Raw genomic sequence first — 144,179 nt, forward strand, 5'->3', positions numbered from 1 at the left:
AAGGAGGGAGGATCCTTAGATATGAACCATCAGACTGCAACACAATCAACTCCTATCTTTTCATCAAACAATGCTTTGAAGATGTCCACTGCTTCGAATTTTGCAAAAGGGGGAGTGTAGGTGGGATTTCATGAGCAACTAACAGATTGGGTAGCAACACAACTGAAAGCAGAAACTATTGTCATTGTTGGTGTTGATTTCGGTTTCTCATTGGCTTCTATCTCAATTACAACTAGGTTACCAGACAATGGCGAATATTGGTTCAAAGGAATGAGCCTAGATCTTGAAAACTACAAGCCTTTCTTGAAGATGCCATACAGAGATACACATACTCACCTCATGCCTTTCAGATATTTATTGGAGAAATATGCCCCTTTGATGAAAATTGTCATGAGGTTCTTCACTTGTGAAGGTAGATTCTCCAAGTTGTATGCCTATCATATTCGCCTCCTGATGCATTTCACCTCTCAAAAGCCACTCAACATGTGTAATTATCTATTCAGGAGCATTTCCAAAATGTCTGAAAAAATACAATTAAAGGACAAAGAGCACTCCCCAAGCTTGTTCCATCACAGTCTCATCAAAACCATTGTCCTTCACCAGCTGGCAGAGAGAGGTATGACTTGGGAAGCCTTTTTGGAAGCAGCTTTGAAATGGCATGAGAGGAATGCAGCATCTCAGTCTCCTAGTGCGCCAAAACAACAAACAGAGGTGGGGTCATCTAGCAAAACAATGGAGAAGACTCAGCTATCCAAACTTGAGGTGAATAAAGTTTATAAGAATGGGCAGAGGCTTGTGTTTTCTTCTCATTGAGAGAAAGGGGCCAAACCTTCTTCATTGACAAAGCAAGAATCAATAGCAAAAGATAAAGAAACAGTTGAGCATGATTTTGAACTAATTTATCCAGAGACTAAGGATCAAACCACCAACATGAGACAAACTATCAGGGATAAGGACTACCAAATCAAGGAGCTAGCAATCAATTTGGAAAGGGCAAAGTATGTTATATCATTCCTTGAACAGGAAAATGATCAACTCAAAGCAAAGGAGTTAACCCTAGAAAATTAAAAAGCCAAGTTAATGCAACAAGTCGGAAAAGGCAAGGAGATCATGAAATCAAGCAAGCTTGAAGCATCAGAGGTGAGAGGAAAAAGGAAAATACCAAGAACAAGAGGCCTCAAGAAATATTTGCAAGAGGAGCAAGAACAAATTCTACTGAATGAGGACCTTGACCTAGAAGATAGGATCGCCCTAGAGGTTCATCAAGATAAGGAATATTGGCTCAATAGAGTGAATGAAAATTTGGAGAAGCTCCTTGAGAAGGCAAACAGAGACAATCAGTTGCTCAGACACATGGCGCACCACTACCAAGCTCAAAACATGATCGCCAATGTCAAGGTAAAGCAACTTGAAAACAAGCTCAAGGAGGCCAAAAAAGACCAAAAGGATGAGGGAAACTTGGAGATGATTGTTGAAGCATCCATGAAGCTATAAAAAACATAATGTTACACCACCTCTCCAATTTTGAGCAAATTCTGAGCATTTTTAGAATTTTTGGTCTAAGTTCAGAAATTCAGCTGCTCCAGAAGCGCAGCGCCTTGGCGCTGTGCTTTTTCCTCAGGCCTCCATTTGAGGAAAGGTCTACATTTTTGGAAAGCTATTTCCATCCTCTAAAAACCCATTTGCTCAGATTTTGCAGAGGTGGCTTAGTTTTGGAGAAAAATGCAAAAAAGTGGCAAAAAAATAGCATTCTGGACCCTTTTTTGACAGGCGCTGCGCTTCTAGAGCGACCTTGGGAGAATGGATTTTTGAAGGCCTTTCTATGCTCCAAATTCCGAAATTCAAACTGTTCTGGAAACTAGACTTGAAGGATAATTGACCATTCTCTCAGATTTTCATTTTGACCCCTTGAAGGCACCTAAATATCAGCTCAAAGTCGGCGTTGAGCTTTTGCACTTTTCTATGCTTCAAATTGTAAATTCCACTATGTAAATTTCTAGTTTCTAGTTTGACTTAGTCAAAATAAATATTCTCTATGTAATGGCACTAGTTACGAGGCTAGGTGATGTAGGAATGAATAAATGTACAGCATAGGTTTTTTTTTATGTTTATTAGGCCTCATAAAAGAAGCAAACTCCTAAACAAACTCTCCATGAAGTGTTTGAGTTTCAACTTCTCACTCTCACCTATTGGTTGAGAGAATCTTGTTGTCAGCTCTTCCACCAAGGAATTCAACTCATGAAGGTGAGAAAGTGGTATAGGAGAGTCTATATGTATCATTTCTCCTCAGGAGAAGAGGGTTGAACATTTTGTGAAGGAGGCTTGCATGTAATCATCTTTCAGTTAATACATAGACAGGTTGCAGCTATTTTCAAGGATCTCTAGCCCAGTGAGTTCATGGTGCTTGTACTTCATTCTTTTTGTTTTATCATGGTCTAAATATCTTTGTATACATTATATCTTTTCTTTCTATGAATGCCTTGTGATAAAATACTCAGAATTCTTGTTTTTCAAGCTTTGTTATCTAGTTTTCATAGTTATGTGTTTTGTCTTCCTAAGCTAATTAAATCATGTTTATTTATGCTCATTAGTTTCTTCCATACTATATCCTCTATGCTACACTGACAAATACTCAAATTACACCATCGCTTCTGATATCAAGCTCCTTCTTATGTTTGCTCCTGCATTCCCACAGCCTAGACCTACTTGTGGCTCCAAACCCTAAGTTCAACAAATCCTTAAAAACAAAATTTTCATAAACAAACAAATACTCATATCTAGTCTAAAATCCATTTGCTTTAAAGTCATATTGCTGATAAGAGAGTTAGAGATATCCCTCTCATGCTCAGTAGGGCTAGCTACTGAGTTGAAGTGGTTTGAGGTTACCCTTCTCGATTTCCTTTTCAACCTAGGAGATTGTAAGGAATAACAGATAGATCGATTATTAAAGATATCTATTACAGATACAATGTCATTGCTTTTAGATATTATGATGAATCTAAACATCAATACAAGTTGGGGAAGTCTTCCGCACCTCCTTGAAATAAATTCATTGCAATGGTGGTCAATGCACATGATGACATTAAGCTATGGCACTTTCATCTGGGCCTCACCAATTAGGGATCATTGAGACACATGCATCGTCATTCCCTACCTGAGTGTATTCCATAGATCGAACCTCCTTTATTTGTAAACTATCACAGATTTCATATTGGAATAGTTCACCACAACAAATCTTATAATATTCTAAAATCATTTATTATGCAAGTTATTACCTTAGATTTTAGATTTAATATTACTAGTGTATATCAAAATTATGGAAATAACTAAACTTGAAATGAAAGAAACAAGAAAATGAACACACCATCCACATACATGAACATGAGATGTGACCTAAAAAACCCAATATGGGAGAGATCCCAACTAGAAGGTGAGACCTATGCTATGCTATTTTTTTCTTAGTTATAAAATGCAAATACAAAGAAAGGGGCACCCACTATGGAGTTCCCATGGACACTGTGTCTTGAATGGTCACTAGAAAATATTTTACCTCCTTTGTTATGCTTCAATGTCCCACTCCTAGATGCTTTGCTCAAATATGGAAGAATAACAATGCCAAAAGAATGGAATCCCTTGCTCACTAGGTGGACCAATATTAAACATATCTTGATAGCCATATAAGGTTAGGGTTTGGGTTTTTGCATGCCCTCAACCCTCAATTAGTGTAAGGGATTTGGACCCTCTAGAATATTCTTGAAAGTCCATGTGTGACTAGCCCCACATTCATGAGTAATGGGCATCAAAGTGGCATCTAGTGGGTAACGAGGTGGTCAATAAGGTAAGTAAAATTATAGGAGGCATAAATTTTGTGTATGAACTTTGATTGTGGTAATTTTCACACCATTGAAAAGCTTCTAAGGTGTAGAAGAGTGTTGAGAGGTTTGGATCTATGCTCACAAAATTTTGGCCCCCAAAAGTGTTATTTAACGCTTCAAATCGACTTCAAAAATTCTCAGATTCCAAATCACCAAACTTGGAACCGCCCTTTAAATGGGCCCTACAACCTATTTCCTCCAAATTTGCCAACTAGAAAATACAAAGATATGATAAATTAAATAATGATTCATTTCAAATAATACTTCCCCATTTAGGGAGGCTTTTGGTCCCCAAAAGCTTTTACTAACTGAGGGGAACATAAAGCATGCCTAGCTTATAGAGCAACACATTCTAGTAATGAGATTCTCCTTTCTGTCACCTTCTTGTACATGAATTTGGCTTTGTAGCTATTGAAGCACCTTTATAAAGTCCTCATCTTCATGTCAGGCTCTTTATATGTGTCATGGGTAAAAAGCTCCATGTGCATAAGAGTTCTCAAAGCTATAAGCTTAGATGCAAAAATAGTTGCAAATTTACTAGTGCCATCCATTTATAGTGCCTAGTTCGTTGAAGCTTACCCTGAGGCCAGATGGGTTCTAGCAGGTAGCAGCGCTACGCAGCGACATTCTACGAGGAGTGGGAGTTATGAGATCCCAGTATGGTTGGGAGATCCAGGGATCTAGTTGGCGGGTGGATCACTCCCCTTGGTGATGAGGAGGATCATGGTAGAGGGTGATCTAGTTCACCTTAGGCTTGACACATGGGGGATCACTAAGACCTCCACTGCATGGAAAGGCAGATTTATCCTGTTGTTGCTTAGGGTCGATATTGGAAGTAGAGGCATAGATATCAGCATCATGGGGATGCCCAGACAAGATGAGCTTGGATCTCACAAATTTTTCGCCACTAGGCCTCAGGAGAAGAGGATATAGTCTACACACAGTGGGAAGTATGAGCATGTTGCACCATCAGTTATGACTAGAGAGCCACAGCATCAACATGGCAATTTCCTTTTGCAATTAGCACGGGATCTCAGCCTCTCAAGGCTTGGCAGTTCAACCACATTCAGGGATGTGCTAGTTTCTACAGGGGAAGATCGTATAGGTCTTCCATTGGGTTTCAGTTGCACGAAGAGTAGCTTACCCCCTGGAGATTCATTGATGACTTGGGGCATTGTTCTAGTATGGAAGGAAATTGGCACGCATGGGTTCTGGCGGTCATTGGCACTACTCAATAGCAGGAACCAAGAATTAGGAGCGATGGGCCTCTAATATGGTTGTGGGATCTAGGGATCCATTGGGTTAGAGGACTACCTTGTTTTGGGAGGATCACGGGGATGATAGAGACGAGATTGCATCTTCCTCCAGATGACAGGTCAGAGAGCATCAGGATGATCACTATGGGGCAAGGAAGGCCCTTCTCGCTACTATTTCAACAGGAGTTTGGGCATGCATCGGTAGATGGTAACCTTGGTGAGGTGCCCTGGCAACAACGACCTGCGCACAATAGAGTTTTCCCTTATTGGGTGTGTAGCAGAGGTTTACCAGAGTGGATGACTTTGTAGGAGCACGAGTGGGTCGCAATTATGACTAGGTCGGGGCAACATCCACTTGATGGAATCACTTTGAGATTAGTTTGGGACCTAGGGGCTATAGGGCTGAGTAGTCGAGTTACGGATTGGGGAGAGTGTTGGAATTTCTCAGTTTAACTATTAGAAACCCTTCATGTACTTTTCTTATTTATTTCTGCCTACTTGTTCTAATTAATTAATAAGTTATTTACCATGTAAATACTGAAAATAAATGCAAGTACATGCTCAACACATTACAAATCATCAACTGAAGGAAACAAAACAAGCACACAAGTGACTCTGTTGTTTTTGGACCAATGTCCTCGAAAAAACCCAATGCAGGAAAACCAGTGCAACTATTTGAGGGTTTTATTATTATGCAGTTTGAGAATAAAATCTAGGTTCCAAAACTGGCTCACCCAATAGAGAATAATCTCGGCAGTAGTACCTCTCTACTCGGAAGCAAATATTCTGGCTAAAACCCGAGATAAACACTCTGACAGCTCCCAGCTCCTATTTGCCCCAGGAAAACCCCAACGTCTACCTCTAGGGACTATGTCAGCCTTTTCTGGCCCAACGTCAGCCCAATAACCCCTGCATCAACCTCTAGAGGCATTGTATCAGCCTCTAGAGCCTCTGCGTCACCCACGTTGGCTCACTGATGCACAACCCGGCTCCTGGCTGCCTCTGCATGGGCCCTAGCTGACTTTGCGTGGCCTCTAGCTGGCTCTGTGTCCCTCTCTCCTGACTTCTGCGTTGATTCTCCTGGTACCCTCTCTATCTCTCTGCTTTTGTATTCACTACCCCTCGCTACTGATCACTGATTCTATCTCTCTTATCAAAACCCGCTCTAGAGAATAGAATGACTGATCACTCTGGTGTGTTCTCCAAGTGACCCTCAAGCCTCCTCTTATACTTTTCTCGTTGACAATTCAATGGTCGAGATTAAGTCCCTAATCAACAGCTAAGATTAGATCTGGATTGATCCATGACTTTTGGACCCTTCTAACACACTTTTATATTAATTCACATTAATATTTTATTTTCCCGAAGTTTAGACTTAGGGACTCCACTAAAATATTAATTATTTTAATATCTCCCAAATTGTTTAGAATATGCCCAAACCATTTTTGGGTATTGGATATCTCATGTGTTTTAGCCTCTCCACCAATTTTCGTGGCTAGAGCACATCCGATGCTACCCCAAATCAACACTCCCTCTTAGCGAGGATTGTGCTCTAGTAATACTCCTCACTGAGTATCACCCTGATCATTCGGCATTGGTCCCTGTGCTGATGCTAGGCCTGCTACCCAACATCCTCTGCATTGTTGCATCATGTACTGCTAACCATGGCCCTGCCACTACCACTGAAACATATGTACGGTAGCTCCCTCTACATCTGTGCTGCTACCCATGGCCCTGCCACTACCATTGCTGCATCTGCACTGCAACCCCTCTCATCATGCTGCATCGTGCTGCCCATAGCACTGCCTGGGAAGAAATGGCTCACCCAACAGAGAATTCTCTCGGCAATAGTACCTCTCAGTCGGAGAAAGATATTCCGGCTAAATCATCGTATGAACCATTCCACAGCAATGTTGTAGCACTTCTCCTCCTCTCAGTCACCCCAATAGGGACTGTGTCACCCTATCCAGCTTCCTAGCTCCAATCTGCCCCATGAAATCTCCCAACGTCAACCTCTAGGGTCTACGTCAATCTCTATGGCCCAACGTCTACCCAGCATCAGCCTCTTGGGGCTCTGCATCAACCTCTGTAGCCTATGTGTCTCCCACATTGGCTCTCTCTGGCACTATGTAGCTCCTGGTTGCCTCTACATGGCCTCCGGCTGAATCTGCGTGGCCTCTAGCTGGCTCTGTGTCAACCCTCTCTCGGTTTTTGTGCTGATTCTCCCGGTACTATCTCTGCCTCTCTACTTCTGTATTCACTGCCCCTCAGCTGCAACTTTGATCAGTCCTTTGATTTCCTCAGCAACCCCTACCCCAGAAAATTGAATTCTTGATCAACTTGGTGTGTTCTCCAACTGACCCTCAAGCCTCCTCTTATACTTTTCTCGTTGCTCCATCAATGGCCGAGATTAAATCTCTAATCAACAGCTAAGATTATATTTGTCTTGATCCATGACTTAGGAACTCCATTAAAAATATTAATTATTTTAATATCTCTCAAACTATTTAGAATCTACCCAAACCATTTCTAGGTCTTGGAGATCTCATGTGCTTAGCCTCTCCACCAATTTTCATGGCTAGAGAACATCCGATGCTACCCCAAATCAACACCAATATCCACCTGAATCATTCCTCCCCCCTTAGGAAGCATTGGTCCCCATTGCGTGTAGAGCTTCCATGAGGTGAGGAAATTTATGTTGAAGCTCATCCCTGTTGAACCACTTTCCCTGGTTAAGGAGTTTTCCTGCTTTGACAACTCAATATAACTGTATCCTTTGTTGGCGAGTGTTCTTGATCTGTGTGTCCATGATTTGATCAGTTGTGGCTTGTTCCATGTAGTCTGGGTTGAGCTTTGTTGGTGTGAGTTGTTCTGCAATGTCAAATGTGTCCAACAATGGTGGAAAGTATGGCTGAAGGCAATCTACATTGAACACTAGGTGTAGACCAAGGAACGGTGGGATGCTGAGCTCGAAGGCATTGTCACCGACGACCTTGGTGATGGTGTATGGCCCATATCAGAGTGGGCGAAGCTTGTGGTGGGGTCCAGCAAGGCACTCCTTCTGCAAATGTAGCCAAACTTTGTCACCCACCTGGAACTTATGTGACACTCGATGTTGATCATGGTGTTGATTGTACTTAGCATTGGCTCTGTCTAATATATCATGGACCTGTTGGCGGATGTGTTGAATGCGCTCAATGAATTTGTTAACCCTTTCAGTTTTGGATTGAACATGTTCTGAATCTACCTAAGTGGCTGCAAATGGTATGGCCACATCAATGGGGCATAATGGCTGAAATCCCAGCATTACCTGAAAGGGTTTGTAGCATGTTGAGATGTGGAGGGCTTTGTTGTAGCTGTGTTGGACATAGGGGAGACTTTCATCCCATGTGCGTGGATTCTTCGAGTTGTACATGCGTAGAATGTGTACGATCATCATGTTGACAACCTTTGTTTGGCCATCAGTTTGGGGATGGAAAGTCGTGGACTTAGTAAGTTTTGTATCCAACATCAACCAAAGACTTGACCAAAATTCACTCAGGAATCTGTTGTCCCGATCTGAGACAATGGACTATGGGATCCCAAAATGTACCCACGCTCACTCAAAGAAGATCTTAGCAATGGCCTCTGTTGTGATACTCTTCTTGCAAGCTGCCATGATGGCCATCTTAAAGAATCTGTCGATGACCAGAAAAACACAATCGTTTCCATGCTTAGTAGAAGGACCGACATGTAATCCATGGAGACAGATTCCCAAGGCTGGCTATGAGTAGGTAGAGGAGTATACAAGCCTTGCTTCTTGATGGTTGGTTTGACAATGGTGCAAGCGGTGCAGGATTTAATGTACTTCCCAACATCCTGATGAAGTTTTGACCAATAAAAATACTTCTGCAATACTGCCACTATTTTCTCTACTCCGAAATGTCCAATGACGCGATTGTAGTGAACCTCCCAAATCATCTTGGCATGCTCACTTGAAGGAATACATATGTGTCCCAGGTGGCATAATAGTGCATCCTAAAGGTGAAAATTTGGAACTTGCTTCCCTTATAGGAGCGTGTGGTATATGCTGCCAAATTTTGGATTTCTCTTGTAAAGATGCAGCCACCCCAATGTATCGTGCCCACAGGAGTCAAGCACAATGATCAGCACCATGATCGGTAGTTGGCTAAGGCAATCATCGACGTTATTGGTGTTGCCCTTCTTATACTTAATGTTCAAATGGAATTGTTGCAGATAGGTGGACCATTTATGATAGCGATCATTCTGCAACTTCCCTTGTGTCTGTATGAACTATAGAGGTCAGTGGTCTGTGTGGATGATCGTTTCCTTCCCCGTAATGTAATTCTTCCATTGATGGCAGGCCTGCACAATGGAATACATCTCTTTGTCGTAATTAGGGTACTTTCGGACAGTGTCAGAAAGTGTCTCATTGTGGTAAGCCACTAGATTCCCATGCTGAGTAAGAATTGCACCAATAGCATAGTTAGAGGCATTTATCTCAATCTCAAATGGTTGTTGCAGGTCTGGTAATGTGAGCACTAGTGCATAACAAAGGTGATTTTTCAACTCGGAGAACGTTTTTTGTTGGGTTTCCGACCAAAAAAACTTTGCTTTCGCTCCGCCCTTAGTGACTTGACTTAACAGCCAAGTGATATGAGAGAGAACCCCAACACGAACCTACGGTAGAAATTGGCAAGACCCAAAAAGTTGCGGAGCATTGTTAGAGTGGTTGGGGCTGGCCGATCCCGAATGACTTGTATCTTGGATGGGTCCACATGTACACCCTGCTCATCAATGATGTATCCCAGATATTGGACCTGGGTCAGATCAAATGTGCATTTCACCAAGTTAGCACACAACTTGTGTTTTTGCAGGCTTTGAAGGACCTATTGAATATGGTGGAGGTGCTCTTCCCAACTCTGGCTGAAGATGAAGATGTCATCTAAATACACCACAACAAATGCATTAGTGAAGGGTTGCAAGATTTCATCCATTAGTCTTATGAAGGTTGTAGGGGTGTTCGTCAATCCGAACGACATGAAAAACCATTTGAAAAGGCCCTTCTTGGATTTGAAGGCAGATCCACACATCGGAGGGTTCGATAAGCACATGGTGATAACCTGACTTCAAGTCAATCTTGCTGAAATATTTGGCCCCTTTGAGCTGGTCCAGAAGGTCATCAATCCATGGGATTGGGTACCTATTCCAGACAGTGATCTTGTTCAACGCCCGATAGTCAATACAGAGCCTCCAGGTCCCATCCTTCTTCTATACCAATACAATCAGGCTCCCACAAGGTGATGAGCTTGGCCTGATGTGCCCTTCTGCAATAGTTCTTGAATATGCCTCTTGATCTCATCGTTCTTCATAACATAGCGTCAATAGATTAGTCCATTGGGCAGCGACATGCATGGGGTCAGATTGATGGAGTGCTTGACCTGACAGTGTAGAGGCACCCCTATGGATGAGGCAAAAATATCCATGTACTCCTCTGCGACCTTGTCCATCTATTGTTGTTGTGCAGAGGAGCCCTGCCTAGAAGTTGTGGCCACAACCTTCTTCTTGCCCTAGGGGCAAATCACAATGAAAACAAATTTCATGGTCTGAGAAATGATCTTACTGCATTTCTTTGCCTAACACATATGCTAACTATCTAATTGGTTCTTAAAATACTAAACACATGGAAAATTAAATTTCATTGTTAAAAGCCAAATACTACATCAATTTATTTTCAAAATTAAAAAGTATGAAAACAACCTTTATAATAAACACGCATATCACAAATTGAAATGACGTTATATAAAATATTTATTTATTTCTTAAATTTAATTATATCATATTTCTTAAAATATTAAATAATTTTTTCATAATTTTTTTTCATTAAAAAATATTTTTAAATTATTAATATCTCAAAATAAATATATATATATATATATATATATATATATATATATATATATATATATAAACTTCTATTCTAAATTAAATAATTTTTTAAATAAAATAATATATTGTTTTTACTATTGGTATATCCCATCCTTGTATAAAATTAGATTGTAATTTTTTTCTTAAAACCTAAGTCAAATAAAAAATTTTAATAGAGTTCTTTTGATTATAAAGTTAATCTTTTTTTTTATAAGTTTGGTAGGACTCTCTAATTTTCATGTTTACATGTCCATTATTCACCCCGCTACCGGGGAGGGTAGCACAAGATTTGAACACAAGATCTCTGGTTCGGTGAGACTTCATTTTCACGGCCATCCCCACTTGAGCTACCCCATGCAGACTTTTTTTTTGTAAGCTTGGTAGGACTCTCTGATTTTCGAGATTATACATGTCCATTATTCAACCCGCTACGGGAGGGAAGGTAAAACAAGATTCAAACCTAAAATCTCCGATTCGATGAGACTTTATTCCACCATCGCCACTTAAATTACCCCAAGCAAAAAATACAAAATTAATCTTAAGATAAAAATGTACTAACAAAAAAAATTAAAATTCCAAATCACGTGGCCAACAAATATCACAGTCAATAAAAGTAAGCATAGCCATGTCAAGGCACTCACATCTTAGTTTATTAGGCAAAGCTTAATCTTAGACATCAAGCTCGGGATCAATAAAATTGGGTTTACATATTTTTTTACTAAAAACAAATGGTGAAGTGGATTTTAATGCATGGTAGCTTAAAATTTTAATTAATTTAAAAAATAAATTTTTAAATATAAATATTTTAATTTTTAAAAAAAATCAAAATTTTAATTTAAAATATATATTTTTTAAAATTTTAATTTTCAACTATATTTTTTAAAATTTTAATTTTATATATACTAGCATAACTTAAATTTAAATAATTAAAAATTAATTAAAGTGTAATTTAAAATTCTAATTCTTTGTAATTTTAAAATTTTAAATATACTAGCAAAATGTTGTTAGTGATTAACTTAAATTTAAATAATTAAAAATTAATTAAAGTGTAATTTAAAATTCTAATCCTGTGTAATTTTAGTTTTATATATACTTGAATAACGTTATCAGAGATTCAATTTAATTTTATATAAATTTAAAATATTAAAAATTAATTAATTTTTTTATTTAAAATTCTAAATTTATTATAAAAATTTATATATATTTTCAATAAAAAGTTTAATTATAGTTTAAAAATTCTAACTCAATCTCTTTCTACTATTCAATTCAGGGAACTAAATAAAAATTTATTATAAAATGACATACCTCTTTTCATTAAGAAATTTAATCATAATTTATAATACTTATATATTTGTAAAGATAAAAATTTAATATAAGATTATATATTTTATTATTATTATTAAGAAACTTAATCATAATTTAATATATATATCTTTGTTTGGAAAGATAAAAATTATTATAAAATTGCACACTTTTATCATTATTAGGAAACTTAATCATAATTTATAATATTTATATATTTGTAAAGACACACCAAAAGATAAGATAAAGATAATAGAAAGTGAATTCAATTCCATAAGCAATGTATCAATATTTTTTTTAACTAATAATATGGTAAATAAACCTAAAATCAAATTTCAAAAGCTCCCTTGATCAACCCAACTCTTTCCCAAAAATAGGTTTTGAAAAGCAAAATTCAAGTTTCATTGATACTTTGTGTACAAGTTTCATATTGTCATGGTAAGGTGGTGCACTGTTGCAATGAAACCTCCAATTTGGAAAAGGTGGGCTAAATGTCCGCTAACAATAACAGAGTGAAACCTCCTATTTTGGAAGAAAAAACAAATTAAAAAGTTGTTGCACAATCATCAACACCAATTTCAATATATCATAATATGAATGTCTCATTCAAAAAATTGACCATAAAAATACATAATTCTACACCAAAGAAAGGAAAACAACTTACTGTACAATGGTAGAATGGGTGTTTGACCAATTAAAAAAATACATAATTTCACATAAAATTTAAAATAACTAACTATATAGATGGAAGTATTAACACATTAAATGTGGGTCCCCCTGGTAGTCCTCGTTGTGGTTTGTGGAAAACAAGAAGGCTCACTCTGGGGGTGGTCATATTGGTAATCTGGTAGGTATATGTGGTACATACATACCCTTGAAAACTCCCCAAGTACTCAACTCATTATTTTTATCTATTTCTTTGGCAGGTTGCAAGTTTGAGAGAAACATTCACTCGATTAATCCTGACATCTGATGGCTGCAATGGCAACCTGAAAATCGAGGAATGAATATAGAATGTCTGATGGATTAGAATTGTTTCTAGAAATAAAAAAACAATCATTTGTCAGCAGCTTCAGGTAACAATACCACATGGTGAAAAGGTGGTCATGTGTTCGGACTCTTTTGAGTCTTAGACTTGGATGGAATTTGATGGGTAAATTGTTGGTTATTAGGCATATACACATTAAATATAGCGTAAAAAATAAAAATAAAAAATTAATAAATTAAAAAATAAAATAAATAAATAATAATAATAATAATAAATTAAAATAAAATAAAATAAGAAATATATATATATATATATATAATTAAAATTAAAATAAAAAAAAATAAAATAAAAAATTTAAAAAATAAATTAAAAATAAATAAATAAAAATCAAAAATCAAATAAATAAATAAAATAATAAAATTAATAAATAAAAATAAAAATAAATAAATAAAAATAAAAATAAAAATAAATAAATAAATAAAAATAAAAATAAAAATAAAAAATAAAATAAAAAAATAATAAAATAATAAATAATAAATAAAAATAATAAATAAATAAATCAAATAAAATAAAAATAAAATAAAATAAATAAATAAATATATATATATATATATATATAAATTAAAATTATATATATATATATACAAGTTCTTTAATATTTTTTGTTAAAAGATTAAAATCGACATTAAAGTTGCGATAACCATGAAATTTGAAGTTTGGAGTATTTTTTTGTTAAAAAGATTAAAACTAGTATTAGAATTGCAATAACCATCAACTTTGACGAGAGTTTCAAATTAGAATTCCTATATTGCTTCGACTTTGACAAGAGTTTCAAATTAGAATTCCTATATTGCTTCGACTTCATATTTGACAGACAATTTCACCAACTAGCTAAATATTTTATAACAAGATTTTTAAGGTCTTTCTCATGACTTTGATATTTAATTTAGCTGCAAAATATTATGTGTTATATACATTTTTTATTTCTATATAGGTTTTAATTACTTTTTATTTATACTTTTAACAACCATTTTTTATTAAAAATATTATTTTTTATTTTAAATATAATTTTTAAATATTTTTGATATTTATTTTATTTATTAATTATTTTTTATATTTATATTTATTTATTAATTCATTAATATATATTAATTTTTATTCGTGTTAAAGAAAGTTAAGAAATTCAAATATTGTTTATACTAATTTAGTTATATAAGTTAAATGGGTAATAAATACTAATAGGCGAAAAAGCCTTCTAATAATACAAATAATCCCAAATTTCCATTTATAAAATACAAGTAACTTAATAAATTTAATCACAACCTTTTATTACATATAAACCATGAAAATTATTTGGATTTTTTTAATTAAATCTCAAACATGCAGTTAAAATCACCAATTAAACCTAATGGCCCATGATATTTTTAATTAAAAAACTCTAAAACCACTAAAAACCTAACACCCTCTTTCGATGCCTGTGATTATAGGTAAAGAAATTAATATTGTTTAATTAACTTTTTAATTAAATAAATAATTAATGTATAATTATATATAGTTATAAAAACTCCCAAATAGTTAATTAATGCAAAAACCTCTGAAATTAACAGCATAGTAGGTATTGGCCAATGTTGAATATATTCTAGATTTTGTGTTGATCCACTTGAACATCGGTGGTCCAAACATAGAATCTCTATAATTCCAAATATCTTTATTCTCCGTAATTCCAAATTTCTTTTGACATAGATTTGTAGAAGTTCAAAAATTAGTTTAGCAACACTCATAACTCATTGAGAACTTAGGAGAAAATTCTTAATAAATAAAGCAACATTACCTAGGACTCGGGAGGAAATTATTACCAGCACTCATACTCACTAAGAACTTAGGAGAAAAATCTTAATAAAATAAAGCAATGTTGGAGGAAATTATCGGTATAACAAGATGTGTTGCACGACAGCTAGTCCCTGCCTTAAGTGGGGAGCGAGGCAGGGAGCGGATGGTTGAGGCTATGGATCTGTTTCAACTTCCTGACTCGGATCTCTCCTGGTTGTGCACTCGGCAAGGTGAAAAACATATACGGTCGGGGGCTTTGTTGGTTTGTAAAACCGTAGTCTACAAATTGTTACAGAATTGACTAAGTCGACCAATTTGAGTTAGAATTAGTCCTCGGTCTAGTTTAAAGGTTGATTATATTAGTTGTGAGGTCTAGCTAGATGAACCAACCAATTCTAGTTCTGAATTGGCTGGGTTTAAAAACACTGTAGTAAGAAACAGAGTCTAAGGCACATTGTTGGTTGGTCCTATTATCCACTAGCCTATAGAGGAATTCTCCTCACAAGCATGTGTTGCTGGAGAAGGTAATGAATGGAAGAAGATGAGGATTTTTTTATAACTTAAGGAAGATGACCATGATAGAAGAAGAAATCAGCAAGTAGCAGTCCATCTTATGTTGATAATGATTAATACACGGTCCCAGGCAGAAGGGAGCAGAACAAGTCCTGTCAATCCGTGTTAATGCATTGGTTTGGTTTCAGAGGACTCAAAATTCCATACCAGATAACAATCTCCAGGAGTTAGAGAATGTTTGGAAAATCCTTACAACCAAAGACCACATTTTGACGATTATCAGGGCTTAAATGAGTTCTGATTGTGCTCTATTTTGGGTGATGAAAATTCAAATATAGTCTGACCATATGTGTCCAAAGTCCAGACTGGTGCAAAAGTTTATCAGATATTGAATAAAACCAATTTCTTGATTTCATGGATGTGGATGTTAAAGTGCTTTCAGTGTCTAAGGAGCTCTAAAGAATATACAAAATGCTTTTGGAAAGGGAAGGTTCAATGAATGAAGTAAATGAAACTGCTCGGTTTCGGGTCATAGTGAAACCAAAGTAATGTGACAGGGTTGCACTGTTAGCAGTTTGTTTCCCACCAGTATGTTTGAAATATTTCAAAGGATCCTGAAGGTTGTTATCTACTAGTATGTTTGAAATGTTTCAAAGGATCCTGAAGGTTGAGAGGCACCACTCCAAACAATGGTTATGGTGGATTAGCGTTGTTATGGAAATGTATGTCTGTGGAGAAATATATTTGATATCCCCCTGCAGCGACAATAAATCTATTCCAAATTCCAACATAGTAGCCATCTTCGCATTGCTTTCTATGAAGCTTCACCAACCCAATGGCCCTGAGGAGGGGGACAAAACCTAGGATTTTTGCAATGTCTGCAAAGTAGCCATCTTCGCATTGGTTTCTATGAAGCTTCACCGACCCAATGGCCCTGAGGAGGGGGACAAAGTAGCCCAACACCACTAACAACATCCCCCAAAAGAGTGCATATGCATTATTTGCCTAGTGATTTCTGACAACTTAGCGAGGCTTAACATCCTCATTAGGTTGGAGGATTCCAGAACTACCAGATCTAAATACATAAGTCCAAGAACATTGCACATAATGATGAGGGTTGGATGAACATTAGCACATAATGATTAGGCATAGGAATTCATCTGGTAGGTCCATACACTGTAGAGCTACAGACATTACAAACATTCAATCTATTAAAAATAACTCTTATATGGTATGTACAAACAACCAGGGAAATTAAGAGGCTTGGAAATTCATCCATACAAAGAAGAGCATTTTGATATAATGATAGAGGTTTGTGAGTTCATCCAGTTAGCTTTACTAGGGATTACTGGAAAAACTCATATATGGTATGCAATGAGCAATGAGATGAGTATTTTGTCAGTAGCATTGTAGCAATGAGTTGACTAGAATGATACATTTGCATATAATGATGAGACATGTTAATTCATCCAGAAAAATTGTCCAAGGCCTACTAGAAAATCTCTTATATGGTAGAACTGAACTGTGAGATGGTTATTCTGTCAATAGCATTGCAGAAATAAAGACAACGATGAGGCTACAAAAAACTAGAAATCGAGTTATAAAAATAAAAAGATGCAGAACAAAAACTACAGTTACATTTATCCTAGACCATTTCATCAAACCAATTGTCCAACCAAATTCAAGAGCTTAGTGCAATGAATAGGTCATGTTCATCCATAATATAGAATTCAAAACAAGAGAAGGATAGTTTATTAAAAGACGAAAAATTTAGACATGCTATCTGAGATTGCTTATTCTACCATTCTAGTTATTCTACTATATGTCCAAGCCTATGAAATAATAACATGCAGGTACCTCTCTCTTTCTTCAATTAAATCATTCAATTGATCTCTTAGCTTTTGCACTTCCTGTTGCTTCCCATCATAATCAAGTAAATAGTTTCAGAAATTTCTCATTGAAGTGCTTTGACAACTATTAAGCATACACTCCACAACTTGGGCACAATATGCCACTATTGTTGAAGAAAAGCTTCCTGAAGAAAGCATGAATATTCTATTCAAGAAGGAATCCATTCGAAAGGCTCTTTCTCTCAATTCATCGGATGATGAGGATACCTCTCCTCAGTCTCCAACACAGGCAGACATCCCAGAAAATGAAGAAACTATGCTAGGAGAGAGGTTGTCACAATGTCATAGAAGGTTTGCTCCATTCACACCCTCCTCTGCTGATATGGTTGCCATCCTGGATGTGTATTACTCTGACCCAAATACACAGAAGATTATTAAGTCATCCACTAAGAAAATAAAACAAACAATATAAGTAGAAGGGATTGTGACATAAGAACCAATGGTCATTGAAAACACTACTACATAGGTATATGCGACCATCTCAGCAGGAGTTTCCTTTATACAAGCTTCTTGAGACAACGTTGTTCAGATGACGAAGACTCTGGAAGAGAATGAGGAAAATATAAAGCTTTGGAACATGCTAAAGAAGAATTGAGGAACAAATGTGATGTTGCATCTGCTAGATCCCAAGATGTGATGGCTTTAAAAAGTTGTGCATTGAAATCAATTAAGGAGCTCCACACAACTCATAATGAACTGTATGCTCATGTAGATCAACTCCGAAAAATCACAAACATATTTCACTATTTCATTGTAGGAGAATAGATGAATATAAAGCATGTTGAGCAAGCCAAATTATTGATTAAAGACCCCACCAGGTGGGAGGAAGAATACAAAGGTCATCCTCAACACCCTCTCATGATGAGTCTTTATGAAAATAGGTTCCATACAGTGGAAAATGACAGAATCTTAGTTGTTGCCAAGGTACTAATAGAAAAATCTTCAACATTTCATAAAGATGGAGATTACTCTCTCAATTCCACTTCACGACTCATTTCCTGCCTCCATCTCCCTCCATTTCTCAATTCATAAGGGGAGAAAATAAAAATATCAGTGAATTTATCGAAAATTGATCAATTGGCCAAGACAAACTTAGACAAAATTCAAGATTTCGAGCGCCTTACTATGCAATATATTAAAGAATTGGTCCTTTGGTTCAATGCCTTGTTACCTGTAGTAGCTAACCCAGGTGTTGAAACTTCTTTATGAGTGTGCACTGAATCATAAATTGGTGTAGGATCAGCCCAATTGGGAGCTAAGAACTTCTCAATTAGCCAACGTTATAATGCTTTCTATTCTCAAGATTCTTACAGTTGAAAATATGAGAAATTTATTTTCTTGGAAAGAAAAAGACAAGAAGAAAATGCAGAAAAGTAAAAGAAATCTCTAGTCACCAACCACAATTCAATTCTTAATACATGTTTGATACATATTTGTACAAGGGATAGATTGGCACCATATCTAACAAACTAGCTACCTATGTTTTTCACTTGTGCTAATTTGAAAAGGGCCTACCTGGTTTGCAGACAAAAGCCTTAAATTTTTTGCTAGAGGAGGTGAAGCTAACCTTGGCCATCATTAGCTTCATCAACATTCATAGTGGAAAATGTTTTGATTGTCGATTCTACAGTCGCCATTTTCTCCCCAACAACAAGCTCTATGTAATGTTCCTAACTAGGAAATTCAGTGATACACAAAGCAAATAGACAAACCAACATCCAAAAATGAGATATAATCAATAAACACCCGTGAAAGCACTGGAAATAGAGAACATCTAAGCCATTTTATTAAATCTTTCTAGGGCAAATACAATAGTGATGGAATGGTGCACCTAGGCTTGTCTCCAAGGACAAGCGTGACAAAACCCAGGTGAGAAAATGATGATCCTAGAACTGCCCAACTGCTACTGCAGAGGTGATCTACATTGCCCATAAAATTGCGCTGCATGCTGGAAAGGATGTGCTGGAAACCTTTCTTCCTATGCTTAGAAATTTCTGCAACTTCAATTCCTGGCTCCTCAACAAAAACCCACCAAAACCCAGGAAGGGTTTGGCCTAGTTCAGACCCCTGAAAATCAACCTCCAAGGACCATGTCCTCCTCCTCACATTGGAAATCTTGGCCTGTCTAGAATTGGCTGGAAAATCCCTCCAAATCTGCCCCCAACATTGAGATGTTACCCCCTATGGCTTTCCTCCCTTCCCTCAACTGGCCCCAGCTCCGTAGCTCTCTCCACCAACTCCCACGTGAGCCTCATAATGGCCCTCTACATAGTCCACCAAAGTTGTATGTCGAGTTGCCCAAATGTAGCAACCTCCTGCTCCAAAAATCCTTCCAAAGGCTGGTACTTTGATGTACTCCAACTCTCCAAACTTTCCCGTCAAGTGCTACCCTGATGAACTCCCAATCACCTCTGCATGTTTCCCCTTTTGCGTGTTCTAGAAATACACTCTGTTGGTTTAAAGGTTGAGTGGTATGGCCACAAATCTCCTCTGGTTCTCCTCGAGATAGTGTGAAATGGCTTTCGAGGGTGGCACTCAAAATCCCCTGAAGGAAAGGTTGAGTCTCCCGCCTGAGAAAATTGATGCTAAACAACCAAGTAACTCGATTAAGCAGCTCGAGCAACACAAGTAAATTCGATACATGCAAATGAATACCTCAATTGGGGAGCTCTTCCTCCTTATATCTTCGTGGGTCTTCCTGTCCCCATGTGGGCCCCTCTCCAAGACATTCGATTCCCCTCCAAGGAAATTTGAATTTCCCAATTGCGTTTTCCCACGTGGGTGGCCCCCACCTTCCACTAGCAATCTAATTCAACCTCCCTTTCTCAGGCTAAGTTCCTATGTTAAAAATGCTTGGGGTCCTTTACTCATCAAAATTTACGCAAAATTGTGGAGAGACCAAAACCTGTTACAAACTTATTTCGGAAGGGACATGACTGTCCTCCCCTCCTAAATGTTTCTTTCCCTCAAGCAACTTCAACACTGGGTGCTCTAAAATGTGTTCACCCTCCCATGTGGCATCCTCATCCGGCATGTTCTTCCAACGCACCAAAAACTCCCTGATGGTCCTGCTCCTCAGCTTCCTCTCCAGAGTCTCCAAAATGGCCTCAGGCTCCAAAACCAGATGGCCCTCATCGTCCAATGGGGGTAACTATACTGTTGTTGTCACCTGTTGTCCCAACACCATTTTGAGGCATCAGACATGGAAGATGTTGTTAATCATGCTCCCTTGCGGTAGCTTCAACTTATAGGCCACCTCTCAAACTCGTCTGACCACCCTGTATGGCCCATAAATGCATGGTTGCAGCGTCCTGACCCCTTTTTGCTTCAAGGTGGACTATCTATATGGCTGTAACCGGAGATACACCAAACCCCCCTCCTTAAAGTGTCTCTCAGTCTAGTGCCTGTTAGCTTACATCTTCTATTGATTTTGTGATTTTGTGTTGTTACTAGGTTGTCCTTGGGATCCTTGAGAATGTTTTGACTCTCTAGGATCCAGCCCTTGGCCTTTGGGGCCCGACTGTCTCAAAAAAAAATGTCAGCAAAAGATAATGCATCATAACCATACAAAGCACAGAAGGAGTCATACCAATGGACATGTGATGGGTGGTGTTGTAGCAATACTCGCCCAAGTGCAACCATCAAATCCAAGCCCTCTGATGCCTAGTCACATAGTTCCAAGTTTACCCCTCCAACCACTGATTAACTTGCTTAGTCTGGCCATATGTCTGGGAATGGTATCTCGTGCTAGGGGTGAGATTAGTACCAACCAATATGAATACCTCCTGCCAGAATCCTCCCATGAACCTACTATCCCAGTCACTCACTATGTTCTTAGGAAGCTCGTGCAACTAGAAGACTTGCCTGAAGAACAACTCTACAAATTGTGAAGTTGAATACCGGGTCAGGATGGTAAATAAGTGGGCATACTTAGTCAACCGATCAACTACCACATAGATGCAATCCTTGCCCTATAATGTGGGGAGCCCAGTGATGAAATCCATGGAGATGTTCTCTCGTTTCCCCTCAGGGATGGGGAGCGGTTGTAATAACCCGGCGGGGTGAATCAGTTCCCCTTTGTTCCTCTGACATGCCTCACACTCCTATACGTGCCTCAACACGTCCCCCTTGACTCCCTTCCATGTGAAACACTCCTTGACTACCATGTATGTTTTCTTGAACCCCTAATGTCTTGACAATGGTGAGTCATGTGTTGTCTAGAGCACTCTCTCCCTCAACTACAAGTTGGGAACCAAAAATATGCGCCCCTTGTAGCATATGACCTCGTCCATCATCCGGTAGCGCTCATTTGCATGGGTTCCCTCCAGAATCTCACATTCCCTCTTGTCTATGGAATACTCTACCAACCACTGGGCCTTCCAATCATGGAAAATTCTCATGAGTGAGAGACCTGCGAGGCTCCTGAATAGGGCATCGACCACTACATTATGTTTCCCCCGCACATACTCAATGTCAAAATCATAGGCCTGCACCTTGTTGACCCATCTCTGTTGTCTTTCGTTGAGGCCATGCTGCCCCATGAAGTGGCGGAGACTGTTGTGATCAGTCTTCACCCGAAATCTGTTACCTACAAAATACTACCAAAATTTGGCCAAGGCATGCATGATGACCAACATCTCCTTCTGATATATAGAATATGACCTCTCATGGGGTAAGAGCTTTCGACTCTCGAAAGAAATGGGGTGTGCATCCTGAGATAATACTGCCCTAATTCCCTCCCCAAATGCATCACACTCAACGATGAAGAGATGGGAGAAGTCTGGTAGTGCCAACACTGGACAACTGCTCATCACCTCCTTAAGGTGGTCAAAATATGACTATGCCCCATCTATCCATGTGAATGCCCATTTCTTAGTCAAATCTTTGAGAGGAGCTGCTAACTGCGAAAACCCCTTGACAAAATTCTGGTACTACATGCAGATGCCCAAGGATCCACTCAATGTTGTCATATCTATGGGTACCGGCCAATCACAAATATATTGTATTTTCTCCTCGTGTACCTTCACCCCATCTGCGCCAATAATATTCCCCAAGTAGAGCATCTTGGTCAGGCTAAACTCACACTTGGATAGCTTGGCATAGAACTATTGTTCCTCCAAAATAAGCAATACCTCCTCCAAGTGTTGGAGATGCTCCTCCGAAGGTCTATTGTATATCAGTATGTCATCAAAAAACACCAATACAAACCTCCTCAACTGCCTCCGGAACACATGGTTCATACAGGACTGGAAGGTAGCCAGAGCATTGGTTAACCCAAAGGGCATGACCAGAAACTCGAAGTGCCCATAATGGCATTGAAAGGCTGTCTTGGGGGTGTCCTAATCCCTCACCCTGATCTGGTGGTACCTCGAACAAAGATCTATCTTAGAGAAGTACTTCGCTCCTCTAAGTTCATCCATCAAATCGTTGATGTGAGGAATGGGGTACCAGTTCTTCAATGTCTTCCTGTTGAGCACCCAATAGTCAATGCACATGCACAAGGTTTCATCCTTCTTCTTCACCAACACTACTGAAGAAGCAAATGGATTGGAACTTGGCCTGATGTGACCCAACGCCAACAACTCTATGATGACCCACTCAATCTCGTCCTTATAGGCCTTGGGGTGCCTATAAGGGGTGGTAATCACTACTTGCACACTAGGCTCCAACTCGATGGTGTGCTCGAATCCCCTGTCTGGTAGCTTCCATGGCGGAATATCTCCAGATACTACTGAGTACCTATTTAACAAGGCTTGTATGTCTGGAGTTGGTGACTGGGATTGTCCCCCAACCTCTGAAACCCTCAGCTCTACTGCCCACACTATATCTCCATGTTGTAGATTTGCCTCCATCCTATGTGTTGGGACTGTTTGTGGTGGGTACGAATGCATGCCTATGAGGACCAGCAACTTGGTATTCAGGTCAGTGAACTCCATCTCCAGCTTCTTTCAATCAGTGGTAACTCATCTAAGGGAGTACAACCACTAGACACCCATCGACACATTGGTGTCTGGCACATCAAACACAAAGAAATGGTATGTCATGGAGCAGTTTCCCATGGTCATCATTAAGGCAGGTACATACTGAGTGCATTGCATGGTCCGGTCACCTGACACCAAGACTAAAAATCCCTCAAACTCGGTTGTAGTGAGGCCCCTCCTCTATACCAACTGGGCATCTATGAAGTTGTGGGTAGCCCCACTGTCAACTAAGATTGAGACCTGTTGCCCCTGTATCGTACCTCCAATCCTCAATGTCAAAAAATTGGGGATCCTGCATAAAGAAGCAAGGACTCCCCTGGATGAAGCAAAGGATGCCCCTCCTTGTGGAGGTGGTGGTGGAGGTCCCCTCTCTGCTGGAGTCTCACCGTATCCCACCCCACACTCCGGCTCCACCTCATGCTTCTGATCACTATTTGAGAAGACCTAGATGTAGTGGGATTTTCCAGTTGTGCATCGATGGCTTGATGCCTAGGGCTCCCGATAAGTAAAGCACAACTTCCTCCTCCTAAGGTCCCTCTGTGTCTCATCATCCAGCTTGCCATGCCCCTAGGCTGATCTTTGTGGTGGTGGTCTAGTATCAATCCCCTTCTGGGGGTAGGGAGTACATGTAGGAAAGGTTGCTCATGACTTGGGGATGGCCCCCTGTAAATATCTTGCACATGTCATGGCTTCCTGCAGTGTGGAGGTTTTGTGTGACTTCACCAGTCCACGTAGGGGCTCGAGTAGGCTCTCTATGAAAGTGTACACCCTTCGAGCATCTGATAGGTGTGACACTGTCAGTGACACTCTTAAGAACTCCAATATGTACTTTTCTGGGTTACATGTTTGTCAAAGTTGGGTCAGCTCCTTGAAGTAAGCCTCCAGATCCCTCTGATCAAAATGCTCCACCACCCTCTTGGTGAAATCATCATATGAAGTCACATTGGCATGCCCCAAGGTAGCTAAGCCATGAAACCACCAATTGTGGGCTTCCCCTTCCATGTGCGGCGTGGCCATCTGATGGCCTCTAGATCCGTCATCCGATTGAGTTGGAAATAAGTGTCCATCTTCTCTACCTAGGCTCAAGCGGTGCTCTTGGCAGTGCCATCGTATGTGGAGAAGTACATCCTCCCTATAGTCCGCTACAACTCATAGATCTTCATGCCCTTTTCTCCATGGACCTTGCTCTTCTCATTTTTCTTGAGCTTGCAGAAAGCTCTAAAAGGGTGTGCTTCCCTGAAGTCTGCTCCCATATACTTCCATTCCCTAAAATTCTCTCCCATTTGTGAAGGATCTTCAACCCATGTTGGTTCATTCTGGGCCAAAGGCACGAAGGAGGGTAGTGTAGCTCGAGTTGTCCCACTCTCTGATGGAGGCTTTGCAACGGGTGAAGGATGATCAAATTGTTGAGAGGCCCCCGAAGTCTCTCCAAATAGAAACCCCCTAGGAGTGCTTCTCTCTCGGTTCTGCGTTTTGATCTCCTCTAGCATTTCCTTCTTACCCTTTGCTAAATCATTCAGAGCCTTCAAGAGGCTATCAAAGGCCATCTCTTCCCTACTCTTTGGCTCTCCCATGTCATCTTCTACTACTGCCTTTCCTCTCACCTCCGTGTCTAGAGTGATTTCCAGCTCTCTTTCTCTACATCAGTACCTCTACCTCATGTACGTAATATTCTTCTGGTCCTCTTCACTCATAGGGGAAACTCCCCACAACTGAGCCAAGATCTGGTTTCTGATACCACTGTAATGTTCCTAACTAGGAAATTCATTGATACACAAAGCAAATAGACAAACCAACATCTAGAAATGAGATACAATCAATAAAGACCCATGAAAGCACTAGAAATAGAGAACATCTGAGTCATTCTATTAAATATTTCTCGGGCAGATACAATAATGATGGATTGGTGCACCTATGCTTGTCTCCAAGGACAAGCGTGACAAAACCCAGGTGAGAAAATGATGATCCTAGCGCTGCCCAACTCCTACTCTAGAGGTGATCTAAGCTGCCTAGAAAATTGTGTTGCCTACTGGAAAGGATGTGCTGGAAACCCTACTTCCTATGCTCATAAAATTCTACAACTTCAGCTCACAGCTCCTCAACAAAACCCCTCCAAGACCCAGGAAGGGTTTGGCCTAGTTAAGACCCCTGAAAATCAACCTCTATTAAATTTTGGTTGTTCTATGCTAGAGCAATTTATTTCAATTTTCACAGTTAGCTCAATATCTTTTCCAGATTAGCAATCACATCAGCGTTAAAGTAAACTGTAGATAGAACATAAATATAAATCGCAAAAGACAAGCCAAGACAAGAGGACACAAGATGTGGTGCTAGCCAAGGACAAACCCCAATGTGGGGAAACCCTTGATCAATTCTTCTTATATGTTCTTTGATAGTTCAACGGAGAGAGAGAGAGATAGTAAATTTACAACAAAAGTCAACACTTTGACTTATCTAGACAAGACCATAGATCATCTCTAAGAAGATGATACATGAGATCAGTTGAAGACATGCTGCTTCAACTAATTCTCCAAGGTGACTCCTTCACCTATCGTTGTGCTACATTTCATCATCATGTTGCACCTCACTGTGCTGCACCATGTTGCACCCATCATCACTATGTTGCATCTCATCACGCTTCATTAATCATGACTGTACCCATCACTGTACTGCATTATGTGTCATTTATTGCTTGTTTTCCCTAGCATGCTTGTTGTCCTTATCATGCTTGTTGTCCTTAGCATGCTTGTTGTTGCATGCTAGTTTTCCCTTGCATGCTAGCTGTAACATTGCATGCTTGGTGTATATGCTGCTAAGTACCATACAATTGTCCCAATGATAGTTAGTTGTCCCTTGCATGTTGCTCTCCTTTGGAGATAGATGCTTCGGTTGTTTCGGCAGTTCCCGACATTTCTGGTAGTTCCAGCTTTTCTGGCAGTTCCGGCAGTCCAGCTTTTCCAGCTTTTTCAGCTTTTCTGGATTTTTCAGCATTTCCTTCTTTTTTGGTAGTTCTGACTTTTCTGGCTTTTCTGGCAGTTCTGGTAGTTTCGTCTTTTCCAGTAGTTCCGACATTTCCATTAGTTCTGACTTTTCCAGCTTTTCCGACTTTTCCGGCTTTTCTTGCAGTTCCGTATTTTCCGGAAGTTCCGACTTTTCCGGATTTTCTAGCAGTTCCAGTAGTTCCAGCTTTTCCGATAGTTCCGGCTTTTCGGACTTTTCCGACTTTTCCGGCTTTTCCAGCATTTCTGGCTTTTCTAGCTTTTCCAACTTTTCCCACAATTCCGAATTTTCTGGCTTTTTAAGCAACGTAGAGCTTATTCTCCTATGACTGCATTTAGATCTAGGGCATGTTATCTAGGGCAGCGTATACCCTAGGGCACTCCCTCTAGCTCTCATCTTCATCAAACCCAAAACAGGATGAAGTGAGATCACAAGAGTGAGTGTGTGTGAGACAAATGACTTCAAGTCCTCTTATATTTATACTAAAATGTAGAGGTTGAATAGACATGGTTGTTGGGCTTCTAAGCCTACATAAGTTGCTGGCCGACTTGACAATTTGTCCATAATAAAAATAAATTCATTTCTTCATAAATACTTATCAAAATCGGATGATATTTAGATCAATCCTACACCTCTCAATGAGAGCGATCCAATAAAAATATTAGCTGCCATAAATAAGATGACCCACATGGAATTTGGCCCTAGTTGCCAATTTTAACACTCCCTCTCAACTAGGGAGAAATCCATCTGTTGATCCATATGTCCGACTATACTATCTCTGCCATTGGTGCCCTTGCACAGCTCTGCTCTGCTTTGCTCAGCGCTGCTAGCTCTGCTCTACTATGCTCAACTCTGCTAGCTCTACTCTGCTCTGCTCAGCTCTGCTCAACTCTGCTAGCTCTACTCAACTCTGCTTTGCTCAGCTCTATTGAACCATGAAGAAGAAGAATTGATCGAGAATGTGTCATACCATCCTCCACTAACCCGAAGCCAATCTTAGAGTGTGTACCACTAGTCCCAGACCAGTCCTCAACTGACCCGAAGTCAGTGTCATAGTAGGTACAACTCCTACCACTGGTCTCAGACCAGTATTCTACTGACTACAAGTTAGTCTTAGATTATGTACCACTGGTCCCAGACCAGTATCATTGATCCCAGATCAATGAAGGTCATCCTAGCATAGGGAGTATGGTAGATACAACAATGCATCCATCAGTACTACTATGGTCCCTATCCTCATTTCCTTGCTCATTAATCAGAAGAGAGGTACTTCCCATGAGTCCCAGACTGCATGGGTAAGATGCCTCGATAGGAGAACTAATCAATCCTATCCACAAGAGAGCGAATCATCTTTTCCTACAACAGAGCAAATCATCTTATCCACAAGAGAGCGAATCATCCTGTCCACAGGAGAGCAAATTATCCTGTCTCGCAAGAGAGAGAATCATTTTGTCCACAGGAGAGCGAATCATCCTGTCCACAGGAGAGCAAATCATCCTATTCTTAATCACCATGGAGAACACATCATCCAGGCCCACGGGAGAACTAATCATCATGTTCCATAGTCGCCACAGAGAACGAATCATCCTATTCAGCACGCGCCACCAGGGGAGGGTGAGTCACCTTGTGGTCATATGTTGCTCCAGTAAGAACCCCAAGCCCTTAGAGCTCCCAGAGCTCAATGTATGCAACATGCAGGACCCTTTTACAAGGGTCTCTTGATGACTCCAAGTCGTTCGGGAAGATCACAGATTTGATCTTTCCCCAGGGCTTTGACAAAATGACGGCGACCTGTACATCAGTCTCAATGTGATGGAGCCTCCTTGCTCATTGACTCACCATATCCCAGATAAGGTAGTATTTGATGTCTATCTGTTGGAGCAATCATCGAATACGGGATTCCTCAATAATCGAATCCCACCTCTGGTTTCCACAGAGAACCACAGTGGTATTCATCATGTGTACTCACTGAAGAGTTTCCACAACCAGGCAACTTCATACGAGATCATACTCATAGTTATGTATTTGGTCTCGACTTCTGCTTCCTACTTGTCCATGATATAGAAGCAGAATCCAACAAGAACCAGCATTGAGAAGTTCTCTAGTGTTCCTCCACACTGCCTGCCCAGCCAGCATTCGAATAATTATGTAGTTTCATATTTCCAATAGTGTATCTCAATTCATGAGAGATTGTGCCCCGAATATATCTCAGAAGATTCTTGGCACCAATCCAGTGAGGCTCAACCAAATATGAGCTCACCATGATAACTGCAAAACATATGTCCGGACGAAAGTTCACCAAGAACATCAAAGTGAATGAGTTTATAAAACCCAGAAGAATTTCCCAAATCTGGTCCAACATCACTACCATATAACTTCTGAAAGTTAATATCTTCGAGGTAGTCACAGGCTTGTAGTTTATCATTCCACATCCGGAATCCAACTCCATCTTACTTTTGCAAATGAGAGGGTCTATACCTATCAGAAATAGGTCATCCTCATAAGGTGCTGGTATGAGAGGTCTATCATCCACAACCTTTGGGTAATGGTTTGGATCGGTTTCACTCCTAGTGAATCTCAGCTCCATTAGATAGCTATCAATCCTCTCATACTACACTCGGGGTGTTTTGCTTCAAGCCATAGAGGGCTTTCTTCCATCTGCATACATGAGATTCATGATCATCAATCTCAAACCCCTCGAGTTGTTCCACACCTGTGGACCTGCTACATGAGGGGAATGGTCCCCTTGTAAGATTTTCCTTTGGTACATCTCAGACATGTACTATCATGCTCTTTTTTGAATTCAGGCATCCCTGTCACCATCTAACTCACAAACCCCCGGCGCTATGTGTCAGTGAACATGGTCCCTAGTGTACTTCCTGCAACTTGATACAAACCTGAACTCAAAAACATCTTTGAAAATTCTATTTTCAAACACATACCTTTCCATTAATGAGTGCCACCCTGAAACCTTCGACTTCCATTATTGAAATGGACACCAGGTTCTTCTTTCGATCAGGTACTAAAAATAGATTATGTAATTGAATCGAGTTACCCTCATTCAATTGAGAGGTAACATTCCCTACGCCCTTTTTAGGATAGGTGGCATCGGCTCCAAGTATAATCCCATGATTGTTTCCATCTCTACCAAATTGAGAGCGCACCCTTTTATATGATGAAGTGCCTTGAAGCACTACAATCAATAAGCCAGATTCCCAAAGAATCTAAAAGAGAGGGCCAATACAAGATAGCTCTTCTGTATCTTACCAGAAACAACATTTTATTCTTCATACTTGGGTTCCTTGCTTTCTGTGAAGGGTCGACCATTTTCTTGATGACCTACATTACCAGTCATTCCTTTGATCATTGAAGATGCCCTTGTTGTCATCATCAAGTGATGTGTCCCTTCCATTCGAACACTCCTTCGCATAATGGCCGAACTCGTTATCTGCCTTTCCTTCCATCCTAAGATCTGGTTTTCCAATGAAGTGATCTTTAGGAAGGCCATATTCCACTGCGTCATTCTGATGATATTCTCTGCTTCGACTTCACCCTTAGTGAATGAGAAGAGGGATGATGATCCCATTGATCCTTTTGTCTTGTCCCAACTATCTTTGGTGATTACTTTTGCACTCTTGCTTGGGCATTGTCTTCACCTCAGCTTTGATACCATGTTAAATTTTGGTATGTTCTATGCTAGAGAAATTTATTTCAATTTTCACAGTTAGCTCAATATCTTTTCCAGATTAGCAATCACATCAGCATTAAAGTAAACTGCAGATAGAACATAAATATAAATTGTAGACAAGCCAAGACAAGAGGACACAAGATGTGGCGCTAGCCAGGGACAAACTCCAATGTGGGGAAACCCTTGATCAATTCTTCTTATATGTTCTTCAATAGTTCAGCAGAGAGAGAGAGAGATAGTACATTTACAATAGAAGTCAACACTTTGACTTATCTAGATAATAGCATAGATCATCTCTAAGATGATGATACATGAGATCAGTTGAAGACATGCTACTTCAACTAATTCTCCAAGGTGACTCCTTCACCTATCATTGTGTTGCATTTCATCATCATGTTGCACCTCACCGTGCTGCACCATGCTGCACCCATCATCACTATGCTGCATCTCATCACGCTTCATTAATCATGACTGCACCCATCACTGTACTGCATTATGTGCCAGTGCTTGCTTGTTGTCCCTAGCATGCTTGTTGTCCTTAGCATGCTTGTTGTTGCATGCTAGTTGTCCCCTGCATGCTAGCTGTAACATTGCATGCTTGGTGTATTTGCTGCGAAGTACCATACAACTATCCCAATGATAGTTAGTTGTCCCTTGCATGTTTCTCTCCTTTGGAGATAGATGCTCTGACTGTTTTGGCAGTTCTGGCAGTTCCGGCTTTTTTGGAAGTTCTAGATTTTCTAGCAGTTCCGGCTTTTCCAGATTTTCTGGCTTTTCCGTATTTTTTGGTAGTTCCATCTTTTCCGGCAGTTCTGGCTTTTCCGGATTTTCCGGCGGTTTCAGCTTTTCCGGCAGTTCTGAATTTTCCGGCAGTTCCGACTTTTCTGGCTTTTCCAGTAGTTCCGGCTTTTTTGGAAGTTCCAAATTTTTCGGCAGTTTCGGCTTTTCCTGCTTTTCCGGCTTTTCCGACAGTTCTGTCTTTTCCGGTAGTTCCATATTTTCCGATAGTTCCAACTTTTCCAACTTTTCTGGCTTTTCTGGCAGTTCCGGTAGTTTTGGATTTTCCGGCAGTTCCGGCTTTTCCAGCAGTTCCGACTTTTCCAGCTTTTCTGGCTTTTCCAGCTTTTCTCGCTTTTCCGACTTTTCTGGCATTTCTGGATTTTCCAACTCTTCTGGCTTTTCCAGTAGTTTCGAATTTTCTGGCTTTTTGAGCAATGTAGAGCTTATTCTCCTATGATTGCATTTAGATCTAGGGCATGTTATCCAGGGCAGCGTATACCATAGGACACTCCCTCTATCTCTCATCTTCATCAAACCCAAAACAGGATGAAGTGAGATCACAAGAGTGAGTGTGTGTGAGACAAATGACTTCAAGTCCTCTTTTATTTATACTAAAACGTAGAGGTTGAATAGACATGACTGTTGGGCTTCTGAGCCTACATAAGTTGTTGGCCAACTTGACAATTTGTCCATAATCAAAATAAATTCATATTTTCATAAATACTTATCAGAATCGGATGATCTTTAGATCAATCCTACACCTCTTGATGAGAGGGATCCAATAAAAATATCAGCCACCATAAATAAGATGACCCACAAGGAGTTTGGCCCTAGTTTCCAATTTGAACAACCTCCAAGGACCACCTCTTCCTCCTCACGCTAAAAATCTCAGCCTATTTTTAATTGGATGTGAAATCCCTCCAAATCTGCCCCAAACACTGAGATGTTATCCCCTATGGCTTTCCTCTCTTCCCTCAACTAACCCTAGCTCCATAGCTATCTCCACCATCTCCCACATGAGCCTCAGAATGGCCCTCTACACAGTCCACCAAATTTGTAAGTCGAGCTGCCCAAATGCAGCAACCTCCTGCTCCCAAACTCCTCCCAAAGGCTGATCCTATGTTGTACTCCAACTCTCCAAACTTTCTCGACAAGTGCTGCCCTGATGAACTCCCAATCACCTTTGCGTGTTTCCCCTTCCGCATGTTCCAAAAATATGCTTTGTTAGTTTGAAGGCTGAGTGGTATGGCCACAAATATCCTCTGGTTCTCCTCAAGGTAGTGTGAAATGCCTTCCTAGGGTGGCACTCAAAGTCCCCGAAGGAAAGGTTGAGTATCCTGCTTGAGAAACTCGATGTTAAACAACCAGGTAACTCGACTAAGCAACTTGAGCAACACAAGTAAATTCAATGTGCCAATGAATACCTCAATTGGGGAGCTCTTCCTCCTTATATCTTCATGGGCCTTCCTTTCCCCATGTGGGCCCCTCTCCAAGCCATTCGATTCCCCTCCAAGGCAATTTGAATTGCCCAAGTACATTTTCCCACATGGGTGGCCCCCACCCTCCACTAGAAATCTAGTTCGGCCTTCCTTCCTCCTAAGTTCCTAAGTCAAAAATGCTTGGGTTCCTTTACTCATCAAAATTTATGCAAAATTGTGGAGAGACCAAAACTTGTTACAAATTTATTTGGAAAGGGACTTGACACTCTAGTATCCTAGGTACCTAACCCCTAGCTCAGTCAAATAATAAATTCACTATCTATAAGTATAGTCTTTTTTTACTTGCATGAAAATCCCACCCAACCGGAAACAACTCATCGGGAAGCTGTGGTGGAATATACGCAGAAGGGGGATGGTTGGTCTTGCCGGTTGGTATGGCTGGGATGGGTGTTGGCGTCAATGGTCACATTAGTGAGCAACTGATAATTCTAGATGTCTATGAATTGCAAATTGTAGTTGCCCAAAATAAAATATGCACAATATCAGTTTGCCATGGAAGATAATTAAGGTGTCCAAGCTACCCAAAAACGATTATAAAAAATTGCAAAACAATTATAGCCACCAACAGAGAACAACATAATAATTTCAATAGATCTATTGATAAGAGCATCGGGTCAGAATATTTCATTACAAAATTCAATGCACACAGATGTAGCATGTATAGGCAAAAGTTTCCTCACTCTTTAAATTATAAAAAATAAAAATAAAAAAAATTCCTTTATCTAGATTAGATAGATTTAAATGCAACAAAGTGAATTCATGAATACAGGAAAACATAACATAAAAACATGTGGCAAGATTCTAACCAGGTGAAATCAACACTACCATCACCCTGCAATGACTAATGATGCACAAATAAATAGATTTTGTCCTTTATACATTCTAATGATGCACAAATAAACAGTTTTTTCATTCATACGAATGTATGAGAATGTTGGAAAAACAAATAAATTAATAATAAATTAAATTAAATAAAAAAGAGAGTTTTTCACGCCCTTGCATGCTTCCCAGGTGTCAGAGGTATCGATTCACAAGTTCCAATGTGTGTTCGTCTAGATCTATATGGAAACACCTTCTTCTATCGTCAGTTAAAGAAATATGAATTGTCTTAGACTTCATGGCAGGAATCCTGAGCACAGTAACAGTCAAAATTGCATCCACACATGATGTTCAAATGCCCTCAACATTGGCATCCCCAGGAAATTTGACCTCCTCCTCTGTCTGCGAGATCTCTCCTTGAATGTGAATTGGGATTTCTCTCTAATAAGCTTCTGCAACTTCCTTCACATCCTACCTAACCTGAGCATATGAGATACACCTACTCCCTCAATGCCCATGCCTTCCTCTACCATTGCCAACAATCCTTTCACAGATAAAGCAAAAAGGCTTCCAGAAGCTTCGAAAGGAGATGAGCAAACCAGACTAGGACTACAGGATGAAGCGACCAAACTAGGAATGCAGGGTGAACTAGGAAGACTATGGCAACACGTAATCCTTGGGCGTTTCTTTAATGTCCACTATCGCAGGTTCCACGCCCTTATTCGCCTCATGGAAGTGGTCATATGACACCCAGATGAAATAGTGATCTTCTCCCGCTCTTCTTCAGGGAATTGCAGTAGCGGGCTCATGACCAGAGCATGATCTAGGTAACCGAACCTGTTACTCAATCGTTAAATAATAGAAACCCCAAGGTAGCCCTTGAATCATGACCATTCCCTCGAGAGTTTCCCTTACATAAATGAGGGATGAATGACTGTGAGTTGGTTCACGTGGTTAGCTTCTCCATCTAGCGCGGAATTTGGACCCATGACCACAATTCCATTCATACAGGGTCATAGGCATTTATACATAGCCAATTGCTAGTAATTGCTGGGTTGGGCTGGGAGAATAGGATGGAACCAGGAGCTCCCTTTCCTATCTTTTGCATCTATGTTTTTCTCTGTTTGAAAAATAACCACTTACTTTGAACCAGTCTTGCAGTACCTGTTATAGAAGCCGAGGCAGATTCTGAAGCAACAATGGAAGCATACTAACGAATCCCAGTCACAATTGAGCACTGGGATGGGTAGAAGCAGAAGGTCTTTACACTTAGGTATCTTCTCTATTTTTTCTTCATGATTTATTTTCACTTCGCAATCATTCACTTCGTAAACACTTTTATGGCTCTCTCATGCTATGAAGCTTTTGATGCTCAAAAGCATCGATCACAAATCTAAATTGGATCCTAGAACGCTCTCTAAGTTTTCATGAACTCTTTAAAAATCATGCCAAGGATTACAAGTCTTATAAAGATCAAGCTTATCAGAGATAGCCTCGTAACAGTTGCAATTTGCGATCAACGCGGAGCAATGAGGACCATTGATCAAGCGCATAGACCATCAGCCCATGGTAACGCGTGCTGTTGCAAATTAGCAAATCCAGAGGTCAATTCAAGAAACGGGGGTAGTTTCTGATATGCGATTAGGGCAAACCCCTCAAAGAAGGAAAGGCTGCAAGCACCCGAACCTGAAAAATTATAAAATGCAACGGATATCGTTCCGATTCCGTTGAAAGCGAGATTCCACAAAACCGGCAGAATATCGGAGGGGCTACAAGCGGTAAGCAGTTTCAGCCAAGTTCCGCCCAATGCCATACAACGAGTGCCACGCATTTGGCGGAAGAGAGAGAAAATCATTCACATCGGATGGGTAACTATCATGCTACTTAGCCGCCCGATATGAACGATGACCGTAGGATTTGGGGCCCCCAGATCAACAGCAGAGACGCGTTCCAATGGATGACAGGATTTGACGGGGTTAATAGGCAGAGTTGTATAGGATTTGAAGTCCGATATGGACGACGCGTTGGCAGAGATTCATGTTTCATGGGCATTCTTGGAGTTAATGGAAAAAAAATGGTCGTTCAAACATTTCTAGTCAGTGAACCTGACACACTCATCCGTTACAGAATAGGTGACCACCTCCCTATGAAGCGTTATGTAGTGATTGTAAACGCCAAAAGAAGGGATTCAGACAGACAGAGGCGGGGAACCGAAAAGCCGGGAAGCGGAAATGAATAGCCAGGAAGCATATTGGCTTAAAAACCACAAGATGACAGAGAGAGCAATAGGCAGTAAGCCGGAAGAAAAGTAGACGCAGAGAAAGCAGAGAGAAGAAGCCGAGCTGACTTGCAAAAGCAAAGGCAGCATCAAGCCAGGTTTAAGACAGAAACAAAGAGAGTCAGAGAGTTTGTGCACTCCAGAGACTACTTGAGAGGTTCAAATGAACTCTTTTGTATATGCCTATCCTATATGAGTCTCAGATTGGGCTCATACTACTGTGACCAATAGAGGTCCAAAGTCAGTAACAAGAGTCTGTGTACTCTAGAGACTTGGGGGATACAAGTATAGTCTTGCTGATTTTTATCTGTTGAAGTGAGACTCGAATTGAGCTCACTGTTGTAAAAGCTCTGCTTGAAAACATAATAGAGAGGCCACCACTGAAGGTTGGACTGGGAGACGTAGCCCAGGAGTATTGGGTGAACTCCTTATTAAACTTGTTGTGTTTATATGTTTTCCTGTTATGTTTTATTTAATTGCTTCATTGCCTGTGTACTTCGCAATCTTATCGATCCGTTACATAAAGTAACATAGTCATCTCCATGCACATGAGTTTGTAATACCTTATTAATTGTCTTAGATCAATTTCAGATCTAGTGGTATCAGAGCTCTAGGTTGATAAGGTTAGACAAGCTTGTGCTGGAGTTTTCTTTGTTGAATCAGACTCCTGGTTCATGGACAGTTTCATGACCATGAGAGCCATGGTAGAAGAAATGTAGAGAGAATTTAAGAAAGGTCGAAGTGAAGATTCTTCAAATTCCCAACATGACAAAGAAGTAGAAGAATCTCTCCTAAATGACCATTCTAAAGGCAAAGGGAAAGAAGAAAAACTTTCCACACCTTCTGATAGTCCTTAAAATAAAAAGGAGGAAGCATCTTTAATTAAATTAGATGTTAAATTTGATTTGCTAATATATGATGGAGAGTTGAATGCAGAGAAGCTGGATAATTGGATTAGACAGATTGATGTATATTGCAAGGTGCAGAGCATTGATTCAAACAAAATTAAGATTCAGCTGGCCAACCTACGCCTTGGAGGAAATGCCTTGGTATGGTGGGAAGGCAAAACACAAGCTGGCATGAAGAAGCATGGTAAAATTATTTCTATCTGGAGTGAATTTGTTTATGCAATTAAAAGTAATTCTATCCACTAGATTATATGCAGCAAGCTATGATGAGTTGGCAAACTCTTCGCCAATTGAAAGGGAAAAGTGTACAAAGTTACACCTAAGAATTTAGAAAAAGAGCTTTGATTCTAGGAATTTCTTTAGACTCACTTGAAACTCTACTGAAGTATATAGGTGGTCTACACAACTATTTAAAGCACACAATTCTCATGTTTAATCCTGCTAGCATAGATGAGGTATCTATTCAGGCTACACATCTAGAGGCTAGAGGCAAGAATGTGAACCCAGAAGTTGGGGGATCATCAAAATCCACTGTAAACAAGAACAAGGAAAATAGAAAACAGAAATGGAAAGAGAGGAAGACAAATACTGCACAAAAGACCAAACCTTCATGCACTCACTGCAAGAAGGATGGGCATGATGATGAACATTGTTGGATTCTGCATCTGGAGCTGAGACCCAAGAAGTACGATGGCAAAAAGAAGAAGACTGTTGCAGCTATTCAGAAGGATTTGGGGTCAGACTCGGGGGATGAAACAACAATCACAACCACATGTATAAAAGGTAAAAATTATGAAGCATCTACTAGTAATTCTGCACAATCTACTGATAATGAAGAAAATGAGAGGAAAAGGCATGAGCTTTTTCATATTAGAGTTATTTCCAAGCATCAAAAGATTGATACTTTGCTTGATAATGGCTCGCAAGTAAACTTAATTTCTGAAGCAATTGTAAAGAAGTTGGGATTACTAACCACACCTCACAAGAAGCCATATCCATTGGGTTGGGTATGTGATAAAGCAAAGCTATAAGTGACTAGACAATGTAAACTTAGGTTTTCTTTTGGGTCAACATTTGTAGATGAGGTTGAGTTAGATATAGTTCCCTTGGATATATGTGGAATTGTTTTAGGGAGTCCTTACTTGTACGATAGAAAAGTCGTTTTCTATAGAGCATAAAACAAGTATCAACTCATTAAAGATGGAATTGAATATATTGTATAGGCTCGTAAACTCAAGAATAATTATACTCTCATAAACTCAGGGTAGATGAAAAGAATTGTAAATTCATGCAAACAATTTTTACTGATGGTTGTAAAGGAAAAGAAACCTGATAAAACCAATGTATTTGAGGGCTGTAATGCTAAACAACAAGCTGATTTAGAAAAAGTTGTTTCAGAATATGATATACTATTTTAAGAACCTAAAGGTCTGCCACCCAAAAAGGAAATAGTACATGATATTAATTTGCAGCAAGATGCTCCATTGCCTAACATCGTAATGTACAATTTGTCCGCTTTAGAGAATGTAGAAATCAAGAAGCAGGTACAGGAGCTGCTCGAGAAAGGGTTCATAAGACCTAGCACATCACCATGTGGGTCTCCAATTGTCTTGGTGAGAAAGAAAGATGGCTCATGGAGAATGTGCATTGATTACCAAGCACTGAATAAGATAATGGTCAAAAATCATTATCCCCTTCCTCGCATAGATGATCTATTAGATAAGTTGAAAGAAGCTGCTTACTTTTCCAAGTTGGACTTGCATAGTGGCTACCATCAGGTCAGAGTTGCAAAGCAAGATGCATGGAAGACTTCTTTCAAAACGAAGCAGGGATTGTATGAGTGGTTAGTTATGCCTTTTGGCTTAACTAATGCTCCTGCTACTTTCATGAGAGTAATGAATGATGTACTCAGGCCTTTTATTGATGATTTTTTCATTGTATATCTAGATGACATTCTTGTATTTAGTAAAACATGGGAAGAACATTTGAAGCATGTAAATAAAACTATAGATGTTTTGAAAAGAGAAAATATTAATGTTAAGCTATCAAAATTTGAATTTGGCAAAACATCTTTGAATTATTTGGGTCATATTGTAGGGGGTGGTGAATTGAAGATAGATCCCTCTAAGGTTGCAGTCATTGTAAACTGGCCTAAACCCAAATCTGCTATAGAAGTTAGAAGCTTCCTAGGAGCAACATAGTATTGGAGAAAGTTTACTGCTAACTTTTCCTTGATTGCAGCTCCCTTACATGCTTTAACAGGATTGAACAAGGTGTTTCAGTGGGGAGGCAAACAGACTCCTTTGTCAGAAAGCCTTCGACACCTTAAAAGAAAAGATTAGTACAACACTAGTACTACTGTCCAATCTTCAAAGACCCTTTGAGATTGAAACGGATGCCAGTGACTATGCCATGGGAGCAGTGTTGATGCAGCACGGTAAAGCCATATGTTATCATTCTGAGACATTTAATTCTGCAGTAGTTAACTATCCCACATATGATAAAGAACTGTATGCATTAGTACAGAGTGTGAAAAAGTGGAAACATTATCTAATGGGCAAAGAGACAGTTATACATACTGATCATCAACCACTTCAATATTTACACTCACAAACTAAGTTGCAGCAATCAAGAGACTATATGTGGATGGGTTTTCTACAATAGTTTCGTCTTGTCATCAGATATAAAAAGGGCATACACAATAATGTTGCAGATATGTTGTCTAGACAAATCATAAATGCATCTACTATACTTAAGCATAACTCAGTATTGCATGAAAGCTACATTGAACAGTATGCTCAAGATATAGATTTTAAAGATGTATATGCAACTTTAAGTCATGGCAAACAAGTAGAAGAATTGGATTATCATGTTAAGGACCAACTCCTATATCATTTTGGAAAGTTATGAATTCCTCGAACTGAAAGAGTAAAGATAATTAGGGAGGCACATACTTCCATGATATCAGGTCACTTTGGTGTAAGTAAAATAGTTGCACAACTGCAAAGATTTTGTTATTGGCCAAAAATGAATGAAACAGTTTCTAGATATGTAAGAGGGTGTACCATGTGTGCTAAAAGCAAACCCAGCAATATAAAACTAGGCTTGTACACTCCACTACCAGTTCCTTCTCATTCTTGGGAATGTGTTTCCATGGACTTTGTTGGGGGGCTGCCTAAATCTAGAAAAGGTCATGACTATTTATATGTTATTATGGATAGGTTTAGCAAAATGTGTATTTTAATACCTTGTAACAAACAGATTACATCTGAACAAACAACAAAGTTGTTCTTTCAGCATGTATGGGTTCATTTTGGATTACCCACTTCCATTATATCTTATCGAGATTCCTGATTTGTTGGGAAATTTTGGTCAAGTTTGTGGGAATTGATGGACACCAAACTGAAGAAGAGCACAACCTTTCATCCACAAACAGATGGCCAAACAGAGGTGGTCAATAGGACAATGATTCAGTTGCTCAAAGGCTATTGGAGCAAGCATCCCAAGCTTTGGGATGAACATTTATGTTATGTGCAGCATGCTTACAATCGGGCTAAACATTCTTCTACACAGAGATCTCCTTTTGAGACATGTTTTGGTTTCACACCAAGGTCTCCCTTGGATTTTGTCTTTGGTAAAAACATAGCAGTTGATGGACACAGTGATGTGGAAAAGGCAACCAAGTTTATTGAACAAATCCAAGAGATTCACCAGGCAGTACAGGAACAGCTGGAAAAGAGCCAAGCCAAGTATAAGGCAAGGCATGATAAGCATCGGATTGAGCATACTTTCCAAGTTGGTGATCAAGTCTGGTTGTATATCAACAAAGACAGAATGCAAGGTGAAGGTAAGAAGCTAAAGCCAATAAGGTATGGACCTTTCAAAATACTTGAGAAAATCAACGAGAATGCTTCTCGCCTTGATTTTCCAGCTTACATGCACATCTATTCAATAGTTAATGCAGAAAGCTTGAGACTATTTGAACCTTCATTGATCGAAGATCCTGAAGAGTAGAGTCAATTTCCTTCTATTAATGATATGTTGCCTGAATATCTCAATGAATTATAGGAAAATACAGTTTTGGACAAGAAGGTGAGAACTATGCGCAGAGGGGATGTTGAGTACGTTAGGATTGGACTCAAGGGTTCAAAACCAAGCAATGCAAGACGAATAGAAATTGGGCAAGCGAGGAATCTATATCCTCATTTGATTGATGCTTAAAAACCAACTTTTGGTGGTCCAAAATCTTTTTCAATGGGAAGGCCGCGATCCAAATTGGATCCTAGAACACTCTCTAAGTTTTCATGAATTCTTTAAAAATCATGCCAAGGATTACAAGTCTTATAAAGATCAAGCTTATTGGAGATATCCTTGTAACAGTTGCAATTTGTGATTAGTGCGGAGCAACAAGGACCGTCGGTTAAGTGCGCAGACTGTCGGCCCATGGTAACGCGCGTTGTCGCAAATTAGCAAATCTGGACGTCAATTCAAGAAACGGGGGTAGTTTCTGATATGCAATTAACAACAGGTTGCTAATCACATATCACAGGGCAAACCCCTCAAAGAAGGAAAGGCTGCAAGCACTCGAACCCGAAAAATTATAAAATGCAACGGATATCGTTCCAATTCCGTCAAAAGCGGGATTCCACAAAACCGATAGAATAGAGGAGGGGCTTCGAGCAGTAAGCGGTTTCAACTGAGTTCCGCCCGATGCCATACAGCGAGTGCTAGGCGTCCAGCGGAAGAGAGAGAAAATCGTTCACATCTGACGGGTAACTGTCATGCTACTTAGCCGCCCAATATGAACGATGACCATAGGATCTCGGGCCCCCATATCAACGACGAAGACACGTTGTGATGGATGACCGGATTTGACGGGTTAACAGGCAGAGTTGTATAGGATTTGAAGTCTGATATGAACGATGCGTTGGCGGAGATTTGTGTTTCACGGGCATTCTTGGAGTTAACGGAAAAAACGGTCGTTCAAACATTTCTAGTGAACTTGACACACTCATCCGTTACAAAACAGGTGGCCACCTCCTTGTGAAGCGTTATGCAGTGACTGTAAACGCCGAAAGAAGGGATTCAGACGGATAGAGGCAGGGAACTGGAAAGCCGGGAAGCGGAAACGAACAACTAGGAAGCAGATTGGCTTAAAAGCCACAAGCTGGCAGAGAGAGCAGTAGGCAGTAAGCTAGAAGAAAAGCAAAAGCAGAGAAAGCAAAGAGAAGAAGCCGAGCTGACCTACAGAAGCAAAGGCAACATCGAGCTAGGATTAAGACAGAGATAGAGAGAGTCAAAGAGTCTGTGCACTCCAGAGACGACTTGAAAGGTTCAAGCGAACTCCTCTGTATATGCCTGTCTTGTATGAGTCTCAGATTGGGCTCATACTACTGTGACCAATAGAGGTCCAGAGTCAGTAAGGAGAGTCTGTGTACTCCAGAGACTTGGGGGATCCAAGTACAGTCTTGCTGATTTGTATCTATTGAGTGAGACTCGAATTGAGCTCACTGTTGTAAAAACTCTACTTGAAAACATAATAAGAGGCTACCACTAAAGGCTGGACCGGGAGATGTAGTTCAGGAGTATTGGGTGAACTCCTTATTAAACTTGTTGTGTTTATATGTTTTCTTGTTATGTTTTCTTTAACTGCTTCATTGCCTATGTACTTCACAATCTTATCGATCCGTTGCATAAAGTAACATAGGCATCTCCATGCACATGAGTCTGTAATACCTTATTAATTGTCTTAGATCAATTTCAGATCATATGGATAATAGATTCATGTTGCAGATTTCCTTCAGACTAATCTCCGGTGTTATTAAAAACTATGAAAGTTTTAATGCTCAAACTCATTCAGCTCATCAAGCTTAGTGCTGAAAGATGATCATGCACAGATCCATGTGGTTTGGTCTCTGTGTGGTCTGCTGACAGGTTGATGGTCTTTGTGTGGTCTGGAGGCAGGTTTGCGGCATGCTACGTAATTTACCAGAGACATATGTAACAGGGGATATATCTAAAATGGAAACCAAACATTTCATGCTAGGGAACTAATGTTGGCATTAGTTTACACTCCTGAAATATATGAACAAAAAAATACACATAATATATGCTTTGTCTCAATTTGCCTTGAGAAGAGGCCAAATAAGACGATGAAACGACAAAATTATGGTCGAAACGGTAAAACTATGTTTGAAGCCACGATGAGACAAGGACTAACCAACGTAAACTAATATTAACGCCTACCATTTTGATTACTATAGTCCCAACCATGCTGCGACAGGGACTAATAAAACAATGTTGATGCAAGTTTCTAGGAATTAATGCCACTTATCTAGCTCCATCCATTCTAAAATTTAATTCCTCCACCACTAACGATTAATTAAAAAAAATAAATAAATTAAGATTTGTCTTAATTCACAAATACTTTGTATCAGACCATATATATAGTAAAATTAATTGTGAAAAAATAAATGTATATCAATAATTTTTTGTAAGTTTGACAAAAATATATCTTCATCATGTTCAATATATATTACCCCAATGGAGGTGGGGAATTGAACCCGTGACTTCACATTGCAAAGTGCCTTAACAAAGCACTTGATCACCATCTATCCAAAACCCCATCAACAAATGGCTTTTTATTAAAGTCATAAATTTATTAAAAATAAATAGTATTTGACAAAGATTTACTAGTTTTTATCTTATTTAAATGTGAAATACTATTTGTTTCAACAATTTTCAATCAATATTATTGATAAAATTTTATGGCCTTGATCACATGCGCCAAAGCCCTTCACATTTAATATTCACATGTAATCAAGAAAGTTGGTTTTTGGAAAATGTGAAGATCTTTGGTTGATTTGATCAAGGCTATTGAATTTTCATAGAAACCAATAACTTTTATTGCATTGGACCAAAGCCTACTTTAGCTAAATGTGAAAAGCTTTGCCTAATATAATCAAACAATTAGTTTTTATCATAATTTTTTATTAAAACCTGTTGAAAAAAATATTATATTATACTTGGATACTAAAATGTAAAAGACATTGTATGGAGGTCATCAAGACCATTGTATAATTTATTCATTTTGATCTCTGTAAAATACTACCAATTTGAAAATTAACGTAATGATATTTATTTAATTTTAATCACTATGTGGTGTACTACAAAAATTGCCATATATATATATATATGATTTGTCCTTTGATCACATTCGAACAAAGCCCTTCCATATCATCAAGGCACTTGTGTTTTGGAAAATGTAAAAGATTATGGTTTGATATGATTAAGATCGTTGATTTTTTTTTACAGAAATTAAGGGAATGATCACCATAGACGAAAGCTAGTTCAAGCTTGTTTTAGACGAAAGCTAGTTCAAGCTTGTTTTAGAGAAATGGGAAGGGCTTTGGTATGATATGATAAAGTCCATTAATTTTTAAAATTTTTGATAAAAATAGTTGTAAAAAATATTATTATAATATTAAAATATGAGAAATGTGAAGGACTTTGTTGGGATGTGATCAATGTCACTAGTTTTTATGAAAAATTAAGGTTTTAATTATATTTGATTAAATCTGATGAAAAAAGTGCATATATTGAACTAAATCTCGTGAAAATTTGATTCGATGAGATAAAAGCATTAATTTTATTGTGAAAAATTCACGACTTTGATTACATGTGACCAAATCTCGTGAAAAATGTGCATCTGTCTCTAACTAAATCCTGTGAAAAATGTGCATTTGACCAAATCCCCAAAAAATTGTGAAGGGTTTTGATTTAAGGTAATAAAACAATAATTTTATTAATAAGTTTAGTTGAATATATATATATATATATATATAATTATATTTTTTATTATATTATAGTATATTTAGATAGGGAAAATGTAAAAGACATTGTGTGGACGTGATCAAGGCTATTGTATTTATTCATTATGATCTTAACTAAGTGTAAAATACTACCCATTTTATTTATGTGTAAAATATTACCTATTTTATTAATCTGTAAAATACTATCGTTACCTATTTAATTTTAATTTTAACAATTATGTGACTTACTTAAAAGATTGCCATATATAATAATTCTTTTTAATGTTTGACCTTGATCACATCCAAACATGTGAACACAACCCTTTGCATGTAATCAAGGCCATTGGCTTTTGCAAAATGTGAAGGATTTTGGTTGAATGTGATAAAGGCCATTGATTTTTTTTATAGAAAGTAATGGCCTTGATCACAACAAACCAAAGCTATAGAGAAATGTGAAGGGCTTTGGTTCGATATAATCAAGCCTATTTTTTATTAGTAATTTTGATAAAAGTTGTAAAAAAATATTATATTTATAATATTTGAATAAGAGAAATATGAAAAAAAAAAAATCCAAATGTAATCAATGGTGTTGGATTTTATGGAAAATTAATGATCTTAATTACATTTGACCAAATCTTGTGAAAAATGCGAATATGCATTAGACGAAATCCCTTGAAAAATGTGCATCTACATCTAACCAAATGCCCTGAAAAATGTGCATTTAACAAAGTCTCTTAAAAAATGTGAAGAGAAAAATGTGCATTAACCAAATCTCTTAAAAAATGTGAAGAGTTTTGGTTCCATGAGATAAACACAATAAAAATTAATGGCCTTGATTACATCAAATTGAATTTCATTAAGAATGTGGATTTGAAATGTTGTGAAAAATGTGGATTTGAAATGTTGTGAAAAATGTGCAACTCCGTAAAAAAGTGTATTAGAATAAATCCAGAAAAATCTTGTGAAAAATGCGGGTATGCATCAGACGAAATCCCTTGAAAAATGTGCATTTAACAAAGTCTCTTAAAAAATGAAAAAAATGTGAAGAGAAAAATGTGCATTTAACCAAATCTCTTAAAAAATGTGAAGAGTTTTGGTTCCATGTGATAAACACAATAAAAATTAATGGCCTTGATTATATCAAATTGAATTTCGTTAAGAATGTGGATTTGAAATGTTGTGAAAAATGTGGAATTGAAATGTTGTGAAAAATGTGCAACTCCGTAAAAAAAGTGTATTGAAATAAATCCCGAAAAAAATGTGAAAAGTTTTAATTAAATATTATAAAAACATTAATTTTATTAAATTTTAAACTTAATGTGCTTGATTACATGTGACCAAATCTCGCCAATATTGTGCATTTTGCATCTAACTAAATCCTATAAAAAACGTGCATCTGCATCTAACTACATCCCTGACAAAAAAAAATGTGCATTTCACTCAATCCCGGAAAATACGTGAACAATGTTGATGGAATGTGATTTTCTAAAATTTTATTAACAATTTCAATCAAAATTCTTGAAAAATAAATAAATTTATATATGTATATAACTTTTACCATGCACGACGACGATTTTTCAAATTAAATAAATATCTCTATGAATGTGTTAATTTCAAAGAAGGAAATAAAGTAAAAATAAATAGTTCATCAAATGGAGACTCATGAACGCGGCCCTCTGATATGATAAAAATGGGTCTAAGAGAAATGCAAGCTCGGCCCTCGATCTGGCAGCAGATATAATATCTTCCTTCTACTGTAAATTATGATCGGAAACCCTCCTTTGGAGAAAATATGGCACCCTCAAACTGATAAGTCGATCTACGCACGGCTATAGATTGCGTGCTTCTGTCGTTGGAAATTTAATACGCCCCTTCCCACACAATAGTTTCACGGCATTGGTTTTTCAGAGGAATGCGACCCTTTTAAATGCCTCCGCACTTTGAAATTTTGATGCGGCCCCTCTTAAATTTTCAGTTTGGCCTTTAAATTTTACTACGGTCTCTTTCAAAATAATGACACGGCTCCCTTCTTTTTTTCAATAATTTGGCTCCCCGACTTTTCAATAACACTTGCTTTGAGGCCAAAAATTAGAGTCCGAATCCCTTTATGAAAACTTAAGCTTAGCTAATATGTCAAATGATTATTAACCAGTCGACAAAATCAAGAAAATTTGATTATTAACCAGTCGACAAAATCAAGAAAATTTGGCTAGCATTTTGTAGCAGAAAATTTGTACAATGTTTTGGCGAAATTTATTTCACGCATCAAAATTACGACTCCGATAAATAGAGGGATTTGATCGATCATCTGGAAATAATTTCTTTCGGCACCTCTAATATAAACACTTGAACAATGTGCAATTAAAACCCTCAGACTAGCAGGAACACTAGCTTTGATACCATTGTAATGTCCCAAATAGGATATTTCCCCTAATTTGCATAAATCTATCTCAACCCAAATTTCACCATTAAATTATCATTCATTTAACAGAAGATTGCCACGTAAAATAAAACAAACAGAGCACTGCAATCCAATGACACAATGAACAAGAAAATTCTTAGCATCCAAGATAATCTGTTGCTTTGCACTGGCCTCCAAAACTGAACTGAACTGCCACTGCTAAGCTTTCCTTTGAATTCTGGATGAATTCACTAAGGGGAGATGGGTGCTCACCCAATCTCACTAAATCACCTGAGGGTTTCTATCCTGGGGCTACTAAGGAAGTAGAGAACTGAGTTCACAACCTCTCATACAAAAAAAAATCAAATCCAAGATGTCCTCCAATGGCCTCCTCCTCTTTTATAGATCTGATGGACCCCTCTAGAACCTCCTATTTTATTATTATTTTAATCATGGAGCACTTTTCCCTCTTTTATCTCAATTAAAATATTCTTTTTAGTGCAGGAAAAGGGTAAATCGGCCACCATGTCCCCGTAGGTCATTGAAACTCATATCTAACCATCCCATCCTGTAGAGCTTCTCGTTCTGGTTCCAACAAGTTATTACACTAAGGTGTTTTGTCAAGTATTCCTCCTCGAATGCCGCCTTAAGCGTAATTAATTGAGTCAAGCCCAGTGATAAGTTTGTTTTTTGAAAGTTGTCAGAATGCACCAAAAGGAAAGGAAAATTGTGCAGATGATGGAATATACCAAGCGAATGCCATCGTACCTCATAAAACTCCTCCAAAAGCCCTTGGGCTCGCTGATGGCACCAACTTGCTATTGTGACCTATCTGCCCCCAACTCTGAATGTCCATCCTAACCATGTCATAAGGAACATCAGGAAAAGGAACATTACAAGTTGCAAACAAGACTAGAACAATTTTCACATTGATAACTACTTCCAATGATACAATTTGACTTCTTTTAGAGCATTCCAATCATTAAGCAGTTATATATGAAAATTTCATAAAATTCAGTGGAGCGGTAGAGATCACAATGAGACAAGAGACACCAATAATTTACATTGGGAAAACCCCACTCCAAGGGGAAAATCCCAATAACCTTTTCTTATGAGAGAGAGTTCAATTCATCAATTGTACATCAAAATTATCCAGTCAAAATGCCAACCTTTGACTTTAATAAATGCCAGGTCAAAGCACTCAAAAGAGATAGAATAAGTCAATGTTTTGCTCACTATCAAAGTTTGCACAAGGGACAGAATTTCGGCTCGAGGTAGCTGGTCAAATGGCCGAAATTTGGTCTTGCAAATCAACATAAAGTTCGGTCAAACTTCAGAGTTTGTCCTATGGTCAAACCTTGGTGAAAGGCTCAAAAGAGAGAAAAAAAACTTCGGTCAACGAATAGTCAACGATCTTGAGAATATTTGGCCTCCAATCACAGTTTATGATTCAGTCCAATGAATTCCAATTTATGTGTGTCAAGAGATGGGTTTTGACCTTGGGGTCAAACCCCTTCAAGTGGTGGGCCGACTTATCAAATTGAGGCTGACAAGGACAACAAGAAAAGAAATCATTTCTCTTTTGATTTTGACAGTGAAAATATCGACCACAATGACCGTTTTTGAACAATTCTAGATGGGCAAAGAGAAGGGTACACCTTACCTGTGATGCTACCTCTCAAACTTAGACAAGCTCCTGGAGTTCTATCTAGAGCTTCTTTCCTTCAACCTTGGATGGTAGGAGAGAAAGGTTACTTTGCTCATATGCCCCCTTAGGATCATGCAGTTGAAGTACTTCATGGCACTATAGGACTTCGATAGTGAGATGGTTTCTCTATTGCTTCCCTCACCCTCAGTTATTAGGACTACGAAGCCTTGACATCATCTACAACTCTCTTGTCTTGTCTAGCATGGAGAGCTCCAGCCTTGGATCCTCCCTCTATATCTTTCCACCTATAACACTATTGTACGTTTTAGGTTTCCTTTTAGAATTAGATATTCACTTAGCTAGATGCTTACTTACGATGTACTATTTTCACTTTTTCTCATGATTTTGCTCTCAGTATTTATAGGAGTTGCTTCTATACTTCCACATTGTACTCACACTAGATATATCTTTTTTGTCCCATTGATGTAATCTTGTTGTCATTTATTGGATGGTCGTTTATTAGACATTAATTTCTTTGCACATATGCCACTATTGTACCTTTTAGGTTTCTTTGATCAGAATTAGAGATTCACTTAGCTAGATTCTTATAACATGTTATTTTCGCTTATTTCCTCATTTTGCTCTTAGTATTTATAGGAGTTGCTTCTGCACTTCAACATTGTACTCACACTAGACATTGTTTTTGTCCTATTGACCTTATCTTGTGGTCATTTATTGGATGTTAATAAAATTATCTTGTCTTGTCTAATGCACTGCAAAACCTCTAACAAATGAAGCAACAACATCAAGAAGGCCACTACTCTCTTTCTAAGAGAATCTTGAAGCATGAGTAACATCAACGTCACCTCCCTCTTCCTTAGAGATTCCAACAACCCTATTACTAGTTCTCATCACTACTGCCATTAGTTGCAAGCTTGGAATCAATCATTGATTCCACCACCATAGGTTATGAACCTATCCAAGTTTGTCTTCACCAACCTTCTTCAATACCTAATGCTCCTTTACTTAGGTAGATCCAAATCATAGTGGTCCTTTGTCTTTCTATGGTTTTGCTCAAACCCAAGCATCTCAAAACAAGAGTGCAATGTATAACCACATGAAGAATATAACATGAAATGATCCACTTTGCAAAAAATAAAGTACAATCCAGATGCACAAGATGACCTAGAAAGATTCACGAATAGCTTAGCATGACACTAGCTATCATGAGTAACATCAATGTCACCTTGCTTTTCCTTAGAGAATCCTACAACCCTATATGTATTCATCCATACCACCATTTGTTGTGAGATTGGAATTAATCATTGATTCTACCACCATTGGTTATGAACCTATCCAAGTTTGCCTTCATCAATCTTCTTCAATGCTAAATGCTCCTTTGCTTTACTTAGGTCTAAATTGCACGAAACGTGGAAATGTCTGGAAGTTTCTGAAACAGAAATGCCTTGGAAATAAGATATGAGAGATGATCATTTACAATTATGAGTGGCTTGTTATTTATAGGCCTTAGGGTGACTTTTCACATAAAGCCATGTCTTTATGTAATGCACCTTCTAATAAATAATATAATCAATTCTCTATTTAGAGAGAGAGAAAGAGAACAACAATAAGCATTGAGGGACAGATTATTTCATCTCCAGTATAGATAACTTCTTTGGGTGAAGAGGATGTTTTCATGGTCTAATTGAACAGTTCCCAAATTTAAGAAGCAAGGTCTTTCAGAATTTGTCAAATGGTATCTAGTTATAATTGCAAGGGTCGAACATTACGAGTGTGCTTCTTATCCATATCTCGATTCTCAGCTTGCTTTTAGCACAATCTCTCATGAATCTGCTGAATCATACTTCATTCTATTTTTCAAAGTGGGAGTTTTGGAATCTGGACATTATAATCTACTATTCTGGGGCTTTGGTGTTATTGAATACTGGTTTTGATAGTATTTGATCCTTATTTAGACATTTTGTTTGTCCTTTTCCCCTAAATAATGATAAAATTGTTTCATAGCTTGGTGAAGTTTATGTGATCAATTAAAAAAGTTATTGCATATTTCTATATTGCAGAGATCTTTTGCATTCCTTCTATGATGCAACAGGTCGGAAACCTATGAGGATCATCTTCTACAGGTAATTTGATATTTATTAACTGCTTATAGCCTCATTTCTGCTAGAGATAAATTTTGACAATATCCTATTATTTTGGAAACTTCTAATCTGCATCTTGTACTGTAAAGCAGAGATGGTGTGAGGGCAGTTTTACCAAGTCCTGCTGGATGAGTTAGAGGCCATACGCAAGGTGACTTTTTCAAGAGATTTTTTCCTTTTGATCTTAAGCTTGTATGTTAAATTACTGCTTCTGTAGTTTTGAACATCTTGCATATTGACAATTTCAGGCTTGCATGCCAATTGACAAGGATTATCAGCCTCCTGTGACTTTTATAGTTGTTCAAAAACGTCATCACACACGTTTATTTGCTTATAATCATCGTGACAGGAATAGTGTTGATAGAAGTGGTAACATATTGCCAGGTATGAAAATTGTATCAATGTAGTCGTTGCTTTGTAGTGTTTCTATGATCACATAGTTTTTTCATCTAAATCAAAAAGTTCTTTGCATTTCTTGAGAGTTCTAAAATCTTTCAATGATTGGGCAGGTACTGTTGCTGATTCCACGATTTGTCATCCAACAGAGTTTGATTTCTACCTTTGCAGTCATTCTGGTATTCAGGTATCTTATAAATGTTATTCCTTTAGATGGCAATATCATATAGTTTCCCTGGATTGTCTTCCAGGTTTTTTGCAAAATTCATTACTTATATGATTGCAAGTATAACAAACAAAACTTTTTTTCAGGGAACAAGCAGGCCAGCTCATTATCATGTTCTGTGGGATGATAATAGATTCAGTGCAGATGCTTTGCAGTCTTTGACAAATAATCTCTGTTACACGTAGATATCTCTCTCTCATGCATGCTTGCTTTTGCATTCTCTGACATACTCATCCTTACACATGGATGCACTAATAATTAATATGCTTTTGTGATTTTAAACATGTGCATGTATATATGCATATGAGGATAAATTCCTCATCTTTGTTTAGTGTCTCCAATGCCTAATGTGAGAATCAGAATTTGCGCTGTTTCATCATTTAGGATTTTATGATTTATGAACTTGCCATTGGGCAAGGTACCTTTTTTTGCACAATTTTAGAAGTAAGTCGCTTTTTGAATGGTCCATGAGCACACGTTCCGTTCCCCTTAGATGAGAGCACTTTCTGTTTAATGTCCTCATTTTTAGTTTCCTCTATAGAACAGCCAGGATGGATTTTCATGGTATGTGATGGCCATATCACAGGAGTAGGATTATGTCATCAGAATGGGATCTGACGACATTCGCTTGGCATATTCATCATCGTGAGCAGTTTCGCACAACTTGTTTTTGGTTCCGTTGCTTTTTGATAATTCCGGTAAAATGGGGTTATTATTGAGCACAACTTAATTAATCATCTTATGGTGGCATTTTGGGAGAAATATTTGACAAAACACCTTAGTTTAATAGTTCATTGGAACCAGAACAAGAAGATCTATAGGATGGGATGCTGAGAAGTGACTTCCAGTGGCCAGAGAGAGTATGGTGGGTGATTTACCATTTTTCCAGATTAAAATGACTTTAATTAGTCATTTAATTAAAAGGGGAAAAGATTAATTATAGGGAAAATGTTGAGAAATCGATGTTCTTATAGATTAGGGTTGATTCCTCTTACTTGATAATTACTTGTGAGAGTTTGTTGGTTTTTATTACTTTATTATGTCTTCTTCATCAAGCAATTACCAAAAACATAAAGTGCATGAAGATCACAAGAAACAAAGAACACAAGATATAGGCTCCAAGCCAGGGAAAAACCCCACAAAGGGGAAAACTCAAACAACTTCTCTTCTTATAAAATCATATCAAAGTGAGGCACCCAAGACCCAAGACTAAGACCTCCACAAGGAACCAAGTCAACCCTCCATTCAGATCTCCTCCAACCAAACCAAATCAAGAGTCAAATTTGGTCAACCTTCTTCAAGACAAGAATTTTAGACCTACAACTTCGCAGAGTTGCCCCAACACCTTCGCAGATTAGAATTTCAGCCTGTAATTCATAGAGTAACCCTAGAAACTTTGCATGTGGACAAAGACAAGCAAAATTCAAACTTTTTTTCTCTTTTTTCAATTCTTCTCTCTTGCTCAGAAATCGAATTGTGTGTGAGTGATCAAATGAGGTTGAAGTCTCTTCCTTATATAGTTATCCACGAGGTCGAATAGGGCCTCTTCAAGGCCAACTTGAGAAGGCAGGGCCAAAATGACATGTTTTGACTCAAAAATATATATATTTTTTGTTATAATTTGTCCCAATGGGACTTTGACACACGACATTTTGTTTTTGACTCAGTAAACCCTAGAAGCATGAAGAAAATGCTTTGACTAGAAAAAATAATAATAAAAAAATTTCATTTTATTGCTTTTGCTTTTTACTTGAAATACATATTGATACAAGTACAAAGGTAATTATGAAGACTGAACCTAGCTACATTTTTTAACACTCCCCCTTAACTAGGGAGGTATTCATAATTACACAACGGGATACAAGGATAATCAAATCGAAATATTCTCATAAGAGTTTGGATTGATAAGCCATGTTTAAGCATCGATATTATAATTGACATTGTCAAATTACAATATAGCAAGTCGGTTTCTCTGATGTTGCGGAAATTGAGATTATTTTCATTAGAGGGTGAATATGTTTTGAATAAACTATTTTAGGGGACGTGTTTTCTATTACGGGTTATTAGAATCTGCATTTGGAGGTTGGTTCATTATCATTAGAGGCTAATCTCAGAGTTGTATGCTGAATTTCTGGTAACTATATGGAGGCCAAATAACAGAAGACAAGTTCATTGTGGAGGGACAAAATCATCTCTTAATTGCCAGACTTAATTCTTGTGGGTCAAGTATATTTCCAATTAGTTGAAACCGTTTTCTTAAGGTTAATTTGGTGTGATACCTGTTAGTTTTTGACATTTATAGTATCGAATAGTGTTCTAGTCCCGACATTTGTCAGAGAAGCTAAGAAACACTAGGACTCCAAAACCCAGAAATCATTTCCAGAAAAATCCACCTAGAAACAACTCAATTAAGTTAATTAGTTAGCAATTAAATTTTTCCTAAGTCTAACTTAGGAAAAATGATTAATTAACAGGAATTAGTTGAGAAAGGTGAGATTTCTCTAGAAACTCACACAAATCAACTTAGAAGTGATCTCAGCCATTGATAAGGATTTAATCATGGTCGTTGGTGATCCATTTGGAGATCATAAGAGGAGGTCGATGTGGTTGATGGAGAACTCACTTGGAGGTTGAGTTAGTTGGCAGAGATCAAGTTTCCCACTTGTAGTGATTCAACAAAGAGAAATTCGAGCCAGAGAGGGGACACAGAGACAGTGAAGGGCAAAGACAGTGAATCCAGTGGAGGTTTTCTAGTTCCGGAGAGTCAGCTACAGGAGGACTGAGTTTCCTTAGTGATGTTGTGCAAAGACTGCGCAGGTAGCTTCATGATCCAGGTGGATATTGGTGGCCACCTGCCAATTCCACTTGGACCCCCACCATTGCTTTTTTTAGTTTTTCAGTTTCCTTAATTGTAGCACATATTACTATTTTTAGCAATTTTTTTGGGTCCTAAACTTCAGGAACTGTTTTGAGGCCCTAAACGACGTTTTTTTGGAAATCTACCTACTAGTGATTTGTTATCAAAAATCGTCTTTTTTGTCGTAGTCCTCGGAGAGATCTTTCCAACGGGTTATCATGCGCATCAAACGGAGATAATATGACCAAGCCGCGACACCAGGAAGTTGGTTGTCCAACTCACCCCAACGAGGCCCATAAACTCTTGGTGTTACATCTCCTCGGGTTAGAGTTTTGGTTGTTTAGGGTTTGATCTTATTGTTCAATAATAAAAAGGCCCTTGAGCCTCACTGTAAGGCAGTTCAGAGGCATGAAGCCGCCACATCTCTTCTCAGAGATAAGCTACCATCGCCCTAGCTGGTTTATTTCCATTTCTGTTTGTAAGCATATTTCAGTATTTTACATTAATGAATGAAGTATTATTTCCGCTGCAACTCTGTGTTTATGGTTATCTCTATAATTTGTTGCATTCCTGTTTAAATCTGGATCAGTGGTATCAGAGCGGTCTGCTCTTTTTCTTTGTTTTTCTTTGCATGTCCCCAACGAGGTCGGGATATAAGGAGTTAGGGCTTGAACTGGTCGAACCTTTGCAAGACCATCCTCGCAAATCCCGATGGCCTCCCATGGCGAATGAAAAGAAAGATGAGGGGGCAGGAGATCCTATCAAAATCTTGCTCGAAGAAGCCCTTGAGCGACAAAGGAACGCGATGATGGACAACTTTGCCCAAATCCTTCAGTGGCTACCGAGGGGCGACGCATTGGCTTCCAACAACTACTCTGGAAACGCCACACTGTTTAAGGTACAAGTTAACTTTGAAACCTCATATTCGAGGGTCAGATAGACGCAGATGTCGTTGATAAATGGTTAAATCTGCTAGAGGTTTATTTTTCTGTTCATGATTTTTCCAGTCGGGAAAAGATTATTTTCACTCTTCTCAAAGCAGCCCCCCACATCAAGGACTGGTGGGAAACCTACTGCGCGCAGAAGGATGAAAGTACAGGCTCACTATTTTCAACTGCACCCACTTGGAATTCATTCCAGGATGCCGTCAAGGAGCAGTACCACCCTGTCGGAAGCTATGAGGATCAATACATAAAGTGGACCATGCTGCGGTAGAGAAGGGACCAAGACGTGTCGGAGTTTACCAATATTTTCCATACCCTTCGCACAAAGTTTGGTATCAAGGATTCGGAGCAGCATTTGGTACTCAAATACCACGGCTGCCTACACAAGTACATCAAGGAAGAAATAGAATTCCTAAACATCTCCTCGCTCGGCACGACATAACGATATGCCATCAAGGTCAAGCAAAAGTTTAAAAAGGAGAAGAAAGACTTTAGATCTATGAATCTGAAGCAAGGGAAAGGTGCCCCCAAACTGCAAAACAAAGGACAAAGCCAAGGCGGGGACCCAAGACAACCCGCCAAAGCTGCAAACAAAGAACAACACCACGAAGCTGAAAAAGGAGATGGGAAAGTGGTGTGAGTTCCATAAGAGCTCCACTCACAACACAAGTGAGTGTCGGGCCAAGCAGTCACTGGTGGCTGAGCTAAAGGTTTGAGAATCAGATGCATGTTCCGACTCTGAGTCAGAACCTGATAAGGGGAATGATAAAGGGAAGTAGATTATCGATGCAGAGCCCAACACCACCGTTGTCACCACGAAGATCCAGAAGGAGGAACCCGAAGATCCAGAGGAGGAGGAGCATCTCTTCCACTCCTAGATGTAGGTAAAGGGCTCCCCGCTACAATTCATTGTCGACAGCAAGAGCCAAAAGAACCTCATTTTGGAAGAGGTCGTTGAGCGGCTGGGCTTACCGACCACAACACATCCACAACCATACACCATCAGGTAGCTTCACCAAGGACGGGGTCTTCACGTGAGCTAGCAGTGACACCTTCCATACAACATCAAGCCCTTCATAGATGAGGTATTGTGTGACATTGCTCCCCTTGAAGTTTGTGATGTATTATTAGGACAACCATACTTGTGGAAGCGACATGCTGTGTATGAATCAAGGTCCCGTGCTGTTATTGTTACTTTGGGAAATAAGTTGTACAGGATACCGGAGGTAGCACCGCCTACCGCCATCTCTTTGGTTACTGCAAAACAATGCAGTAAGCTCATTTCCAAAACCAGGAAATTTGTTTTCCTGATGATATGCCCTCAAGGAAATAAGAAGACGGTGGCCACGACCTCCAGACAGGGCCCCTCCAATCGACAACTACAGGTTGTGGAGGAGTACGAGGACATCTTCACCTCCCTCGCAGGGTTTCCTCTACACTGTCAAGTCAAGCACTCCATCGATCTGACCCCAGGTGCGCCGCTGCCCAGTGGACCAATCTATCGGCACTCTGTTCTGGAGAATGATGAAATCAAGAGGCAGATTCAGGAGCTGCTACAAAAAGGTCACATCCGTCCGAGTTCATCACCCTGTGGGAGCCCGATCGTGTTGGTACAGAAGAAGGATGGGACTTGGAGACTCTGTATTAACTATCGGGCGCTGAACAAGATCATTGTTCGTAATAGGTACCCATCCCACGGATTGATGACCTCCTGGACCAACTGAAGGGGGGCAAAATATTTCAGCAAGATCGATTTGAAGTTAGGATATCAGTGGGTACCAATCAAACCCTCCGATGTGTGGAAGACTGCCTTCAAATCCAAGGAGTGCCTTTTCGAATGGTTGGTTATGCCTTTCGGATTGACGAATGCTCCTGCAACCTTCATGAGGCTAATGGATGACATCTTGTGGCCTTTATAGTGGTATACTTGGATGACATCTTGATCTTCAACCAGAGTTAGGGAGAGCACCTCCACCACATCCGATAGGTTCTCCAAACATTGCGGCAACACAAGTTATGTGCTAATTTGGAGAAATGCACTTTTGGCATGACCCAGGTTCAGTATCTGGGATACATTATTGATGAACAGGGGGTGCATGTGGATCCAGCCAAGATCCAAGTCATTCGGGATTGGCCATCTCCAACCACTCTGACAGAGCTTCACAGCTTTCTAGGTCTTGCCAACTTCTACCGCAAGTTCGTGTTGGGATTTTCTCATATCACTTGGCCCTTGAGTCAAGTCACCAAGGGAGGAGCGAAAGCAAAATTCTTTTGGTCTGAATCTCAACAGAAGGCATTCACAGAGTTGAAAGATCACCTCTGCTCGGCACCAGTGCTCGCATTACCAGACTTACAACAACCATTTGAGGTCGAGACAGATGCCTCTGACTATGCTATTGGGGCAGTCCTTACTCAACACGGACATCCAGTGGCATATCACAGTGAGACACTTTCAGACATAGTCTGGAAGTATCCCACTTATGACAAAGAGATGTATTCCATTGTGTAGGTCTGTCGACAATGGAAGCATTACATTTTAAGGAAGGAAACGGTCATACACATAGACCATCGACCCCTGTAGTTCATACAGACCCAAGGGAAATTGTAGAATGATCGCCATCAGAAGTGGTTCACATACCTGCAACTGTTCCATTTGAATATCAAGTATAAGAAGGGCAGCACCAATAATGTTGCAGATTGCCTCAGTCGACAACCAATCATGGCATTAACCACCGTGCTCAACTCTTGTGGGCACAAGACTTCTGATTGACCACTTCTCTACAAAAGCGACCCAGAATTCGGCCACACATACCAGACACTCTTGGAGGGTCAGCATGTTCCAGATTTTCACCTCCAGGATGCCCTGTTATGCCACCTAGGTCACCTTTGTGTTCCTTCAAGCGAGCGTGCCAAGATGATTTGGGAAGCACACTACAACCGAGCTGTTGGGCATTTCGGGGTCAAGAAAATGGTGGCAGTGTTGCAGAAGTATTTCTATTGGCCGAATCTTCGACAAGATGTCGGGAAGTACATCAGATCATGCACTGCCTGTGCCATTGCCAAACTGACCATCAAGAAGCAAGGCCTCTATACCTCGCTGCCTACCCCTAGTCAACCTTGGGAATCCATCTCCATGGATTACATGTCAGGCCTTCCTTCCATTAAGCATGGAAAAGGCTGTGTTTTTGTGGTCGTCGACGGTTCTCGAAGATGGCCATTATGGCGGCCTGCAAGAAGAATATCACATCAGAAGCCACTGCTAAACTCTTCTTTGAACAAGTGTGGGTACACTTTGGGATCCCACAGTCTATCATCTCAGATCGGGACAGCAGGTTCCTCGGTACATTTTGGTCCATTCTCTAGTCGATGCTAGACACCAAACTCACTAAGTCCACAGCGTTCCATCCTCAAACTGATGGCAAGACAAAGGTTGTCAACAGGATGATCGTACACATTCTGCGCATGTGAAACTCAAAGCATCCACGCACATGGGACGAGGGCCTCCCCTATGTTCAGCACAGCTACAACCGGGCTCTCCATAGCTCAACTGGCCACAACCCTTTTCAAGTGGGCTTTGGATTCCAGCCACTATGTCCCATTGATGTGGCCATGCCATTTGCAGCTACTCACGCAGATTCGGCTCATGTCCAGTCCAAAACAGATAAGGCAAACAACTTCATTAAGCACATCCAACATATTCGCCAGCAGGTCCATGACATTCTGGAGAAATCAAATGCCAAGTACAAGTAGCGACATGATCAACATCGGGTGCCACACAAGTTTCAAGTGGGCGACAAAGTCTGGTTGCATTTGCAAAAGGAACGCCTTACCGAAGCCTATCGGAAACTCAGACCACTCTGATATGGTCCTTACACCATTACCAAGGTTGTGGGAGACAATGCATTTGAGCTCAGCATTCCCCCATTCCTTGGCCTACACCCAGTGTTCAATGTGGACCGCCTTCATCCATACTTTCCACCATTACCAGACACATCCGACATTGCAGAACAACTCACACCCACAGAGTTAAATCCAAATTGCATGGAACAAGCTACAACTGATCGGATCATGGACACACATATCAAGCACACTCGCCAGTAGAATATCCAACTGTATCGAGTTGTCAAAGCAGGCCAACTCCTTCACCAGGGCAAGTGGCTCACCAGGGACCAAGTTCAGCAGAAGTTTCCTCATCTCATGGAGGAACTCAACGCAATGGGGACCATTTCTTCCTAGGGGGGAGGAATGATCCAGGTGGATATTGGTGGCCACCTACCAATTCCACTTGGACCCCCACCATTGCTTCTTTCAGTTTCCTTAATTTTAGCACAGATTACTATTTTAAGCATTTTTTCGGGTCCTAAACTTCTGGAGTCATTTTGAGGCCCTAAACGACATTTTTTTGGAGATCTACCTGCCATTGTTTTATTGTCTAAAATCGTCTTTTCTGTCGTAGTCCTCAAAGAAATCTTTCCAATGAGTCATCATGCGTGTCAAACGGAGATAATATGACCAAGTTGCGACCCCAGGAAGTTCGTTGTCCAACTCACCCCAACGGGGCCCATAAACTCTTGGTGTTACATCTCCTCGAGTTAGGGTTTTGGTTGTTTAGGGTTTGATCTTATTGTTCAATAATAAAAATTCCCTTGAGCCTCATTATAAGGAAGTTCAGAGGCATGTAGCCGCCACCTCTCTTCTCAGAGATAAGCTACCATTGCCCTAGCTGGTTTATTTCCATTTCTGTTTGTAAGCATATTTCAGTATTTTACATTAATGAAATGAAGTATTATTTCCGTTGCATCTCTATGTTTATGGTTATCTCTGTAATTTGTTGTGTTCCTGTTTAAATCCGGATCACTCCAGTGGCAGAGTTCGATTCAGCTGGAGTGAGGGTCGATTTAGTTGCTAGAGGCTAGGAGATTTTTCGAAGGGGCTAGCTAGTCATTCTCAAAGGCTGAGTTGGGCTATAGACGGCTTGATCAAAGCAACTTCCAGGCAGTGCACATGAGGGAGTACGCAACGTTGGTGCAGAGGCTGACGCAGGGGTTTCGAGTAGGCCAATTGGTGCTAGATTTGGAGTTGGATTAGTGCTGGGCGAGGCAAGATTTGTCTCACAAATTTTTGTGGCCATTTTATCTTGTAGAGGATTGCTAGTTTTGGGCATAAATTCACTATTGCATAATAATAAAAACCCTCAGCTGCTGCACCACTTTTCCCACATTGGGCTTTTCCAAGGACAATTGTCCAAAAATAACAGTGTCATATTTTTTGTGTGTTCGGTCTCCAAAATTTTATTTTCCTCAACATTTTTATGTTGAAAATTGCAATTGTGATTTTATTCGTTGTTTGTTGTAGCAAATAAACTACTTAATTAATCAGTTAGAAGAATAATTTCCAATTGCTGCAATAGTTAAATTTTCACATTACCAAGATGAAGCACAGTCACTGAATTCAACATTGCATTGTAATCATTCCCAACTAACGACTGAGTGCACACTCTTATAAGAAATATCAGTTGGAGGTAGCGAGTATGGTATTTTTGGAGAAGCCCATTTGTCTTTCAAGGCATAATCAAACGAAGGGTTAACAACCAAGTGGCAGGCTGATATTATTTCTAGATCAGAGGATTTGAGTTTATTGGAGAGCCTCGCTCATCATATTTTCAAGGGAGGCTGAGTTGTAGTTGTTGGTGTCATCATTTATCTCCTTAATGGAGTAGAGTTGTTGTGCCGAGTGCAATTAGTGGCTTATCCTTTTTCTAGAGGTTATTTGTTGAAACTTCCAGTGCCTTGAGATCAATTCTCCTAGAAGTCGAAAGTGATCCATTGAAAACAAGATCCATAAACCAGAGTATCTTCCTAAAGATTATGTTTTGAAGATTGTAATTCTAGAGCTGGGCTTGGTAATGCTAAAGATGTTGAAGAATCATTTTCATCTTGGGAATTTTCATCTCTAGAGTTTATATTGTTTTAGCCATTTACCTTGAAGATTGTATTGTTGAAGCATGAACTAGGTCACATTCATTGTTTCTCGGAGCTGAGTCTGTAATTGGGACAAAAGAGCCAAGTGTTGTAGCAAAGGATCTTCAAATTTCCAATGATGCAGTCCCAAGTTCATGTTCTCCCATTAAAAATTAACAAATGTTATAATTGTTTGAAGGAAAACATGTTCTCAATTTTTAAACTATCTGAAGAAATTAAATTAGAACAGTGCATAAACTAAGCTTTGTACTTGTTATACTGTAACATTGTTGTGAGAATTTGTACATTGTCTTATAAACCTATGAATTCAAATACTTGTTGTTGTAAGAGATTTCTCAAGATGCCACTAGGGTCAATACTACTACTTTCATAGCGTCATTGGAATAAGTGTATTACTAATAATGTAGCTTTTAATAACATTGTCAAAACCTTGTAATAATGGAGTATTTAAAACATATCATGCGTTAACACAACAATACCTCAACGGACTGCAGTGTAGGCCAAAAAACAAAACTGACTAGCATACCTTTCTCAAGAGGGGTCCATGCCATTCTTCAATAAGAGTTGCCAAAAGATTTGTAGAAGGGGCTGGAAATAGGACAAAAACTCTTTGCACTTGGGATAGATCTGAAATACGTGCAGGTTACAATGAAATCCCTTCTCTAACTAGAAGAACTAGACTCACTCCTTTCCAAGGTGAACTAGTCAGAGGGGAAGAAGCTAAGTTGGGTTGTAAAACCAACCATGCTTTCCCTAATACAACACAAGTTCTTAGAGTTCCCTTGTGAAGGGATCAAAATTCTAGTTGCATCCTGTCTCAGTAATATCATGAGGCTAACCACACCTATACCCCCTTACAATGATGATATTATGAGGGGAGTTTTTATATTGATGGTAGAATCCTTTAGAAACTTTAATAACACCGTAGGCCCTACCTTTGGGAAAAAGCTCAAGACCTTAGAACGAATGGCCATGGTCAGATCATATCACATCATGTTTGATCTAGAGTGTGATTACTTGATTCTTCAAATGTTCCTATACTTTTTCAACATTAAGAAACATCATCCTGACACGGTCAAAACACACATGCAGTCCATTTTGTATTCTTGTATGGGAGGCCATGATACCATTCACAAGAAGTTGCAGTTTAAGTTGTTGGCCATTTGGAGAAAAGAAGAAATAGTCTCACCTGTTGCTCATGAACTAGCCAAAAGGTTGGTTAAACAAAACATAAAATGGCTTAAAAAACAATTGACCAAGGAAGAATTGCTGAAGATTTGTGGACCATGCAACAAGAATGAGTTAAGGAGGAAGGTTCTCTGCTTCATCTTCAAAGAACCTTGGGGGCCTACCCACTCATGTTTGAGAGATACCAAGGAGGAGACTCCTTCTGAATTTCTAGATGAGGTTTCTTCTTCTATAGTTGAGTCCATGGGTGTTTATGAGGATACCTCTGAGGAGCATGAGCAGTCATGTGGAGTTGCTACATCCCTCCAGATATGCGTTCTTGTGTGATGGAGTATGATGAGCAACAAATTGTCCCCATAAGGGAAGAAGATTGGGGAGAATACTTGCAAGATAAGAGACTGGTGATTCAACATGGAGAGCACATATAGGAGTGTGAGTCAGTTGAGGAGGATGATATGCACAATGTGAATGATGAGCCATCTTTTGAGAGCCAGTTGGAGGATCATGTTGAGCCCATGATAGAGGAAGATGAATAGCTATCTTTCAGGTTAGCCATTGTTTAGGGAAAGAAAAATGCACAGGCAACTAGCAGAGTTGTAGTATTTTCAAACAACATTCTCCAGGAGTACATAGACATGGCTTGCAGCATGGTTGTGTCCATTACAGAGAGAGGTATGGTTTTGTAGATGGGTCCTATTGATTGACCCTGCGGAGCTACATGAGTTGAGAATTGTGCAACATAGTGATCTTGTTCCATATACAGGTACCCACGCATCCAATCCCTCCCATAGGATGGATTGGTGAGAGATCATGAGTTGGTATCCTATTGATGGGACGATACTTTTAGTCAGGGCCATACTGTAGCAGGGACCCTTACAAGTGAGGGGTACTGCTTGTTTCAGTTGGCAGTGAGATGTAGGCCGACAATTCATCAACTTTCCAATAGTGTTAGCCCAACATCAGCATAGTGGGGTTGGCCTCGGCCTTGTGCCAATGGTTGGCTTGCATGAAAATTTCCTTGAAATGCAACAACTAGAAATCATTCTTATAATCTGCTAATTATTTAAAAGTTTATTCGCTACGATAAACAACGAATGTTTCACACTACAATTTCTTCACCACAAAATTTACTGCAGAAGCAAAAATAGGAATTGAGAAATGTTAGTGCACACATAAAATTGACACTATTATTTTTGGACAATTGTTCCCGGAAATACCCAATGTGGGAAAATCAGTGCAGTAGTTGAGGGCTTTATTATTATGCAACACCAAAAATTTTGAGTACAACTGGATGCCCAAAAAGTGGCAATCCTCTACAAGATAAACTGGCTACAAAAATTAGTGAGACAAATTTTGTCTCACCGGCACTGAACTAGCTCCACAACTGGCACAAACATGCTCCACGAAATCCCCTGTGTCAGCCTCTGCATCACCCCTGTGCAAATCCTTGAACACATTGCCTGGAAGTGGCTCTGATCAATATGTCCAGCCCAACTCAGTCTCTGAGAATGAATCGCTAGCTCTTCCGAAAATTCTCCTAGCCTCCACTAACTGAATCGATCCTTTGTTTGGCCAAATCAAACTCTACCTTTGAAGCCCTTGTGCAGGCCCTTCGCAGCTTCACTGAGGAAACTCGGCCGTGCTGTAACTGACTCTTCTTGCTGCGACTGCCTACTGCAATTGGAAAATTTGGATTTTGAAGCTAGAAACCCTTTGAGAGAAATTCCCTCTGTGTGTGCACTTTTTCTACCACTTGGCACTGAATCTGCTCTAGCAAATTGCTGCAAACCTTCAGTGCCCAGATCAAGAGTTTGCTCTGCAAAATATTGAGTTTTTGGTCCCTCTACCTGCGCTGCACTCGCGGTCATCCTATATGTACTCGCGTGGTCCTCATGGTTGTACAGAAAAATCTCACAAGGTTCTTGTGGTTGTACTAAGCTAACCCGTTCAACCCTCCAAAAAATTCGCCCTACAGCTCCCTCTAAGCTGCGAATTTTTCCTTCTTCGCCTCTAATCTATCAATTAAGCTTTGATACCATGTGAAAATTTCCTTGAAATGCAACAACTAGAAATTATTCTTCTAAGTGGTTAATTATTTAACAGTTTATGTGCTATGACACAGATAAACAACAAATAATTCACATTGCAATTTCTTCACCATAAAAATTACGCGGAAGCAAAAATAGGAACTGAGAAATGCTAGCACACATAAAATTCACACCGTTATTTTTGGACAATTCTTCTCGAAAAAACCTAATGTGGGAAAACTGATGCAATAGTTAAGGGTTTTATCATTATGCAACATCACAAATTCTGAGTACAATTGGATGCCCAAAAACTGGCAATCCTCTACAAGATAAACTGGCCACAAAAAATTAGTGAGACAAACTTTGTCTCACTTGGCATGGATCTAGCTCCACAATCAGCACAAACAAGCACCACAAAAGCCCTTGCGTCAGCCTCTGTGTCACCCCTGCGCAATCCATTGAACACTTTGTTTGGAAGCTACTCTGACGAATCCATCCAGCCCAACTCAGCTCGTGAGAATGACTTGCTAAATTCTCCTGGCCTCTAGCAACTGAATCGACCCTCTCTCTGCCAAATCGAACTCTGCCTCTAAAGCCTCTGTGCAACCCCACTGAGGAAACTCGACCCTCATGTAGTTAACTCTCTAGACCTAGAACGTCCTCCGAAATTTTGTTATTTTGCCCCTCTACAACTTGCTACTCGATCTCTAGCTCAATATCTACTGTTGAATCACCTGCACTCGAAAATCTAACTTCCCAGATCACTGAGTATATGTAATTGGTGCGTTCTCCATCTACCCATCCTCCCCTTCTTATAGTCTCCAATCGGGACTCCAATGACCATGATTAAAACTTAAATGATGGTTGAGATCATCTCCAAGTTGATCCATGTGAGTTTCTAGAGAATTCTCATCTTTTTCAATTAATTACTATTAATTAACCATTTTTCTTAAGTTAGACTTAGGGAAAATTTAAATGATGGTTAATTAATTTAATTCAGCTATCTGTAGGTGGAATTTCCAGAAACGATTTTTGGTTTTTGGAGAACTCATGTGTTTTAGCCTCTCCAAAAAGTTTCGAGACTAGAACACCATCTGATTGTACAAAAACTAATAGCTTGGAGAGAAGTGATGAGTTGGTATTCTATTGGTGGAGCAACATCTACAACTAGAGATAGAGCGCAGCTAGAGACATGGGGTATAAACTATGTTGATTGGCCACTGGCTTTGGGAATGGAAAATTGAGTCAACGACATGTTTTGGTATCCAAGTATCGAGGAACCCATTCATTCTAATCTAGAATGCAAGCATGATGTGACGCAGTGGTTTGTATGGGATCCTGGTATCAGTGTGCACATGCCTCTGCAGTGGATAGATATGGATTGCTTGAGGGCATGAAATCTTGGCGCAGGAGTACTTATAATGTCCCCATTTTCAGTTTCCTCTATAGAATAGCCAGGATGGATTTTCATGGTATATGATGGCCATGTCATAGGAGCAACATTACGTCATCAGGAGTCCCATAGGGGTTTTGGGAGTTTTTATGGGATCTGACGACATTCGCTCGACATATTCATCATCATTAGCAGTTTCGCACAAATTGTTTATAGTTTCATTGCTTTTAGATCATTCCCATAAAACGAGGTTATTATTGAGAATACTTCAATTAATCATGCTTAAGGTCACATTCCGGGAGGAATATTTAACAGAACACCTTAGTGTAATAGCACATTGGAACTGGAACAAGAAGATCTACATGATGGGATGCTGAGAAGTGACTTCAAGTGGCTGGAGAGTATGGTGGGTGATTTACCATTTTCCCAGATTAAAAATTGCTTAGTTAGTCATATAATTAAAAGAGGAAAAGATTAATTAAGGGGGAAAAGGCCAAAACTAACTTAAATAAATTAAAAGGTCACTTAAGATGAAGTCAAGGGTGAGCTTCTAGAATAATAATAAAATAATTCTAGAAGATTGGAGATCTATCTATTGAGCCTTTTTAAGGAGGAGGAGATCATTTCAAGACATATTGGATTCAAGTATTTGTCTTTGGTGTGGTTTGGAGAAACTAGTTCTTTGCTTCTGCTGCTGTAGGTGCCCTTTTTCTCTTGTTTTGATGAAATAGACATAGAAGAATATAATGTATGCTTCCAAAAACACTTCAAAACAATATTTTGATGTTCTTGAGTCTTAAGGATGGACATCCTCGAGTGATTTAGTGAGCGTGGGGCAAGAACCCATCTCTTCCCTCGGTGCTTTCATCCAGAATTCACAAGAGCATTTATCATAGTAGCTTTAATCTGGAGGCTGATGCAGTGTTGTTGCATATTTCTTCGGAGGCCATCACTTTACTAGTTTGTAATATCTACTGCATATTAATAAAATAAGGTTGAGATTCACTGGATGTATTTCTTATTTATTTTAAGTTGCAATTTTTGTTTCATGGTTTGCCATCAATTTCATAGTAAAAATTTGTGCCATTGATGGATGAATTTTACAGCATAATTCCCGAAGAAATTATCTCAAAATTTAAGTCAAAATTAATTCGGGATATTACATTTTGTGTGTAGCTTTTGTAGCAAGTCTTGTAAAATTGTAGGATTCCCTCTTGAAATTGTCCCCAAATTGCCACTATGTTTTCTGAGTTTATGGGTTTTCTCTGTGAAGTGTTTTGTTAAACAATTTAAGGGCAAACTATTGTAGGTGCTCTTTTTCTCTTGTTTTGATGAAATAAACAAAGAAGAACATGATGTATGCTTCCAAAAACACTTTAGAACAATAGATTAATGCTCGAGTCTTAATAAACCTAGCAAGAAATGTACATATATGAGAAGATAAGACAATCATAAAATATTCATTTGTTCACTAAATACAACTCAAAAGTTACGCATCATTAACAGAGATTATATTAATGAACAAGATAATGGAACCACCATGATATCAACCTTTTGCAGCCATAATAGACCAAGAATAAGCAATGTACTCAGAACTATATTCAACTCCTCTTATTGTGTAAACTTCAGCCAAGTATTCCACATCCTCTTCTTGCTATGGTAGCCCCCACGCACAAATTTATGATGTATCTACACAACCAACAAGACAAAGACTATGCAACTATCTTTGGAGATTAAATTTGACCCATATTCGCTGCTACAGTAAGAAAAGCTTGGACCCATAGTTGAGAAACTCGACCTATCACACTATAGCACTCAATGTTCAATACATGGCCCTGTCTTCAGTCAAATGAAGGAAATCTCGAGCCCCTTTAACAAAAAACAAGTACTAATAAAAGAACACTAAACTCGACCCTTTATTCATTGGTGAATATGCTGCCCTTTTTCACAGAATGCGGCCGACAAACAAAGGAAGGAAGTTGACCTCTCTTTCAGGGAGACTCAACCTCCTTTGAGCAAGAAAACTCGGTCCTTTCTTCAAGAAACTCGTCTTGGGTATATGGCAGTGGTAGACCCTCAAGCAAGGACCTCAGATTTGTCTTTCCTCCTTCAATCTCTCAGCCTGCAAGTAAATATATAGAAAACCAAATATTAGGAGATATAATCAACTGATAAAACCTTGTACCTCCATTATCTTCTGCAGACCTTCTTCTTCTTTGAGATGCAAGGGTGAAAACGGAGTGATTCCTCTCTTTGAACCAACTAGGCTCTATGGTTTCAACACCGAAGCTAGCAATCTTGACTTCGTTTCCCAAACCCTAAGCTTCTCTCCAAAATCTCTACAAATGTTTATTTTCTCAAAGGCAAGTGATAGAATGAGGAGAGACTCCTCACTCTTCTCCTTTTATAATTTAGTGACCACTTTTGCTACCATTTTACTCTTTTAATTTTTATAAAGTCACTTTAGGAAATTTTTACTTTATAAAATGAAAGTGGCTTTTCATTAGCATAGGATATGAACCATTTTTCACCCCTTAGGCAGTTATAATATTTTTCTAGGCGAGTCATATTCCCTTATTAAAATTTTCTCCCCGTCTTAGCCTACATGAAGTCTATTAGACTTGCGGAACCCCATCTTATGTCTCCTAGGCGGTTGGGAACATTACAAAAATCAATTTGTTATATATTGACTTAATGTCTAAGTTACGGAAACACATGTATCAACTTGAGTCATCTATAAGATTTGGAGATAGCTCCTTGCTGATTATCCAATGATTTGCTAAAAGTTGTAATATGGGCTGAAACACCTTCTATTGGTCTTCTTAACTTGTTCAAGCTGAATTTTGAGCTCCTAATTCAAGTTTATATGGACACACTTCAGCGAAACATTGCCTGGCAATTTAGTAGATGCCTTTGAAGTTACTGCTACAACCTATACTATAACCATATGTTTTGTTAAGGCTTACTCTTCAATCATCTTCCATTCCATAGCCTTAGCAATCCTACTTAGGGATACCTTCCTTGTGTTGAAGAAGAGCCAACCTAAATTGAAAGGAAGAGCTACTAAGGCGACAGTGGGTAGCATTTGTAAGTTATGCAAAGCTAACACTGTGCTTTCGAATTTACACTGTGTGGGTGCTAGATTTTGTTGTAATAATCCCAAACTCCAAAGGTTAAGTGCCCTTTTCCAATAGCCCAACACTCCTCCTAGGTAGGTACCTCTCCTAGTTGCATGGTTGACTCCCTCATTGTGTGGACCCAATGGGTTAGTCAACAAGCCAAGTAAGGTATGCAAAGCTAACACTTTGCTTTTGAATTTACATTGTGTGGGTGCTAGATTTTTTTGTAATAATTCCAATGGGTTGGTCAACAAGCCACGTAAGGTATCTGTGAAAATTCTTAAACCGGAATCCCTATTGCAACAACTGATGATATTTCTCCTATTTGTTAAATTCCTTCAAACAAATTTACTTGCATTTTCCTACAACCAATATCGAAATACATACACTGTTGTCTTCACTTAATTAAATATTATGCGGAAACAAGACACTGAGCAAGAAAGAAAGTACAACACAATAACATCGTTATTTTTGGACAAATGTCCCCGGAAAAACCCAATGCAGTAAAACCAGTGCAGTAGATCTGAGGGTTTATTATTATTAAGCAATAGCAAATTCTAAATACATCTCTGAATACCTCAAGGGTTATTTAGTTACAAAGAAAGAAATATTGGCAGAAAGATTTGTGAGATTACCTCACACAGTCACTGAGAAAAATCCCGGTTGATTCGGTCATTGGATGAAGTGCCTCTCGCAGGCCCTGCGCTGCCTCTGCATAGTCCTCACGCAGTCCTTGCATCAGCCCCTCTAGGCACTGTATCACCCAGCCAACAGATTGATTTTCTACCCAGAGTCACTTCTCTCAGCCTCCCAGTCTCACACCCCACCTCCCGACTTCTGAAACTGAGTTTGTTGCAAAATTTCAAACCCTCTATCTCCCTCTGCATTGCCTCTGCATGGCCCTATGTCAGCCTCTACATGAGAGCTATTGGATCACTCTCTATCTCTCTCTACTAATGATTCTTCGGCTGAGAAAATCTCTCTCTAGATGCTATCTCTGCCCCTCAACTGCAAGAAATCTACTCGATCAAAATTTCCTCCTGAGAACTTCTCACTTCAGAAATTCGATCTCTTGATCTCTCGATGTATTTTCCAAATGACCCTCAAGCTTCCTTAAATAATCTTCTCGTTGACATTCAATGACCTAGATTAAAAGCTAATCAATGGCTAAGATCATTTTAGCTTGATCCTTGTCTTCTTCTAGAAGTTACACCCACAATTAGATTAATACCCATTAATATTTTTAATTTCCTAAGTTTAGACTTAGGGACCCATTAAAAATATTAATTATTTTAATAAAATTGTTTCTTGATAGAATTTCCCAAAACACTTTCTGGGTTCTTTGTAATACATGTGCCCAAGTCTCCCTACAAAGTTTGAGGCCTAGAGCACATCCGATGCTGCCCCAAATCAACACTCCCTCTTAGTGACGAATGTGCTCTACCAATATATGCTACTGCATATTGCGCTGACTCTTAAGCATCGTCCTCTGTGCTGCTAATGTCTAATATGTTGTCCACCAACTACTGCATTGCTACTACAACTGTACTGTTGTTGGCATTGCCACTGTCAACACTACATTCGTACTACAACTCCCTCTCAAGTGCTGCATCTATGTTGCTGCTAGCACTGCCACTGCCAATTGCTGCTAAACTGCAAATTGTTTCTGCTACTCTATCAGCAACGGAAAAACAACCAAATTTACTAAACTAACGGTGTTCAATATGATACCACGTGAATTCTGGAGCCTGACTGCAGCTAGTCTCTGCATTGACCCTTTGAATCTATTGCCCTGCTAGTGACCTCTGCTCTGTGCCATCTGCACCGCTGCCAACTATACTTTGCGTTGTTCAGTCTCTAGCACTCCTAGCCACTGCAACTGTCTCCCCAACATTCCTTGGCACCATCTGACACTATTCCATCCCGCTATTTCTGATCTGGGCTCCCGTAGCAAGGAAATGATCCTAGAGGTAGACTCCTTAAGTATCATGCCCATCTATTTCTCTTTCGAACTACAACTCCAAATCAGCCCACCTCCTTTATGGAGGTATCTCGGCTGTCATGGCGAACTCCTCCTCCTCGATCTTTGTGGGTGCAGCCTTTGGATCGTGCTTCTCATCCTTGTCCTTCTTCTTGAGAGGACACTGAGTAGTGTAGTGACCCATCTCACCACACTTGAAACACTTGATCTTCGAGACATCCTTCTTACATCTTCGCTGCTCCTACTGTCCCTTTGATGCAAGGGTTGCATTATCCTCCTCCTCCTTGGGCTTCGACCCACTGCTATTGCTTCCGTCAAGTTTAACCTTGACTAAGTCTCTCCTCAGCTCCACTTGTTTTAGAGTTGCTCACATCTCATCCTAATTCGGCAAGGCTGCTCTGCCCAGGATACTCTGGACAAAGACTTGCCACTCATCTGAGATAGAATTGAGGGCCAGCCTAACCAAATCTAAATCTTGAGGTGTATGCCCCGCAACAGACAATTCATCACTGGTCCCCCTTCTGCATCTGAGCGGATCTCAGCTTCTGCTCTAAGTACATCTTTTTTTGCTTAAAAGATCCCTGATATAACGTAGACAATGCGTCCCATATCTCCTTAGTAGTCCCTTTGCTAGCGATGTGATGACCACATGATCCTTCACTCTGTCGGGGATCATTCTTTTTACCTTTGCCATTTCAACTCAGTACTTCTTCAATGGATCCGCATCTGCAAGGAGAGCCACCATGTTGTCGACGTATGTCTTCAGGGCATGCTCATCTAGAAGGAATGACATTCTAGCCTTCCAGATGACATAGTTGGATTCTCCGTCCAATGTGTCCTGATCCCTCAAGCCACTAGTTGCCATTTCTACCACAAATAGAAAGTCGAATGACCTCCTCTCTCCTCTGTGCTACTACTGGGCTATCATACGCACTCCCTACTGGTGCTAGTAAAATTGTTGCCTCTTGCTGCTGCTCAGCTCTAGAGAATTGAATTCCTTGGATAGGAATTCTTTGAGGAAGAAATTCCCTCAGTCGTGCTTCTCCTCTTTCTTCTGATGATTTTCTGCCCAGCAAACTACCTACAGAAAAATTTGCGTCCCACCAGCTCTCCTCACTCTGAGGCTTCTGCGCTACTCCCTCTGCCCCAACAAAAATTCGAACTAGGAGTCCTCTCCGTCGACTCACTCGAAGAGAGACTGCCTCGAAATTTCAGCCCTCTAGCTAAGAACGACGCAAACCCTCTAGGGTTTCGAATTACTGCCTCCTGCATCTTTTCAATCTCCCTCTTCTGCTCAACGCTAGGTTTTTTGGCACTGCCCTTCTTGTTCCACCTGCAACTCCGATACCTTGTGAAAATTCCTAAACCAGAATCCCTACTGCAACAACTGATGATATTTCTCCTAGTTGTTAAATTCCTTCAAACAAATTTACTTGCAATTTCCTACGACAAATATCGAAATACATACACTACAGCCTTCGCTTAATTAAATATTATGCGAAAACAAGAGATTGAGCAAGAAAGAAAATACAACATAATAACACCGTTATTTTTGGACAAATGTCCCCAGAAAAACCCAATGTGGGAAAACTAGTGCAGCAGATCTAAGGGTTTATTATTATTAAGCAGTAGCAAATTCTGAATACATCTCTGAATACCTCAAGGGTTATTCAGTTGTAAAGAGAGAAATACTGGTAGAAATTTTTGTGAGATTACCTCACACAATCACTAAGAAAAATCCCGTTGATTCGGTCATTGGATGAGGTGCTTCTGGTAGGCCCTGCGCTGCCTCTATGTAGTTCTCAAGCAGCCCTTGTGTCAGCCTCTCTAGGCACATTTGCTACCTACAGTCACTACTCTCAGCCTCTCGATCTCACACCCCGACTCTCAGCTTCTGAAATTGACTCTGCTGCAAAATTTTGGACTGTCTCTCTCCCTCTGTGTTGCCTCTACGTGGCCCTGCGTCAGCCTCTGCGTGAGAGTTGCTGGATCACTCTCTGCCTCTCTCTACTAACAATTCTCCAGCTGAGAAAATCTCTCTCTCTCTAGATGCTATCTCTTCCCCTCAAATGCAAGAAATCTACTCGATCAGAATTTCCTCCTGAGAACTTCGCACTTCAGAAATTTGATCTCTTGATCTCTCAGTGTATTTAACAAATGACCCTCAAGCTTCCTTAAGTAATCTTCTCATTGACATTCAATGACCCAGACTAAAAGCTAATCAATGGGTAAGGTCATGTTAGCTTGATCATTGTCGTCTTCTAAAAGTTACACCCACAATTAGATTAATACCCATTAATATTTTTTATTTCCTAAGTTTAGACTTAGGGGCCCATTAAAAAATATTAATTATTTTAATAAAATTGTTGCTAGGCGGAATTGCCCAAAATGCTTTCTGGGTTCTTTGGAATACATGTGCCCAAGCCTCCCTGCAAAGTTTGAGGCCTAGAGCACATCCGATGCTACCCCAAATCAACAGTATCAACCTTGTAGATGAAGGTGTCATACAACACTCTAATGAAGTTTAAGCATCCACCCAAACTAAGCCATCTATGTGTCCATGAAGCATCGCCAAGGTTTAAGAGACATTGTTCTATCCTAGCAAGGTGCAAACACTTTTGGAGTAATCCCAAAATTTACACATCATGTCAAAATCTAAATCAACAAATAATTTTAGACTTGAAATCATAGGAGTGGCCAAGGATTTTTAATCAAGTATATGAAATCTCTTCAAGATCTCCATTGTGTACTTCCATTGTCTAAGACTTCACCTATACCAAGCTTAACATGTAGACCCACAAAGTAATGCATTGTCTAATTTCCTCCATGTCAAATTCATTGGCCAAATTCTTGCACCACACAATGAGTTGTGCATAACTACCCATAAGAATCAAATTATCTACATATAGGAAAATCATGCCTATGTTAACTCCCATAGATGATTACATGATGCAAAATCTAAAATTAGCCTTTCTAGATGAGGGTACAACCTTTTGTACATGAGGCTATACATCTAAAATCAACCTTTATACATGGCTATATGTGTTGAAAGTGAGATAAAAATGAGATAAAAACAAAAACAATTACATATCCTGATAATCCTAATCCTCATCCTAATCAACAAAATTAGAACAAGGTGTTTATTCAGCAAAACTAGAGCATGGATTGATTAGATATAAATTAGTTTATGGAGTGATTAGAGATATATTTTAGTAGCAACATAGGAGAAAGTGTCCTCATGCATGAGTTTGTCTTACCTAGAAAAGAGCACCCACTACCAAGAAGTACTAGCACGCACAAGAATATCTCTCATGCATGCACCTCCCTGCTCTGTGATCTATACCCCCCAAGAATAGAAGAACACATCACATTCATGTGCCCCCCTTCGCATTGGGATATGTTCCCTTTAAGAATAGAATTTGCATGTGCCCTCTATGCATTGGATCTGCACCCTCATATTAATGAATGCCAGCAAAGACTAATGCAACCTCTCAGCAACAGGAGAGAAATCTACATAGTAGTTGAATGTTTCAATGGATCTGTGGATCACTCTTCCGCTAAATGAGATCTATGTGAAGCAACAACTAAAACTAACAAAAATAACCCCAATGGTGTCAACTTTGGTCATTGCCCTTTCTTGTATAGGCATTTAGCATGTAATTTGTAGCAGCTATTGTGTTACTAAAAGGTCATTTGCATGTGCTTGCTCCTTTGAGAAAGCTCAAGGGTCTCTCTCTCTCTCTCTCTCTCTCTCTCTCTTTAATCCTACCAATTCCTATTTCCCTTTTTTCATGAATTTAACCTATTTCACAGAGCTTAGTGAACTCGAACCTTGAGGTTCAAAATTCATTGAACCCACCAAAAAAAACCATTCAAGTTTGTTGAACCTAAGTTGAACCGAAATGAATTCGAACTGGCATGAATTCCAACCCCAACACCATATTTCAAGGCATCTTTTTTTTATTTTTTATGTGTTGAGGTAAAAAATCGTTAAGGTTTTGAGGAGAAAGTCAACCACATATTCCCACCACACTACATAGCATTACACTCTTGGCCTGCTGCTTTTGCTTTTCATTCTTCCACACAAAAAGCTTGAACCCTCGCAACTATAAGGATGTAACTATTGGTGTGCCCTCTCCCACGTGATCTTGAAGCCTCGAGCCTTGTATCTTTACATGACTACACAATAATGTAATTGGTTTGTTTGGAAGCATAACCCTACTTGACAGACTGTGTAGATTCTAGAAGTGCCCTTACTATACCGAGCAACAATTCTCGAAAGATGAATCGTTGAACCCTTGGCCTCATATTGTTAGTCTGTTATGGTTGCAGGCTCGAGCTTGGACTTGCTAATTAATGTCATTCATTCATTCATTTATATATATATATCTATATATATATATATATATATATATATATATATATATATATATATATATATATATATATATATATATATATATATATATATGTATGTATGTATGTATATGTATGTATGTATGTATATATATATTCTATGTGGTTCATGGACCTTAGAGATCTGTGACCGCTATGTCCATGCCACATGGAATATTTTTACCAAGCATATCCACCCAAAGGGATCACTTCTTCCCGACTTAACCATAGATCCTAACCCCAAGAGTGTTGAGAGAATTGAACCCATGACCTCTCAATAGCAAAGGTGCTTTAACGACGGGGACTTGACCAATTAAGCTAACCTAATGGCAAACCTCATATGAACCTCATTGAAAAATTTGAGTTTGAATTGAACTTAATTGTTGCTAAGTTCGAATTCGAACTTGAACCTTGTGACATAGAATTTAACTTTCTGGATTTTCACTATGTGCTTGGATACCTTCAAGTTCTCACAAGTTGGGTTCATTTTTATGTTTTATCCTTGCATGTTTGATTATACCACAGGTTGATTGCAAATCTTTTTGAGGGGCTTCTTGTCTTATGAACTCCATTGGTGCATTTTGCGAAGCTATTTTTGATCGCTTCCATGATTTCTTCGCATATTTAGCTCCCTGTCATAACTGTGCTTAGAAATTTTGGTTGTGACATGATCCTTGTTTCCTACCTCATGAAGATTTCATGTTTTGACTGTTATTTCCACTATAGGGTGCTTTAGTGCCTCTTTTGTTCCAGTTGCTTGCGACTACAACCTTTTTTTCTCCTCTCCAATCGATCTCTACATAAAGTGTGGCATGATCTGATGATATAAGTTCATAACAGTCCATATTCAACTCGTCAGTTTGCTCCAAATTTCCCATTGACATATTAGGGCATATTGTTGCACTTCATTGTGGGTGAAGCAAGTGTGGTGTATCACCAGGTTGTGAAAGTTACATAGGTCAAGGTTTCCTCCCATAAGAAAAATCCTCCTTGTTATTTTCTGCCAAATATCTTTTTATATTTTCACTTCTTCCTTGTGCCACAACTAGTGATTGCTTTCCACCAGTGTTTCACTGGGACGTGCCCCTAGGGTGGGGGGCACGCTTCCTTGCTCCCCCATGCTCCCAAGACAGGGAAACGTTTCCCCACGTCCCCTTTTTTTGGGGAAACTCAAGGAAACTCCTGGGGGACTTTTTCCTGGTGACAAAAAGCGTCCCCCCAAATTTGTTTGCTAATGACAATTAAAAACATAAAGAATTACAAAAATTACAAACTTTAATATAATTAAAAAATGAAAATAAAAAATTAAGGATAAATTAAAACTTTAAAACATAATAATTCACATTTCTCATTCATTTCTCATTAACCATACGATTTTACCTTTCTGCCCGACATTTTCCTTCTATTGTTGCTTGACATTTTACCTTGCCGCTCGTGATTTTCCTGTTGTTATCCCTCGACATTTTCCATTTGCAATTTGTTGTGATTCAGATTTACCATCGATCAGGGGCCTGAGACATTTGGAGTTGCGATTTTCATTTTGTGACTTGGAGCTGCCGGATTGGAGTTGTGATTTTCATTTTCAAACTTGGAGCCACCGGATTGGAGTTGTGATTTATTATTTAGTACTTTTTGAGAAATTTACTAGTATTTCACTGCTTTCTATGTTTTCCTTTAGCTTAGTATTCTATGGCTATTTTAGACTTCAGAATAATGTCATTGTCATATGATGAAATTACTGTCAATGTGCATTGTGTAATTACTTATTTATTTAATTTAGATGTACCTTGCATAATATTAATGCCCACTGCCAAATAATGAATTTAGATGGAACATTGCACAATGTCAAATGATGGATTCAATTTAGTAATTTACTTTTAGATTTACAATTTTACATTGATGATTGCAGAAACATTAAATTATAATTCTGATTCATAATAGTCCAATAGGAAATTATGATCATATTTAGATGTACATTTCATAATTATTAAGATTTACTATTTTCTAACTTAGTTATTGACATATTGTTGGGATTTTATTTTTTATTTTTATATATTAAATTTTTAATAACTTTATAACTTTTATGACTCTAACGTCCCCCCATTTCCCTGAAATTTCCCTAAATTTTGGGGTTGCTTATATAAGTCCCTCTTGTGCGTATCCCTGCACCCGCATTTCCTCATCCTGGAAACTCAATGGAACATTGCTTTCCACATAATGTAATAGTCGCATGTTGCATGTTTTTCTATCTGAAATTTTGCCCACAAGTTGGGTGTTTCCCCTCTTATTGAATTTTCTTATTTCATTGTTGAGGTGTTGGTACAAATTTTCACTATGTAGTCCATCTTTCTTGTGTCTTTACTTATTTCACCTTCTTCTATCCATGTCTTTTCCTTGTGTCATCTCTGCCTTTTTTCTAGTTCTTTGTGATTTGGTAGGCTTGAATTTTGTTGCTTTACCTTTTCGAGGTGCCTTTCGAGGGTGTTGATGGCTTCTTGTTTGTCTTGTTTTTGGACTTTGAATTGTTGTATATCTTTATCTTCCCCAATCTAGATTCAAGGCTTTGTATATGTTGTGGTTAGTTTTATTGTAGTTTTTTGAGGATTTCCCTAGGGCTTTTTATTTGTTCCGATGATAAAATAATTTTCGTTGTGTCAAACATTTGATCTAGGATGCGAATTATCTCTCATTTTCATTATCATGTTTTCTGAAAAGCTGAATATCCAGTTCTGTCTTTCCTCGGCTAACTGTAAGGTCTTAGAATGTTTCTATGTCCCTACTGCTCTCATCTGTGCGGAGATGGACAAAACTAGAAACTCTGTATCCTCCTTTGTTTTCCTGGTTAACTCTTGATTTTTGAATTCATCTGTTTGTGCAATTTCAGTGGTTTGAACTTTGGATATATTGGGGTAAAAATTAAAACATTGATAGTTCACAAGGAGAGCATGCTCTTTATGTTGGTAGATCCCATGTGTCCATCTATCATCCGACCCTCTACTCTGATTCCCTGTTGCATTGTGTTTTATGTGTGATTGGTCACAACTATTATTGTTCCCTCACTGATTATTAATGTTAATCTATTCGTTTTCAAGGTGCCCTAAAGGATGGTTTTGGATATTTTGGCCAGTTCCAACTTTGATCATTCTTTGAAGATCCAGTTATATAATGTTCCTAATTAGGAAAAATAGTCTTGTGCAAAGAAAATAACAAATGCAACACCAAGAATTTCAAACATTCAACAAACACCCATGTACACTCCATAAATAATAACCAGTTGAGCCATTTTATTAATCAATTTTGGCAATGTACAATAGTGTGGAAGGAGTTCACCTGGGCTTGCCTCAATGGCAAGTGTGACAAATCCCAGGTGATAAAACAAAGAGCCCAAGTGCTAGAATCAGATGCTCCAATGATGCCCGCTGCCCCTGAAATTTGCACTGTCTGTTGGAAACCTCACCTTCGGTGCTCAAAAAATTCTGCAAAATTAATCTCAATCTCCTCACCAAAAACCCGCCAAAACCCAGAAAGGGTTTGGCCTGGTTTTGACCCCCGAAATTTTTCCCCCAAATACTACGTCCTCCACCAACTGCTGGGAAATATGGCCTGCCTGTAATTCATAGAAAAAGCTCCCCAAATCACACACAAATTTGAGATGTTATTTCCTAGTTTCTCCTTATTTCCCTTGACAACCTCCAGCTCCCCAAGTCATTCTCCAGCTCCACGTGTGCCGAGTGAGACGCTTTTGCGTTGGCCCAAGTCGCTGCAAATTGTGCTGCCCACAAGCAACAATCTCCTGCTCTGAAACTCCTCCAAAATACTGATATCCCACTGAAGCTCCAATGCCAAAATTCTCCTGGAAATTGCTACCTGGAAGACCCCTGAAATGACCTCTACGTGCTCCCTCCCTGCATCCTCCTGGAGCAAGCACTAGCTGAGAAAAGACTGTAAGATAGTCTTTGAAATCCCTCTAGCTCTCCTCCAAAGTGGTATGATTTGACCTCCCTAGGGTGGCACTCGAAGTCCCCTGAAGAAAGGGTGAATTCTTCGCTTGGAAAACTCGGAGCTAAATTGCAAGTGACCCGGCTAAACAATTCGAGTAACAAGAGTGAGATCAATTGAAAAAAGAACCATTTGTGAAGATGAGCTCTCCCTATTTATAATTTCGTGGGGCTTCCTTCCCATGTGGGCCCCTCCACCTTGCCATTCAACTTCCCTCCAAGGCTATTCGAACTCTTCACTTGGCCAAGTGCATTTTTCCCATGCGGGTGGCCCCCACACTCCACTAAAAAAGTAATTCAGCCTCTTTTTCTTCCCTTTGTCCCTATGTCAAAATTGAGTGGGTTCCATGGCCTCCAAAATTATCCAAAATTGTAGGAAATTAAACTTGTAACAAAACAATTTAGGAAGGGACATTACAGTCCTCCCCTCCCAAATTTCGCTTGTCCTCAAGCAACTTTTGCGTTGGATGCTCCAATATGTGCTCACCCTCCTAGGTGGCATCCTCTTCCAGCAAGTTCTTCCAATGCACCAGAAACTCTCTGATGGTTTTGTTCCTTAGCATCCTTTCCCAAGTCTCTAGAATGGCCTCTGGTTCCAAAACCAGATGCCTCTCATCATCAAGTGGGGGCAACTCTACAACTGCCATCACCTATTGGCCCAACACTTTCTTGAGTAATGAAACATGGAAGATGTTGTTAATCTTGCTCCCTGGAGGAAGCTCTAGCTTGTAGGCCACCTCTCCCATTGATTTGGGGTAGCATCGGATGTGCTCTAGCCATGAAAATTGGTGGAGAGGTGAAAGCACATGAGATCTCCAAGACCCAGAAATTGTTTGGATAGGTTGTACCCAGTTTAGGAGATATTAAAATAATTAATATTTTTAATGGAGTTCCTAAGTCTAAACATAGGAAAAATAAAATATTAATGGGTATTAATATAAAACTGGGTTAGAAGGTTCCAAAAGTCATGGATCAATCCAAATCTAATCTTAGCTGTTGATTAGAGATTTAATCTCGACCGTTGAAGGACCAACGAGAAAGGTATAAGAAGAGGCTTGAAAGTTAGTTGTAGAACAGACTAGATTGATCAGTGATTCATTTTTCTAGAGCGAGTTTGCTAAGCAAAGGTGAATTAGTGATCAACAACGAGGGGAAGTGAGTATGAGTCAGAGAGGCATAGAAAATACTGAGAGACCAACACAGAAGTAGAGAGAGCGAGAGCGGCAGCCAGTCTAGGCTACGTAGAGCCCAGTAGAGAAATAACACAAAGGCCAAAGGGACTGCGTCATCCACGCAGAGGCTGTTGGTGTGACACAGAGGGTACCAGAGGTTGCGTAGTGCCTCAGCAGGCTGACACAGAGGGTCCTAGGGCTGACGCAAGTCAGCAGGAGGTTGATGCCGAGGCCAGAGGAGCCAACACTGAGTTTCAGTTGTGCCAAAGAGGGTTTCGTGGGATAGGTTTTCTGAATACCTGTTTCCAGATATAGAGGTATTGTTGTCGTGTATTTTTCTCTATCTGGTGATCTGATTAGGCACCTAGTTGTATTCAGATAGACTACATAATAATATAAGCCTCTGAATAGTTGCACCGGTTTTCTCGCATTGGGTTTTTCTGGGGACGTTTGTCCAAAAATAACGGTGTCACTTGTGTGTTTTTTTTCTTTCAATTGATGATCTATAGATGTTATCACTGTATTGTGTTTATTTCAGTATTTAAATGTATTAAATAACTTGTTCGAATTTAAACAAGTAGAAGAAATAAACCAATAGAATACAGATTAATTTTCTAACGGATAGAATTATAAAATTCAACATGGTATCAGAGCGTGGTTGGAGATCATAGGAAAACTGAAGGCATCAGCTGAGCAGAGCATTTGTAGCAGAATCAGTTGTCCCAAGTGACAGTAGCTGATCCTTGCAAAAGAAACAGAGGAAGGGTTGACGCAGAGGGACTACGTCATCAATTTGGGCCAAAGAGAAGCCAACACAGAGGTTGAGGAGGGCATAGAGAGGCTCACGCAGAGGCTAGGAGGGCTGACGCAGTTGGCTAAGGATTAGTATCTGCTGAGTCGTATTTCTAGCCAAGGAATCCGGATCAGTGTTGTAGTTTCACAGATGATCAGAGAGGAGCAACTTGATAGTTGATAGAAGGATTTCCAAGAGGGAAATCGGGACTCAGAGGGAGTTAAGAAGAGAACTTCCAGACGGGAAGTAGAGAGACTCGAAGGAGTCGAACCAAGAACTTCCAGACAAGAAGTAGAGAGACTCAGCAGGAGTCGAACCAAGAACTTCTAGGCAGGAAGTAGAGAGACTCAGCAGAAGTCGAACTGAGAACTTCCAGGCGGGAAGTAGACAGACTCAGAGGAGTCGACAAAAGAGCAGCGAGATGGTTGTGAATGGGCTGAGAGATCAGGATAGGCTGGATGGAGCATCCAACTTTGTGGTCTGGAAGGCCAAGATCTTGTCCATTCTAGACAGACATCATATCAAGGGTTTCTCCTTGAGAGTGATGGCTATCCCATTTGACCCGGTAGCTAATGAAAGGTATGAGGAGGCAATGGCTAAGGCAAAGTGTATCATCCTTGATGGGATGAAGGATCATGTGGTCCCACATATTGCCAAGAAGGAAATGACAAAGGAGATGCAGACACTTTGAAGACATTGTACCAACATATTTCCGTGTAGAGGAAGATGCTCCTGGAGAATCAGCTAAGGTCATACTAGATGCAGAAGGGAGAGCAGATAGATGTCTTCCTCTATCGGTTGAAGGAGATCCGTGACCAACTGACTTCCATAGGGGCCACATTGGATCAAGAGTTGATGGTAAGGACCGCACTTAACGCAGTATCTGAAGATTGGGAGACATTTTTCCAGAGCATATTGGGTAGGATGAGTCTTCCGAATTGGGAAGAACTATGGGCGGCTCTTTGTTAAGAAGAGATCAGACTGTTGACCAAGGCGGGGAGTAGTGGCAAAGGGTCAGGATCAAGAAGGAAGAGGAAGAGGATGCGGCTCTAGCATCTGCGGAAAAGCAAGAGAAGAGGAAGAAGAAGGACCTCTCCAAGGTCAAGTGCTTCCATTGTGGGGAACTTGGTCACTATGCGAACCAGTGTCCGAGGAAGAAGAGTAAGGGAGAGGCTTTTGACTCGAAGGCAACGCCAGCGAGGGTAGAGAAAGAAGTCGAGGAGGATGATGATTGTGCCATGAGTGCTCATGTGCCACTTGAGAAGAAGTGGGGATACATCAAGTTGTAGTCAAGAGGACTACAGGCGATGAGGGGTAGGATCCTTGAGGTACCCAACCTCTTGGATTATACCTTGCTATGAGAGCCCCGAAGAGGAGTAGCAGGATTGGCGGATGTAGGTAGAGACAGATGTGGATGAAGCGGAAGAGAGTGCTACAATGCAGGAGTCCCCCGGCAGCGCGAGGCTGGCAAGTTGCAAAAATGTGAGAGGCATGAGATTGTTGCACCAGTACAAGATGGCACAGAAAAGTGTGCAATGGTGCGAGATGCAGGGAGTTGTTGCAGCAACGCAGAGGTCAGTAGAGGGAGCACTAGTTAGCAACAAAGGGAGCTTCAGCATCGAGAGTGTTTCTAGCTTGATAGGGATGTCAGAAGTTCGGTGGATCAGTTACTTACCTCAGTAACTGAGTTGCAGTGCAGTAGCACGATGCAGCATGATGAGAGGGGGAAGCAGTGTTGGGAGGATGGACCAGCAGCAACACGGATGCAGAGGGAGTTGTCGTACGGATGCAACAATGGCAATGGCAGGGCCATGGGTATCAGTACGGGATGCAGCAGTGCAGAGGATGTTGGGAGGGGAGGCCTAGCATCAACACAGGTACCCACGCCGGATAATCGGGGTGATACTCAGTGTGGAGTATTACTAGAGCACAGTCCTCGCTAAGAGGGAGTGTTGATTTGGGGTAGCATCAAATGTGCTCTAGCCATGAAAATTGGTGGAGAGGCTAAAGCACATGAGATCTCCAAGACCCAAAAATGGTTTGGACAGATTGTACCCAGTTTGGGAGATATTAAAATAATTAATATTATTAATGGAGTTCCTAAGTCTAAACTTAGGAAAAATAAAATATTAATGGGCATTAATATAAAACTAGGTTAGAAGGTTTCAAAAGTCATGGATCAATCCAAATCTAATCTTATTCATTGATTAGAGATTTTGAAGGACCAACGAGAAAAGTATAAGAAGAGGCTTGAGGGTCAGCTGGAGAACACACCAGAGTGATCAGTGATTCATTTTGCTAGAGCAGGAGTGCTAAACAAAGTTGAATCAATGGCCAGCAGCGAGGGGCAGTGAATATGAGGCAGAGAAGTAGAGACAATACTGAGAGACCAACGCAGAATCAGAGAGAGCAAGAGCAACAGACAGTCCAGGCTACGTAGAGCCCAGCAGAGACAGCGCAGAGGCCAGAGGGACTGCGTCATCCACGCAGAGGCTGTTGGTGTGACGCAGAGGGTCCCAGATGCTACGCAGTGCCTCAGAGGGCTAATGCAAAGGGTCTTGGGGTTGATGCAGGTCAGTAGGAGGCTGACGCAGAGTCCAGAAGGGCTAGCGCCGAGCTTTAGTTGCACCAAAGAGGGTTTCGTGGGATAGGTTTTATGAATACCTGTTTCCGGATAGAGGTATTGTTGTTGTGTATTTTTCTCTATTGGGTGACCCAGTTAGGCACCCAGTTGTACTCAGATAGACTGCATAATAATATAACCCTCTAAATAGCTGCACCGGTTTTCTCGCATTGGGTTTTTCCGGGGACGTTTGTCCAAAAATAACGGTGTCACTTGTGTGTTTGTTTTCTTTCAGTTGATGATCTATAGATGTTGTGACTGTATTGTTTTTATTTCGGTATTTAAATATATTAAATAACTTGTTTGAAGTTAAACAAGTAGAAGAGATAAACCAGCAGAATACAGATTAATTTTCTAATGGATAGACTTAGAAAATTCAACATCTCCAACCCTCCTAACCACTCTATACGACCCATAGAAACGTGGCTGCAGCTTCTTGGCCCCTTTCTGCTTCAAGGTAGATTTTCTATATCGCTGTAGCCATAGGTAAACCAAGTCTCCCTCCTCAAAATGCCTCTCAACCGATGCCTATCAGCATACATATTTTGTTGATTTTGTGTTGTCAATATGTTGTCCTTGAGAGCCTTAAGAATGTCTTGGCTCTCTAAAGTCCAGTCTTTGGCCTTTGGTGCCATGCTGTCTCCAAAAATAATATTAGCGAAAGATAAGGCATCATAACCATATAAAGCATGGAAGGTTGACATACCAATGGACATGTGATGAGTGGTGTTGTAGCAATACTCACCCAAATTCACCCATCGAATCCAGGTCCTCTGCTGCCGGTCACGTAGTTCCTAAGATAGCCCTCCCACCATTTATTAGCTCACTTGGTTTGACCGTCCATATGTGGGTGGTAATTCGTGCTCAGGGTGAGCTTTGTACCCACTTATATGAGCTCCTACCAGAATCCCCCTATTAACCGACTGTCTCTATCGCTGACTTTATTCCTAGGGAATCCATGCAAATGGAAGACCTCCCTAAAGAAATCGACCACCTGTGAGGCTGAATACCAGGTTAGAATGGCGAAGAAATGGGCATATTTCGTCAAATGATCAACCACCACATAAATACAATCCTTGCCCTGCACCGTGGGAAGCCCCGTGATGAAATCCATGGAGATACTCTCCCATTTCCCCTCAGGAATGGGAAGAGGCTGCAACAACCCAACTGGATGGGTCAACTTGTTCCTCTAGCATGCCTCACACTCCTGCACATACTTCAATAAGCCCCCCTTGAGGCCCTTCCAGGTGAAGCACTCTCTGACTACCCTATACGTCTTCCTGGTGCCCTGATAATGGGGAATCATGTGTTGCATGGAGTACCCTCTCCCTCAATTGTGAGCCCATACCAAAAATATGTGCCCCTTGTAATATATGACCTCTGCCATCACCTAGTAGCGCTCGTCTGCGTGTGTTCCCTCCAAGATCTCGCGTGCTCTCTGATCTTTGGAGTACTCTACCAACAATTTTGCCTTCCAATCATGGAAAATTGTGCTTCCCCTGCACGTACTCAATATCAAAGTCATAGGCCTACACCTTGCTGACCCACCTCTGTTGTCTGTAATTGAGGCCCTGTTGCCCCATGAAGTGGTGAAGACTATTGTGATATGTCTTCACCCTAAATCGGTTACCCACTAAGTACTGTCGGAATTTGGCCAACTAATGCATGATGGCCAACATCTCTTTGTCGTAGAATCAACTACTCCAATGATGCCTTGCACTACCCCAGAAATCTGCACTGTCTGCTGGAAAGGAACTACTAGAAACCCCACCTCCAGTGCTCAGAAAATTCTGCAAAATTAATCTCAATCTCCTCACCAAAAAGCCACCAAAACCCAAAAAGGGTTTGGCCTGGTTTTGACCGCCTAAATTTGGCCCCCAAATACCACGTCCTCCACCAACTGCTGGGAAATTCGGCTTGCCTGTAACTCATAGAAAAATCTCCACAAATCACACCCAAAGGCTGAGATGCTCTTTCTCTAGGTTCTCCTTATCTCTCCCAGCAATCTCCAGCTCCCCAACTCGTTCCTCAAGCTCCCATGTGTGCTTAGTGAGAGGCTTCTTCACTAGCCCAAGTAGCTACAAATAGTTCTTCCCACAAGCAACAATCTCCTACTCTGAAACTCCTCCAAATTATTGATATCCCATAGAAGCTCCAATGCCAAAATTCTCCCTGCAAGTGCTACTCGGAAGACCCCTGAAATGACCTCTATGTGTTCCCTTCCTGCGTCCTCTTGGAACACACACTAATTGAGCAAAGACTGAAAGATAGGCTCTGAAATCCCTCCATCTCCCCTCCAAATTGGTACAATTTGACCTCCCCAGGGTGGCACTCGAAGTCCCCCGAAGAAAGGGTGAGTTCTCCACTTGGAAAACTCGGTGCTAAACAGGAAGTGACCCAGCTAAGTAGCTCGAGAAACAAGAATGCATTCAAATGACAAAAGACCCCTTTGTGAAGTTGAGCTCTCCATATTTATAATTTCGTGGGCCTTCCTTCCCACGTGGGCCCCTCCACCTTGCCATTCGACTTCCCTCCAAGGCTATTCGAACTCTTCACTTGGCCAAGTGTGTTTTTCCCATGTGGGTGGCCCCCACACTCCACTAACAAAGTAATTCAACCTCCTTTTCTTCCCTAAGTCCCTATGTCAAAATTGAGTGGGTGCCATGGCCTCCAAAATTATCCAAATTTGTGGGAAATTAAAATTGTAACTAAATAATTTAGGAAGGGAAATTACAAGTTAACTATAGATGATGATGTTGACATTGAAAAAGTGAGTAGTTGTCAACCTCTTGTAAGGTCTCCCATTGTTTCTCATCTAGGGTTTTCCATTTTTAGGTAGGAGTCTACAGAGAGTTGCCAATCTTGTTTAAATCAACAGTGGGGTGCCTTTGTCTTGGTATTGGAATTAGGGTGTCTGAAAATTTGTGGCATCCCTGCTAACACTCATGAATCAAAAATTTGCACTTAGGTAAATAAATATATGGAGAGAGAGGGTTGGGGAATGGTTTGCAAAGAAAGAAATGAAAATCAATAGCAAGTGTGAAAATTCCTCAAACTGGTATCCTATTGCAGCAACTGGTACTATTTCTCCTAATTGTTAATTAATTTAACAATTTATTTGCTACGACAATATCGAAATAAACACACTACAACCTTCACAAATAAATTCTGCGGAAAAATAAAAAACTGGAAGCTAAGAAATGCTAGCACACACACATAAAATCAACATAATTATTTTTGGACAAATGTCCCCAGAAAAACCAACTTGGGAAAACCGATGCAGTAGTGAAAATTTGAGTACAATCTGGATGCCTGAAACTAGCAATCTGCAGCAAGAAAAATTTGGGCAAAATTATTAAAGGGATTTACCTTCCTCCACAAGCAATCCCGACACAACTTGCCTACAGAAAACTTGGCCTCTTGAAGCCTCTGCATCACCCTCTACGCTGCAGTGTGCAGTCACTATGACGTGAAGCCTCTAAGTGATTTCCAATGAATTCGTTCTGCCTCCTGCTGCTGAGGAATTCGTCTCTCCATCATTCTAGAACCTCTTCCTGGCCTTTGGACTTGAGAACGAATTTATCTCCAGCAAATCGAATTGCCCTCTTTGAAGCTACTGCGCAGTCCTCTGCCCTATCTCACTGGGATAACTCAATCCTCTTGCTGTTGTCTCTCTGGATCTGGAAAGCTTCCTTCGGATCACTATCTCTGACCCTCACTCACTGCTTTGACTTCGGGCTCTCTCCGACAACTGACTATTGCTACACTGGAAATCGATCTACCAGGAAATCAAACTTCTCAGGTGTCTTTGGTGCATTCTCCATCACCACATCGATGTCCTCTTATAATCCTCTATTGGAGCACCAACAACCAATATTAAAACTTAATCAATGCCTAGGATTATTTCTAGTTCGATCCATGTGAGTTTCTAGATGATTCTCGCCTTATCTCAATTTACACTAATTAATTAACCATATTCCCTAAGTTTAGACATACAAAATATTTTAAAATCGGTTAATAATATAATTGAGACACTTCTAGGTAGAATTTCCAGAAAAGATCTATGGGTCTTGGAGATCTCATGTATTCTAGCCTCTCCACCAAATTTCAAGGCTAGAACCCATCCGATGCTACAAAACCTAGCACTCCCTTTTAGTGAGGAATGTGTTCTAGTGTTGCACACCTTGTCACAATACCCTCTCTTTGTATCATCTCCTGTCACACTGCTGATGTCTGGCCACTGCTACCCACCAACTACTGCGCAACTCTGATGTGTTAAATATGTGACGATGCTGACCCTGCTAAACTATTGCCAACACTGCATCTGCGCTGCAATTGCAACATTTGCAACTGAAAAACATCCAAAATATTGAATCATCTGTGTTCAGTATGATGCATTTGTCACCTGAGTCTCTAACTACTACTAGCATTTGCACTGTGACTGAAGAATCTGCGTTGTTGCTGACTCTGCACTATGCCACCTCCACTACTGCCAACTCTGCATTGCGCTCCCCAGCATCTTACTGCCACTAATCTCTGCAATTGTCATTCTGGCATCTAACTGCATCTATTACCACTGATCCATCCTGCTACTTAATACTGTGGGCCCCTGTAGCCAAGTAGTAATCCATGAGGTGGACTCCTCAAGGACCCTGCCCAAATTTGCAACTCTGACCTTTGATCTACTCATACTGTTGTTGCCACTGCATTGTTGCTGCAACTATTGCAATAATGAGTCTAATCTCCCCAGATCCTGAAGTACTAGCTTCCACAGGGTTTCTCCCTTTGAAACTAGACTCCCTCTGAGTCTTGATCTCCCTATGGGAAATCTCTCTGCTCCCACTTCACAACTTGCACTGTCCTCCTACACTAGAAACTAGATTGTGAAGTTCTGTGCTGGGTATCTTCTGGTTGGAACTTCACCTACATACTGCAACTGGGAAATTCGCACTGCCTATGTCACTACATCTGGCTTTGCATCTGTCTTCCAGGTACTGACTGCAACTAGATTTACAACTATCTAACGATAGATTGCGTTTGTTGACACTGACCCTACTACAATGGTATTGTGGGCCCCTGTAGCAAAGGTGATGGTCCCACTGCAACAATCCATAACTAATCTGACTGATCTCCATGTTGCAACTGCGATGGACCCCACCCATCTAGCACACTGGAGCCTCATACTCCTCCTCCACCTGGATCTGGTGCCCTACTATGGCCATCTCTGAACTCGAAAACTCCCTCTTTCCTTCTGCTTGGCTACTGCTTTGCTACTCGCACTCCCTTCTCGAATGCGCGGATCTGCTAGCTGCTACTGCCAATTTGCCTGGAAAATTGAACTTCTGAGACTCAAAGTTCCCTGAGAGAAATTCTCCCTCTGTTTGTGCTCTTCTCTCTTCCACCCTGATGTTGGTTTTGCACTAGCAACTTGTTGCAAAAACCTCTGCATCCAGCTAGAGATCTTCCCAACGAAAAATCTGAGTTGCTCCCTCTACCTCTGGAATCACTCGATCTGGAAGGGTTGAATTTTTCTGCCCCTCTTTCAAAAAAACCGAACTTCCTCAAGCAACTCAGCCTCCTGGCAAAAACCACTGCAATGCCCTTGGGAATTTCGGCCTGTTGCTCTTACTGAGCAGCGAAATTCCTTCTTTTTGCTTCTGAGCTCCCTCACTAATCAACTGTGCTCTGATACGATGTGAAAATTCCTTAAACTGAGATCCTATTGCAACAACTGGTATTATTTCTCCTAATTGTTAATTAATTTAACAATTTATTTGCTACGACAAATATCGAAATAAACACACAGCAACCTTCACAAATAAAATTCTGCGGAAAAATAAAACACTAGAAGTTGAGAAATGCTAGCAGACACATAAAATCAACACAATTATTTTTGGACAAATGTCCACGAAAAAAACCAACTTGGGAAAACTGGTGCAGCAGTGAGGGCTTTTATTATTATGTAGCAGCGAAAATCTGAGGACAATCTAGATGCCTAAAATTGGCAATCCGCAGCAAGAAAAATTTGGGCAAAATTATTGAAGGGATTTACCCTTCCTCTACAAGCAATCTCGACACAACTTGGCTACAAAAAACTCGACCTCCTAAAGCCTCTGCGTCACCCTCTGCACTGCACTGTGCAGTCACTATGACGTCAAGCCTCTAACTGGTTTCTAATGAAGTCATTATGCCTCCTGCTGCTAAGGAATTTGTCTCTCCAACCTTCTAGAACCTCTTCCCGACCTTTGGATCTGAGAACGAATTTCTCTCTAGCGAATTGCACTGCCCTCTCTGAAGCTACTGCGAAGTCCTCTACCCTGCCTCACTAGGTTAACTCAGCCCTCTTGCTACTGACTTTCTAGATCTGGAAAACTTCCTCTGGATCACTGTCTCTGCTCCTCACTCACTGCTTCGACTTTTGGCTCTCTCCAGCAACTGACTGTTACTACTTTGGAAATCGATCTGCTAGGAAATCGAACTGTGCAAGTGTCTCTAGTGCATTCTCCATCACCACATCGATCTCCTCTTATAATCCTCTGTTGGAGCACCCACAACCCAGATTAAAACTTGATCAATGGCTAGGATCATTTTGAGATCAACTTGTGTGAGTTTCTAGATCATTCTCGCCTTATTTCAATTAATACTCATTAATTAACCATATTCCCTAAGTTTAGACTTAGGAAATATTTAAAAATCAGTTAATAATCTAATTGAGACACTTCTAGGTGGAATTTCCATAAACAATGGGTTTTGGAGATCTCATGTATTCTAGCTTCTCCACCAAATTTTGAGGCTAGAACACATCCAATGCTACAAAATCTAACAACAGGGAATAAAAGACCTCGGTGAGTGTGTTGCTTGCCACAAACACCTTTGAGCACTGCTCTCTCTGTTTATTTGGAAATGGTTTTGGGGAGTTCATGGTGGTATTTCCCCCTCTGAATCAGTGGGGCTAAGCTAAAGTGACAGTCCCTGAAATTTCCATTCCTCTTTGTTAAGCTCTCTCTTCATGGGAAAAAGCAAAGTTTTCAACATCACATTTATAACTTCTCCAGGCTGAGAAGATGAGGGAGACTATGTACCATACATCGAGGACAACTGAGAGACAGGTGATTGACAAGATAAGGAGAATTCTAAGACTAAAGCTTAAAGGGGAGCTCTCAAAGAGTTGATTCAAAGTGCAAATGTTGGATGCCACAAGACTGGCTGCTATACTGAACATATTATTTTTGGTAGTTGCAATCTCTAGAATGGCTTAAGAAATGGGAACACAGTGAAAAAATAAAAGATGTAACCATATTATCATTGTAGGCACACTACCTGTTTATGTCCAATGTTTCAATTATTTCATCCCTTAAAATCATTTAGGTTGAGAACATTATGGCTGTATAAATGCTGATTCAGCTCTCTCAAAAAGTTATTCATCCAAATTTCCAACCAAACTCTGCATCACCAATTGTTCCTGATGTTGAGTTGCTAAATCTCAATTAAAAAACCCACTTTTCTATTTTTTTTGAAGTAATCCCGTCACAAATAAGAATATATAATTAATCCTTCTTTCACGAATGAAATCAATGGATGCCAACAAAGCAACCAGAAATATGCATTTACAAGGGTTTTGAAGCTTCAACCTTCTAATGGGATTTTTGTTCTGATCTTTTTCATTTTTGTTCCTTGTAGCCGAAGTAAGAAAACATTCTAACATTTTGGATTCGTATCAGTATAACAAAGTTGATTTTGATTCAATTTTGATAATGCCCAACTCTTAGACTAGGATAATTTCAATTTCAACTTCAGATTTGACTTGATTCCCTTGTTGGAAGTACGACCCAGGTTGATTTATTTTTTAGATTTGACTCGTGAACATTTGTTATTTCATGCTTTACATTCAAGCACAGATGAACATTTTTTTTGTCTATATTCCTGTATATTATAGTTGGAAAGTGTGAAATATGGATAACGAGGATCTTTTATAGATGCACGTGGCTTGGACATACACATATAAACTGTAAAAATGATCTAATACAGTTCTTCTTGGTAAATGCCAAATGAAGATGGTTCATTCTTTGAGCACTGTACTGTTCCAAGTCTCCTTATGCTTTGCATTCTCTGTAACTATCTGGAGTACATTTCCTCTGTTTTTATTGGGGTACATTCTACAGGGCATCGTCCTAATCTGTTATAATTTAATTAGAGTACACTGCAATGTCTCGAATATGTTGATATTTAGTATTAAAATGCAAAGATTGTAGTTTTGTGGGAGTTCTAGTCTTTGGCACTGACTGTCAGCTGGTTGCTTTGCTTTCAGATATGCTCAGTGTACTCGCTCCGTTTCAATCGGTATGCCTCTAAAATGAGATAGTTTAACTTAAGCATGCCTTGTAGCTGTTGTTGACATTCATGTTCATTCATAATATGCAGTTCCTCCAGCATATTATGCGCATCTCGCTGCATTTCGAACTCGCTTCTACATAGAGCCAGAAACATCGGACAACGGATCTTTACATAGTGGACTTCCTGGTAGTAGCACTGGTCCTAGAAGTTCGGGTACCCGCAGCACGCGTCCTGGGACTGGAGCTGCTGTTATTCGGCCTTTACCAGCTATTAAGGAAAATGTGGAGGGTTATTTTCTACTACTAGTGTATTCTGTGATTCATGTTTCTTATAACAGTTTATAGAATGTCATTTGTATAAAATAAAATTCATTCATCAGACTTCAAAGTACGGGTTTTACATAACTGATCCTTGACTGATAAACAAATCAGAACCGTGAATGTCCTTGGGACTGAGTGCCCTTAAAACTTATTGTTTGATTTTATGTTGTGTTGTCTCCTGTCATAATATCCTGTGAACAGATGATTCGTACAAGACAGTAGATAATGATATTTTGGCTTTGGTGCTTTTACGATTTTTCTTCTATTTTTCTTTAGTTGTATTTACTATCTAGTGGTTGTTCAGGCATATCTTTTGCCTTTGTTGCTTTTAAGATTTTTCTTCTGTTTTTCTTTAGTTGTATTTACTATGGAGTGGTTTTTCAGGCATATACGTCACTGTGACAATGTAAATATAGGGGCAGCTCAAGTTCCAGTCCCAAATTGTTCATAGATAAAGTCAATCTCATTAAATGTCCCAATCTAGGGCACTGAATCGAATCTTCAACTTAAGTTCCAGTCCCAAATTGTTTGTAGATAGGGCAAATTTCATTAAACGTGCCAATCTAGGGTACTAAATCGAATCTATATGCCCAACTCATTAGGTTCTCACTCCATCAGTGATTGGGATTTGGGGTTATTATTGCACATAATTGCAATTGTTGGTAGCTTGATGCTTGTTTATCATTGGAAATCTAAGTAGCACGAAACATGGGAATTTATCAAAGTTTCCAAATTGGGAATGAAAGAAAGAAATTATTTTAACGTTCACGAGGCTAAAGATAGCCTATGGGATAGAGTGCTTTTTTATCTGCTTGATGTATTAGGTTCTTTTTCTGTGAAGCTTAAAAATAAATGCTCCCATCTTCTCGACAAACCCCTCCCAAATAGATTATCCCAAGAGCTAGCTGCCAGCATATCTACATAACTTTACCTGTTGTCTTTGAAGGCCTCACATTCTAAAATGAAATGTTTTTTGTTTCCACTTTTCCGAAAGAACAAAAAATGCATACCCTTTCCTTCCACACTTCCTTTGGCCTTTTCCAGCGCCCTGTTTCACAACGGAGTTGATGAAAATTAATCCTTAACTGAGCAATAAGAATTTTGGCTCTCCAAGAGATATTGGCCTCTATGTATGCTTTTGGTTGATGATTATGAGTGAGATTAAACACTTCAATATAGTAATTTTTCTTTCTTCATAGCTCTTTATCCCAAGTACGTTTGTGGAACTTTTCCATAACAAAAGCTTTTATCTCTTTGTTGTTTCTGGGACACGCGTTCAAGAAAATACCCCATTTACTAAACCATTTGTTATTTCGCTGCATCCAAGTTTTTTTTGCTCTTGCACAATCTATCATTAAAGACAACCTTAGGCCATCTACCCTCTTCCATTTGCTCAATTTTTTTTAAATACCTTATGACTCGCACCATAGCAATTGCTTCAATAAGAGCAGTCCCTGTTTCACTTAACAAGATATCATAAGGAACTACACTTTTAATCTTAAATTTTGTCTCCACTACATGTTGGAGGTACTGCTAGCCCACAGTTCACAACCATAGAGAATCACTGGAATCACTGGAAGCCCAAAAAGAGTTTGAGTGGTTTTTCAGTCCCATAACTCTGCCTCTCTACACCTATTTTGAAAAGCATAAAATGATTTCCAACCCCCCAAAGTTCTTTTCTTTCTACAACCATTCCAATTTAGATTTTCATTAAAGTCAATTCCGAGGTATTGGTAATCCGCAACTTCTTCCAAAATGTTGTCTTCAAAGTAGAACTTATGCTAGTTATGTTTTCTTTTCTTAGAGAAGGCCACTACTTTCGTTTTGCTGATATTGACTTGCATCCCCACACTTGCAAACCAAGAGCCGATTTAGCAATCAGAATAAGGTCATCTGCATACAAAAGAAGCCTTATAACAAATTTGCACAAATAGATACCATCACCCCCTTGCGAATTTTAGCACTCCTCAAGCTTGTCGATATATAAACCAAAAAGGGTAGGAGACAATGGGCAACCTTGCTTGACCCCGATATCGCTTCTAAAACTTTCAGAAATTCCTGCTAAAGTTATAATTTTGACTTTCACCTCTTCATACAGCTTATGCGCAGCTGCTCTCAAATGTTTAGGAACCGCAAGTTCCTCCATTTTGTGCCAAAGTTTATCCCTAGGAACCAAGTCAAACACTTTTCTAAAATCAATAAAGCAACAAAAGACTTCTTCCTTTTTCTCCCAAAATTTTTCAATGATGTGCCTTAAAGTTATGCAATGATCAACTGTGGAATGTTTATGTCTAAAACCTGCTTTCCCTTTAGCACGCTTATCTCTTTCTTTTTCCCACTTGCTAATTTTGTTTTCTAGCATGCTTCCAAATAGCGTTGCAAAAAAAGGGTTTATCATGATGGTCCTATAATTGGAGGGATTATTGACGTCACTGCTCTTGAAAAGAGGTATTGCCAGACTAGTTGTCCAATCTGTGGGGAGCCCTTGTTGTATGATGTTGTTGAAGATTTTTGTAATGTGAGGTGCAAGAATCTTTTAGCCCCACTTTAGATATTCTGCTTGGAGTTCAGCTAAGTCTTTTGCTTTTCCAACACCCAAGTTCTTGATACCCATCTCTACCTCTTATACCGTGAGGAGTTTAGTATCAGTGTTGACCAAAGGGGGAGGGTCAACCTTGGGAACTTGCTCATAGAGTTGTCTTGCATAGTCAAACCATTTAGAAGCTGTAATATTATTTCCAATTTGTATCTTTTTCGGTTGGAGCTCCTTCCAAAATAATTTGGGACTATTTTTCCCATGGAAGATTAGTTCTTCCCTCCTTGAAACCATGAAATCGACCTTTTTCTTGCTTAATAACTACTTGTAAGATTTGAGCTTTCTGTTATCCTTGTTTGACTCTTTCCACATTATCCTTGCCTTTTTGCATTCCTCGTCAAACCAAGTATTAACCAGAAAGCAATTTGTTTTAGACTTCTTAATTTTTGTTCTTTTGCACTTTGCAAGTGTGCATTGAATTAAATGTGTTAATTCATGACTATGAACGCTGTGAATTATAATTTTCTCCTTCTCAAAGAGCCTCTCTAGCGTCATTTTGAAGGTATTACAATTTTCTGGGGTCAAAAGAATTCTGCCCTGTGGGAGATTTTGTTAGACATGCTGAATTTTTTACTCTAATTGTTTCTTTCCAATCCAAGAGAAACATAAATAAATTGGCTTGTGATTTGATTTCAAATCCCACAGCTGATCTCCAACCAAAACTTCTTCCATTTTCTCACACAAACCATGCGAGCAAATTACATAATCTACCACACTTGCTCCATTGTAAGTATTGCAAGTGAAATTACCGAACTTTTCCCATCTAGTCAAGCCATTACAAATGACTAAATCAAAGGCCCCACATAGAGTAAGCAATTGTTCACCAAAGAGATTGCAGCCCTTGTCCTCTGAAATTCTTTCTCATTGATGATTACTTTCTTCTGTAAGCCAAATAGGGTCACAATCATCTTTACAACAAAGAATGCTAGCTTGCTCACTTGCAGTCCTAGCATTGAAATCACCCACTATAGGGACTTCACCTAGCTGTGAATATGTTGCAATATCCGCTTTTAAAGCTGCAAATGGATCTTTGTGGTCAAGCCCTCTACCTTTGTAGATTTTTGAAACCTGCGATGCAAAATAGCATGCTGCAATTTTGATGTGGTTTCCAGTTTCTGAAATTTTAAACCAAATAAATTGCTTATTTGAGTCCTCTTTTTCTAACTGAATGAGACGACCTTCTTTCTCCCTTACTAAAACCATGATACACCCATGCCCTTTGCCATTCCCTATTGCCTTGTTCCACACTGCCATCTTCCAGTATTCTTCAAACAAAGGTGTCTTGCACCCTTCATGCTCATGTGTTTCTATGAGGCAAATTATGTCTCTATTTTCCGCAATAGGCCCTAACCCAGGTCCTCGACTCCATGGGTAACTTCTACAGTTCCAACAAACTAATCTTAAGGAAACCTGGGTATGACTTAATTGTTATTTATTTTGACATGCAAGACTCACATTTGAGTCTTTGTCCCTGTTTCCCCATACCGACCTTGCTTTTTTATTTCCTGTTGAAGTGTTTGTTGCCTCTTCTTTATTACCATCTTGCTGCTCTGTTTTGGAAGGAGGTCCAAATTGCACTATCATAGCTTTGCCTTTATAAATCCATGCTCTCTTTCCTTTATCTCTTGCTGCCCTAACCTTTAAAATTTCCTCCCTTCTTTCCTCCCATTGTTTTACAGTTAAATCTTCTTCTAGGAAAAAACGAGAACCCCTCAAGAGATGTTTCTTGCTTAGAATGATATATTTATCACGCAAGCTAGGCATAATGACTTTTATGGGCCTGGCTCTCTCCTCATTAAACTTACCCACCTTCCATGCTTGGCATATTTTTCCTTGCCATAGCAACTTGTCTTTCAAGAAGTCTCTTGCAAGGTCAAGAGTACATTCATTTTTCCCATAGTCTTTCACCCCTTTAATAATTATGTTTGCTGCCCTATTTTGTCTTTCCTTGCCTTCACTATCTTGCATGTTGTCAACTTGAATATTTGTTTCTCCTTCCTTATTAGCAGAATTTCTAATAACGTGAGCCCAAGTTTTGGAAACTTTGGTGGAATCTCCTTTTGTTTCTTCTCTTGCGTTCTCTTCATGGTTGTTTATTTGAGCAATCATTTTCCCTTTATCCTAGGATGATTTCACATTCACCACCTCTGTACTTTCCACTCCAAATTTCTTTATGTTTTTCACATCCGCCTTCATGCGTTGCCATTCTGTCTTCCCTATCAGGAGAGCTTCTTGTAGCAATGCTACTTGTTCTTTTAAAATTTTATTTCTTTATGCTAATGCCTTGTTCTCAGCCGTTATTATATGAATTTTGTGATCTCTTTCCTGCCCTTTAGCTTCTAAAACCTCCAACTTTTCTTTTGCATTTAACAATTCTTTCACATAAAGATCAGATGACCAGGTGAGAGGTGTGGATGTGGGACTATATAAGGTAGAATCATCAATGACTTTTTCTTTGGACTTCTTGTTGCCACGTGCTTGTGGAGGAGACTTGTTTGAGTGCGTGTATATATATAATTTTTTATAAATAATATGGGATTTTGTCATGACAAATAAGAATGATAGACACAAATGACAATTTAATGGGAAAACCATGTCTTTATATTAGTTCTGGTAGACGATTCTGCCATGTAAAATTCAAAATTAGTTTTTGGAAATGAAGTTATGCGCCTAAGATTCCAAAATCAACCATTATGCATGATGGTCTATTTGCTGAAAATGCACCAAAGTTGGCTCCCAATGCTCTAAAACTCTAAAACACAAGTAAAATCATTCTTGTTGTTATAAGGTGGTGTAAAATTCTTCTTGTTACTATATGAAGGTTTTCTTACTCAATTTTTTTTGTGAGGAATGAGTGATTGAACTGTTGTTTTTTTTAATAGAGTGAGGATTGATTAGGTAAGATAAATTAAGTTTATTAATGTTTAACAAATGACTTCTAAAATAGGTTAATAAAATTGAAAATAAAATTAATATGAAAAGAATATGGGAATGTGAATGTAACTCCAAGAGGATGTTGAAAATAACATATTGAAAAAAACATGTAGTAGTATAGCCTCAAAACACATGTATATACCATGAGAAGGATGTAATGATACAAAAGTTTGTGAAGAGAGAGAGAGTGTGGGAGAGATATCTTTCGATGGAGCCAATGATGTGAAGGTCTCCTAGGTTTGATGGGCAAATTTAGCATTGGCTAGTTGTCGAAGTCTTCTGGAGCCATCAATGGGTCTAACTATATGATTCTAGGGGGGTCTAGACATAAGGGATACTCCTAGCATCTGGGATTTAAAAAAATATTTGGATAGATCTATAGTTTCTCCTCTGGAATTGAGAGGTAATATGATGGACGAGAAACACCCTGCTTTTGATTCGTCTCTATGTTGCAAGAAACTTACCCCCTGCGTATTAGTCGTGTTGTTGTTTCAAAATTCTAAAACTCCAATGAAACATGTTTCAGTTCATATGAAACACATTTTACATGTTGGAAATGTGTTTCCTACAAGCTGAAATACATTTCAACATCTGTACAATGCATTTCCAAATGAAATTTGTTTGATCTTGTCCTGATTTAATTGTTGGGACCCATAATTTTTTGGTTTTATTGCCTAATCAAAAGTTAGTTATGAATTACTGAGACTTCTAGAAACCTCTAAGATTTTTCTTTAATAAGGGTTTCACTCTTAGTTTGCACAAAAATGTTGTTAACTAATGGTAATGTTAAATTCTTAAATTAAAAGAAATGTCAGTTTTAATTAATTTTTTATATTACCATTTTTTTGTTGCAGGATGTTTGAGAGTATTTCTAACCTCATCGATCTTTATATGGCGAAAGTAGAAATTCATATCCTATTCAAAATTCAACAAACTTAACAATATTAAAAAATTTAGGTTTATTTTCATTAGATTATATCATGTATGAAGGTATGGAATTGGTAGTTAATCAAGAGCACCAATCCCTTTATGTGCCTCAATTTTAGTGTTATTATTTGTTGGAATCCTTTGTCATCACTTTATCAAAATGTAACGTTACTCAAACCAAAATCATTGATCAAACATGCTACACTTTTCATAGCATATTTTAAAGCTTGGATTCGGTAGTTTCATCAAAATTGGGTGGTGTTGTTTGATATCCCTAGAGGATTGAGGTAGAGGCAAAGGGTGGTACTAATGATGAGGATCCCAGTGTAAGCAATGGTAGGATTATACAAATTGTACTAGTGTGCTCTAGAACTTTTCCATCACTTGTTACTCTAATATGATGGATCAACATGAATTTATGAAGTGATCATCTTTGTCATCTCAAGGCGGGGCATGGCACACAAGAATTGATATTTGTGACTGAACATCTCCTTGATGAGGAGGGCTAGGCATCTCTAGTCTTGGTATTGAAGGAAAGTAGAGAGGGGTCCCAGAAATACCCATGCCTAAACTTCCAATAATTTTTAGAATTAGCATCCTAGAAATGCTTTCAATTTATCCCTTTAAGGTTTACAATATGTATCTACCAAACTTTTTTTTATGACCTAAAACAGTTCAAGCTATAAGTATTAAAATTTTGTATGATTTCTTTTGGGTTCATTGTCCTTGTCCCATTTTGAAACTAGCCCTCCAACTAGAAAATATGTATTACTCGATTAATCCTTGTCAAACCATAATTTAATATTATGCTAGTAAATTTTTAATCCGTGTCTAATTTCAATAATGTATCAATTCAATTTTGAATAATTTATGATTTTTTCCCCTCGAGGATTGAAAAAGTTGTAGAGAAGGTTAAAAGATACTTGAAGGGAGAAGTTTCCTTCCCATGAACCATAAGAAAGTACCTAAGGTAGCCTTATGTGTGACTATGCCTATGCATATGAAATTTGAGAGGACCTTGTGTCAATTCCAGTGGTGATCAACTATAGTTTTCTCAAGAATTCAGATCAATTTTTTATTTATAGATTCAACCACACCATTACCTTGAGGGTATGTAACTAGCGGTGTATTTTAAAATCTTTCCCTTTCTAAAGCTACCAAACTAAGTTATAGTGAAGAGAAATGATTAGCATTATCAAAAACTAGCATAGAAGGTATATTGAACTTGGTTATTAAATGTCATTCCAAGAATTGAACTACAATATGTTCATTTGCTAGTAAGTGTATAATATCCACCCACCTAGTGATAAAATATATGGTAGTAAATATATACTTCTATTGCTTAGAGAAATTGGGGCCGATTTATCCAATTTTCTCCAATCCCCATTGTTGAAAATGTTTTTTTTTATTTTTATAGTCAAGCATATTTATATCTTTCCCAACACACAATTGAAAAATCTTACATTTTAACATGTGTGTGTATGCATCTTTGATTAATATGGACCACTAATAACCATGTTGAATGAAGAATATTATGAGCAGTGGTATCTCTTGATAAATTTGCACGAATTGGCCCGTCACACATATCCTTCAATAGTTTCTAAATACCGTCCTTTCCCAAATATCTAACTTGTATTCCATCGTAATTTTCATGAAAAAGAATACCATTGATGAGATTGTATTTTATAGATTTGAGTCTCAGAGCTATTTTCTTCCTTGTACCTAGGATATGATCCATATGGAAAATATTGTTTTAAATCACCATATCATGAGTTAGTGGTAGTATGGATGTAACATACATCATTATTATACATGGAAATCTCATTTTCTCATATTTTTTCATTCACATCAGACCTAATCATACGCGTCAACTACGAATTTGTAAATCCTTTGGCTTGAGACCGTAGTGACTAGCTTGAACTCTAGATCATACTTTTGGATAGTAGTCCATCCAATTTGCTCTCCTTTCACCAAGTTCTTTTTTAACAAAAAAGGATCTAACAATGAAGTGAGGGACTACTCTATTAATGTGTATTTCCAAAATATAAGGCTCAAATTATTTCAATGCTTCAAATACGCCACAAATACATTGTAGAATTTATTTTCAATCATTAGATAATTGGTCACCACCAACCTTATAAACTTAGAGTCATAAATTAAGTACGAAATAATTTCCCTTACCATCCTTTTGAGTGAGCATAATAGGTAGGGAATGCTTATGTGTGTTTGTGTGTGTCACAATCTAGACTACTTAACAATGGCTTTTGAGTGAGCATAATAGGTAGGGAATGCTTATGTGTGTTTGTGTGTGTCACAATCTAGACTACTTAACAATGGTTAAGTAATGATTATAGTCTTTCTCTTCTCAAAAGCTTTCTTTTTAATTTGAGTCCATTTAAAAATTGTGTCTTCTTAATAATTTTCTATAAGGTGCTGGACATTGGATAAATCAACGCTCCCCATGTGTTTCGCGACATGGACTAACTTCCTTTGGTGGATCCTTATATCTGGCAATGTGATCATTAACTAACACCTGCAGATTTTGGTATAACAACAATCGTGATTCCCAAAAGTGGTATCAGAGCATAGGTCACAAGTTCGATACACACCCGACTTGGTTGGGGGGGAGATTGTTGGACATTGGATAAATCGATGTGCCCCGTGTGTTTCACGACATGGAATAACCACCTCTCATGGATCCTTATCTCTGGCGATGTGATCATTGGCTAACACCTGCGGGTTTTGGTCTAACAACAATCGTGATTCCAGACATAAGGGTGTAACAATATCTCCAAAATCTTAGACAACATGATTTATAAAAATAATTTTACCAAAGAAAGATTACATCCATTTGTTATTGTTGAACACAGGAATATGACTAGTCTCCTTAGCTCTTTTATGATCATACTAATATAGCATTTTTATAGACAATATGACGAAGCATTTTTCCATCAATTACTACAAAGGTACTCTTTTTGGGGTTCTAAGAAATCCCATATGCCCTACACATTGAAAAACTTCTTGTTTAAGATGTTGAATAATTATTCATATCATTTCTTTAAAGATATAGTAACAACAACCAATTGAACACTGCATTATGATTAACTAAACCTCTAAAAGTAATGTCCATAGTGTTAATTTTTTAACGGTCTACCAATCAATATAGTATCCTTAGAGACAATATGACCAAGAATTTTGCCATCAATCACTACAAAGATGCTCTTTTTTGGGTCCAAAGAAGTCCCATATTTCCTATATATTTCAAAACTTCTTGTCTAAAATGCTGAATAATGATTCATATCATTTCTTCAAAGATATAGTAACAACATCCAAATAGAACACTACCCTATGTTTGACTAAACCTCTAGAAGCAACATCCATAGCCATTGAAAGTAGCTATGGCATTAATAAATCTGAAAAGTGTTATTTTTTTATGTGTGAAGGTTTCCCATTTAGTACAAAATGTAGTCTTCAAATTGTCTTAATCAATAACTAACACTTGATTGTAACTTGAAAAAAATCCAACAAAGATGGCTTCTCTTATGTTATTACTAACCACAAAATTCATCCCATTGTATAGGGTAGTTATCCTTTTCAAATAATCTATTCAAGTTTCTAGGAGCTATACAAAGACAAATATCTTCATTTTTCTTTTGTACTAGGAACAAATTAACTACCCATGAAGAATACCATACATCAAAAATAATTCCATCCTCAAGGTATTTTTTCAATTCCTTTTGTATCAAAGGTTCTAATATTGGATGAATCTTCCTTTTTTTTTGTGGATAAGCGTGGCATCATTTCTTAAGGGAATGATACATTGAATGACCGTAGCCATATTTTTTAAATTGCTACATGTCCCAACAAAAACTTCTTACTATTTCTTGAAAATTTTTATGCAAGCTCGCTTTTCAAATTATATACAAGAAGATCCCAACTCACGCTTCTGGGATATTTTTCAATACCAAGATTTATCACTTCATATTTCATTAAAAAAACTATTGTTCTTAACATTGGTAATCTTTTTCAATCTATCTTAACATTGGTAATCTTTTTCAATCTATCTTTTATAACACAACTTCTTGAGAGTTAAAAAGTTTTTTTGAGAGTTAAAAGGTTCTTATGAAGTTTGTTTGACTTAATATTCACATTCCTTCCTAACATGGGTCCAAATTCTTTTCATGTTCCTCATCATCAATAACATCTCCTTGAAAACTATCCCCATAAGTTACAAAATCACTAATATGTCTATAATATTGAAGAGTCCAAGGTTTGTAATATTATGAAGGACAAAGGTCTTGTAAATCACATCAATAGGAAACCTTTTAGTTATATAACTACTAGGCTTAGACAAGAAGCAACATTAGTTGAAGCATCCAATTCTTATTTTTGAATTCGAGTTATGGAAATTATACTAAATTCTTCAAATTTGTCAACCAAATTCCGTAAACAACGTAAACTTTGAAACAAGAACTATAAACGCAAAATGACAACTCTAGCCAAAAAACCCCCAAAAAACATGAAAAGAAGTGCTAAAAATGAAAAGTGTGTATTCTGGAACGCTGTTTTTTTAGGGTTAATTTTCAACATAAAAAATGGCAGTAAAACCATTTTTTTGTGCAAAATAAATGAAAAAAACACACTAATGTTTTTGGTAGAATAACATTTTTGTTTCCCATGTATAATTTCAACATTTTTTCATAATGACGATAAAGATAAAATAATGGGATCTGAAACACATTAAAATTCTATCAGTTTTCATCTATGTTGTTAAACATATAATAACATGACACTAAAGATCACTAAAATTCTAATTGTTTTCAACCATAACATTAAATATAGAAAAAATTGGAAAATTTTCAACCATAGAATTAAAAAACTATAAATTTTCAATACATTTAAACCATGACATTATGAACAAATTACATGATTAAATTAATCAAAATGCCAATACTTGTAGATTGAATGAAACATAAATTATATCTCTAAGTTATTGTTGCATTATAGATATTATAAACAATAAAACTCATCATAATTAAAACATATAATCCAACAAACATAAAAATGACTCATAACTTCATTTAACATCATATGGAAATCAAAATTTTTATTTCAAGATATAATGCAAACATCAGTTATATAAATTGTCTTAGACAATTATTCAAAATCACACATATTTTCTTGCACACCATCAAAATTCACATCTTCAGATGAATGACTGGATGCAGGTGAAGATGTTCCATATTCCTCTTTTATCAATTAGTGCCCCATATGAGTCCACATGCATGCCTACAATTTAAGGTTTCAAAATTCTTCTGTATCTATGACTGGTTTCAACAAACTCCCATCTCAACATTGTTTCTTCTAGTAACAACCTCTTCAGAATTTGTGTTGTCTTGAAGTGAAGAGTTCCTCTCTTTGTTAAATTGAAGTCATAAACAAGTATGTCAGTATCCTACAATCTTAAGGTTTGTGCGGTGACGATTTATATTTGTACCCTTTCTTTTTCTCTTTCCGCCAATTTTTTTATCAACTACCATCTTTGGCTTGTACACACCATTGAATGGGTGTGTATTTGTAACATACCAACATACTTCAACACTTGCAACATCTGCATTTTCTGTAATGACCTTTATAACCTTAGCAACCCAGAATGAATAGTCATTGGCATCTCCATCTGCTAGCATTGCGATCATGCAACCCTCCTTAATATCCTGTACGAAACCCCTATAAAGATCTTCCATGGTTTCACGTTGTGCATGAGATCTTTTGGAACCAATATACATTCTTCTTTCCTCTACCTGTGAAGAATTAATAATACTTTGGTATTGTTGTTGTTCAACAATGTTTCTTTCCTCATGTTCATTTGACACATTTTGTGGCCAAATAAATGGATTTTTCAAAGGTATATCTTCATTTGTTCTTCTTGAAATGATATCACTTTGATTATTTAAAAAAGACTCCCACCAAACTGAATCAACAATATCAAAGTACTCATATGTATATCTAATACATTTTTTAATTTCTTCCAGGAAATCAGAACAATTTATATCTCTATTCTTCTTGCCTGCCTTATGAACTTCAACACCTGATTGTAATAACAATATATTTGACGCAAATATTGGATGATCTGGAATGAACTTATAAAATGCTAAACCTGATGACGACACCCATTCTGTAGTAGTTGAATACTTCTTGCCCCATATTAGTGTTTTCCCATCAATTTTTTGATACGAAATTAATATTGGAAGCTAACGTCATTAAATTGTACAATGCATTTATCCTCACCATGCGATCCCATAATAAACCTTCCCATGTCAAAAGTTTCTTCTAACACATCAAAAATAGGCTCAGGTATGTATGATTTCTTAATACATTCAATTAATGATGGCAAACTCCCAACATCCTTCCTCCTCAATGTGACTGAAAAACAATTGAACATCCGATCAATATGGGCATGAGTGTGCCCAACAAGAAGGAAACCAACCTTTACCTGTTGAAAAATTCTCAATTCAACAAGCATGTTTAGATATCCAAAAACAATCTGATTTTTTTTCATGATGAGTGTTGTCCAATTGTAAATACAAAACTTCAAGAAGATTACTAGACCAATGAGAAAGCACATCATGAATTATGGTTATTGTTAGATTTGCATCATTATGAATATTTGGAGCTGTGAAGTATACCCTTGGAAACATTTTCCCATTAAAGACCATACAACTAACCAAGTGATACTGAATAAAATTTTCCTCCTGTAAATTTTTGGGTGTACGAACAAAATGTGGTAGAGGTGTTTTCTTTTGGTCGATACCATCAATTATCAAACCCAAATATTTATTTGGATTATCATAACAGTTCTTTTGATGCTTGCGCAACTTTTTCCTTTCACTTGTTTGTTTTTGGCAATGCTCTTGAAGCGCTTTGACAATGGAATCTACACAACATGAAAGAAAGTCATTAATAAATATGTATTCATAGTTGATGACCATACAATTTAAAAAATTAATGTTATGAATGCTTACCTTCTATTGCCCCTTCACATTTATTGCTTTTTTATTTAAGAAAAGAACATGTACTACAAACCCCCATCCTTATCTTCTTAGGAGTACGGACATTGTTGAATTCTTTCTTCCATATCTTCACTAAATATTGATATGTAATAAATCAACCATTTCCTTCAACACCTTCTGTGTATTCTTTATATAAGTTGTATATTTCTCGTCTTGAGAAATTATCTGGAATATGTATTGTCTCTCTACTTGGCATAGACTCTCCAAGCTTTGAAAAGAAGTCTTTCATCCATGACATTGCAGTATTTGATAATGGCCCAAATTATTGTTTATGATGTACTTCTGAATAAAATGTGGGATCATATTCCAAATTTTCTTGGATTCTTGATAGACCAAAATTACCCATTGAATGAAACATTTTGAAAGTCTTTCTACAGATAAATAAAGACCCAATATGATAATCATAACCTGACAATGTAGATTGCATGCAGCCCACTAAACATGAATTGTGCATGCTTTTATGCATTGACAAATATCTCTTCCTTTTATCCAATGCAAACTTGAAATCCATATGTTTCAAGCAATCATTTTGAAAAAAATCACTTGAAATGAGAGCAGTGATAGAACTTCTTCTCGTGAGATATTCTTCTCTACCCCTTGTATAACTAGAACATCTTGGATTGATATGAAAAGGTCTGCTCCTACTCCTCAATACAATATTTGTTGGCAACGTCTCCATCATTGAATCATCATCTGTATAAGCATCCTCATCATCATTAGGAGGAATATATCCTCATTATGATCAACTGTGCTTTTGAAATATTGACTTGGAGAATATTCTTCATTTTACCCTTCGTCAGTGCTACCCAAATAGTCCTTAGAATTAGGACTAAATGGAAAATTTGACTCGATGTTTATTGGATATTCTTCATCATGTGCATTGTCAGTGCTTCTCTCATAGTCCATAGGATTAGGACTACGTGGAAAATGTGACTCTTTACTTACTGGAAATTCTTCATCCTTCCCTTCGTCATTGTTGCTCTCATAGTCCTTAGGATTAGGACTAAATGCTTCATCTTTCCCTTCATCACTGCTTCTCTCATAATCCTTATGATTCATACTAAGTGCTTCATCCTGCCCTTCATCACTATGGCTCTCATAGTCCTTAGGATTAGGACTGGGTAGAAAATGTGACTCTTTATTTACTAGAAATTCATCATCCTGCCCTTTGCCACTACTTCTCTCATAGTCCTTAGGATTATGAATAAGTGGAAAATGTGACTCTCGATTTATTGGAAATTCTTCATCTTGACCTTCATCACTGCTGCTCTCATAGTCCATAGGATTAGGACTAAGTGGAAACTGTGACTCTCGATTTATTGGAAATTCTTTATCCTGGCCTTTATCACTGCTGCTCTCATAGTCTATAGGATTAGAATTAAGTGGAAACTGTGACTTTCGATTTATTGAAAATTCTTCATCCTGGCCTTCATCACTATTGCTCTCATAGTCCATAGGATTATGACTAAGTGGAAACTGTGACTCTCGATTTATTGGAAATTCTTCATCCTGGCTTTCATCACTGTTTCTCTCATAGTCCATAAGATTAGGACTAAGTGGAAACTGTGACTCTCTATTTATTTGAAATTCTTCATCCTGCTCTTCACCACTACTGCTCCCATAGTCCATAGGATTAGGACTAAGTGGAAACCACGACTCTTTCTTTATTTGAAATTCTTCATCATGCTCTTCATTGCTGCTACTCTCATAGTCCATAGGATTAGGACTAAGTGGAAATCGGGACTCTTTATTTATTTGAAATTTTTCATCCTGACCTTCATGAGTGTTGCTCTCATTGTCCTTAGAATTAGGACTAAGTGGAAGATTTGACTCTCTATTCATAGTGAAAGAATTACCATTATATTCATCAATATGAATAGAGTTGTTACACGACGAAGCTGTTGATGCTTCACAAAGAGAAACTTCACTATCAAAAAAATCCATGCCTTTCAAACATAAGAGATTTAATGATACAAATGCACTCTCTCCTAATGATAATATATAGCTTAAATAATGAAAATTTCCCTCCAAAGTTTCTCTCTAAAAATTTTCGCCGAAAATTTTCCCTCCAAAAATTTTGTTTCATTTATTTCCCTCCAAAATTTTCTTCTACAATTTATTGAAACATTTTAACTAAAATTTTCTTATGAGATTAATTTTTTAAACTAAATCTTTAAATTAAAATTGTAAACTCAATATTTTAGCTAAATTAATTTTTTACTTAAACCATATAGCATTTACTAGAGAATTGAATATTTTTACTTTTATTTTTTATTATATCTTTTATCACACATTTAAAATAAATTACTATATCACCATAACACGATTTATGTGTTAAGTTTTTATAATAATAAAAAATTAATACCACATTCACATTGCGGTAAAACAATTCCGTAATGTTTGCTTTATCATCAATTACTATATCACCATAACACGATTTATATGTTAAAGTTTTTATAAAAAAAATACCACATTCACCATGCAGTAAAACAATTATGTAATTTCCTCTATATCATAAATTTCATTATCACTATTCCTCACATCACGTCAAGGCTTTTCGAGGTTCATTAAAAGACCTAGAGTGATTTTGTGGAGCAACTACATTGTTATTGACAACACATTCAACGAAATATTATCGCATTTGAAGGTTAATTTTCCTTTTGCTAAGTAAAGGTCTTAAACTCCCATAGGTTTACTAGTAGTTATGTGTCAGTTGGGTTGTTATCTTCGCATAAAATACCAAACAAAAAACACATTCCTGTAAAATAATATTTAACTTTTTATTAATGAAATTTATATTTCTTTTAGAAATTAAAAATTTGCATGAGTTAGGCTTACCTAATAGCCCCCTAGTAGGTAGGAGGCCACTATGTCAGCAGTGGGCGTGGTGGGCCTAGTCGTGGGCTTCCCGGTTGTGGGCATGCCTGCCCGAGGCAGAGTGGCCCCCTTGTAGGTTAGGGAGCTGATTCTCGGAATCGGCCCCCTTGATTACCTGGGGGCCATTCTGTCGCGGGGAGGGGATGACCGCCCACAAGCAGTGTCATGGGCGCACCTGCCGGTGACACCCACCTCGCTGCCCAACCCGCTAAGGGTGAGTGTTAGGTCCCTATAATACTAGTGATTACCCCATTACTATTGTAGTTGCATCCCTTATTAATATTATTGTGCCCCTATTGTCCCCATATTGTTATTACTGTGCCCCATAGAATCCCTCTATTGTTATTTTTGTGGCTTTATATTATTATTGTTAGGTCGGCTGGGTTATATTGTGACTCCTTAGACTCTTATATATAGAAAGGAGGTTTTTTCATTTGAATCATTCAAGAATTGTTCATTTATGTAATCTAAATGAGGTTGCCCCCTTGAAGAGACTGAATTCTAAGGCGTTGATCTATCTTTTCTATCTTTTGTGAGCTGGTTTCAACATTTGGTATCAGAGCTTTGGATTTTAGGGTTTCGCTACTCCAAATAGGTCATCATGGCATTTTCGCTATAACTTTTTTTTTGCGACGTTTCAGAAGCTAAAAAAAAACCCATTTGAGACGAAATCTCACTGAACCTCGGGTCTGAATTTCAGAGCTTTTTGCACTATATTTGCGGAGATATGATCTGAGGAAGTTGGTCTTTTTGCAAACTCCTGAATTACATTCCAAACAGGTGACCTGAGAAAAATCGTCATAAATTTCTCTCTGAGCATCGAATTGAAATATCGTAAGAAGGTACAGAAAGAGGAAGGACTGTAGTTTCTTGTATATATTTTTCAGAGCCAAAGGTCGAAACAATGACTTGTGGCACGTCATACAAGTTCGCTCTATTGAATTAGTCTATAATCAAGTCACTGTGGGAGATTTGGAATAACTCTTCCTTGGAGAATCCAATTTGGATCAGATTGGTGGAATTAGAAAGAGGACGCAGAGGGCTACCACAAGTTGCAATTTCAGAACTGGATGATCCGAAATTACAGAGATACATCAGATTCAATATCAAGCTCCCACAAAGTGAAAAAAGGTGTGTAGTTTTTTTTTAATTTTTGCATAAGCTTGGTTTGAAAAATTAGTTTGAAGGAATTCGAAGGGCATAGTAAAGCATTATTATCGGTAATTGATGTCCTGAGGAAAGAAAATGCAAACACCTAGTAAGCAACCTGAAAGCTCTAGCATGACTCATGAAGAAGAGGAAAAAATGCAACATGATATATCAAAATTACGAGACCAAGTGCAACAAGTGTCACTTGCACAAAATGTAACAGAATCTAAGATGGATGGTTTAAAGAAAGATGTAGAAGCTAAGATGGATGGTTTAAAGAAAGGCATAGAAGCTAAGATGGATTGTTTAAAGAAAGACGTAGAAGCTAATATGAATGAAGTGGAAGCTAAGATGGATGATTTGAAGATAAATTTGACGACAAATTTGAAGACAGACATGGAAGATTTGAAGACAGATTTGACAAAGTTTCTACAAGAAATGCTTACTAATGGTGAAAGGGTAGTAAAGGAAACTCATGATGAGAACAAAGAAATGTTAATCACGATTTCATAGACTCTAATGTTGGATCGAAGACCCACCATATTCCAAAAATCGATATGAGGAAGTTTGATGGCAAGGATCCCGCAACATGGATATTACAGATGGAGCAATTTTTTGATCTCAATAATGCGAAAAACACACAAAAGGTACGTATTGCAACTTTATATTTGGAACCAAATCAGTTTGTATGGTATCAATGGCTTTGCTCTCGTAAAAAAATTATCACTTGGGGCAATTTTTACGGAAGAATTGACAGCACATTATGAGGATACAAAAAGCAACTTTTTTTTAGCCAATTGATAAGTCTCAAACAAAAGGGTTCAATAATGGAGCATATTGTGGAATTCCAAAAATTGAACACAAGGGTAAAAAATATTCCAAAGGAGCATAGGATTGATGTGTTCATAGGGACTTTAAAGGATAATATCCAACATGATGTTCGCCTTTGGGAACCTGATTCATTAGAAAAGGCATTCAGGTTAGCAAGAAAAATGGAAAGCAAAATTATGGCAACCAGGAAGCGTACCACTCACAACTATAAAGATGAAAGTGTTGTTGCCCCTAGTCTTCCACAACCTATAAGGTTGACACCACAACAATTGGATGAAAAAAGAGCAAAAGGGCTTTGTTACAGTTGTGATAGCAAATACACTAAAGGTCATAAGTTGTGAAGAGGAAGAAGAAAAGGAGCAAGAAAGGTCAAAAGAAGAGGATATACTCTAGGAACAAAGCCTAGATAAAGAAGAAATGAATCCGACCATATCTTGTAATGCATTGGCTGGAATTACCACTCCTCAAACCATCAAGATAGAAGGACAAATCAAGAAGAAAAAAGTAATAGTGTTGATTGATTCAGGAAGTACCCACTATTTTATTCATTGTAAGATAACAAAATAATTGAATTGCTTCCTATATCTAGCACCAGAGTGTCAAGTGATGGTTGCAAATGGAGGAACGATAAATTGCTCTAGAAAGTGCCATAATATCAAGCTATCCATGGGAGAATATGTATTGGCTAGCCCAATGCTTTCCATTCCAATGGGAGGTGCTGATGTTGTACTAGGAGTCCAATGGCTACAATCCTTGGGTACAATAGCTTTTATTTTCAAGAACTTTTCATGAAATTTTCTGCGAAAGGAAAGGAAGTTGAATTAAGGGGTATTGCAGGGAAATCAGGAAAGATAATCAGCTCTAACAGTATGACAAAGTTTCTAAAAAAGGAACAAAGAGGTGTAATTGCACAATTATGTTCGCTAGATGTTTCCAGATCGGAATCATCTATTTCTCCAGATCTCCAAAAAGTCTTGGACAATCATTCCAAGGTATTTGAGACTCCCAAAGGTCTCCCACCTATTCGTGATCATGATCATGCTATTCATCTGATTCCAGGAAGTGTTCCTCCAAACATCAGGCCATACAGATATCCCTATGCCCAAAAGAGTGAAATTGAACGTATGGTTGCAGAAATGCTAGAGGCTGGTATAATTCAACCTAGTCAAAGTTCTTTCTCTGCTCCAGTAGTATTGGTGCACAAGAAGGATGGATCATGGCACGTGTGTCCGGATTATAGGGAGCTCAACAAGATCACTATTAAAGATAAGTTTCCCATTCCTGTCATTGATGAATTACTGGATGAATTGCATGGATCAATTTACTTCACCAAGTTGGACCTTCATTCAAGATATCATCAAATCAGAATGAAGACTGAAGACATTCCAAAAACAACATTTAGAACTCATGAGGGTTATTATGAATTTTTGGTCATGCCTTTTGGCCTTACCAATGCACCTTCTACATATCAAGGTTTGATGAATTCCATTTTCAAACCCTTCCTTAGAAAATTTGTGTTAATATTTTTTGATGATATACTAATCTACAGTAAGTCTTGGAAGGATCATGTTGAACATGTTGACAGGGTGCTACAACTATTGGAGGAGAAACAATTATATGCAAAAAGATCCCAATGTTTCTTTGGAGTACAAGAGGTGGAATATCTGGGTCATATTGTATCTCATGAAGGAGTTAAGGTAGACCCTAGCAAAATTAAATCCATTAAGGAATGGAAAATCCCCACATCCATAAAACATCTGCGAGGATTTCTCGGGTTGACAGGGTATTATCACAAGTTTGTTAAGAATTATGGGAGAATAGCAACACCTTTAACAACATTATTGAAGAAAGATGCATTTTCATGGACTCTAGAAGCAACAAAGGCCTTCGAACATCTTTAAGAGGCAATGTGCCAAGCACCAATATTAGCTACACCGGACTTCACAAAAACCTTTATTGTGGAATGTGATGCTTCAGGAAATGGAATTGGTGTTGTTTTAATGCAAGATGAAAGACCCATTGCTTTTGAAAGTCGTCCAATCAAGGGAAAGTTTTTACACAAAGCTATTTATGAGAAGGAAATGTTGGCAATACTACATGCACTTAAGAAATGGCGACCCTACCTAATGGGAAGACACTTCAAGGTAAAAACGGATCATGATAGCTTTAAATACTTTTTAGAACAAATATTATCCTCTGAAGAGCAACAAAAGTGGGTCACAAAGATGTTGGGTTATGACTTTGAAATTATCTACAAAAAAGGGAAGCAAAATGTGGTGGCAGATGCACTCTCAAGAAAGGATGAGGATATGGAAGCATTGTTGTGCGCCATTTCTATTATCCAACCAGATTGGATAAACGAAGCAAGGGAGGAATGGAAGAATGATGAAGAAGTGTGGGCACTTATTCGAAAGTTACAACAAGATTCCAGTACATCTGATACATTTAGCTAGCAAAATGATTCATTATGGTACAAAGATCGCTTATACCTCTGTAAGAATTCCCAACTCAAACAAAAGATTCTTATGGAATTGCACACTTCTCCCTTGGGAGGGCACTCAGGATTTTTAAAAACTTACCACAGGGTTAAGAAGGAATTTTTTTGGGATGGCCTTAAATTGGATATTCAAAAGTTTTTGGCGGAATGTTTGGTTTGCCAATAAAATAAAGTTGAAACAATTAAGACCCCAGGTCTATTACAACCTTTATCCATTCCAAGCCAATGTTGGGAGGAGGTTTCAATGGATTTTATCATAGGTTTACCCAAGTCTAAGGGAAAGAGTGTCATCATGGTGGTAGTTGACAGACTTACCAAGTATGCACACTTTTGTGCATTATCACATCCATTTAAAGCCAGTACAGTTTCTACTGCATTTATGGAAACAATTCAAAAGCTACACGGAAACCCAAAGATTATTGTAAGTGACAGAGATCCCATTTTCACTGGAAATTTTTGGAAAGAATTGTTTTCTTGTCTTGGTACTCAGTTAGCTCATAGCTCATATTATCATCCTCAATCTGATGGGCAAACTGAGATAGTAAACAAATGTTTGGAAGGATATCTTCGTTGCTTTGTATTTGATAAACAGACACAATGGGTCAAATGGTTGCCTCTGGCTGAATGGTGGTATAACACTTCCTTCCATATAGCAACAAAATGACCCCATTTATGGCACTTTATGGATATCAACCACCATCCATCATGCCATATTTAAGAGAAAATTCTAAGGTTCAAGCAGTGGAACATCACAAGTCCTCCAACTCTTAAAGGATAACCTCATGTTGGCACAGAATAGAATGAAACAACAGGCAGATCAACATTGCAGCGAAAGAAGTTTTGATGTAGGTGACTGGGTATTCTTACGGATACAACCATATAAACAAATGTCCCTCAAGCAAGCTAAGAAGGATAATAAATTATCACCAAAGTATTATGGTCCGTACAAGGTGTTGCAAAAGATTGGTACTATGACATACAAATTGGAGCTTCCTACAGCTTCTAGAGTGCACCCAGTTTTCCATGTTTCATGTTTAAAGAAGGTTATAAGCGACAAGCTCCCAGTTCAAACAATATTGCCAGAACTTGAAGAGGAAGGAAAAATTATATTGGAACCGGAAGCAGTCACAGAAACAAGAACTAGACAGCTACGAAATCGATCAATTTCGAAGTATCTCATCAAGTGGAAGAACTTATCCGCTGAAGATTCCACATGGGAGGATGAGAATTTTGTACAGAAGCATCCAGAACTACTCAAGCGTTGAGGACAACACTTTCTTGAAGGAGAGGGGCATGTTAGGTCCCTATAATACTAGTGATTACCCCATTACTATTGTAGTTGTATCCCTTAATATTGTTGTGCCCCTATTGTCCCCATATTGTTATTACTGTGCCCCATAGAATCCCTCTATTGTTATTTTGTGGCTTTATATTATTATTGTTAGGTTGACTGGGTTATATTGTGACTCCTTAGACTCCTATATATAGAAAGGAGGTTTTTTCATTTGAATCATCCAAGAATTGTTCATTTATGTAATGTAAAGGAGGTTGCCCCCTTGAAGAGGCTGAATTCTAAGGTGTTGATATATCTTTTCTGTCTTTTGTGAGCTGGTTTCATAACAGTAAGGGCCGATTCTCGGAATCAAACATGTAAGCAGGCGTACCCAACCATGGGCACACTCGACCGTGGGCGTGCTCGCCCGCGGCATGGCGGAGTGTTGCACTCTGCCGTGCTGCGGGCGGGCACACCCATGGCCGAGCGTGCCTGCTAGCGACACCCATCCCCGCAACCCAGCCCACTAAGGGTGAGGGCCGATTCTCAAAATCAACCCTCACCCTTGGCGGGATGGACCACGGGGGTGGGTGTCACTGGTGGACGTGCCCACACCCCCAGCAGGAAGCAAAAAAAAATTCCCTTCAACCTACTATGAACCTAACATCCAACTTGTCATGGGGGTCGATGTGCATGTTTTTGGTCTTTTTTCTTTTTTAGAATTTGTTTCATTTTGTTCCCCGCAGCCCAGTCCACCAAGGGTGAGGGCTAATTTTGAGAATCGACCCTCACCCTCGGCAGACTTGGCCGCAACGGTGGGTGTCGCCTCCTTAGTAGGAAACAAAAAAAATCAATCAACTTTCTATGAACCAAGAGGACGCAAGAAGGGAATAAGTTGGGGTCCTTTCAAGGGTCTTTCGGGTAGCAATTACTGGGAGAATTTTGGTATAGAAGCTTTAGTGGGATATCAACCTTTTGGAGGAGTTTGGGAGTAGAGCATGATATTGCTTCTTGAAGGCAACACGATTTGCAACGTTCAAGCCCAGTGCAGAAGCCTCTCACTGGGCACACGTGGGAGCTTGTGGGACGAGTTGTGGAGCTGGAGTTTGATAGGAGAAATAAGGAGAACCTTAGGGGAGTGTAACTCAACCTTTTTGGAGTGATTTGGAGGGCTTTCTCTGGGAGTTGTAGGCAAGTCGTATCTCCCAGCATCTAGAGGAGGACGTGGTATTTGGGGTCAAAACCATACCAAACCCTTTCTAGGTTTTGGTGGGTTATATGAGAAGAGACTAGGATTAATTTTGCAAAATTTTCTGAGCACCAGAGGTGGGGTTTTAAGTAGATTCTTTCCAACATACAATGTAATTTTCTGAGGCAACATAGGGCATCATTGGAGCAGTTGATTCTATCATTTGGGCTTGTTATTTTATCACCTGGGTTTTGTCATGATTTCCTTTGAGGTAAGCCTAGGTGTACTCCTTCCACACTATTGTACTATTGCTCCAATTTCTTAATAAAATGGCTCAGTTGGTTATCACTTCTAGAGTTTACATGGGTGTTCTCTGAGTGTTTAAAATTTCTCGTGTTGTATTTATTGTTTGCTTTGCATATCATTGTTTTTTCTAATTAGGAACATCACAAGTTGACAATGATTTTGTGTGAGATAATTCACTATGTTGTAGCAAACTTGGATGTGGCCTATTTCAGAGCTTTGGAGGGTCAAATTTGTGATGTGAGGGTTGGTTGATATTGTGCCCTAATTTAGTGAATGAAAGGAGGCATCTTAGTGATAAGAGGGAAAATTGCAAATACCCTAAGAACGTGATCCTTTGGAGGAGTAGAGGACATTGTTATAGAAATGACATAGAAGACCCTAAGAGCAAAGATAGTGGAACATCCTTGTCTATGCTAGAGGCAATTTTGGTGAAGTCTCTAAGAGTGAGCCATCTTGATGGAATAAGAGGGTTGCTATAGGAAAAATTAGTGAGCCTATGTTTAATCATTATAGAAGTAGCTAGAAGATTGATAATGACAGATTGGGTGGTTGGAAATGCGAGCATTTGGAAATTGCAGAAGTTGCAGTAATCAACAGAAGAGGTGGAAAAGGACCTACCAAATGTGTTCAAGCACATGGACTAAAAGGGCTAAGTAGAGCACTCCTTCAACAAGTAAGTCAAGTGTACCTTTTTTAGGGAAATATTGGCAGTCATAGTTGTTCACTTAAGCCCTTATTCATTCCTTGTATCAAGGTTGTATGTAAGGGTCATGATACCTCATACGAGAGCCCTATGTTTATTATATTATGACTTTTAATATATAAAAAACAGGGTTAAAAATTTTCATGTATGTGTGATTGATTCATTGTTATATGTTTTTCGTTGTGCAAAGTCTTTTTGTTTTGGCATTTGAGTATGTTCGTGATCGTAATGTTAGACTCAAACATGATTCTGAAGTGTTGTGGAAAACTAAACACTCCAACCACAGATAACATTACAACCATTTATTAAGTGGGTCATAGATTTGTTTGGGCCACTAAATCGACCAGTGAAGAGAAGTGGAGCATGACATATTATAACTATAACAAATTATCTGACCCAATGGACTGAAGAAACACCCATAAGAGATTGTAGTGCAAAGACCTCATCAATATTTTTATTTGAGAATGTTGTCACCCACTTTGGATGTCCTAAAGTCTTGATGAGTGACTAGGGGACTCAATTTCTAAATCATACTAATGAAGTATTGATAGAAGAGTTCCAGGTACACCATAAAAAAACACACCATACCATCCACAAGTGAATGACACAGTTGAGGCCTTCAACGAGATTCTGGAGAATGCACTAATGAAGGTATATATTGTAAACAAGGAATACTAGGACCTAATGTTGCACTTAGCATTGTCATTGACGAAAAAAAGATGTCAATGATGTCAAAGGGGATGTATGAGATAATGATAACAGTTGATGACTGAAGAAGAAACATGACTCTTTATAAAGTGATATTACAACTAGATCTTTCACAAGGTCTCATCACATGAAGATATGGGTGCTTGAAGTTATTTAATTTTTTAATAAAGTTATTATGCTCAAAATATCCTACAAACAATATGGTTGTGTAAAGATTTTCAATACCTTTCCAATGGTACATCCTTCTCAGAAAAACACCTACTGGATGAGAAGTGATGGCCAATTGAACTTTCAGTATTAATTGAGAGAATAAACTTTAGGGACATAACCAAAAATTTAATGTGTTAAATAGGGGACAAGTTTCAAGGAGCAATCAATGGCCATAAGATTGTGGAGTTGCACACTTGTTAACATCATTAAACAATGTGCATGTCTCAGGTCAATCAATGATGCTCCTAATAGGTCAATAACTGAATAAATGTGAAGATAAATGATGTTTAATTAGTCCCATCGGACCAACCATATGATGACTTGTGGTAGTATCTTATTTGATGATGATGGACCTATCGATGAATAATGTGGTAGTCTTGTATAGTTAGCATGACACCTTAGCCATCTGACATCCGTGTGATGATGTTTCACCACCATAGGCTACCACATGGCATTGTGGTTTGGTACACTTTTGGTTGGTGAAAATTTTGAAACAAGGTGACATGTGGCACCCCTCACAATTTTCCATGTGATTTGATGATTCCATGATGAGATCATCAAGGAAACACACAATGACCCTTTGGTCCCGATTTTATGGGCATGATTGCATGGCCATGGAATTTTGAATATTCATCAACCTTGGTCATATGGCATGGTGACATGGAACCATGGCACAAACTTTAACATGACTTGCATCACAATCCATTGGTCGTCCATTTATGAAGACAAGGTTCGCGGGAAATTAGGGTGGCCCCATAACACCTGAGACCATCAACCAAATGTATAAATTTGCGAACCACACTTAGGTCCAAATGCAATCATTCGAATAGAAAGTGCAAATATTTGACCAAGTACGTGGATATAATTCAAATATTTATGAGGTGTGAAGTATTTTTATTGGTTATGGTTCCAAATGAAGTTTTTTGCTACAAAGTATTTTTTCACCTTAAGGTTTATCATTTTCATTTCTTGGTGGAAGTCTCGTTGTCTCATTTTGGTGGTCTGGTCTGGTTTCAATGTTGATAACAAATCTCATTGTTATGGCATAACTAGTGCCTAAATTAAAAACTCTTTGATAATGGCTGAGTCTAATGCAACAATTGACAAAAATATTACAATGATCTTGTTTCGATAGAGTTGTCCATATGACACGATCTAATGAAGTTGCATGGCCGCGATAGTGGCTTGCTAGCAGAAGTTAAAAAAAATACAATTAGTGACACATCGGATTAGCACGAAGGTGGTCCATGTCCTTGGCTCCATTAGAGACATAATACTCAAAGTAAAAGCAACACAAATGGATGGATTAAAAAGCCACATCATATAGCAGAGTTGGTAAGTGACGAGGATTGTAAATCCTAGGTCATGCATTTGATCTCCTTTGATTGATAATTATGATTATTATTATTATTATTATATTTACTACCATTTTGTCATTTCTTTAACAACTACCAATGGGTGGTGCCAAAATCCAACAGACTCTTGAAAGGCACCTGGAAATGGCATTATGTAGAACATTTAAGTTAATATAAAGTTTTATATGGTTATTTTAGATTTATGTGATCGATATTGGTCCAAATTCGATTCTGAAAGAAGATGGAGATCAAGGTTGAAAGATGAATTCAACTAGAGAGATATAATGCACTTTAGATTCTTGTTTGATGACCATAATCCATTTTGTATGTTTTAAGGGTATATGGGCATGTTTCAATTTTCTTGGATACATGATGAAAAAAAGATCCAAGAAAGGGTTTGAGTGACCATATTAATGAACTGGATGAAGCAGAGTATGGGAATCAATTTTAAAACCAACAATAATGATTGATATTACTTTTGTGGAAATATAGTGGTTGTAGGTTTTTTTGTAGTCACAGTTATTGTGGCAATGAAAATGTTTACAAGCTTCAATGCAATGATTCTGGCAGTGATAGTCTTTGCAGGTAGCAGTGACAGTGATGGTAGAATTTTTGTAGGGTGAGATCATATTGCAAAATATGATATTACTTATAACTTAGTGATATATGATGATAGTGGATCTAGCTTGAAAATGAGATGAAATAAAATTCCACCTGGAAGTTGAAGAAGGAGGTGGTTGACTCCACTGAGGTTGAAGTCTCAATCATATTATATCCTAGAGTAGGTTGGAGCCTACTCATTCTCGAGGTTGGAGACTCATTCAGGTTGTAGCCTATAGTGAATATCTACTTTCATCTTTCAGGGTTGGTGCCTCAATCAGGTTGTAGCCTACCGCAAGTGGCATCTTGCATTTCTTGGCGGTAGTTGCCTCTAGTAAGTCAAAGTCTACAAATTAATGTAATGAACTAAAGATAAAGAAGAAGAAGGTTGGTGGTTTTCTTCGATATGGGTTTCCACCTAAAAAATTGTGTCTCTTTATGATGTGATGGCTTATTATGTCGTTGATAGGTTCTTGATATGTTACTTAAATTTTGATGCATTGTTGTAATTGATGATATAATGCTTATGGTTCATAGATTTATGATTGTATGATTTATAAAGAATGTAAAATTGTAAAATTGACCTCAAATTGATTCACCCCACTCTCAGTGTGACCTCTGGGCCAACAAGTGGTATTAGAGCAGGTCATCTTCAAGAACAATTAACTACTAGAATATGGATCAAAGAAATATGGACTTAGATGCAACATCAGTTATGCTTCTGGAATTTGAGCTATAGGAGGTTAAGAGAAAGAATGAAATCTTTATAAAGTAGCTTGATGAAGTCAAGAAAAATCTAGGAGAAACAAAAAAATAGTTAGAGGATAAAGATAATGTAATTGACCATCTCAAGAAAGATGCAAATGTAGAAAGGCAGTCAACCAAGGAAATTTAGGAAGAGGCTTAGACCAAAATAAGCAACAAAAATGCAAATATCCGGGTACCATAGATTCTTTTATGGTTATTGTTTCTTATGTTATGCATTTTCTCATAAGGCCACTAACTGTGATTACAAAAGAAATGGTTTGCAAAGTCACATTGAATTCTTTCTATGTCATAATTTTGGACACAAGGCGAAGGATTGTAATCTAAACCCAAATAGGAAAAGAAGTTCTTTGAAAATATGGAAAAAGAAGGAACAAAAAGTGTGGCCTCATTCTATATGCCTAGAAGTATGAAAACAAGTGGTATGTTGATAGTGGTTTCTAAAGACACATGATAAGAGATCAGAGCAAATTCATCGGCATGAAAGCAATAGATAAAGGTAAAATAAACTACGATAATAATGCATCTATTCATATTATTGGAAAAGGAACAATCAACATTGACAATGGAACAACCAAAGCTTATAATGTACTATATATAGAAGGATTTAAATATAATTTGTTAAGCATCAGTCAAATGTGTGATCAAGGTTTTGATGTAATATTCAACTCAAAAAGATGTGAAATTAGGAATGCAAACACTAGTAAGTTGGTAGCAAGAACTACTAGAATGTATAATGATGTATCTATACTAGATCGATCAAACTCTGAAAAATGTTGTGTTGGAAAACTAGATGAAATTTGGTTGTGGCATTAAAGGTTGGGACATATCTATTCCGACAACTTGGAAAATATTACTTGAAAACAAGTTGTCATATATTTGCCTAGGATTTCAAAAGCTTAGGATGAAGTGTGAAATTCATGTAAACTTGGGTAGTAAACTAGAGTTTCCTTCAAATAAAAAGAGTAATCAACATCCCATCCATTAGAAATTATTCACACATATCTCCGCATACTAGCAAGGTCACGCACACTAAAAGGTGAGAGATATTTTATGATATTTGTTGATGATTTTACAAGAATGAAATGGGTTAGATCTTAAACAAAAATATAAATATTTAGAAAATTTAAGAATTTCAAATCTCTTGTTGAAAATGAGATGGAACTGAAAATTAAATGCTTAAGAATATGTAGAGGGGGAGAATTTACCTCCCATGAATTTAATCATTTCTGTGAGCATCATGGAAATAGAAGACACTTCACTATACAAGAACACCTTATAAGAATGGTGTAGTGGAAAGGAAGAATAGAACAATTTAGGAGATGACAAGGACTCTTCCTTTTGAAGTTCAATATCGGACCGATTATGGGGAGAAGCAATCAATACAATTGTGTATATTTTGAATAGGGTTCAAATCAGAACTAAAGTTTCAAAACCCCTTATGAACTATGGAAAAGAATATTCAAGGATATGCCTATAAAAATCTCTACATCAAGAATGAAGAAGGTAACATGCTAATCATTGTGGTCTATGTAGATGATATTATCTTTGGTAGTAATGATGACTCCATGAGCAAGAAATTTGCGAGCAACATGAAGAAGGAATTCGAGATGTCCATGCTAGGTGAATTATCCTTCTTTCTTGGCCTTAAAGTCACTCAATCAAAGTCAAACACGTTCATATCTCAAACCAAATATCTTAAAGAAATATTGAAGAATTTTGGAATGGAAACATGTGCCCTAGTAAGCAACCTTATGGTTATAGGTTGTAAACTAAGAAAATGTGATGAATCTCTGGAAGTAGATCAAACCATGTAAATATCAATGATCGAAGGTCTTCTCTAGTTGACAACATTAAGACCCAATATTATGCATGTTGTGGGAATGGTAGGAATATTCCGATCATCCCATAAGTAATCTCATGTAAATGTAATTAAAAGAATATTCAAATATCTTCAAAGTACTACAAATTATGGCTTATGGTATCCACGGGAAAATGATATTACTATTAAATCTTACATTGATGTAGATTGGGCCGAAAGTGTGGATGATAGAAAAAACACCAATGGAGGAGCACTTTTTCTTGGAAAATTTTTGGTTTCATGGCATATCAAGAAACAATCTTCTATCTCTCACTCCACTACAGAAGCAAAGTACATTGCCACAACTATGTTAGGTCCCTATACTACTAGTTAAACCCTTACTGTTATTAGTGAAACCCCCTTATTGTATTATTGTGCCCATATAGTCCCCAAGTTGTTATTATTGTGCCCCATAGAAGCCCACTATTGTTATTATTGTTATTGTTGTGCCCCTACAATATTATTGTTATGTAGTCTTTGATTGTATTGGGACCCCTTAGACTCCTATATATAGAAACGAGGTCTTGTCATTTATATCATCCAAGAATTATTCATTTGTGTAATGTAAAGGAGGTTGCCACCTTGAATAGGTGAATTTTGAAGTCGTTGATTTATCTTTTCTTCTATTCTGTGAGCTGGTTGCATAACATTTGGTATCGGAGCTTTGGATTCTAGGGTTTCGTTGCTTCAAACAAGACATCGTGGAATTTTCGCTATAACCTTTTTCTATGAAGTTTCTGAATCTGAAATTAAAAATCATTTGAGCCAAAATCTTGATGAACCTCGGGTCTAAATTTCATATCTTTTCTCGCTATATTGTTGGAGATATGATGCAAGGAAGTTAGGGTTTTTGGAAGCTCCCGCATTATAACTCAAACAGGTGACCTGTGGAAAATTGTCATAACTTTCTCTCTAAGCATCAGATTGAAATTTCGTAAAAAGTTGCAGAAATAGAACTGACTATAGTTTTCTATGTATCGTTTCCAAGTCCAAAGGTCGAACAGTGACTCATGGAATTTCCTACAAGTTCGCTCTACTGAACAAGTCTATAATCAGGCCATCATGGGATCTTTGGAATAACTCTTTCTTGGAGAATCCAATTTTGATCAGACTTGTGGGGTTGGAAAGAGGACTTAGAGAGATACCACATGAGGATATTTCAAAACTTGGAGATCCTCAATTACAGAGATACAACAGATTCAATATAGAGCTCCTACAAAGAAAAAAGGGGTTTGTAGTCTTTTTAAAATTTTGCATAAGTTTGGTTTGAAAAATTAGTTTGAAGTAATTCAAAGGGAATAGTGAAGCATAATTATCATTAATTGATGCCCCGAAGAAAGAAAATGGAAACACCTAGTAAGCAACCTGAAATCTCTACCATGACTCATGAAGAAGAGGAAGAAATGCAACATGATATATCAAAATTACGAGACCAAGTGCAACAAATTTCACTCTCACAAAAATTAACAAAAACTAAGATGGATGGTTTAAAGAAAGGTGTGGAAGCTAAGATGAATGGTGTGGAAGCTAAGATGAATGGCATGGAATCTAAGATTGATGGCGTGGAATCTAATATGTATGGTTTAGAAGTAAATAATGAAGATTTGAAGAAAGACATGGAAGGTTTGAAAGGAGGTTTGGCAAGGTTGCTTCAATAAATGATTCCTAATGGTAAAAGGTAGTAAAGGAAACTCATGATGAGAACAAAAGAAACATTAATCATGATTCCATAGAATATAATGTTGGATTTAAGACCCATCATGTTCTAAAGATCAATATGAGGAAGTTTGATGGCAAGGATCCTGTAACATGGATACTACAGATGGAAAAATATTTCGATAGCCATAATGTGCAAAACACACAAAAGGTACGCATTGCAACTTTATATTTAGAACCCAATCAGTTTGTATGGTATCGATGGCTTTTCTCTCGTAAAAAAAATTTCACTTGGTCAATTTTTATGGAGGAAATGATATCAATTATGAGGATACAAAAAGCAACACCTTCATTAGCCAATTGCTAAATCTCAAACAAAAAGGTCCATTGGTGGAGCACATTGAGGAATTCCAAAAATTGAATATAAGGGTAAAAAATATTCCAGAGGAGCATAGAATTGATGTCTTTATAGGGACTTTAAAGGATAACATCCAACATGAGGTTCACCTTTGGGAACCTGATTCATTGGAGAAGGCATTCAAGTTGGCAAGAAAAATTGAAAGAAAAATTATGGCAACAAGGAAGCCTACCACTCACAACTATAAAGATAGAAGTGATGCTTCCCCTAGCCTTCCACAAAATACAAGGTTGACACCACAAAAATTGGAAAAAAAAAGAGCAAAAGGGCTTTGTTACAGTTGTGATAGAAAATACACTAAAGGTCATAAGTGTGCTGAGAAGAAATTATTTTAAATTGATTGTGAAGAGGAGGAAGAAAAGGATTAGGAAATGTCAAAAGAAGAGGATATACACTAGGAAACAACCCTAGAGAAAGAAGAAATGAATCCGGCCATATCTTTTAATGCATTGGCAGGAATTACCACTCCTCAAACTCTCAAGATAGAAGGACATATCAAGAAGAAAAAGGTAATAGTGTTGATTGATTTGGGTAGTACCCATAATTTTATTCATTGTAAGATAACTAAGGAATTGAATTACTTTCTATATCCAACACCAGAGAATCAAGTGATGGTTGCAAATGGAGGAAACTTAAATTGCTCTGGAAAGTATCAAACTATCCATGGGAGGATATGTAATGAATATTTAAATTCTTTCCATTCCAATGGGTTGTGTTGATGTTGTACTAGGGGTCCAATGGATACAATCTTTGGGTATGATAGCTTTTAATTTTCAAGAACTTTTCTTGAATTTTTTTTGGGAAGGAAAGGAAGTTGAATTAAGTGGTATCGCAGGGAAACCAGAAAAGATAATCATATCTAACAGAATGACAAAGCTTCTAAAGAAAGAACAACGAGGCGTAATTGCAAAATTATGTTCACTAGAGGTTCCCACATAGAAATCATCTATTTCTCTAGATCTCCAAAAAGTTTTGGACAATCATTCCAATGTATTTGAGACTCCCAAAGGCCTCCCACCTATTCATGGTCATGATCATGCTATTCATTTGATTCTAGGAAGTGTTCCCCCAAACATCAGGCCTTACAAATATCAATATTCTCAAAAGAGTGACATTGAACGTATGGTTGCAGAAATGTTAGAGGTTGGTAGAATTCAACCTAGTCAAAGTTATTTCTCTGCTCCAGTGGTATTGGTACACAAGAAGGATGGATCATGGTGCATAAGTCCGGATTATATGGAGATCAACAAGCTTACTATTAAAGATAAATTTCCCATTCCTTTCATGGATGAATTATTGGATGAATTACATGGAGCAATTTACTTCACCAAGTTGGATCTTCGTTCATGATATCATCAAATCATAATGAAGACTGAAGACATTCCAAAAACATCATTTAGAACTTATGAGGGTCATGATGAATTTTTGGTCATGCCTTTTCGCCTTACCAATGCACCTTCTAAATTTCAAGGTTTGATGAACCCCACTTTCAAACCCTTCCTTAGAAATTTTGTGTTAGTATTTTTTGATGATATACTAATCTACAACAAGTCTTGGAAGGATTATGTTCAACATGTTGACAGGTTGCTCAAACTATTGGAGGAGAAACAATTATATGAAAAAGGATCCAAATGTTTCTTTTGAGTGCAAGAGGTGGAATATTTGGGTCATATTGTATCTCATGAAGGTGTTAAGGTAGACCCTAGGAAAATTAAAGCCATTAAGGAATGGAAAATTCCCACATCCATAAAGCATCTGCGAGGATTTCTCGGTTGACAAGGTATTATCACAAGTTTGTTAAGAATTATGGGAGAATAACAACACCTCTAACAATATTACTAAAGAAGGATGCATTTTCTTGGACTCCAGAAGCAACGAAGGCCATTGAACATCTTAAAGAGGCAATGTGCCAAGCACAGGTCTTAGCTACACCAAACTTCACAAAAACCTTTATTGTCGAATGTGATGCCCCAGGAAATGGAATTGGTGTTGTTTTAATGCAAGAAGAAAGACCCATTGCTTTCGAAAGTCGTCCAATCAAAGGAAAGTATTTACACAAAACTATTTATGAGAAGGAAATGTTGGCAATACTGCATGCACTTAATAAATGGCGACCTTACCTAATGGGAAGACACTTCAAGGTAAAATGGATCATGATAGTTTTAAATACTTTTTAGAGCAAAGATTATCTTTAGAAGAACAACAAAAATGGGTCACACAGATGTTGGGTTATGACTTTGAAATCATCTACATAAAAGGGAAGCAAAATGTTGTTTCAGATGCACACTCAAGAAAGGATGAGGATGTGGAAACATTGTTTTGTGCCATTTCTATTATCCAACCAGATTGGCTAAATGAGGCAAGGGATGAATGGAAGAATGACGAAGAAGTGTGGGCACTCATTCAAAAGTTACAGCAAGATCCCAGTACATCTGATACATTTAGCTAGAAAAATGATTCAATATGGTACAAAGGTCGCTTATGCCTCTATAAGAATTCCCAACTCAAACAAAATATTCTTCTAGAATTGCACACCTCTCCCTTAGGAGGGCACTCAGGATTTTTAAAAACTTACCATAGGGTTAAGAAAGAATTATTTTGGAATGGCATTAATCTGATATTCAAATTTTTGTGGCAAAATGTTTGGTTTGCCAAAAAAATAAAGTTGAGACAATTAAGACCCCAGGTCTGTTACAACCTTTATCCATTTAAAGTCAACATTGGGAGGAGGTTTCAATGGATTTTATCACAGGTTTACCCAAGTCTGAAGGAAGAGTGTCATCATGGTGGTAGTTGATAGACTTACCAAGTATGCACACTTTTGTGCATTATTTCATCCATTTAAAGCCAATACAGTTGCTACTACATTTATGGAAACAATTCAAAAGCTACATGGAAACCCAAAGATTATTGTAAGCAACAGAGATCCCATTTTCACTGGAAATTTTTAGACAAAATTATTTTCTTCTCTGGGTACTCAGTTAGCTCATAGCTCATCTTATCACCCTCAATCTGATGGGAAATTGAGATAGTGAACAAATGTTTGGAAGGATATCTTTGTTGCTTTGTATCTGATGAACAGACACAATGGGTCAAGTGGTTGCCTCTGGTTGAATGGTGGTATAACACTTGCTTCCATACTACAGCAAAAATGACCCCATTTATGGCACTTTATGGATATCATCCACCGTCCATCACACCATCTTCAAAAGAAAATTCTAAGGTTCAAGTTGTGGAAGATCACATCAAGCATCAACAGCAAGTTCTCAAACTCTTAAAGGATAACCTCACTTCGGCGCAGAATAGAATGAAACAACAAGTAGATCAACATCGCATCAAAAGAAGTTTTGATGTAGGTGACTTGGTATTTCTATGACTACAACCATACAAACAAATGTCCCTCAAGTAAGCTAAGAAGGATAATAAATTATCGCCAAAGTATTATGTTCTGTACAAGGTGTTACAAAAGATTGGTACTATGGCATACAAATTGGAGCTTCTTGCATCTTCCCGAGAGCACCTAGTTTTCCATGTTCCATGCTTAAATAAGGTTATAGGTGAGAAGATCCCAGTTCAAACAATATTGCCAGAACTTGAAGAGGATGGAAAAATCATGTTGGAACCTGAAGAAGTCACATAAACAAGAAATCGACAACTACGAAATCGATTAATTTCAGGGTATCTCATCAAGTGGAAGAACTTAACCGCTTAAGATTCCACATGGGAGGATGAGAATTTTATACAGAAGCATCCAGAACTACTCAAGCGTTGAGGACAACACGTTTTGAAGGAGAGGGGCATGTTAGGTCCCTATACTACTAGTGTAAACCCTTATTGTTATTAGTACAACCCCCTTATTGTATTATTGTGCCCATATAGTCCCCATGTTGTTATTATTGTACCCCATAGAAGCCCACTATTGTTATTGTTGTGCCCCTAAAATAATATTTTTCTATAGGCTATGATTGCATTGGGACCCCTTAGACTCCTATATATAGAAAGGATGTATTTTCATTTGTATCATCCAAGAATTGTTCATTTGTTTAATGTAAAAGAGGTTCCCCCCTCGAAGAGGCAGATTTTGAAGTTGTTGATTTATCTTTTCTTCTATTTTGTGAGCTGGTTGCATAACAAACTACATGTTGTACTCAAGTGATATGGATGAAGCATAGTATGAAATATATTCAAGAACATAATGGTCATCCTATAGCTATCATGTGTGATAACACTAGTGTAATTGATATTTCAAAAAATCCATCCTTGCACTCAAAAAATAAACGTATTCCAATTAAGTATCACTTCTTGAGAGAAAAGTTGTGGATAATTCAGTTAAATTGGAATACATTCTAACTAAGGAAAAAATTGGTTGATATCTATACCAAATTACTACCAAGGGAAAGTTTTGAATATCTACGAAAAAAGATGGTAGTAGTATCTTCCTCACTAGAAGAGTTATCTCATTATCCTTACAAGAATTACAAATGGTTTCTTCAAAATTTGAAAAAGAAATACTCTGGTAGGTACCTATAGATGAAGAAAAAAGCACGATCACAGGGGGAGTATAGGTACAATATTAACAACAAGGAATGTATGGTCTCAAGGGGAGTACAACAACAAGCAACAATAAAAGCATGGTATAGGAATAGGCAGTGGAAACATGGTCTCAGGGGGAGACAATATATTAGCAAGAGGGAAGCATGGTTCAATCAAGTCCACATGATCATCTAGGAATAGGTACTCATGCAAGATCATTAGCATGGTAGTTTTCAACAGATATTCATGACTCTTTGCCATTGTTTTCAAAGGGGGATAGATCATAGCAAACACTAATGCAAACATTCACATTGACAGAGGAATGAATTTGAATAGGGAGAGAGTCCATATGTTGTACTTAATAAAAATTACATAGGAATATTTTTTGAATTGTTTGACTTCAAATTACCATCAATGTCTGATGGTGTTTTCATTAATGACAAAGGGAGAGATTGTTGCACTTAGTGATTTCATTGATGACAACAAGTTGTCATTTATTTCAAATGGGATGGATGAGATGGAAACAATATTTAATGACCCAAGAAACAACAAAACTATTTATAAAGTGATATGACAATTGGATCTTTCACAAGGTCTCATCCCATGAACATATGGGTGCTTGAATTTATTCGAGCTTTTAATAAAATGATGATTCTCAAAAGATCCTACAGACAACATTGTTGTGTAAATATTGTCGATGCATTCCAGCAATATATCTTGCTCAGAAAAACTCCTCCCAAATGAGAAGTTATGACCAATTGAAGGTTCAGTATTAATTGGGAGAATAAACTTTAAAGCCAAAACCCAAAAATTTAATGTGTTAAACAGTGGGAAATTTCAAGGTGAATGCAGTATTAAATATAGAATTAAATGGCCATGAATGCACTAACTTGCATACTTGTTAACATCATTAAACAATGCGCATGTCTCGAGTCAACCAATGGCACTCCTAACAAGTCAATGGCCAGATGAATGTGAAGATGCATGATGTTTAATTAGTTCCATTAGACCAACCAAATGATGACACATGGCAGTATTCTATTTGATGATGATGAGGAACTATAATTGAATGACATGTGTCACTCTCTCATAGTGAGCATAACACCTAAGCTAGTTGAAATCAACGTGATTATGTGGTGCCACCTAAGGTTGCCACATAACATGGAAATTTGGCACACTTTGGTTGGTGAAAAGTCAAAAACAGGTGATATGTGGCACCCTTCATCAGTTACCATGTGGCTTGATGATGTCATGATGATATAATCAGGGAAACAACCAGTACCCTTGGGTCCCGATCACATGGTCATGGAATTCTAAATATTTATTGACCTTGGTCATATGGGATGGTGACATGATCCATGTCACAAACTTTAACAAGACTTGGGTCACAATCCGTTGGTCAGTTAGTTACAAAGACAGGTTTGAAATGCACTTAATATCGGCCCTATAAGGCTCGATACCACCAACCAAATGTATATATATGTGAACCACACTCAACTCCAAATAAAATAATTTGAACGACAAGTTCGGATATCCAACCAAGTCTATGGATAAGATTCAAATAGTTCTGAGGTGCGAAGGATTTGTAATGGTTTTAGTTTCAAACATTTTTTTTTGCTACGAAGTGTTTATTCACTATAAGGCTTATCATTTTGGTTTCTTGGAAAAATTATGGTTGTCTCATTTTGGTGGTCATGTCTAGTTTCAATATTGAAAAAAAAACTCATTATTGTGGCGTAACTAGTGCCTGTGTTTAAAACCCTTTGGCAGTGGCCTAGTCTAATGCTATAGTTAGCGAAAGTATTACGGTGATCTCGTTTGGATAGAGCTAGCCATATGATACATTCCGTTGAAGTTGCATGGCCATGGTAGTGGCTTGTTTACAAGAGTTGATAAAATATGATTGCAGACATGCCAGATTGACACGAGTATAATCCACGAGGGTTGTCCACATCCTTCCCTCCATTGGAGCTATAGTATTCAAAGTAAAAGGAAAGCAGGTGGATGGCTTAACAAGCCACATCTTATAACAAAGATAGTAAGTGACGAGGATTGTAAATCCTAGGTCGTGGGTTCAATCTCCTCCAATTGATAGGTTCAATTATTATTTTTTTATTATTATTATATTTACTATCATTTTTTCACTTGTTTAAAAATTATTGCTAGTCGGCATTGGAATCCAATGAATCACTGAAAGGCTCCTAGAAAATGGCTTTGTGTGAAACATTTAAGTTAATATAAAGTTTTATATGGTTATTTTGGATTTATGGGGTCAATATTGGTCCAAATTTGATTCCCAAAAAAGCTCGGTGACCAAGGATTAGATATGAATTCAACCAAAGGGATATGATGCACTTTTGATTTATTTTTTATGACCAGACTCTCTTGTGTGTGTTTTGAGGGTCTATGGGCGTGTTTCAATTATCTTTGATACATGATGAAAACAATATCCAAGAAAGGGTTTAAGTGACCAAATTAATCAACTAGATGAAGCAAAGTATGGGAAACAACTTGACAACCAACAACAATGATTGATATGAATTTGTTGGCAGTATAATGGTTGTAGGTTGTGTTTGCAGTGATAATGATTGTGGAAACGAAAAGGTTTGCAAGTTGCAGTGACAGTGTTTGTAGGTTGTAGTGACAGCGATGGTGGCACTGATAGTTTGTGTAGGGTGAGATGATGATATAGGTTGTCATAATGACTATAGATTACATATTATGATATTCCTTATAAATCAATGATATATGATGACAATGGATCTAGTTTCAAAATGAGATGAAATAGAAGTCTAAAGATAAGTTGAAGAAGCAGGTGGATGCTTCCATTGAGTTTGGAACCTCAATCAGGTTGGAGCCTACTTATTCTCGAGGTTGGAGCCTCAATCAGGTTGTCGCCTACATTGAGAAGTTTCTTGCATATTTCAGGATTGTTGTGTCAATTGGGTTGTATCCTACCACAAGTGGCCACTTGCATTTTTTAGGGGTAGTTTCCTCGAGCAAGTTAGAGGCTACAAATTGATGTAATGAGCTGAAGTTAAAGAAGAACAGGATTGGTGGTTTTCTCCCATATGGGTTTCCACCTAAAATATTGTATCTCTTTGTGATGTGATGGCTTCTTATGTTGTTGATAACTTCTTGATATGTTACTGAAAAGATTATGAATTGTTGTAATTGTTGATATAATGCTTATGGTTCATAGGTTTATGGATGTATGATTAGGAAGGGTTGTGAAATTGTAAAATTGACCTCACACTGATTCATTCCCGCTCTCAGTGTAACCTTTGGGCTAACACTTAAGGATTTCCACAGTACTATGGGCCTATCGGACTATGTCAAAGAAGCATACAAGCCAAACACCTTTCTACTTGGTAGATGGGCAAGAAGCAGTAATGCCCTTGGAATTTATAGTCAATAGTATCTACATTTCTACCATAATATGGTTGACAGATTCCAATGTAGTAAATCAAAGACTAATAGTGTTACTACAGATGGAAGAGGATAGATTCATGGCAAGGTTCCATAAAAATGTGTAGAAGGTTAGGGAAAAGGCATGGCACGACTATCACATTAAGTAGAAGCAATTCCAAAGTGGTGATCTCGTGTTTATGTATGATAGCAAATTTCTAAATCACCTTGCAAAATTTTAGATACATTAGTTGGGAAGCATGTCACAGATGGAGATGATCGTCCCATATAATCCTGAACAAAATGGAGTTGTTGAATAAAATAATCAATCGATTGAGGAAAGTATTAGATTCATGTTACATGATCAAGACTTGCCTAAATTTTTATGGGGTGAATCAGCAAAATTTTTTGCATGTGTTTAAAATTGAAGTCCTCTCAAATCACTAGACAACATGACTTCTGAGGAAGCATTCACTGGGAAGAGACCAAGTGTAGACCATCTCTGAATATTTGGCTATCTTGTCTATATTCATATTCTGAAAGATAAGAGAAAGAGGTTGGATCCTACAAGCATGAAGGAAATATTTGTCGGTTATAGTAAACTTGAAAGGCATATATGATCTACATAAAGGAAGGGCACCAAATAGAAGTAAGCCAAGATGTGATCTTTGATGAAAGTATTATATTCAAGAAATCAAAGGACCTCTTGATTGACTCTGATGATGAATAACTTCCAATATTTGAGGAAGAATGCACTAGGGAGGAATAGGATTCAAATCATGAAGAAGTAGGTCCCAATGATCCTGTGCAACCCCCAAGAGTAGTGTAGAAATTCCCACTGTAGATCAACAAATTGTGCAATATACTAAAGCAAAATACAAGATCTACTTCTACAACAAACTTGCGGAATCTTAATCAATTTGAGTTAGATCAATCAGAACACATATAACAGAGAATGAGAAATCAAACACACATGAACACAGAAGAATACTCTCGAGAAAACCTCAGCTAAAAACCTTGATCTCTGTATTATCATACTAGTGAAAATATGTTCGGATTACACAAAGCTTTAGCTCACAAGCTATCCAGCTCTCAGTACAATCCCTCTACTGCTCATAGACAGTTAAAGGCTTCTCACAAACCTTCTCCTCTTCCCTCCAAGCCTCCTATTTCCTTGCGCAATTTTTCCTTGGGTCCAGTGCTTTCACTTGTGTGAATTCCCACCTCACACTACTCACTTGGCTCAGTAGTAACTGCGTAATCCTGAAGGAGATAATTCCTTCTACATGGATGAGTTTACTATATAGGAAAAATCCTCCAACTGATAATACACTATCCCTTCCTCTGATCTCAACTGGGTCTATGACTGAACTGACATGCATGAGTTATTTATGAGAGAATATTAAGTTATCTGAAGTGCAGCAGTTACATGCATGCATGCATTAACTAACTGAACTCACAATTAATTCAATAAACTATTTGAACTAATCTAACTGGACTTAACTCAGTTAATTGAGCTAACTAATTAAAACTCAAAGTACAACTCATCCTGATCTCCTTTAATCAAGGGATAACTTCCTCAATCAATGGAGAAACTGTTGCATGTCTTTACATAGACTTCATGTTTGATTTCCTACAACTAATTAACTCAAGATGAATTAATTAATTATTTTACAAACAGCTGCTAAGATCAAATTCGAATTTTACTTCTCAATTTTAGTTCAGGGACTAACTAAAATTGGAATCTATCCTGAAATGCTATTTATAGCAATGTTATTTTTAGCACTTCCATTTTTCATTCCTTGTTGCTATGTCCAACATTGGTACCTGAAATGCTATTTATAGCAATGCTATTTTTAGCATTTCTATTTTTAGCATTTCTTGTTGCTATTTCTGACACTCCCTCTCAACAAGAAAGGCATTCAACTCGAACCCGATCCTGAACCTTTGGAATGTTTTGCATGCAATACTTCTCCCAAGTGTTGTTGCTCCAACAACTCTAGAAACAAAAAATCTCCCAACTGACCTCCCTGTTGGGCTAGAAACATCCTCTGATGCTGAAGCTCCCTCTACCGTTGACAAGTGCTCCCTTTGTGCCCTCTGAGCTACTGCAACACTCCATGCATCTTGCACCGTTGCACACCTCTCTGTGCCATCCTACATTGGTGCAACACTCTTGTGCCTCTTGCATTGTTGCAGCTTGCTAGCTCTGCACTGTCTTGGGATTCCTGCATTGTAGCTCTCTCTTCCACTCCATCCACATCTGTCTCTACTCACTCAGCCAGTCCTGCTACTCCTCGTTGAGGCTCCCGTAGCAAGGTCTAATCAAAGAGGTTGGGTACCTCAATGATCCTGCCCCTATTCCAGTGCTACTCCTCATTGAGGCTCCCGTAGCAAGGTCTAATCAAAGAGGTTGGGTGCCTCAATGATCCTGCCCCTATTCCAGCCTTCTTGGGACTGTCACTCCACATCATCCCACCTCCGACCTGGAGGTATGGATGCATGTGCTCCCTTTGCCCACTTGGCTAGAAATTTCCACCTACTGGAGGTCTTTGCATGAGTGGATGCCTCCACTCGATCTCCTCTCAGCTTCTCCATTTGTGGCTGCTCCACAACCTCCTGAAGCTGCTTCACCAATTTTGGCTCCTCCATAATTGTCTGAGACTTCTTCTAGCACTGCATGTTGAGAGGTAATGTACTCTCCCTCTCAACCACCAAGTCTCCAACAGTTGCCTTGCTCCTCAAGGCTTTTCATGCATATTGAACCTCAAGAGCATACAGGTTCTTAACTCGTGAACCGATCTGCTTCACTTGTCTCGTGGTAACGTGTCTAAGGAAAACCTTTCCCTTACTGAAGACTACATCATAGCCTTTGTCTTCCAGCATTGCGATCGATACCAAGTTTTTCTTCAGTCCTGGCACATACTTCACATCAGCTAAGGTAATGCGAACTCCATGCTTCCTCTGAAAAACAATTGTGCCTACTCCTGAGACACTATAGTTTTCATCATTACCCATCGCTATGAGTATCTGGAGATCTTTCTCCTCCAAGGTACTGAATAAACTCTTATCGTCGGTCATGCGGAATGAAGCTCCACTGTCAAGAAACCAATGACATCTCACCATGGATGAAACCATGCATGTGAAGAGGGTGAAATCCAACTCGAACTATGAGGCCAGTGCCTCACCTTCAGATCCTTCCTTGGATCCCATCTTGGATTTCTTCAATGGAAAATTTGTTGCAAAATGGCCCACCTCATGACAATGAAAGCATCGCACTTTCGATTTGTCAAACTTCTTCCCACCATGGGAAGAACTCGATTTGGGATGAGAAACCTTCTCCTTCCCTTTCTTTGCCTTACTCGCTAAGGCACAATTTTCTTCATCCTCCTTGGATGAAGAACCATCTCTGGTGCTTCTTCTTATCTCCTCCTACATCAGATCTGACCAAAGTCGTTCCCAATCTGGTAGTTTTTCTCTTCCATTGACCGAGTCTTGGTAGCTATTCCAGCTCTTAGGAAGACCGAGGAGAGCTAGACTCACCATGTCGTCATCGGCTGTCGCGATCCCTACACTTCCAAGCTCATCCCTGCAGGTGGTGAGATTGCTTAGATATGTAGAGATCATGTCGCCCTTTTCACACTTGATTTTCCGAAGCTTGTCTTTCAGCGCCAGCTTCCTCTAATCATTATTGTTCTGATATAGATCTTTCAATGTTTTCCACATCGAAAATGGTGTCTCCTTCCCATGGAGACTCGAGACTATGTGGTCTCGAACTCCCTCCAGAAGGATTCTCCTCGCTCTAGCCACACATTTCTTCCATTCCACCAATTCTGTAGCATTAGCTGCTGCCAGCTTGGGGACTTCTTGATCAATGAAGTCCTTAAGACCGTTGTCCTCTAATACTGCTTCCATGCGAACCTTCCAGGCTATATAATTCGAGCCACCATAAAGAGCATACTCGAGCTTTAAACCGTTGAACGCCATTGGGGAAATTTGAGATGTGATAAGAATTTGAATTCTATAATCAGGAACTTGAAACTTCGAGCTTCTCCCTTCTTTGTATATTGTTCTTCTCTTTGATCACCTTTGCTCTGATACTATGTAGAAATTCCCATTGTAGATCAACAGATTATGCAATATACTAAAGCAAAATATAATATCTACTTCTACAACAAACTTGTGGAAGCTTAATCAATTTGAGCTAGATCAATCAGAACACATATAATAGAGAATGAGAAATCAATCACACATGAACACAGAAGAATACTCTGGGGAAAGCCTCAGCTAAAAACCCCGATCTTTGTATTATCATACAAGTGGAAATATGTCCAGATTACACAAAGCTTTAGCTCACAAGCTATCCAGCTCTCAGTACAATCTCTTTACTACTCATAGATAGTCAAAGGCTTCTCACAAACCTTCTCCTTTGCCCCCCAAGCCTCCTATTTCCTTGCGCAATTTTTCCTGGAGTCCAATGCTTCCACTTGTGTGAATTCCCACCTCACATTGCTCACTTGGCTCAGTAGTAACTGTGCAATCCTGAAGGAGATAATTCCTTCTGCATGGATGAGTTTCCTATATAGGAAAAATCCTCCAACTGACAATACACTATCCCTTCCTCTGATCTCAACTGGGTCTCTGACTGAGCTGACATGCATGAGTTATTTATGAGAGAATATTCAGTTATTTGAAGTGCAACAGTTACATGCATGCATGCATTAACTAACTGAACTCACAATTAATTCAACAAACTATTTGAACTAATCTAACTGGACTTAACTCAATTAACTAAGCTAACTAATTACAACTCAAAGTACAACTCATCCTGATCTCCTTTAATCAAGGGATAACTTCCTCAATCAATGGAGATACTGTTGCGTGTCTTCACATAAACTTCATGTTTGATTTCCTACAACTAATTAACTCAAGATGAATTAATTAATTATTTTGCAAACAGCTGCTAAGATCAAATTCGAATTTTACTTCTCAATTTTAGTTTAGGGACTAACTAAAATTGGAATCTATCCCGAAATGCTATTTATAGCAATGCTATTTTTAGTACTTCCATTTTTCATTCCTTGTTGCTATGTCCAACACTGGTACCTGAAATGCTATTTATAGCAATGCTATTTTTAGCATTTCCATTTTTATCATTTCTTGTTGTTATTTCCAACAAGTAGAAAGGGACCTAATTGGTTAAAGTATATTCTTCTAGATATGGAGGGACATGGAGAAACCAAGGGTACGTTTAGGGAAAGTAAGAAGCCTAAAATATATTCAGGGTATGTAGCCTATATGACAACGTTAATTGAAGTAGAACCATCCACCTTTAAAGAGTTTGTCAAACATCAAGAATGGAAAGATGCCATGAATGAATAATATAAATCAATAATGAAGAGTGGAGTTTGGGAAATGATTTCTGGGCCCGAAGACAAATATGTGGTAACTTCCAAATGGCTCTATAAGATTAAGCATGTAGATGGAAGTATTGATAAATATAGGGCAATATTTGTGGCTAGGTGTTTCTCCCAATAGGAAGGAATTGATTATGAAGAGAAATTTGCACCTAGAATAAGGTATACAACTATACATTCCTTGGTCTCTTTGGCAGCGTCGATGGGATGGAACACCCATCAAATGGATGTAAAGACAACATTCTTGAATGGTACTATCGATGAAGAAGTCTATATAGAAAAACCCTTGGGATTTGAAATAAAAGATAGAGAGACTCATGTCTGCAGGCTAAAGAAGGCACTTTATGGCCTTAAGCAAGCACCAAGGGCTTGTTATGTAAGGATGGACACATATCTACAAAGATTGGGCTTCTCAAAGAGTTTTGTTGATATGAATATCTATATCAAGGTTGTGAAGTATGAGCCTGTAATCATTCTTCTATATGTGGATGATCTTCTCATGACAGGTTTGGGAGGTCATATTCAAGAGTGTAAAATGTAATTGGTAGCATAATTCAATATGAAGGATCTAGGGTTGATGCACTATTATTTGGGGTTGGAATTTTGGCAAGGACCCGATGAGATATATCTAGGTCAAGGAAAATATGTGATCAAGATGCTAAAAAGGTTTGACATGATGGATTTCAAACCTATGAAAACCCCTATGATAACAAATTTGAAGAGGCTAAGAAGTTCTTATTTAAGCCCTGTGGATCTGACAAGGTATAGACAATTTGTTTGCTCACTGATGTATTTGGTAAACACTCGACCAAACATTTGTTTTGCAGTGAATATTCTGAGTCAGTTCCAGCCCAAGCATGATCATTGGATAGTATCCAAGCATATACTAAGATATCTGCAAGGAACAATCCAGTACTGCCTGAAGTATGATAAAAAGAATGATGTCCACTTGATCGGATATATAGATTTTGAATGGGGAGGCAATGAGATGGATGAGAGAAGCACTACTAGAGGATGTTTTAGTTTGGGATCCTCAATGATATCCTAGATAAGTAGAAAGAAAGAATCAGTTGCTTTGAGAAGTGTTGAGGTTGAATATATTGCATCCTGTGAAGTAAGCAAAGAAGTTGTCTGGTTGAGGAAGTCGTTGTCCAACTTGTTCGAAGGACCGATGGACCCTAAGGTGATACATTGTGACAACACTAACTCTATAAGGTTGTTTGAAGACCCAATGTTTCATGGAAAGATAAAGAACATAAATAACAAGTATCACTACATACGAAATTTGGTGCAAGATGGAGTGTTACAACTACAGTATATCTCCATTGTTGAACAAGTAGTTGACATATTGATAAAATATCTTCCTAATAAGAAGCTTGTGTATTTGAGAGACAGGCTCGGATTGGTTGATATATCCTCCCTAGTTGAGAGGGAGAGATAGACATATCATTATTGTCTTCACTACATGAAGAAAGAATGGAGGATTGGGTAAGCATTTAGTTTTCGATACTCTTTGAGGATGAGGTAGGGAATCTAAGATGTAAGAGTAGTCAAAGAGGAAATTCCTTGAGAATGTGTTATTCCAAGATAGGAATTGTCATAAATGGACACACCCTATGAACATCCGAGTGGGGTGTGTGCCTGAAGAGATAATGATGTCTATCAATCATTGGTCTCACCAACATTATGATCTGATCTTGTGGAGATATATACATGTTAGTCAAGGCCTTGCTATGTGACAATGTTGGTTGGTATGATGCAAAGAGATAAGTTTAAATGATATCTTACAAATTATGGCTCTTCTTATGAGATCTCTTCAATGTCAAAATGTCCATGTACAATTATTAATACCTCCCTAATGTTAGCACTCCATGAATTCTACTAGGCTGAAGGTAGTTTCACAAAGGTAACCACAAAACCGCTTTTAACTAGAAACTGGTTTTTTCTAGCTAGAGCGGGCTCCCTCACTCAGGAAAAAATAAATTAGGGACTTTGCAAGCACATACAACACACAAACCAGAATGAAAAGTGTCTTTTAAAATTTTATTGGGAATTGGTGAAGGGTTCTGGAATAATTGATGCATGTGATCATGACTTTCCTTTCTCATTATACCGATGCATTTCCCAACCAATTGCATACACAAAGGCTTGTCTAGTACATACTTTGAATAGGAAAACAATTTCTATTACAGTGGAACATAAACATAAAAACACTAATCCACTATAACAGAACAAATGAAACTTTTGTTACTGCAATTTCAATGAGTGAATGTAAAGAGGGAAAAACAGAACATTTGAAGGCATAATACATTCTATTTGCAACTAAAACATTTGGTACAGCTAAATAAAAGCATACAAGATTAATTCTAATGTATTTGTTCCATTATACCTTTAAAAAGACTGAGAAGAAACATAAATAAGATCACAAATACATTGGAGAAAGACAATTTCAAAGTGTCATACTGCAAGAATCTTTGTAATGGTAATTGGAATAACTTCAACATCAAGCATATTCATTAATATAGATCACAACACACATGTGTCTACGATAGTTTAGAATAATATCGAACCAACAACAACCTCTACTCCATCTATTTTCCAACTTAAATAAAGATTTTGTAGCAAGTAAAAATCATCTAGATGAAATGCATCGTTGATTCATACAATGGATCCAATCAAACAAAAAAGAGGAAACTTTTTGTTGTTTCAAGTTTTTTTTCTCGACTGATAAAAAACAAAAAACAAAAAATTGCTTATCACTTTATCTTAAAAAAAAACTAAATCTCTAAAAGCATATATATCTTTGAACTATATCCTCATGGATGAATAAAAGCAGTAAAAACAGGGACAACTGGCTGCAGACTGTGCAGTGACTGGGTAGCAGTTGGGTAACGACAATGTTGGCACATTTTCCTCCCAAAGGTGGCACGTGACTAGTGACTGGTCATTTGAGTTGACTCCCACCTCTAATACACGTTCATTCCTTCAACCTCTGGTAGCTAGCATCTTCCTTGCACTTGTATAAATCTATAGGCAGGAGTTGTGCAGTGGCTATGTAGAAACTACGTAGCTGAACTTTCAATAGCGCCTCTTTCACGCCATCATGTTTTAACAAAACATAACCATAGTACTATAGGTCTCTCCAGATATCCAACACCATTTCAACATACTAATCAAAGTGCAAACTGCAACTTGAAAACAAAAAAAATACCCTTCTTGTGCAACATAATCACCTTCAGTCATGCACAAAACTACAAAAAAAAATTCAAACAATAAATTGTTGCCTTCTTTTCCTCTTGCTAGATGCTTTGCTAGTGGAAGCTTGAACCTTAGGAGATTTAGGTGTAGGATCCTTATGTTCAATAGGCACTGGTTGATGAGGTTTTGTTTTAGATTGAGATTTAGATCTTGGTCTTAGCACTCTTCTAGGTGGAGGTTTCTTGGCCGCCTCTTTGTATTTCCTAACATACTCCTCAGCCTCAGCTAATATTTTCTTCATACTCCTCAGCCTTGTATTTATTACCAGGCTTCTGACATAAAGATTCTTGCATTGCCTTCTTATAGGAAGTAACCATTTGACAAAGTTCTTACCTCTGTCCAAGGCTTTACAGGCTTCACGCATTTCTTTGTCACAATTTTCAAGCAAATGCTGAACACTTATAATCTTCAAATTCAAGCTTCTGTGATCCATAATTTGTTAATTCATGAAGATTTTCGGAAAAAAATCACATTGCCAATATTTGGTTGACGTGTTTCGAACCAGCCAATGTGGTTCATCTTCAGGACAAGATGAAGAGACAGATCCTAGAAGGAGGTTAAATAGGAAAAAAGGTCTTCCTATCAGCTAGAGTAAAACGGCTAAATTTGACCAAGGAGGGAAAATTATATTGTTTAATAATTTATTTATTTTATTTATTTATATATTATTAACCAAACGACTATATTTGACTACGTTAGGGAATTATTTAATTCGTTTAAATAGTTAATAATTATTTATTTATTCAATTAATTTATTTATTTATTCATTCCCTTATTTAATTACTTATTGTTCTTATTTAATTGTTTATTTGGTATTAATATGGAAAAATAATAAGGATTAAAAACCGATAAAAAAAATAAGGAATAAATAAATAATAATACAACTAGAAATTAAATGGCGAAGGTAAAATAAAAAATAAATAAATAAATTTTAACAATGGAATAAAAATAAAAAGAGAAGGTGTTCTTAAAAAAATAAATAAATTTTAACAAGGGAATAAAATAAAAAGAGAAGGTGTTCTTAAAAAAATAATAATAAATGATAATAGTAAAAGCGATAAATAAACGCCCACGGGGCTTTGGATTGACGGTGAATGGGTGGCTTGTTAAGACACTCCTTGCGATAGGTCACCAGTTCAAATCCCTCGTGGGTACTTAGGTTAGTCTTAACATAGAAAAAAAAAAAAAAAAAAAAAAAAACGATAAATAAACAAATGCTAATAATGAATACATAAATAATATTACTAATAAAAATTAATAAATAAATAAATTGAGAGGCTAATCCTCTTTAATTAATAAAAGGAATAATTAAAAAGGGGGGAATAGAACATAAAAATGAAAAAGCCCAGACAAAGAGGAGAAAAACTAGGAGGAGAGGGTGGGAATCCAATAGCTACTAATTTTCTAGCCGTCATCCCGACGACCTCTCAATTTCAATGGCTTCCCTAAACTTACGGTGATGAAAATGAGAGATTTTTGCGACGACCTTAGCCTCCTCAATGCATATATGATGCTTGGTCTTCGCTGCATGTTCTGCCAAAGCAGAAGATTTGGTCCTCCCATGCTTGATATCCACAGCGTGTTCCTTAATCCTTTGGTTAATAGACCGACCTGTTTCACCAATGTATGAGGTCCCACATGAACATGGGATAACATAAACACCTTTCAAATCCATAGGGTTCACTTGGTCTTTAACAGACCTTAGGGAGCTCTTAATGGTGTTGAGGGGTCTAAAGGTTGAGGGAACATTATGCTTCTTCAGGATTCTCGCAATCTTGTCAGTCATCCCTTGGATGAAGGGGAGGTGAACTCTTGCACAACAATTAATAGTGTCAGTCTTAACCTTAGGACCCTTATTAGCTTTGAGGAAAGCTTTAACACCCTACTTCCTACTATAACCATTATGGACAAATACATTAAGGAGATGGGACTTTCATTAGAAAGGTGGTCTTAATCTGAAACCCGTAGAGCACGAGTGGCTAACGTGCTGAGAACACCTATCTTCTGAGTAGGAAAATGATGGGAACTCGCATGAAGATATTGCTCAGTATGAATATTTTTACGATAAACCTGATGGGAGAAAGATCCATCAACTTTCCTTGAAATGAGGACATCAAGGCAAGGAAGGCAACCCTCAACTTCTTGCTCCATGGTGAACTTTATGGAGTCAAACTGATTATTAAGATGCTCGAAAAAGCGATCTAACTTCTCAGGCCCATGTTTCCATATGGAGCAGGTGTCATTGACAAATATTTTCCAAATCTTAGGTTTAAAAGTAGCTGAAGATAAGGCTTTGGATTCAAAGTCTTCCATGAACATATTTGCAACAATGGGGGACAAGGGAGAACCCATGGCCACCCCATAGGTTTGTTCATAGAACTCACCTTCAAAACAGAAAAAGGTAGAAGTGAGGCAAATCTCAACTAATCTGGCAGTGTCGGGATCAGTAAGGCGAAAGATGATATCAAGGGCATCCTTGATGAGGATGCTAATGTACAGGGAAACAACATCAAAACTAACAAGATTGTCTCCAGGATCAAATTTCATATCATGTGATTCACTAACAAATGAGGCAGAGTCTTTGACAAAGGACTTCGTCCGACCTACCAGGGGTTTAAGCTTCATGGCTAAATATTTAGCTAAAAGATAGCTAGGCCCTCCTATGGTGTTGACAATGGGTCTAAGGGGGACCCCTTCTTTGTGAATTTTAGGGAGCCCATAGATCCTGGGAGTAATAGGATTACTCTCGATAAGCTTATGGCTAAAGGAGCTAACAGAGCTATTGGATTTAATAGCAAGAGCAACTGATTTAGAAATCTTTTTCAAGGGATTCTTGTCAAGTTTTATGTAGCTTCCGTTATTGATCAGGTGATACAACATCTTCTTAAGATAATATTCTTAATCAAGGATGACAGCAGCCGCACCTTTTTCTGCTTTTAAAACAACGATGTTTGGGTTCCTATTCAGGGATTTTAGGGCTTCAAACTCATTCTTGTTGATGTTATGCTTAGGGGGGATTTTCTTTCCTAAGGATAATGACACAGTCTTGCCGAATAATATCTTTAATATTATCAGGTAAGCCCTTTATCCCATATTCTACATCACACATAATATCAGCCACTGGAATTTTCTTGGGAGCAAGGGAAAAATTTAATCCCTTCTCTAAAAGTCTAAAGACCAAAGGAGGAAAAGAAAAACTCGATAAATTAACTACTTTATTATTAGGATGATTAATATTAGTATTACTCGGGTGAACATTGTTATTATTAATAATATTTCTATTATTACATTCATCACCTTTATTATTATTAATA

The 144,179-nt window shown here is 38.3% G+C and overlaps 1 protein-coding gene and 1 pseudogene across 1 annotated transcript; one reads left to right on the plus strand and one right to left on the minus strand.

Moving 5' to 3' along the window:
- The first annotated feature begins 20,117 nt into the window (after positions 1-20,117).
- Positions 20,118-92,348, plus strand: LOC149238672 (protein argonaute 1-like; annotated as a pseudogene).
- A 50,467-nt stretch (positions 92,349-142,815) lies between these two features.
- On the minus strand, positions 142,816-143,490 carry LOC149238673 (uncharacterized). The gene has a single exon (XM_089369637.1). The coding sequence runs from the start codon at positions 143,488-143,490 to the stop codon at positions 142,816-142,818; it is 675 nt and encodes a 224-aa protein (XP_089225763.1).
- Positions 143,491-144,179: the final 689 nt, after the last annotated feature.

Source organism: Pinus tabuliformis, chromosome 8 (assembly GCF_031772625.1).
Source record: "Pinus tabuliformis cultivar Carrire ecotype Pingquan chromosome 8, CPIR1, whole genome shotgun sequence".
Classification (NCBI taxonomy): Eukaryota; Viridiplantae; Streptophyta; class Pinopsida; order Pinales; family Pinaceae; genus Pinus; species Pinus tabuliformis.

What these genes read in the sequence shown, in the direction of transcription:
- LOC149238673 (XM_089369637.1), bottom strand. Translation starts at nt 143,490, where the DNA reads ATGAAGCTTAAACCCCTGGTAGGTCGGACGAAGTCCTTTGTCAAAGAC.